The following is a 106883-nucleotide window of genomic DNA, read 5'->3' on the forward strand; positions in this document are numbered from 1 at the left end:
ACGCCTTTTAAATTCTTGAAGAACAGCTCTCTCTCATAAAATCCACTGAAATAATACGACTCTTATTAACGTACAGACCATTAACATTACTGACCATGAAAGAAAATAGCAGAAGGTGTTGACTGTTGTGTTATTAACTGTTTTTGTCTCAGCCTTACTCGGACTTCTTGTGTATATAAAAGATTTGAAAAATTCTGTAGCTGATTGGGTTGCACTGCACATCAAGTTAAGTCCTAATTTAACGATGAAAATATTGATGGATTACCTTGAACAGAAACCTCAATCCAACTGTGAAGAATCCAAATGCATCAACATTGAAATTACTTTCCACCATCTGTTCCAAAAGTAACATCAACTGCAACAAATACTTCAGAGTTAAGTTCCTTTTGATTGAGAAAGAAATGTGTGAAGAGGCATAAGCAGTATTAAAGTGACATTGAATAATTTAGTATCATTATGCTGTTCATTATGACAGTATGATTAATTTAAAATACAACCTTTGACTACAAATACTCTATTTGATTCAACCTGTGGATTTTTGGAGTAGTGATTTAGAAGTTTAATTAAATTTTTTGACAACATTATTACACCAGTAAAACCTAAATTTGTATAGTCAAGTGCTGCTAGCCTAGTAGTTAGCACCCTGAACCGGGCGAAGTTGATTTGTTCAATCCTCAATAATTCTACAAAGACCACTGATATAATAAATACCCCCGCCGCAGCAAACCTGCCGTCTAAGCGAATTTCCATTTGGCCGAATTGATTTTCAATTGATCTATTTAAATAGCATTAGGTTTAACGAGTACCTAGGTTTGCTGCTACAAGGAAACTAATAAAGTAGTGTGTTTTTAGTAAAATATTGATAGCTTACTATAAAATAAATTAATTTGCCAAGTTTGATCATAATATATCCATAAACAAGCAAACTACAACATTTTACAATATTCTCCATAAGAATAACATGGGAATTTTAAATTTACCATTTTTTTAGTTTTCTCCGTAACCAATAACCGTACAAAAACGCTTTGATATAATGAATTGTTTGTTTTTTTAAGCTCTTTAAGAAGGTTTAGAGAAAAATTGGGAAATTTTGTGTTTTGAGGGTAAAAAGTGAGAAAAACCAATTTTTACCCCATAAAACCCTGTTCCCATGGTCCGATCATGCTGGATCGCGAACTCATTCAAGTTTATCCCGCCTTACACCTTCAAACCAAATTTCATCAAAATCGGATAAAAAATACTCAAGTTATCGTGTTCACGGACACATATATATATATATATATATATATCTATATATATATACATATATAAAAATTTGAACGAATGGTGTTTTTGGCCTCTGGGGACATCAAAATGAAAAAGTAAATCGGTCCCGGGCCTAGGTCTTACCATGAGACCTACGGTAATAGCTACTTCCCTATAGGGAAATTCGCTAAAAACCAAATCATTGATTACATTTACATACCTCTTCTTTCACATTGCTTTCCATCTGCAAAGTATCCATTTGATACAGTGACTTTGTGGTTTTTTCTACCTAAAAAAAGAATTAAATAATGTTTAAGTACTTTGAAAGATCACTACTACCTTTGACTAGACAATGCTACCAGTACTACTAAGTCAGTGAAATCTGTCTCTATGACTTATTGTTCTATCTTATTAAGAAGTAAAAGATGGTCAGCTTTAGTGAAGGTGTTTTTTTTGTTTTTTTTTCTGTCCTAGGACACTAGGGACGAGGCTGGGATTGTTTTTCACATTACTTCAGGCTTTACCTAGGGGTTGCGGCATTATCACTTAGATAAAATCCATTGGTGACTTGGCGGGAATCGAACCCGGGACCTCAGGGACTGAAGTCCCGCGCTCTAACCACTGTGCCAGCTCGCTCCCTTAGTGAAGGTGTTAAACGAGGGTGAAACTAAACCTTACACACACACACACACACACTGATTTATTCACACTGTGATTTATTCTTTTTTCTGCCTCCCTCTTCTAAAAGGAAACCCCCTTTCTCTAAACACTGGGAAACGTTTTAGCCCAATTGTTACAAAATTCTAATCTCTACTCCATTTTCTATGTCCAGAGTATTTTATTTAGAAACCTATCATTATTTTACCATGAGGGTTGAAATAAAACAGTCGTAAACTACCGTTTTTGCACCCTAAATATTTTCATAAAAAAAATTAATTTGACATAAATTCTTTGTTGTAAAACAGAACTTGAAATTTAGTTAAAATTAACCTTTTCTCATAGAATATCAGTTAGCATACAACATTTTTTTTCTTACCAGCTTCAAAACTCTTGTCGCAATAATGACAAGCCAGAACACGAATGACAATTCCTCAACACTGCGCACAATGAAATAAATCGTTTTGAAAAAATAGATCCTCAATATTTGATCCCACAATGAACCAGCTGTTGAGAGTGTTTTAATAAAATAACCTGTCATTTGTATGTAGTCGTTAATTGATATGATAGTTTGTAAAACCACTGATCCAGTAGTTAAAAATAAATCAAATTCATAAACTTCGACTGCCGATTGAAATAAAGAGACGAGCACTAAAAACCTCTTCTTAACTTTGGCTAGTTTGGTTTCACTACAACCTCCTTTAACGAGTTTGTCCAAATAACGTATTTCACCAAGAATCGAGTAACAAAACATAATAAACTGTGATAGCAGAAAAACTGGGCCCCAGCGAACAACGTAAGTGATGAACAAGTTGAATTCAAGCAACAAATTACTCTTTCCCGCCATCCAAAACCAAACAAGTTTAAAAAGGACGACAGTTATTTCAAAGTATATAATCCATGTACCAACTACAAAAAAGTTCCTTGAGAATTTTATTTGGTGGAAAGTACGTTTTAACAAATAGTTTGTCTTTATAGTCATAACCATTCTTTGAAGAATTTCAATGACATTTAAAATGAAAAAGAGGTAACAACTTAACAACTGGATTTCACCGTTGTAATAGTTGTAAAGTTCACAGGTATTTCTAGAAGTCCAATAGATCAGGTAGATGCGAAAAAAGAAGAATGTGAACCCAAACCATTTTATCTTAATGATTAGAAAATCTCCTTTTTGTCTTAAGCTGAACGGAAAAGATCCAAAAACAAAGTTAAAAACTGTCCATAGACTAATGGCAAACATGTTGAACTGAACAAACTGTAAAACGAAAGGTGTAATCGTTGAATAATGGTTGATGGCTATTACTGTAGTTGTCAATCACATTGTTATCGTAATTATATCAATCGCTTCTTTATCCTTGTATGTATTTTTATCTTTCAGTTGAGGGATGGAAACGTATTATAGGGCCATTGATTAGTTAGGTTTCTAACAACATTCGATAGTAGATAGTAATTTCAGGGTTTAAATGTAAACTTAAAAGTCTTAAAAGCATGCAAAGAAATAGTCATGAAATAGCTATGATTACAGAGAGAATCAGCTTCCCATTCCCACGTTAAAGATTTTGCCAGTTAAAAAAAAATTAACTCAGTTGAACTAAGCTACCGTCAGAGTGTGCTGTTGTCAATAAAATACACCGACTTTTGAAACAAGTCAATCTGACAGAACCTTACAGTAATCTAAAGGCTTCATTCGCCCACATTAATTGCCAATGTTTCAAAAACTTGGATAGAAAAATATAATTTTTACAGTATTGCACTAAAACTTAAAATTCAGTGCTATTAGCATTTTTATTTTAGTATTTAGACTACAATTAAATTTTTCCTCCTTCCCAAAACTAAGGATATTTTTATGATATAGCTATTGAGGTTCATATACTATAGTCTGATTGGAGGAAAGTATTTCTAGTCAAGTTTTATAATCTAGTTCTACGTCCTTTCGTGTTTCATCTTTTTAACTCCTGTTTATCTAGGATGTAAGAGAACTTTTAGGCAATTCAAGGAAATGTGTACCACAGGGGTTAGTTCTCACTCCACTACTTTTTCAAGTGTATAATCCGATACCTCTAACCTCTAGTAATTTCACTATAGATAAAAAGAGACAAAAATAATTAAATATAGACCGTCAGCCGTGCTGCGGTTACCTCAGGTTCTGGCCCTCACTGCTGAGAGCGCCATGTAGTTATGGTGTACGTGCTACGTAACTACACGGCGCTCCCAGCAGTGTGCACCAGAACCTATGGTAACCGCAGCACGGCTGACAGTCTAGATTTAATTCTTTTTGTCTATGAATTCACATTTGCTAACGGCATTGCCCATTGCTAATGAAGGGACGATCTGAGAAGGCACTAACAAACACACTTGCAATCCTCAAAATATGTGCAAAAACTTGGAAGCGTGGTCGAATAACCACGAGGCAGTAACAGAAGAGATATTATAACCTTGTTGCAATTTATGTCAAGGTGATTTTGCATAAACAAAAGGAAATTAGGTCAAGATGGACCTCATCCAAACTCTAGATGTTTGTCAACCACTCAGTCAGTTCATCCAGAGAAAGGCCTTTCACCAAAAACAAGTTCATAAAGAACACAGGAGTTTTTATGACACTCGATGATGCGGCCGAGCAGCCAGATGAAGGTAAAGCAGCCAAATCTCACTACTTCACTAAGTAGAAAGGCCTTAAAGGCAAATCTTCATGCAAGAGGTTAAGAATTCAACCCTGCCAAGTGGCGCTGAGGGAAGAAAACAGAACCCAAAAAACTAGAGGCGAAGGGCATCCTGCCCAACTGTAGATCTAGATGCTGGGACTAGGGTGGCCAAGCACTCTAGAGGATATTCCACCCTCAGGACTTGCAAAGAAAGCCAGGGCTCCAATTAGCAGGTCTGAGGAGGGAAATGGCACCGAGATACCTGGGACCACCAGCAAACAATTAAGTTTCCAACAGGGACATCGCTGCTGGAAAAATCGCTATTGTTCTCAAAAACTATCCTTAGACTAAGCTTTAAAAAGAACAAGGAGAAACAATCAAGATTACAATCTTAGACAGGCTTGAACCATTGACTATTGGATACTGAAGTTGTATTGATAGTCAGATCTTAAACCCTTCATCAAGTCCATTTTTGGCGGGGGGGACATAGAAAAATGTGCCATTATAATATCTTGCTTTAGCGACACCACCAGAGATTGCTAAAGGGACTGTTCTCTGCTCTCAAGCCAATTGTCTTTCCATCTCAAGGCAGGATCAAGAAAAGAGATCATAAGATCAAAAGGGTATTCTTTAGAACTCAACTGTAGGATTTCAAGAAGACAGTGGGAAACGTCATAAAGATGCTCCACATGTAGAACCCAACTCAGACCGTCAAGGAGTAGAATGTTCTGCTAGCCAAGTAAGACCGAGAAGATACAGATTTGTCTCCTTCCAGGACAAGGTCTGCCTCAAAGCTGAGGAGTCCTTCAACTAGAGAGCCAACCTATGTTTTGACAGGTCTTGTTTGTCACAACTTTGTTTAAGGACAACGCCCAGTGTCCTCCATATTAACCTAAAACATGATAAGGCTGTCTCGGCCGCCTTCTGTCAGTCTCTCCTCAGAAAATGTTTAGATATGGCATTCATTCAAGTGCTTCTCCAAAAAATACTGCAGGCCTAGGAGAAACCAAAGGAGTGTTGACTTATTGCCAGTGGCGGGGATAAGAACCCCCCCCCCCCCAAAGTATGTACAAAGGGCCCCCTCTCTCCCAATAATCTTTAAAAGCATGATCACAGGTATTTCCTTTACGGTGTCAATAATCTTGAGAAAGGATCTAGAGAAAAATATATATGTCTTTTAGATCTAGAATAAAATACAGTTCTAAAATGTATACCACAAAACTGCAATCAAAAATATAATAAATTCTTACCTCTTTTTTTAAAGTATTAGCAGAGTTAGCTACCCAAAACATATGGATCAATTCTTCCAAATATTGAAGGACGAAGTAAAGAAACTTCAAAAAAAACCAATTAAAACTGAACCTAGATGGGTGGTTGAAGTAATTTGAGAATAAAATCAAAAAGTCATTGATTCTTGAAATCAAATCCAGGATAGCTAGTCCAGTGAATCCAAAAATTTCTAAAATGTACAATTTGTGGGCTAACTGAAATAAACTGATGCACGAAACTAATAACTTCCTGGTGTTCTTGATAGGTATGTCACTTGTGTATTTCTTATGTGGAATGTTCTTTATTGTTTCAAACTTTTGTTTTATAGTGCAACACGCCATTGTGAACTGTAAACATATTAACATTCTGCCCCATAACAAAGAGTACAAAATTATTAAATAAATCTTTAAAAACAAGGATAAAGTATCTGACCATGAGAACAAAGCCAGTTTAATAAAATCTGTTAGAATAAGAAAACATGTAAAAATTGTCCCCAGTCGAAAAGATTTAGTCACTGGAACACTTCCATGGAAAAGTGCCTTTAAAAATCTATTCGTTCCATTGCAAGCATAAATTCTATGTAGATGCAAAATAAAGTGGGAGAATAATGCAAAATAGCAATAATACTTTTGTGGTTCCATTCCAGGATGACGAAAAAGGCCACAAATCTTATCATTTACTAGATATATAAGACCGAAACGGGCAATGGAAAACACAAAGGATATCCAGCAAACTCTTATAAGTACTGAGCCGTGTTTATCTCTGAGAAAAAAGGGGAACGAACCAAAAACTGAATTTAATACACTCCACAAGAGTACATAATCCATGATTTATAAATTCTTTGCTCAATAAGTTCGCTCCGCTACAGTAGAACGATCTTTTTCATGTAAAAATTTTGCTTTTTATAAAAGCAATTACAATGATTATGCAGCTAATAGTTCTTTTGAATCATTTCAAGCTTTTATGATTATCTTTATTCAAGTATGGTTCATCACTAAAAAAGCTAAACCCAGTAATTTTCTAAACTAAAGTAATGGTGTGCTGTATTCTGAAAGGCAAGACCACTTATTAAATGACGAACCAATGAACGACACAAGACTGCGGTAGTCTTGTTACTTGTTATTGTTGATAGTACAAAGGTTTTAGGTATTGAATTGTATTGATGCTAATTTTATTGATTTACTGTCTGTGTGAAGCTGATTCGTTTGGTCTAACATTATACATCAGTTTACCTGTAAAACGCCAACCTAATAATTTACCAACTACGAGTATATTGATAAAATAATCACCAAGTGTGTCCAAAATACTTGATTACAGTCTTGAATCAATAAGGCTCAAGCTTCAAACACCTCCATCTTTCCAGAATGGATGTTTTTCTTTGGAGTTGTTTAAACTATTTTGTCGGTTCGTTCCCGCTGTTTTTGACCAGCCAAAACAAGAAGATAAATTTTACAAAATGTTCTCTATGGTTGATTTTTATATTTTTCAACATCGGTGCTAGTTGTCATATGTTTTACAGTGTTTGCCAATTGTACAATTTTTCAAGTGTAGAGTTACAAAAGTACCGATGTTATCTTTCTTGGTTTGTCAATATAATTGTTCTTCTTCGCAGACTCGTGTTCTATAATTCCATAGAACGTTTGTTTGGACAAATATTACCAGCGTTTTCGAGTGGCTCGTTTTTCTCAGCCAGCAAATACATGATTTTATTTCAAGCGATTGTTGCAATCATAAAATATATTGGTGTGGTTTGGTCTGGCCAAAAGACAATGTTTATGAAGATTTCACTGATTATAAACTATATTTACATATTAGGTCCAATGTTTATTGACTCACAATGTATATTAGTTTGTTATTGTGTCTGTGATGAATTGGATCAATTAAATAAGTTTTTAACTTACAAAATAAAGTCGATACGAGATTTTGAAAAGTTTGAAAAAATCTTAAATTTTGTCAAAAGCTTTTCAATAACTTTCTAGATATTTACATGTTTGATATTTTTTTCTCCGTAGTTTTTTCTTGTGTGGATTCATGTACGTGTTTTTACAGTATTATGAACATTTTGAGAATGTTGTTGCAGTCTTCTTTTTCGTGGCAGATTGTTTTGTTGAAGATTTTCTTTTACTTAGCTTTCTTTGTTGGTCTCTTCACTTCTGTGACTTGGTTTTGTATCAAAGCTGATAATCTTCAAAACAAGGTAAGAATCTGTTAAATAATTAATAGAACAACACGACAAGCATTCACTAAAAGAAGTAGAACATTTCATATCCTTTTCTGGATGGGTTTACAACTCCTAAAAGCAGGCAATCTGAGCAGAAATTAAGTAAAATGACTTTTGTTGGAAATCCTGTAGTATTGTTTGTGTAGTTATTACACAAACAACTAATTAATGGTTAAATTAATTTACTGTCCATATTCGTAAACATGCTACATAATTATGTTTCATCTAGTTTGTCAATTCAATGTTAAGAAACTGAACTGACAAGCTCAGTTGACAGTGTGTATGTAAAAGTTAGTTCAAACAATGTGAGTTTCGATTCAGAAATGTAATATAGTTTGTCAGTGTCATCCTGTCCTTGAATCAGATTCTGACAAATCTAACATTCAAGTCCAACTGAAAAGCAGAAGAGCGTGAAGCATTCTTTAGAATCTGGGGTGAACTATGAATCATTTTTATTGTATTTTTAATTATTATGATCTTAATGTATTTTTGGCAAAAACGAATTATGTTTATTCATAAAGTGCAATTTTTTTGCAGCAGAAATTTAGTTTTCAAGGTTGTTTTATTTAGTTTGCACTCCCCAAAATATATTTCGCCCCAGGCCACCACTTATGATGACGATATGTATATTAAGTCGATCCTGGTTCTACCGTTAAAATTTAACATGATTTATTTGCAACTATACAATGAGAAAAACCATTACAGAAGTTGTACAATAACATTTCAGATTTTTGTAAGAGTTTAATATAATAGTGTAATAACAATAAGAAAGATTGTGTTTTTATTCAGGTAAAAAAGTTATCCCACAGTCTTTATAGATTGGATTTCCAATCAATTGATGAAACGCTTAGGATAAAGGTTAGTACTTTTAATTGCTTATGACATAATTTTTCGAAACTTTTCATTTTTATTATTCTTTTTCTCCTACGGTAGACACCATTTTGGATATTTTCTTTTATAAATACAAAGATAGCTAATAACTAAAATAACAAATTATTGATAGTGATAACAGATAGCATACCTATACAAATCAAGTTGAAAGTAACAAAATAAACATAGAATAAATTACTGTAACAGCAATGTAAATATAATCACAAGCCCTTCTTCTTTGTCTTTAACAGAAGTGATAAATTAGGCCCTACCTGTTTAAATTTTAGTTTAAGCTTTTTTTACAAATCTGTTTGCCTCTGTTTTGCAGGTACTTTTATTGGCAGATCAACTAGAGAATCAATCATTTTCAGTTCGCGGATATGGATTCTTTACTGTAAACATACAATTCATTTTTAAGGTATTTTATACTTTTTACAATGAAAATGTTGCCATATTCAAATAATATCAATTTGAAAGGGGGACTTGTTATTATATCACTCTCTATGTTTTTATCCACTATGAAAATAGATTCACTAAAAATTAAAAGAGAAATAGAAGAGTTTCTGACTTGTAGTGGGACACAAAGACACACTATGAGAGGTTACAATCATCCAAGGTGTTTAAAAGTGTATCTTCAACACCTATAGTGTATGTTCATCTGTTCTTAATAAGAATTAAAAAAAAAAACTGGCTACATAAATAGATTGTATACTATCCAAAAACAATAATTTGTATATAGATTCACACCAAAAACAAAAGACATATTTTTTTTACTGTATGTATCAGAATTCCACCACAATTTGCTACAGTTATTTTTGCATACCTATTTCCCAGTTTGCAATTTGCAAATTTACAAACAGCATCAACTGACTATTATATATGAAAAATATGATGTATTTGTTTAAATAAAGCTCTTTCTATCTATTGGTATGTTTATATTCCACATTCTGATATATTGAATCCAGACTTTGGTATATTTAATTCAGATTTTGGTATGTTTACTTCAGACACTGGTATATTAACTCCAGATATTGGTATATTTACTTCAGATACTGGTAAATTTAATTCAGATTTTGGTATAATAACACCGGTTTTAGTATGTTTACTTCAGATACTGGTATATTAACTCCAGGTATTGGTATGTTTACGATACTGGTGTAGGCTATTTACTTCAGATACTAGTATAACTCCAGATTTTACTATATTAACTCCAGGGGTCTGTTTCATAACAAACTACAAGTTACAAGTTTTAACTTGTAATTTCCATTAGATTTGCATAGGGCGATCAGCTGATTTACTAATAATAGTAGTTTGTTGTTTATTATGAAACAGACCCTAAATGTTGGTACTATGTTTAATTCAGATAATAGTACTGTATGCTTACTCGTTGGTATATTTATTTGTGTTTGTTTATTGTTCCAGGCTTTTGCCACAGCATTGTCCATGATAGTTCTATTCATCCAACTGCTTCACATAAGATACAGCAGCGAGTCAACCAGTAGCCACTAAACTGAACAACTATAAGCGATATAACAATAATAAAAAAACTCAAAATTATTGTATGACCAGTTTTTATTAAACCCTTAACATTTGGGGAATTTTTATCGCCTTAAAAAAAATGAACATTATCCACATGCCTGTTGCAGAAATCTGCAAACTAAGCAAATTTGCAGTTACTTTATTAGTTTCCCTATTCAAAGTAGGTTAAAAATGCTAGGATATTTACACTTTCACTCAAACCCAATGTATTTTCGAAGAGTTCTTAGGTTTGCCTGCCATGGAATAAAGACATTTGCCAATGTTATGAATCTATAAGTAATCAGTTCAAATGAATTTGTTTATTCTCTTTGTGATAAAGTAGTCCTATGTATGTATATAACGTTTAATATCTGTAAACTGTACGAAAAGTGTCTGATATACCGGAATGAAAGTTGCGTGTACTTTCAGCAACTTACTGTGTCCAGAGAGAAATAAATAGCTATTCATTATCTAATAGCCAATAGCCAATACTTACATTGTAATAATAAAATAAAATTGTTGGCCCTATAAAATGATAAATATTTACTTTAATGTGTGGGTTTAGACAGCCAAACGGTTTCTAGAAAAAAATGTCCTGCATTACGACCAAATTAGAAAAAAATCCTCTTTCAGTTGGCATAAAAATTAAATCGATGGAAAAACTTTTTCGGGAATTTCGTAAGATTTACAGCAGCAATAGATTTATCCGCGAACGTCATCTTAGAACATTTCGTGCTCGGGTTACAAGATATTGGTGGAATAACTCAGTCAACCCTAGGTCAGGCTTCATGGTGATATATTTTACAATCGTTTAGGGGCTGTCGTCGGCTCGGGCCCGTGGTCGCGGCTCAGTGGCTGCTAATGTCCCAGGCTATACTTCACCCCAACTGTCTGTCTTACACATGAGGGTAGGAATCCGCGAAATACGACGAAGCTTATTTCTGTATCTGAATATTTTATTACCGGTACACAAAGTTTCGCCCCGGTGCTCGCTCCGTGTTTTTCACTACATAAAGAGTATACGGGATTGAATCATTTCGTACCACTTTAAAACACATAATTGCTTTTAATTGTTTCGTTTGGTATCATTTTTAATCACTTCGTACAGCTTTTAATAACTCCGTAAGTTTTTTAATAACTTATTGTTTTTAATCACTTCGTGTAGCTTTTAATCAATTTGTATTGTTTTTAATCACTACGTAGATATTTAAATCGCTACCTATTCAAATCTTTTTAGAATCTTTATTCTGTGATTTCACCCACGAGATAATTGAGATTAATTTATTGAGACGAAACCGAGAACGAGAAGAATTTGAAACAAGATTCCACGAATATTATAACAGAAACAAAACTGTGTGGATTATAAACATAAACAAATGATGTCACTGGCCCTAAAGTAAACATGATTTAACATTACTTAAATTGAACTGTCCAAACCATATGTTAATTGAGCGGAGCGAGCGAAGCGAGCGAAGCTCTTATACGTCGACTCTTATGCATTTCGTAATACGCAAACTCCTCCTAGACGGATGAATCAATCGTTTTCAAATTTTGCATGGTGATAGAGACTATATCGGTGAGTGCCAACATCTATATGGCGTTAAAAAAGTCTCTCAGGAATCCGCCCCACTGGGTCTCAAAGTTTCAATGTAATCCTTATGGAAGCAGTATTTGACACATAAACAAAAACATATGATCAGCTGTTGACTTTTGAATGCAGTAGATAAAGAAATAGCTGATAGCATTAATCCACAGATATTAGAACAGAAACGGTATGGATCATAAATATAATCAAATGACGACACTAGCTTGAGGTCCATGACGTAGGAAGTGGTGAAGGAAGTAGTAAGGAGAGCAGTCTGGAGTGTGGAAACTGTTTATGACGATTAGATTTAGGTATCTGCATTCCTAAAATTTTATATGAAGGGAGGAAAACTGGTCCGCGACGTAGGAAGTGGTAAAGGAAGTAGTCAAGGCGAGCTGTCCAGAGTGTGGGGACTGTTTATAACGATTAGATAAAGGTAATATTAAAGGCATTCCTATAATTCTATGGGAAGGGAGGAAAAGGGGTCCGCGACGTAGGAATTGGTTAAGGAAATAGTCAAGGCGAGCTGTAGTGAGCGTTGAACTGTTTATGACGATTATATTAAGGTATCCGCAATCCTAAAATGCTATTGGAAGGGAAGGAAACAGGTCCGCGACGTAAGAAGTGGTGATGGAAGTAGTAAAGGCGAGCTGTTCGGGATATGGAATCTGTTTATGACCCTTAGATAAAGGTATTTGTAGTCCTAAAATGCTATGGGAAGGGTGGAAAACAGGTCCGCGACATAGGAAGTGATGAATGAAGTAGTCAAGGCGAGCTGTCCGGAGTGTGGAAACTGTTTATGACGATTACATTAAGGTATCTACAAACTTAAAATGCTATGAGAAGAGAGAAAACAGGTCCGTGACATAGGAAGTGGTGAAGGAAGTAGTAAAGGCGAGTTGTCTGGAGTGTTGGATCTGTTTATGACCAATAGCTTAAGGTATCTAGAAACCTAAAATGCTATGGGAAGGGAGGAAAACAGGTCCGCGACTTATGAAGTGGTGAAGGAAGTAGTCAAGGCGAGCTGTCCGGAGTGTGGAAACTGTTTATGACGATTAGATAAAGGTAATATTAAAGGCATTCCTAAAATTCTATGGAAATGGAGGAAAAGGGGTCCGAGACTTAGGAATTGGTGAAGGAAGTAGTAAAGGCGAGCTGTTCGGGGTATGGAATCTGTTTATGACCATTAGATTAAGGTATTTGCAATCCTAAAATGCTATGGGAAGGGAGGAAAAGGGGTCCGCGACGTAGGAAGTGGTAAAGGAAGTAGTCAAGGCAAGCTGTCCGGAGTGTGGAAACTGTTTATGACGATTAGATTAAGGTATCTAGAAACCTAAAATGCTATGGGAAGGGAGGAAAAGGGGTCCACGACGTAGGAATTGGTGAAGGAAGTAGTAAAGGCGAGTTTTCCGGAGTGTTGGATCTGTTTATGACCAATAGATTAAGGTATCTAAAAACCTAAAATGCTATGGGAAGGGAGGAAAACAGGTCCGCGACGTATGAAGTGGTGAAGGAAGTAGTCAAGGCGAGCTGTCCGGAGTGTGGAAACTGTTTATGACAATTAGATTTAGGTATCTGCATTCCTAAAATTTTATATGAAGGGAGGAAAACTGGTCCGCGACGTATGAAGTGGTGAAGGAAGTAGTCAAGGCGAGCTGTCCGGAGTGTGGAAACTATTTATGACGATTAGATAAAGGTAATATTAAAGGCATTCCTAAAATTCTATGGGAATGGAGGAAAAGGGGTCCACGACGTAGGAATTGGTGAAGGAAGTAGTAAAGGCGAGTTTTCCGGAGTGTTGGATCTGTTTATGACCAATAGATTAAGGTATCTAAAAACCTAAAATGCTATGGGAAGGGAGGAAAACAGGTCCGCGACGTATGAAGTGGTGAAGGAAGTAGTCAAGGCGAGCTGTCCGGAGTGTGGAAACTGTTTATGACAATTAGATTAAGGTATCTACAAACCTAAAATGCTATGGGAAGGGAGGTAAACAGGTCTGTGACGTAGGAAGTGACGAAGGAAGTAGTAAAGGCGAGTTTTTCGGAGTGTGGCAACTGTTTATGACGATTAGTTTAAGGTATCTGTAATCCTAAAATGTTATGGAAAGGGAGGGAAACGGGTCCGTGACGTAGGAAGTGGTGAAGGAAGTAGTGAAGGCGAGTTGTTCGGAGTTTGGGAACTGTTTATGACGATTAGATTAAGGTATCTGCAATCCTAAAATGCTATGGAAAGGGAGGGAAATAGGTCCGTGACGTAGGAGGTGTTGAAGGAAGCAGTAAATGCGAGCTGTCCGGAGTGAGGGAACTGTTTATGACGATTAGATTAAGGTATATGCAATCCTAAAATGCTATGGAAAGGGAGGGAATCAGGTCGGTGACGTAAGAAGTTGCGAAGGAAGTAGTAAAGGAAATGTTGTTCAGAGTGTGGGATATGTTTATAACCAATAGATTAAGGTATTTGCAATCCAATAATGCTAAGGGTAGGGAGGGAAACAGGTCCGAGACGTAGGAAGTGGTGGAGGAAGTAGTCAAGGCGAGCTTTTCGGATTGTGGGAACTGTTTATGACGATTAGATTAAGGTATCTACAATCTTAAAATTCTATGGGAATAGAGAGAAACAGGCCCGCGACGTAAGAAGAGGTGAAGGAAGTAGTAAGGTGAGCAGTGTGGAGTGTGGGAACTGGGAACCCTTTGTAGCAGTTAGATTTATGTATCTGCAATGCTGAAATGCTATGAGAAGGGATGGAAGCATGCCCACGACATAGAAAATGGTGAAAGAAGTAGTAAAGGCTAGCGGTGTGAAGTGTGGGCAATGTTTTTGGCAATTTATTAACGTATCTAAAATACTAAAATGCTATGGAAAGTGATGAAAACAGGTCCACGATGTAGGAAGTAGCTTAGGAAGTAGTAAAGTATGAGCATAATGTGAGAACCGTCTGTGGCAGTTAGATTAATGTATCTTCAATCCTAAAATGCTAAGAGAAGAGAAGGAAACAGGCCCCACGACGTAGGAAGTGGTGAAGGAAGTTTTAAAAGCTGGCAGTGGAGAGTGGGGGAACCGTTTGGGCAGTTAGATAAATGTATCTAATACCATTATATAGTCAATATACCAATATATAGTCAATTCTAATACTTAGTCTAAATGCTACGAGAAGGGAAGGAAACAGGTCTATGGCGTAGGAAATGGTGAAGGAAGTAGTAAGGCTTGCAGTGCAGAGTGTGGGAACTGCCTTTGGCAATTACGTTAATGTATCTGCAATCCTAAAATGCTATGGGAAGAGAGGGAAACAGGTCCACGACGTAGGGGGCGATGAAGGAAGTAGTAAAGGTGAGCAGTGTTGAGTGTGGGAATGGATTAATGTATCTGCAATGCTAAAGTGCTATGGAAAGAGACTGTAGAATGTAGGTTAAAATGATTTCAAAGCACAAATCGATATATATTTCGATACCCAAGTATTATTATTATTATTATTATTATTATTATTATTTGTTGTCATGAGAGCCGAAGCCCCCTGACTGCTTACCCGGTACCTATCCTACAGGACATACCCGGGCCCCATGATGTAGGCCGAAGCTTACGCATCAACCTTTAGCACATCATGGGCGGATGACTTAAGGTCATCAGGCTCGCCGGCTGCCGAAGCAGACCCTTCGGAAAGAGGGTTGCCCCTCAATCCTAACCAGGGATTCCGGCTGCTTGTTTAAGCGTCACTCCACCTGGGTTCCACTAGGTCGGAACCTAGAGGTCCATAGTAGAGCGCCCCGACGCATTTAGTGCAAGCAACACTCGGGACCTATCTCATCCCTGACAGGCAGAACCCGCCATCAATAGCCAGGAGGAAGGGGACCATCAGCACGCTGACGGGGGGAACCCCAACCTCCCATTTACACCGCTGTCCGATCGAGGCCTGACCCATTGCTGGGAACCAGAGATATCCAGAGCGATAGATCCCCAGATACCCCTGGCGGGCTCGGACCCAGCACCCGATCTACTTCGTTTGCCCGTCAGACCCAACATCACTGCCAGGCCATCAGGGTTTCCCAAAAGGAGGCAGGTATAGAAGTGGGACCCACCCGGATGAACCTATCCACCAGAGGTGGCGACACCCTTGACTCAATTGAGGTTCCGGGAAGAACCCCCCACACTCAAGATAACCATACCGTCCGTGCTCAGAGACAGGGATAGGTTTGCATAAGTACCTACAAACCGTTGCCCTCACACTGCGGAAAGTTACGTTGCCCTTGAGTGTCCCCGTGAGCTGCGGGTACTTGCCCGTTTTCACCTCCAGGAAAGGTTACTTCCAAAGTCGAGGATTTGCCCACTGAATGCTGGTCGCACACCACAAGCAGGCCGAAGCCCAAAGTACCACAGACACAGGTAGGTTAGAGATTATGATGTACTTCCATCTCTCCTAGAGCTAAACACCCCTCCATCCTGGATAAAGGAATGTCACTGGGACCCGATGCCCAGTCGACCATGTCTGTGGCCAACTTGAAATGCCGATACCAACACGGAGCATTTACCTCCCCTCTGGGGGCTAGGTATTTCACCTCCCAGGACGAGGCTACTTCCAAAGTCGAGGATATGCCTCACAAAATGTCAGTCGAACACAACAGGTAGGACTCAGTCACAACCACAGTTACAGGTAGTTGAGGAGAGGCGGAATTAACGGCGTCACTGAGAGCTAAACACCCCCCCCACCCTGAATGGAGGGAATGTCACTGGAGGCTCCCCCTAAGGGGCTGGCGCTTACCAGTCGTCCATAACTGTGGTCTACCTGAAGTGCCGGGTCTGACACCGGGCAGTTACCTCCCCTCTGGGAGTAGTTGATACCCAAGTAGCAAAAATCGTTGGCAAATCGTTGGCCCAACGTTTCTGTCGATCGTTGGCCAACGGTATGTTTTGGCACTCAGTCTTACGGTTGGCCAACCAACCAATTTTTGCGGAAGGGCCAACCATCCCATTGGGCATAAACATAAAAAACACAAAATAATAAAGATTTTGTATGAAAAGCATAATTATGAGTTGAGTAAATTGATTAAATAGTTCATAAAAACTTATTTTTAAAATAAAACGAGATAAAAATTTTTTGAGCCGGGACGGGTCTCGAACCCGGTACCTTCGACTTGTGAGCCTCAAGCTTTACCTCTGAGCTAACTGTGCTTGTTGATTGAAAGTGTTTTCAAGTGGTGAAAGAGTAGCCGACAAGTGCAATGGTCACTATTAATACTTTATATCTTTGATGACAGTATAATATGATTCTGTTAATCTGTTTAGGCCTCAAGTAGTTGAATTGTTTTCTGGTAGTTGGAGAGGATACTAGTATTTGAATATAGATTATTTAATTATTACCATTAGATTAGTAGGCTACTGTTATAATTGATTGTTATATAATTAATTAATCTTTTCTCTATAACTATTAAAAACTTGCTTAAATAAGTTAAAGAATATTTTTAAAAAATGAATTCTAATAATTATTATATGTTAAGCAGGTGTTCCCAACTGTATCTAGTATCACAACATCATCTGACTACATTCATTATTGATCCAAATTTTTACAATATTTGTCTTATATTCTGCTGCCATAACATTTATATACTTTTAAATAAATCAATTTGTTAAAATTCGTTTTAGAATGTTTTATACTTAATCCCAACGAATGCCCAACGAAGGCCCAACGATTCTTTCCTTTGTAGGGCCAACGAATACCAGTTTCCGTTGGGCCAACGTTGGCAAATCGGTAAAATTTCTGCCAACCATTTCCCAACCGTGCCGACCATTCCCCAACGTTGGGCCAACGATGTGTGCTACTTGGGTACATGCAATCGTTTACAATAGAAATTTACAACTGAGTTGTCAACAACTGATTTTTACTCCATAGAGGCTAAAAACGATCTTTACTCCCTAAAGAGTAAATACCCCCGCCGCAGCAAACCTGCAGACTAAGCGAATTTCCATTAACCTGATTGGATTTACACTAAAATGCCTCCATAAAAATAGCACATTTATTTCCTATTTAAATATAATTAGTTTAGCGAGTACTTTTGGTTTGCTGCAACAGGGAGGGTAAAAAAGATTTTTTTTATAAAAAGATATTAGTTTAGTAAGAAATAAAAGTATTTTCCAAAATCGATTAAAATATGTTCATAAACAAGCAAACAACAACAGTTGACTTATTCTACATAAAGAATAACATGGGAATTTTAAAATTACAATTTTTTTGAATTTTCTCCGTAACAATTAGGTGCATAATAACGCTTTAATATACTAAATTATTTGTTTTTTTAAGCTCTACAAAATGGTTTAAAAAGAAATTGTGAAATTTTGTGTTTTTAGGGTCACAAATGGAAAAAACCTATTTTTACCCCATAGAACCCCCTATAAACCCCCGTTCCCATAGTCCGATCATGCTGGTTCGCGAACTCATTCAAGTTTATCCCGCCTTACACCTTCAAACCAAATTTTATCAAAATCGGAAAAAAATTACTCAAGTTATCGTGCGGATGTATATATCTATATATAGATATATAAAAATTTGAACGAATGGTGTTTTTGGCCTCTGGGGACATCAAAATGAAAAAGTAAATCGTTCCCGGGCTTAGGTCTTACCATGAGACCTACGGTAATAGCTACTTCCCTATAGGGAAATTCGCTAAAATGCTACTTTAGACCCACAACGCATGCATTAAAAACGACTGTTTTTACTGCAGTATGACAAAAACAATATAGTATGAACCCCTGATGACTCCGCTCAATTTTGTGGATGCCTCTGCAAACGCCACCTAGTTTTATTAGGGCCGGTTACGTCATTTGTTTATGTTTATGATTCATAGACGTATTGATCCGTCCTGTCTTTTCTTCCGTTCTAATAATTCGTGCACGTACAAGGCCCCATCGTAATAAAAGGCTCTTAGGCAAAGCAGCTGATAATACACTAAATTAATACAGTACTGTACAAGAAAGAAGAAGAAAAATGCGTTCTTAGTAGGCAAATAAAACCCTAATAATTGGGAGTAAGGAAAAGTAAGTGTGTGAAATATTTTTTGAAACACGGATAGACCAGAAAACGATGAATTAAATAATAAATTATTAAAATAAATTAATAATTAATAATAAATTAAATAATAGCGCATATAAATGCGCTCCTAGTTAAAGTGACGGCCAGTGCCGGCAGCCGAGAATCTCTGTCCGACTGCCTCTTAAAACCAGGGAAGTACGGGTGTATCAGCTGATCGGAATCCCTAGACGCATTAGATTATGTAAAGCGATCTTTTTTACAGAGCTGCATGGATTAATTAGTATCTAAAGGTCAACTATTTACCACGCCAACTTCGAAACACCATGTATAGCTTAGAATTTAATTTACAATGTTGTACAAGCTAACGGTCATAACAAAATAACTAAATGTAAAATACTAAATTACTTTAAGATTAAAGATTTATTTCGGCCATTAAGTTATGTAATCCCGTCACAGCTCAATAAAAATATGTCAATTCAGGACATGTTCGGTGTTAAAACACCATCGTCAGCTTCAGGATTGAGCTGTGACGGGATTACGTAAGTAATGTAGTCTTACATTGTGTCCAACAGCTCAGGGGCTACACAGATGGATTCAATAACTTACTTAGAGCAAAATCGTTATTCTATAAATTGAAGGGGGCATTAGTTTACTCGCTGGAGATTCGGACAGTAAAATTCCTAACATACCTGAATATCAAGAAGAGCAGCAAGACACTATTCTCGTCTCAGCCTGAGACCCGGAAGCAGTGAGAAGACCCACCTGGACCTTACTGTCAACCGGAAACAGTGTGACCCGTGCTGCATTAGAGAGGCAATAAATGTTCTACAAAAAATAACATATTTTATAACACTGTCTTGCCATGTGTTGAAAAAGCCATTCGATTTTTATCTAGAAATAATTGATTGTTGAATTACAAAGAAACTGTAAGAAATGTTCTACAAAACCTTAACTACCTTTCTTCATAGCCCTTTTCCTAAATACAAAAATTTCCTCAGTTATTATTATCAATTATCAATCATTGTGATGGGGACGCCACCCTAGGTGTGTATTTTAACCCAAATATGAGTGAAGAATGAGTGTAGAATGGTGTGAGATGATCTGTGTAGCTTCAGTAGTATCAGCTGATTCATTAGCCAGGATCATTTATTGAAAGCCCAATGATCAGGACAGCTGGGTCCAGTTTCGAACCATCAAAAAGCTGCTGACTTTTCTCAGGATCGAACCGTAGACCTTTTGACTGTCATGCGAGGCCTATGTTCTACGTCCTTCCTATGTCCTGTGTCCTCTGTATTTAACTACTCTGCTAATATAACAGGTCAGTCTTGTAAAGCAAAAACTTTTCAAGTAAATATACAAATTCCTGATAATTGCATCGATCAGCTGTTTCATTAGATTAATTAAATCATTTAAACTTTCGAAGCATTAGGCAGGTCTACACGCAAGGATTTACCGTACGTTTTACCTGCGCAAGTAAAACGTTGCAGTCAAATCGTTGCGTGTGTACCACAAAACTGTGCATTTTTGAGAACTGCGCGGAGACGGAAGACCGAGTGATAAAACTATTGCGGAGAGCATAGTTTTGACAACGTTTTCAGACAAGTCGTTGCGTGTGTACACTGTCATCCGTTTCAACTCCGTCTTCACGCTCAAAACCCCAGTATTCAGTGTTGTCTTCACGTGCTGTCAGTCTGTCAGAGGTACAAGTATGTTTTTTTTTTATTAGGATCGCAGATCTTCGCCAATGTTCCCGTGATTTTATTGTTGAATTCATCGAACTGTACAGAAGTTTTCCTTATTTATGGAGGGTTAGGAAGGAGTAAGGAACATAGTGATAAGAAAAAGACTTGGATACTTTTGAAAAATAAAAAGCAGTAGATTCGAACGTGAACAGAGAAACTATTATGTTTGGATTTTTAGTAACCAACGTCTTGACCATAGTGAGCGCCGTCGTCGCTCAGACTTGCTTTCTTGTGGCTGCAGAAATCGACCACAGTAACACATCTTCCATGATATTACATGCACATACACTGAAAGTTATCACAAAACTATACTAAAAGTTGGTGCTGAAACCTGAACCGAGTGGACGCATTTCTTTTTACCTTCTCAGGTAAAACGTAAGCGAGATCCTTGCGTGTAGACCCCCCTTTGGTGCCCCTAAGGAAATCTGTCTGTGGAGCAGATCCCTAACGAAATTCGTTAATACGAATACTTTTTGGTAAATCTACACACTCTAAGCTTCATTTTGATGTGTCATATGCATTTATATTTATTTTGTAAAAGGCCTTAAACGATGTCCACAAATATGACTGTAACACGTTAATAACTTAATAGAAGATATTATTTAATAAATGTGATACAATATTAAATGTTAACTAACCAACAGTGAAATAAGTTAAATAACCCGAAAGATATTAGTCTTTAGATTATTACCATCACCATTGACTATCCATCACGTTTTAGTATTTAAAAAATAAAAGCGGCAAAGGCAACGCATTTAAACAAACTACACAACACTGGAAGTTAGATTAATGATCGCCAAATAAATTGTTATAAAACTAAAAAAAAGAGTAACAACCTATAACCAATGCAAATAAAAAGTAAAATAATACCAAAAACTACATTGACAATAAATTGTGTTTGGTATATGGTAATAACGATTACTAAACAGAAAATTCAGCGGAAATTATTTCACCAAAAACAAAAACACTTCCCTGCTAAATAATGTGTCTACAACATCGAATAGTAACATTATAGATATGACTTCTTAAACACGGAGGAATTCCTTTATTTATTTAATGAAACAACAAAGAATGCACATTTATCTGAGTGTTTCAAATATTGTAAAGAATCTAAAACATTGTTTAACCTCTTCCACAATTCAAACTCCTAAATTTGAAAATTGAATTTGAATAGGTCGAAAAAACTGGGCAAATATGAGAAAGGAATCTTTATAAAAAATGTTTGAACAAAAAAAACATTTTGAAAATATTGCAGTGCTGCGAGGAATGAAGTCCGTTTTGGTTTTTTTTACGTCCGTTATGTCAATGTATAAATTTTTATACTTTTGCTCCTTTTATAGTCACTTTGTTTACTTATATTTCGAGAAAGTAGTTTTATTGCCACACAGCTGATTAAGACAATTAAAATTGAAAATCAAATAGTAAAATTAGTAAATTAGTAAAACTTTCATAGAGAGTGATGGGTGGATAACCGTTTAACCATTTCTCACTATAGATAAAAAGAACACGGCGAAGCACGGTTAGCATTCTTAATTCACTGAAACTAATTTTTTTTTGGTCCTTCGAACCGGATAGGTTTCAATAACTTTTTCAATAAGTTCAATAAGTTTTGCATAGACAGTGATGGGCGAATAACCGTTTTAACCATTTTTCACTGTAGATAAGAAAAACATGGCGAAGCACGGTTGTAATTTTTTTAATCCACCAAAACCAAATATTTTTGGTCCTTCGAACCGGATAGGTTTCAATAACATATATTGTCCAATTTGGTTGCAAATGACGTCTTAAAATCAAGATTTCCCTTTGAATTTTCCGAATCCATTGCTTTCTAGTAACACGAGTTGCCACGGAGGGCTTGTATTTCCATCCCACTCGAAATAAGTGAGACATGTTTATGCACGGATATAGTTTGTGTATTTTGGCCGTCCAATCGTTTTGAGGCCCCGCCTTTTTCTTCCACCCCCACTTAACACCTCATTTCTCTTCACCCCCGCCCCCGCCCACCCCTTGCTAATCACCCTGTCCGACCATAATCTGACTTCTAATCTGTCAGAGTTAATCTGTGGGTTAGGCTGCATTTTTGTGCATTTTTGTGTTCGCATATGAGTGGTCTGGAGTTTTGACAATTAAATTCAACGGTAAGTAAACACTCATTTTTGTTATTTTATTTTATATTTGAATATACAGCTGATTTATTTATATGCAATTTGCTCAGTTATGATGAGCATGGATCGTGAGTGAAAATATTTAAAGATTCTACTAGGCCTAATTTAGCTTACTTTTAGAAATAAATTTTATAAATTCTTTAATTGGTGAAGAAATGAATGCTAACTAAAACAAATAATAAAAATTTACCTTGTGAAGTTCTTCTAGTAAAAATGTATGTTCGTGTCCACATGTTAGGGTTTACTTTGAAATTATTCCTCAAAATTATGGCCACAAATATTATAAATGTCAAAAGATTTAAGAACGGATAAACGGATTTTAAAAGTTATTTCGTATACAACTGGCATTATCTCATATTAGTAGTGTGGGCAAGGAATCTATTTTTCCGCTATAGTTATTTGTGCAACTAGTGAGAAAAGTGAGCAATTGACTCACTCGAGAGAAATCCTTACTCACGAGCCGTAGGCGAGTGAGGAATGGTTTCTCGAGTGAGGCAATTGTACTTTGAACTCGAGTTGCACATTATACTTTTCCTACAGTTACCATAAAACAAATAAATTTGTGAAGAAACATAACCTATTTTTACACAGAAGTGAACTTTTCATATAACATTTAATGTGAAGTGACAAATACAACAGTACAACAGCTGACCAGCTGATTTACAGCCAGTGCTGCCAACGTATTTCGCGCGCATACGACGTTGCCTGCATGTTACGCGCTCACTATTTCTTGCCTTCACGTTGCAAATCTGGAGTGAGACAAAGTAATTAGAGTGAGACAATGTTAACATTGTCTCACTGATGAGCGAATTGGCCACTTTGCTTTCTCAAATCAGTGAGAGAACATGTACATTGTTAGGTAACTGTAGGAAAATGTATTTGTGTCAATATATTGAAAGTAAAAAGTTGTTTAACTTCGTTCAGTTCACGCTTTTGCTAACTATTCACTGACAACAGAAATATTTAGTTCTAATAATACATAATTTAGTAGACAATAATAAATCTATAAAGAAAAAGCTTGCAAGGACATAGATTGGCTGTACGTAATTTTTAAGACAATTAAAACTAAGATTTGGAATACTGGCTTTTTAAGTTACCTAACCAAAAAAGGTATTTATCAAGAAGGAAAAATCGAGGTACAAAATAAAAATACCAACATCTTATAAACACTTTAGATGTACCTGGTGTCTCCCATTTTAATTTTTAAGGTATAATTATTAGTAGTAGTAGTAATTACTAGACCAAAATACAAACTAAAATATCGTATTAAAATTCCAAAACTCAAAAGTAACCCGTACAGTGGCGATTTTTAACAAAAATTAATTAGCTATTAGACAATGGCTTATTTTTTTAAATTAACATTTTGTATATAGATTATTAGCGCAAAGACCTGTTGTAAGAAATCTATTATTATAGTTAAATGTTTTGTTTCAAAACGGTTAAAAAAATTTCAAATGTAAATACAGTAACATAAAAACTGCATAGAGAAACAACAATGTTGTATCGATAATTTATTTAGAAGATTTTATACAATTATAGATACAATATAGATTTTACCTACGACCGTTTTTTAAAGTAGCCATTTCAGTCCAGTTCTTAGAATTGAAAAGTTTCACTTTACAGCTGTTTACTTTCATATCCGCATAGTTTCATTTCATATCCGCATAGTTTTCTCATATCCACACAGGTAACGGACCAATGAGGTTCAAGTATTGAGAGAAAATAATTAAAATTGTAATGCTTCGAACGTCAACTAATCAGCTGATCAGCTGATCAGTTGACCAATTTAATTGTTGATCCGACTTGTTCATGTTGATACTCGCGTATTCTTAATTAAGTTGTTGGAAGTCCAAAAATAAATGAAATATTTGCCGAATTGTACCTGATACAGTATTATTTATGGTAAGAATGCTGCTAGCAATGTAATATTTAACGAAGTTTAACAAACACGTAATTACAGGAAATCAGCTGATTATACAACAAGTCGTCGCATCACTTTCAGTGGCAATGACAATACACGAAAACATAACCTCTCTAAAAAGTTATCATTAGTAGTCCAGTAAATAGAGGTATGTTAACTTACAAACGGTCCGGTAAGTCTAAATTTTTTATATGTTGTCTAGGATGGTAAGTAAGTGTTTAAAATGAAAAATGCACAATTCTCCACCCTCCGCGCCCGCCGCCATATTGAAAAATCGATAAAATCTGTACTTTCTAGACATTTTTGCCTATATCTCCGTTTTGGTGCGTTTTAGCGAAATATATGTAATGTAAATGTTATAGACAATTAAATTTCCTATAATATAAGTATAACAATTTGGTTCTAAGACTTATGGTTACGAAAATATTTAAATTTTTATACAATAAAACATCAATTTTTTTGTTATTTTGACAAATCTCTATTAGTCCAAGCAAGCTAAAAAAAACTGACACAGGGAACGTTAAAAAAAATTGCAAGAAAACGTTTTATGGTTTTATTTTGTAGTGTTGGGTCTGCAGAGTGACATACTAAAAGTCAAGCAAAAAATCGGTCCACAGAAAACCCCCTAAAATCACGATAAAAAATGGCGGCTTTTCTCAACATTGGACAAATTTGAAAAAAAATATACCACTTGCATGTTTTATTCAAAATTTTGTGAGATATTGACTTGGTACGACCACCGAAGTTTATTGGGTGGTTAGTACTTTATTTACATGGGGAACTCATTTTTGGCCGCCATCTTGGATCCACCATATTGGATATAAATAAAGAAAATTGAATGCAATGATGACGTTGTGACACATCATTATAAACCAGATTTTCACGCTGATTTCAATGCCGAAATCCGTTTTTAAATATCTGTTTACGTTTTGAAGATATAATCAAACGAAAACTCTCCCCCATACATTTTTATGGAAGTTTCGTACTTGGAATGTTTTTAAATGCAATTTCGGTTATATCTCCAGTTCTTATCAACTCTTGCAGTTCAGTCTAGCCTTTAAATATTCCGTGATGTAAGCGCTTTCACCTATTAATCATTGGAATCGAACGAGTTAGCGAAGAGCTACAATCCCCAAAACAATAACAAAGATTTAAAAAAAGTTACATTTCATATTGTTTTAGGTTTGTAGCTCGTTGCTAACTCGTTCGATTTGAACGATTAATAGGCAAAATGAAAGCGCTTCTGTTCAGTCTAGCCTTTAAATATTCTGTGATGTAAGCGCTTTCATTTGACCTATTAATCGTTCAAATCGAACGAGTTAGCAACGAGCTACAAACCTAAAACAATATGAAATGTAACTTTTTTTTAAATCTTTGTTATTGTTTTGGGGATTGTAGCTCTTCGCTAACTCGTTCGATTCCAATGATTAATAGGCGAAAGCGCTTACATCACAGAATATTTAAAGACTAGACTGAACTGCAAGAGTTGATAAGAACTGGAGATATAACAAAAATGGTATTTAAAAACATTCCAAGTACGAAACGTCCATAAGAAATGTATGGGGGAGAGTTTTCGTTTGATTATATCTTCAAAACGTAAACAGATATTTAAATACGGATTTCGGCATTGAAATCAGGGTGAAAATCTGGTTTATAATGATGTGTCACAACGTCATCATTGCATTCAATTTTCTTTATTTATATCCAATATGGTGGATCCAAGATGGCGGCCAAAAATGAGTTCCCCATGTAAATAAAGTACTAACCACCAAATAAACTTCGGTGGTCGTACCAAGTCAATATCTCACAAAATTTTGAATAAAATATGAAGTGGTATATTTTTCTCAACATATAGGATACGCGTCCGGTAACCGGACGTGAATAAGGCGTACGGCAATGACGTCATGGGGTTGCGGGAGCCTGGAACGCCTATACTACAACAATACCATGACCAGCCATCGGTGGTCGTGGTGCAGTGGATAAGGTGCTCGGCTGATATGCAAGAGGTCCAGGGTTCGAGTCCCATTGGTGACTTTAACCTTTTGTCGAAGATTTTGCATTGAATACCATTTCTTCTTAACTGTACATCTTTTATTAGAATTTTTGGCATTTATAATTTTTTTTTTTAGAGAAAGAATTTAACCTTAATTCGATTTTTTCATTATCAGCAAGTTTGGTTGGTTAGGTTAGGTTATGACAGTAATTGCCGGACGTCTAATCCACGTCTGGTTACCGGACGTGTATCCTCTGCCTTTTTTCAAATTTGTCTAATGTTGAGAAAAGCCGCCATTTTTTATCGTGATTTTAGGAGGTTTTCTGTAGACCGATTTTTGGCAACTTTTAGTATGTCACTCTGCAGACCCATCACTACAAAATAAAATCATAAAACGTTTTCTTGCAATTTTTTAACGTTCCCTGTGTGAGTTTTTTTGGTTTGCTTGGACTAATAGAGATTTGTGAAAATAACCAAAAAAATTGACGTTTTATTGTACAAAAATTTAAATATTTTCGTAACCATAAGTCTTAGAACCAAATTGTTATACTTATATTATAGGAAATTTAATTGTCTACAACATTTATATTACATATTTTTCGCTAAAACGCACCAAAACGAAGATATAGGCGAAGATCTCTAGATAGTACAGAATTTTTTTGATTTTTCAATATGGCGGCGGGCGCGGAGGGGGTAGAATTGTGCATTTTGCGGTTTTAACACCTACTTACCATCCTAGACAACATATAAAAAATTTAGACTTACCGGACCGTTTGTAAGTAAACCCCCCTATTTTTGTCTCTATTTACTGGACTATAGTGATTGTTAGTAATTAAATCCAGATTGATAGTAATTAAAAAACGGTCGTAGGTAAAGTAGTGTACGCAACTCGCGTTAATAGTCTTTACGACACTCGTAGAAGTTTTTAAGGCACTCGCCAAGGCTCGTGCCTTAAATTTTCTACTCGTGTCGTAAAGACTCACTTAACGCAATCGTTGCGTAAACTACTATTATACAATTCTAACAATATTAAGAAATTTGGTTTTTAAATAAGGGAGAAATAATTATTTCAGATAGTGTTTACAACAATATTTGAGCTTATTGGATAGCCAACAATTAAAACAGCTGATTGTTTTAGCTAACAAGGTTTAATGTTACCTGACGTAAGCAAAATCAATGTAAATAATGTTAACAATGGATTTTAAAAGTTATTTCGTATATAAAAAAGGGTGATATGATATGGTAGTTATGGGATATGAGACACCGTTAAACTCTTAAAGCTAAAGGTGTTTTAACTTGAAAGAACAGAATGTAAATTGCCCTTGTGTAATATCCGTGTTGTATTTTAAAATTTAATATTTTCAACCATTTAATTCAAATCGAATCAACGTTTTAAAAAGGCTTATAGAAATTGATGTTGAACATGTTACAGTTTCGAGCCTTATTAGCTTTATATGATGATTAGCATATATACACAGGGTGGTGCAAAAAAAGGAAACCCAAAAAATTATTAATAGTTTACTAAAACAAATCTTGCAATTACTTAACTAAACAAAAACACGTGTCATTCTTTGTTAGCAACAACATATTCCATTCGGTCCATGATCTTGCTGGCCATCTCAGAGCACTGCTGGGCGGACATTTCTCTGAACATAGCTCTTAGCGTTTGGGTTTCCTTTTTTTGCACCACCCTAAGTAGGCCTACTAAAGTTTCAATTTGATTTTTTACCAACAAAATCGGATATATTTAAATTCATACTCTACTGCAATTTTTCGACTAAATCGAAACTGGAAAAACTATTCATCTATAAGTCAATACTATGACCTCCACCAGGGATGCCTCGGCGGCGGCCTCGGCGCCTCTCCCTCAGCGAGGACGAGTGTGACGACGACGACGGCAGAGAGCGGCCTCAGCAGCGGAACGCCGCCAACGCCCGGGAGAGAGCGCGCATGAGAGTGCTGAGCAGAGCCTTCTGTCGGCTGAAGACCACACTGCCCTGGGTGCCTCCGGACACCAAGCTGAGCAAACTGGACACCCTGAGGCTGGCCACCTCCTACATCGCGCACCTCCGAGCCGTCCTGTGCCTGGAGGACGAGGATGACGAGGTCAAGAACACTGTACATCCACTCAACCTGGTGAGTATCAAGTGTTTCGATTTTTAGCTTCCATGGTTGTATATTTGTGGTCTTCGGGTGAAGGTGAAGACATAGTCAAAATTGGCGAAAGTATATATTCCAAAGTTTCAGTTTTGATCTATGGTGTCATCATCAGGGTGACTTGATTTCAGCCCAGATATCACTTTTGCTGCGTCAGGGCAGGGCTAGAGATATTCACATATCTAGTATATGTATATCTCTAGCCCTGGCGTCAGGGCCTAAATTCATGCCATTATGAATAATTGGTTAATAAATTGTCATACACGGTCGAATCCCATAGGCCTACAAATTTTCAACCGTCACATTACAGAAAAAATATACAGAACTACATAGAAGTAATACGATTCCGAAATACGAAAATAGTTTTCTGAGTGCGAAAATAATGCCAACCAAGCAAAGTAGCATAATATCGTTACAATATGAAATATGTTTTACGCTCAAGGCGTCAATGAAAACTTTAAAACATAATGTATGATCTCTGCATACAAAATACATGCAGTATTCACTCGAGGTGTAATTCAATTTCACTATATCTCATATTGAAATTTAAAAATATACATTTACAGGCTAATCTATATATATATGAAAATCCAATGTATGTTTGTATGTATGTATGTTTGTCCTTTATGGACTCCGAAACCACTCGACAGAATGTAATAAAACCTTCAGGCGTTATTAAGCATTTCAAGGATGGTTATTAGGATGGTTATTTCAAGGATGGTTTGTGTGAAGTTTGGTGCAGATCCGTCAAAAGGGCTCCGCCCCAGTGGCTCTGGAGTTTCCCATGTTAACCTTATGAGTACTCACATTTAAATGGAATAATAGAATCTTAACAGCTGGTTCAACTAAACAATATGATTCTGTGATGTTCAATATTATTAAAAAGTTAATAGGTTTACCAACAGGGTGCAGCACCTTTTTTAATTTATGACAACAGCTAATTTGCAACCAAAAGGTGAGTGAGCGTAGCGAACGAACTTCAACCTGGAGGCGAGTTAGCGTAGTGAACGAGCTAACTTGAAGGCAAGTGAGCGCAGCGAACGAGCTCCAACGTAAAGGTGAGTGAGCGTAGCGAACGAACTTCAACCATGACGTGATTGAGCCATGCGAACGCGCTTATCTTGAAAATGAACGAGCATTTGACATAAAACCACAATAGGACAGGACTGTCGGGCCAGCTAGTAAAATATAAAAATGAATACAGTAATGAATACGTTAGACGCCCACCTTCAACTGAGACCTATTAATTACAAGTTTTGCCTAATTATAGTGAGAAATTCTTAAAACACCTTTTAAGCAGTGCGGTAGCGGCTCGCCACATACAGAAAACGAGTTAAAATTCTCCGTAACCAGCCAGTACTAGATTGTGTATAAAACCCTAGGGTTAAATATTTTAAGGTGAAAATTAATTTTGATTAGAGTGAGATGATCTACTTAGTTTTGTTTCAAAGACGAACTTTTCTTTATCCAAGACTATTTATACCTTTTTTTAGCCAACGATAAAGGACTGCTGGGTTCAGATTCCAAACTATCAAGCTAGATTTTTCTCAAGATCATACTTTTCTGACATTATATGTCAAACTCATTCTTCAGCCATTCCTCCTACAGTAATGTTCCCACCTCAATGTTAGGAGTTGTCTAACCAGTATTTGTTTAGGTTTGCGCGGCCGGATCCGACACCCACAGTGTGAAGACTCATTTGGGGATGTTCTCATGTTTTTGCGCCAGGGTGGTTTTTGTTACTCTCGGGTCTATTTGACCTTTGTAGCACGTGTAAGCGCTATTAAATCTATTATTGGCGTATTTGTCACGGGTTTTTAATTTTTGTTATTTATTAGGGGGCTTAGGGGGTTTAGTTTTGGTGAGTTATTGAAACCTCTAACCAAATATTGGGATATAGTGAAAATCGTTAACCTAAGTTATAAGACCTTTTCCATTGTACCACTGGTTTTTCTGGATGTAATTTCATATCTACAAATATTGTTTGGGTTAGAACCGAGGCACAAATTAAAAATTTAAAGGTCAATTAGTCATTGTGTATGCAGTGTATAAAATGTACACGTAGTAGTATCTTAGTCACAAGACAGCAACGTACTTTTGTACTTTGTAAACTGAAAATGAACGCCAAAACAGGGTTAGTATCTCAAGTCTAACATAAAGAATGATCTAATCAAGATTTCCGTCAATAATTAACCCACCATAACGAAATAAAAAATCTTTTTAGCCCGCTATAAATTCCTTCCACAAGACAATAAGAACAATCAAAAGGTCACCGGTTCGATCCTGAAAAAAGTGTGCATCTTTTTGATGGTTCGTTACTGGACCCAGCTGTCCTGATCTTTGGGTTTTCAAAAAAAATTGTCCTGACTAATGAAACAGATGGTCTTCAGCTCCACTTATGGAGATCACACTTCATTCTGCACTCATCTTTCACTAATATTTAGGTTTAATACGCACATGTGGCGTTCCCATCTCAAATGAATTTGAATATTTACAAAGAGAGCGACTATTTTTGGATGAACTGAATATAAATACCAATGTAGGGTTGTATAACTTAAATAATTATCCGATCAATATCCGTCAAGATTTTAACGACCGTGACGGTAAAAATAAAATTCTTTTCAACCCACGATAAAATTCCTCTCCGACGACACAATACATGAAAGCCTGATATCATCCACCTGGTACAGCCGGCACGGCGCCAGCGATGTAAACAAATAACAAGTAAACTATCCAAGATGGCGGCGCTCTTAACTCTAAACCGCGCCAAACGTGAGCAGCTGGTTTTATTTTACAAACGTCTCTAAGTACTCGGAATCCGAAGCTTCAAGGGTGTCAGATACAAACAAAATGATGTAAACAAGACCCAGTTTATAGTTTGGAGGGTTACAGTGATTTATGTTGTAAGATTTGTGGGAGTGAACTCTTTTGGTCTTTAATTTCTCACAGTATGGTTGGCATATTTTTTTCTATCTGTTAAAGAGTTCGTATGTCAGAAAAAGTTCGTTTATGTCCCACCTCCACATCCTAGGACGCTAGGTTCTAGCCCAGAACCGTTTTACTAATTACTTCAGGTTAGTCCTAACGTGGCATTATCACATGGATAAAATCTGTTGGCAATTGGCGGGATTTCAACCCAGGACCTCGGGCTACGATGCCCCGCACTCTACCACTAAATCAGCTCGCTCCCAAAAATAGTAGGAACTAATTTCAAAAGATATTAAGGTGTAGCTAGGTCGGGGCGCCCGTATTGCGCCAGAGGGTCCAGGTAGCAGGCCCGCACTGCACCAGCACTTCCACCCAAAATCAGACCTGTACTGTGCCAGAGCGGCCTTTTCTTTGTAATAATAGTTCTGAGAGAAACTGTCCTATTAATGAGTCTGAGAGTTCATTCAGTGTTATATAAACACTCTGTGACTTATCCTACTAATATTATATAACCAACTAAACTATTATATATCCTAATATATCTATAAGTATAAAAGAGGATGTTTGTATATATATTTGTTTGTTTGTTTGGCAGTGATAAACTCAGACACCGCTGAACCGATTGCCACGAAACTTTGGTACATACTTGTAGAATGTCATGGAATAGGTTTATACCCATGTTAACCTTATGAGAAATGGAATTAATGAATCTTAACAGCTGTTTCAATTAAACAAGTTGGTTCTGTTCTATGATGTTCAATAGCATTAAAGTTACAAGGATTACCAACAGGGTGCAGCACTATTATATCTTTTACATTTATGACAACAGCTAATTTGCAACCAAAAGGTGAGTGAGCGTAGCGAACGAGCTCCAACCTAAAGGGGAGTGAGCGTAGCGAACGAACTTCAACCAGGGGCCCATTTCATAATAAAGTACAAACTAATGTTATTAGTAAATCAGCTGATCGCCCAATGCAAATCTAATGGAAATTACAAGTTACAAGTTGCAACTTGTAAATTGTAGTTTAAATGGGCCCCAGGACGTGATTGAGCCATGCGAACGAGATAATCTTGAAAATTAAGAAGTTAAACGGGGCAAAGCCCGCGGGATTATAAATAGTCTAAGGCAAGACAACGTATGCCGGGTTCAGCTAGTTATATATATATATATACAGGGTGAGTTTTAATTGTCCCCCCCCCAACTTTTTTCTACATTTTTTCAAATATCAATCCCAGACCACTTCCAAACATTGTTGGGTAGTAAGTACTTCATTTTGACAAGGTGGTCATTTCCGGTCGCCATCTTGGATCCGCCATATTGGATGTAACATTTTTTTTTCAAATGTAAAGGTGGGGTTGTGACCCATTATTTCGAACTACATTTTTACCCTGATTACAATGCCGCAAACCTTTTTTAAAAATCTTGATTCATTCTAAAGTTACAAGGGCTTTTTAAAACTTTATTTTTAGCCCATTTTAACATTGTGTATTTACAAACTAAGACCATAATCCCAAAATAGTGCTAGATAATGATAAGTATACACTACTAGTAATTGTCCACCTATTTTCACTTGGTTATGACTGATGTATTTTTTTCGGCCGCCATCTTGGATCCGCCATTTTGAAATGTGATAAATTATTTTAAATATGAATGGGGTGTTGTGACCCATCATTTCGAACTACTTTTTTAAGCTGAACTTAATTCCATAATCCGTTTTTCATTTTCATTTTTTGATTTTGAAATATTGACATTTTTAACAAAAAAATTTCAATATTTCAAAATCAAAAAATGAAAATGAAAAACGGATTATGGAATTAAGTTCAGCTTAAAAAAGTAGTTCGAAATGATGGGTCACAACACCCCATTCATATTTAAAATAATTTATCACATTTCAAAATGGCGGATCCAAGATGGCGGCCGAAAAAAATACATCAGTCATAACCAAGTGAAAATAGGTGGACAATTACTGGTAGTGTATACTTATCATTATCTAGCACTATTTTGGGATAATGGTCTTAGTTTGTAAATGCACAATGTTAAAATGGGCTAAAAATAAAGTTTTAAAAAGCCATCGTAACTTTAGAATGAATCAAGATTTTTAAAAAAGGTTTGCGGCATTGTAATCAGGGTAAAAATGTAGTTCGAAATAATGGGTCACAACCCCACCTTTACATTTGAAAAAAAAATTTTGCATCCAATATGGCGGATCCAAGATGGCGGCCGGAAATGACCACCTTGTCAAAATGAAGTACTTACTACCCAACAATGTTTGGAAGTGGTCTGGGATTGATATTTGAAAAAATGTAGAAAAAAGTTGGGGGGGGGGGACAATTAAAACTCACCCTGTATATATATATATATAAAACAAAGTCGTTTTAGTTCAACAGTTTGTGACTCGAGACAGGCTGGGTCGATTTTAATGATTTCTGATTTGTTGGATTCGAGCTTGATTTTTCAGAGCTAGATAAGAAATTCTAGGTTTGGGATTTGAGATTTGTTAACACATTAATTTAGTTTCCTCAATGCTGTTAGGCAACTTAGATTTCTTTTGAAACCCGAAAAGTTCCACCTATTAATTTATGCTAGGCCATGATGGTCGTCTCTCTATTACATAGCAAAATCTCATTGGTTATTGGAAGGATTTGAACCTGGGACCTTGCGGACTAAAGCCCCACGCTTTGCCACCATATCATCCCTCACCTAAAGATATTCAGAGCGAATTAAACAAATCAGTAGGGAAATAATTTTTTCCGTTAATTCCGCGACATATCTAAGCGTTTAAACTCTTCAATAAATAGCTTAATTTTATCCAGCTTTTTGGTCTGATGGATCAGATTTTACGAAAATTTACTAGCAACTGGCCTAATACTCAACTAGTCTTACTCAACTTCAAAATTTAAAAAAATGGTAAAATTTGACTAATGCCACAACAAACCTTAAGAGGATTTAAACCGCTTTCCCTTCTACGCATTCTTTTAATTTAAAAAATGCCACTGGCGTAAACCAGACACAATTGACCGAAAGTCTACTTATAATAATTACATGAGTAAATTACATGTTAAATGCAGGCAAGATAGGAGAACCCTCATATATACTCCGTAGACTCTTGAGCACTAGGTCCTCACCAGTAAAGAATATTTTACTTTTTCTATATTTGTTCACAAATGTGCAGTAATAATGGTACCGCGTATGTGTGTGTATGTTTTGCCTCTCAATTTATTCCAAATTCACCTCCTTATTTCACCATCTATTTACATAAAATAGGCTTAAACGTCGTGACGACAATGTCTTTAGTTTTAAACACATCTTCTGATTAAATCAAGAAGATGTTGTAATACACTTATTGTATTACAAAATAATAAATGGAAATACGTACGTTGCTGGTTTTCAATTGTCAATTAGAAAACAAATGTGAAGTTTTCATTGGAATAATTACTTTTAATTTACCGAAACGAATACAACATATTCATAAAGCACAGTACAAATTATTGTCTCTTGAGTTTTCTATACTATGGTGATGACATTTACAAGAAGATATAGTTCCAACATGTTTTCCTGAATTGGCTAGGTTAAAAAGTACTGTAGTTAAAAATTGCACAAATCAAATTATGGACAGCACTCTCAGGCTGATATTAGTTGTATTAGTTGTCGATTTGATTCAATTTATTTTGATAATGCGAACTTTATTCCAAGAGTATGCTATTTGTTTTGTGCTCGACTAAAACAATACCTCGATACTATATTGAAACGCATATATTTCATTTTTCGAATACAAATTAAGGTTCAACTTGAATTTTTCATAAGGTTCTAGGATTTTCAAAGCTCTTGAAAGAAGCTTTCTCTAGACGCTATACACACCATGCATAGTTTGGCAAACCTCTCATTTCATTCCCAACAATCCGTTGTATGTAGGCTACACTGTACAGGCCCAATTGTCGACCCACCTAGCGACTGTGATGGCTCAAGAAATCTTTCTTCTCTGGTTCATTTAGGGGTTTCCGTTGAAATTGAGGATCATTCAATGGAACTGCAATGTTTGATTACACGGTAAGAAGTTAGCAGTACCCAAGTAGCTATCTACTGTTTATTCTTCTAAATTATCATGGTTTTCACTGGGGACACACTTTATGTAGGATAATATAATTTCAATGCTACTGCGCTTTGAAATATTAAGAATTAAACTGATATGGATTTACAGAACCTGTCAGTAGTTCTAATTGTAAATTTGTGATTGTTTGCCTGTTCTGTTTGTTCATGAAATGCCAATCGTACCACCACTATTAAACATTTTGTTGCATTTGTCGTGTTAAATATTTGTTGTAAAGTTTAAATTAACCATAGAAAAGCAACTCAAGTGTTATTTACATGCTTACTGGAAGGCGTTTGAAAATAGCATTATTAAAATACGAAACACAATTGTTACAATTTTAACTGCTGAAATGCAGGTCTAATGTAAACTAAATATAAATGCTACAAATATATAAAACATCAAGACTATTATGGCATAGTCCAATGGTCTATTGGCTGTGATAACATTCAACATTGCATTTTTAGGCTACGAATGAATGGTTATGGAAGGAGGTAAAATGTGACTTTTGAAAGTTGTGTGAATGTTAATTCATTTAACACAATAATTATATCAGTATTATCTGTAATAAAATTGAGGATTGAAGTTAATGTAACTCACCTAAGGTTCAGTTCAGAAATGTGTTGCTCTCAAATTTACATCATTAGTCAAGTTTTCAACACTTCCATCGATGCTGCAGATTTTGGTGTGAATATTCTTAGCAACTCTCAACATACGTACACAAACATGAAATAATAAAAGTGTATTAGGGTTTACTCAAATTGAGAAAATGTTTCATTTCATATTTCTATAAATATATATATCTTCGTTTCTGTCAGTTTTAAGCTAATGCATATTAATTGTATCCTTATTGACCACATCTTCTTTAGATCTTTAGATGGTAATTTGTAAAGGTAGCTAATTCCTTAACTGGCCGCCAGAGATATACCACCCCAATGCCATCTGGTGGTAAACCCCTGAACTATTGCAGGCCCAATGTAAACAAAGCAATATTTTGCATTGCGAGGGTTCTGTTTTATACAGGTTATTCAATTTAATCAAACTTCTGCTATCGTTTATATAAATTTTAAAAGCTACTTAACTTTTTACTATTATATTTATTAATCTCATAGGAAGTTTTTTTTACTAAAATACATAAAATGTAAATAATTGCATTTGCCTCTCGCAGGGATGTAAGTGAATTAATACATCCATATGAGAGTAATTGTTTATGTTTTTTTGTCCTAGTCCATCTATTTGGTGTGTATCCCAATCTTTGCCAAGCTGTGACTCGACTCGCCCGGGTCGAGGAGCGGCTTAAAAATAATAATGAGAAAATAACATAATATACCGTACGTGTATACTGTCTCCTCCAGTCTCTAGTCCAATCCCACTCCTGCGTTAAATCTGAGACATATCATCTTTTATTTTAATTTCTGACGTTTATTTTTTAGCATTTAAATTTAAATTTAGCAATCTTTTTCAAAAATATTTCCTTTAGAAGTCACAGTTTACATTTATAAAGCATAATTTCCCCAACTCGTAACATATTACAACTGAAGGTAATATGAAAGATTCGGAAGTAAACATATCACACACATTAGTCGACCTCTTATGTCTCAATGAGATATCCTTTGACAATAACATGAACTACAACAATTATTTGTATAATGCAAACGTTTAACCGGAAATTTTCTCTCAATAAAACAAATAGATATTTAACATGAAATCTGATGACAATACGACGTGGTAAAGTAATCCAAATTTCAAAATCCAGAGAGATTTGAATTTACAAATTGGATAACAAAATATTTGATTTAATTTAATCAACATATTCATAATGGAGGGACTTAAGTATCCAATATCTAGGAATAACTCATCGTCTAATATATCTATCCTTGTTTTGTTTTCTTGATACTGTAGATGTTTGGATCTAGTGTAGGATGATGCCCAACACATATACGACCTTATTGATATTACTAATCAAATAGATTACGTTATTATTACGCATCAAATTTACCAAATTTATTTCTTTGTCGTCCAACTTCAAAGTCTCAAAGTATTGCTTCCTAACGTTTTACTTCCTTCTGTAAATTGTTGTGTGCTAAGTTTGTATTGAAAACTACAAAACTGAATACATTTCGAGCGATTTGTATTGCTTTAGATTTAGTCCTAATAACACTAATTGAACAATTACATTCTATTTATATGTAGGCTATTGCTCTTATATTAACACACCATAGACGTGTACTTACTGAACCAAATAGTACAACGTAGCCGTTTATATCCACACATTTGACGTGACGTGACAATCTCTTACTCTTGAACATTGCTAGGTCACAACTCATGTCTTCCGGGTTGAACAATCTTCTTAGGAGATGACAGATCCACATGTTTATACAAAGAAGTTACTTATATAGGTATATTTTTATTAAACTATGTTTCCTTGAAATTACTGCGTGCATTGATTGAATTCATATAAATGCAGTTTTCAATATCCATGGTAACGAAAATAAATCGGTTGTATGAAAAACTATGGCAAAAGCGATAAACAAAGATACAACAATGATTCGAGGACACATTTAAGTTGATGAGTTAGTAATTCAGTATTTTTTGCAACCGTATTAAGAGAAAGCCTGTCAAAATTTCAATTGTGATATAATGACACGTTTTCCATGGTAAAATAATTAATTTAGCGTTCAACTAAAGCAAATTAGTTAAGTAAACATTCTGTGCACCATCCCACTAGCTATAGTGATGTCATGTCATATTTAAATACAAACTAGTTTTGTTTCCATTATGGTAGTGTTTTATCCACGGTGGATTTAATGAATAATGATATTTCAACTGCGTCCTAGTCGCGTTTAGAAGCACTGGTGAATATCGAACAGGCATTAATTGCGCCAACTACTCCAGGGAGCCACCCGATACTTTATTAACTGCTCTAAGTGGCAGCTCTCATAGACTGTATAATTATAAGTAGGTTCGGTTTGGTTAGGTTGGATTAGGATAGGTTACGTTAGGTTAGTTTAGGTTAGGATAGGATAAGATATGTTAGGATGAGTTTTGTTTTCTTGGCGTAACTCATTAAAAAGTTAATTGGTGATGTCCATACTTTTGCCCAGCCCTGTATATGTGAATAAACATAAATATACAGGGTGTTGAAAATGTCTGGAACCAACATTATATCTGGTGAGTGGTTAAAGAAAAACAACTGATATTTTGTGTACGGATATACTATGGTTTTACCTATCTTTTGGTGCCTTATGACATTTTTTACCACTTATAGGGAACGTCCTGTGGAGGATGCAGTAAAAAGTTTTAATGGAAGCCTATGGTAAATTATACATCATTTTAAAGGCCATTTATTTCTGAGTAAGGAGCCGCAAGTTTCATCTCAAAAGGACCACCCTAGCGAAAATGGCGACTGTTTGAAATTTAAAAAACCCACTTATAGGGAACGTCCTGTGGAGGATGCGGTAAAAGGTTTTAATGGAAGCCTATGGTAAATGATACATCATTTTAAAGGCCATTTTGTTCTGAGTAAGGAGCCACAAGTTTCATCTCAAAAGGTCCACCCCAGCGAAAATGGCGACTGTTTAAAATTTAAAAACATTGCTATTTAAATGGTCCGTATTTGTTTCCTTTAAATGCTATTACAAGCCAGTTACGAAGTACAGTAGTTTATCACGTGGTAAACTGAAAAATGACTGAAAAAAAACATTTAACTAAATTGTTTGTGTTGTTTTACTAAACTTATTTTTAACAGAAATATCAATTAAGCTTTCAATTATTTTCAAAAACTTCAAACAGTCACCATTTTCGCTAGGGAGGACCTTTTGAGATGAAACTTGCGGCTCCTTACTCAGAAAAAAATGGCCTTTAAAATGATGTATCATTTACCATAGGCTTTCATTAAAACTTTTTACTGCATCCTCCACAGGACGTTCCCTATAAGTGGGTTTTTAAATTTCAAACAGTCGCCATTTTTGCTAGGGTGGTCCTTTTGAGATGAAACTTGCGGCTCCTTACTCAGAAAAAAATAGCCTTTAAAATGATGTATCATTTACCATAGGCTTCCATTAAAAATTTTTACTGCATCCTCCACAGGACTTTCCCTATAAGTGGTAAAAAATTTCATAAGGCACCAAAAGATAGGTAAAACCATAGTATATCCGTACACAAAATATCAGTTGTTTTTCTTTAACCACTCACCATATATAATGTTGGTTCCAGACATTTTCAACACCCTGTATAATTGAGGTATATTACTAAATAAATATTCAAAAACATACAACGGGTCTCATTTCATTCTGATTAAACATGATAAAATGGGAAGCACATGCGTGCGTAACATCCGTGACAATTTTCTGTGATCACAGAAACGACCGAGATTACTTGCTATCACGGAAACGCCTAAAAATGGAGAATAGTCGTAAGAAAAGTACTGATGGGAAAGTACTTGCTTCTATGTAGTATGGTGTAAAAGCCATTTCACAGTAGTGTAGCAAAAAAGTAATGTTTTTGTTTAGGCCTAAATGGGTGCAAAATTGATAGCAACACACTTCAAGAAACAAAGTAGGTCCAAGGTACCGTCTCTTAATTGATTATTTTTTGTTTCTACAAACTGTTGTCGAAGAAGCGTGGCTTTCTTTCTTGTACTTTTTTTCATTTTCCAAAGCACCGTTGATTGCTAATCATGTGTCTAATTGTGATTCCTCAATGGCACTGAGAAACGCAAAAATATTCGGATAAGGTAAAGAGCAAGATTTGTTAAATTAGCGACAAGGGGTGTTGAACTAGGTCAAATAACGAAAGCTGTGATGATTGTTTACATTCGCAATACCAATGATGCGTTAAGGGTGTGTGGTTTGTTTACATTCCAAATTCCAATGGGTAGGTTCACCAGAAGGCGCCCCCTCGCCTACCTGGACTAGTGCTGGCGCAGTAAGGGCGTTTGCTAAAGAGGGATTATTTAGACCTGGCGCAGTACTGGTCTAGGTATATTCCTAATCTATGATGTCAAGATATCGAAAGGTGGTCGGGTTTGGTGGGCCTACGTCAACATCCTTGCAATAGCTCATCTTCAAAATCAACTCTACAATAATTGTAGTATTGCAGACATCAATCACTTATGTCTAATATCCTGAATAATTGTTTTCCAGACTTGGCCGTTCAGTTTTCAGCAGCCTGGAACTCCAAGTAATCCTCCCCTTCGGCCACCCTGGGAGCTGTCGCCTCCGCCCTCACGGCCCAGAGGGGAGGAGCCCCTGGACTACCCCGTCACATACCCTCAAGGATATTCCGACCCTCTTGCGCAGATGGGGTAGACATGTTGTTTGTGTATATACGGAAAGTGCAATACTTAGTTTCATTGTTACCGGTACTGTGTAGCGTAAAAGAAGCTAATTAGAATTATTTTTTCCTACAGTTACCTAACAATGTACATGTTCTCTCACTGATTTGAGAAAGCAAAGTGGCCAATTCGCTCATCAGTGAGACAATGTAACATTGTCTCACTCTAATTACTTTGTCTCACTCCAGATTTGCAACGTGAAGGCACGAAATAGTGAGCGCGTAATATGCAGGCATCGTCGTATGCGCGCGAAATACGTTGGCAGCACTGGCTGTAAATCAGCTGGTCAGCTGTTGTACTGTTGTATTTGTCACTTCACATTAAATGTTATATAACAAGTTCACTTCTGTGTAAAAATAGGTTATGTTTCTTCACCAATTTATTTGTTTTATGGTAACTGTAGGAAAAGTATAATGTGCAACTCGAGTTCAAAGTACAATTGCCTCACTCGAGAAACCATTCCTCACTCGCCTACGGCTCGTGAGTAAGGATATCTCTCGAGTGAGTCAATTGCTCACTTTTCTCACTAGTTGCACAAATAACTATTCTTTCAGTTAATTTGATTTAAATTGTGTACCTATATAAGACAAAACCCGGTAATTTTCATTTTAATTCCTGAACCGGCTAAACATACACCCTACAACTTAATCGTAGGAATGGGATGTATAATAGTCTACCAATTTAAAGGTTTCATTGGTAACAGTGTTCAATGCGTAGAAAACGTGAACAATGTAAATTAAAATACAGTGTTTTTTAACAACCTCTAAATAGTTTCCGATGGAAACTTTTTTAACGACAAAAAATGTTCATATGGTATAATTGTTTTCTTTACTTCATTGCCTATCAGCTGAAATGCATCGTTAAAGTTATCTGTAAGTTTGGTGTTATTGATCATTCATCATGTAAATAAGTGATAATAATGTTGTTTCACATGCTCATACAGACTCCCAATAACACTAAAACCCATGGATAACAATGCAACAATGCATATCAGCTGATTGGCAATGACATCAAGACAGTGATACCAAAATGTGAGCATGTTTTGTCGTTACAAGCTCACATTTTGGTATCACTGTCTTTATGTCATTGCCAATCAGCTGATATGTATTGTTGCATTGTTCAAGTATCGTATGGTATTTGTAATTTGGGTTGTGTTAAAAACACTCTGTAGTAAATGTATTAGAAACGCCGATGCTGTAAATAATTTCGTTCAATTGTAAATCTTTTGGGTGCTTCCGGTTTTAAAAACTAAGGCCTGATTTAATGAGTGCTTCATGACTGGCTACGTTTAAGTAAGTCGGTGTTGCCTAAATTCATTTAGTTTAATTTTAGGGTCAATTTGACCATGTCCTTTCTTTCTATTTGTAATATCAGAGGACAAACAGTTAATTTTACTTTTTCAATAGTCTCAATATTTGTCAAATACGAAATTAATGGTACAAATCATCACAAACTTAATGTATACCGAACGAAACCCACAGCTTTAAATTGTCATTAGCTAATCCACAATGTTAATAAACCTACAAGGAAGTATTTGTAATCTGTGGATGTGTTGAGGCTGCTCTTTATAGGCTGACGAATGAAGCTAGCATTTCAAGATTATTTGATTAGTAATGTCTCACACGTTCCTTGATCAATCTTTGTTATTATAACCATCAATGGGACAATTGAGTCGTATGAAAAATGAGTTAAAGACTGCCTTTCGTATGTAGCCACTAACACTAACTTGTACAAATAATTTATATTTTATCCTAGTTGGATGAGGACTGTATTTATAATTATAACGGCAATTCTGTGAACGATATTAACAATGTAAAATAGTATAGGCTTATACCTACTGTATGTTGTTAATTTAGTTATGTTTACCTACGACAGTTTTTTTTTAAGTAACCGTTTCAGTTCAGTTCTTACAATTGAGAAGTATCTCATAACAACATTGTATACTTTCGTAACAGCATAGTTTTACTCATAACAACACGGGTAACGCAACAACGAGGTTCAAGGATTGAGAGAGAAGTATAATTGTAATGATTTGAACTTCAACTAATCAGCTGTTCAGGCAAATTTAATTGTTGAGAGGTGCAATTAGTGTTTGATACAATGTTTCGTTGGATCACTGTCAGTGGCAATGAGATGTTATAAAGGAAAACATAACCTCTCTTAAGAAGTTATGAGTAGTGATCTTTAGTAATTAAAAGACTGTCGTAGGTGATCGTGTACTAATTCCATACTAGTTTTCTGGTAAAATCTTGTTCAGCTTGTTATAGTCCATCACCAATTTTGTTGTACAGAAAGTATAAAAAGATGTACTTGATTTAATATATTTATCTATAAAATATTACCATACGTATCCTGAGATTTCTTTATTTTTCCCTTTGCTTTTAGATCTTAGTAACATTAATTTTTTTCAATGTTCTAAAATAATCGAAGAATGTGAAATTTTAAAGACACGTTATAATTAAATGAGTTAGCATATTTTTGATCATTTAAGGTGTCTTTAGGAACTTAAACATATGGCCGCCATTTTAAATTTGATATTAAATTGATATTAAATTTGATATTCAACTTGCAAAAACTATAGTCCATTGGTTGATCAATATAAAATCAAAATCCCAATGTATTTGGATTTAAAATTTCTTTAAATTTGATACGGTGTATAATAAGTTTTATTTATTTTATTTTGTGTTTTTTTACACCGTTGTCATTTTTGATGGGAAATGTTGTTTGAGATACTCGTTTTATGGAATTTGACTTTGCAAGTTTGCAAATGTCGCCATTTTGTAGTTTATATTGGACAATGTTGATTTGTTTAAAAGATAGAACTTCTATACATACAGAGTTTCACGAAGATCTGTAAAAAAATTTAATTAGGTACACAAATATTTATCAAAAATATATATTAGATAAGTATATAACAATGAGTTTTTGGGAAAATATCATACTCGGTTTTATCATTATTTGGCCCAAAACTACTTCCAGGGGTTTGGAATTTTACTTATACCCTGTAAAAAAACTCTATAAACCAAAACGACCTAGGTACTGATTGTTGGGGTAACTTACTATTCGCACCGCATTTTAATGGGGAGGGGGTCCTACCCACACATGTTGACCGGAAATGAAAATGCACTTGTCAAAATAGGAAGATCTGCCAAAACAGGGTTTCAAAAACAAACATGACCTGGCCCTGATGGGTGGGATCTTGTATCCGTCTTCCACTTAGGGCAGACACTTCTCCATCAAATTCCATTCAGAAATGTGCAAAAAAAAGATAAAAAAAAGTAGAGACGGGGTCGTAAAATGACCTATATTCGTCACAATATCATTTTACAATACATTCAAGCTTATTGCCCGAGGTTTTTAATTGAACGAGGGCGAATACAATACTTTTCGCCTGTGAGACAAAATTTGTCGTTTCACTACTCCACTAAAACAATTATGTCAAACATTGTTTTTATTGTTTACCTTTATGAATTAGCTTCAAAAATTATTATGTTCACCTTGTTTCACTTTCGTGTGAACAAATGTTACTGTGGATGTCAGTGATGTTACCGTTATCAAGAAGAAACACCCCGCCAACACAAAAATAAATTCAAATTTGTCTAAATGTCGGCAAAGGGTCAATGCCAATGTTTGTGTAGCAAAACATAAAACATACAAAATAAAAAAAAATACCCCCGCCGCAGCAAACCTGCCGACTAAGCGAATTTCCATTTGTCTGAATTGATTTTCAGTTAAATATATTTTAATAACATTAGGTTTAACGAGTAGGCCTACCTAGGTTTGCTGCTACAAGGAAACTAATAAAGTGTGTTTTTGAGTAAAATATTGATAGCTTAGTACAAAATAAATAAATTTGCCAAGTTTGATCAAAATATATTCATAAACAAGCAAACTACAACATTTGACAATTTTCTCCATAAGAATAACATGGGAATTTTAAATTTACAATTTTTTTAATTTTCTCCGTTACTAATATTCGAACAAAAATACTTTTATATACTAAATTATTTGTTTTTTTAAGCTCTTTAAAAAGGTCTAAAGAGAAATTGGGAAATTTTGTGTTTTGAGGGTCAAAAGTGAGAAAAACCAATTTTTACCCCATAAAACCCCCCGTAAAGCCCCGTTCCCATGGTCCGATCGTGCTGGTTCGCGAACTCATTCAAGTTTATCCCGCTTTACACCTTTAAACCGAATTTCATCAAAATCGGACAAAAATTACTCAAGTTATCGCGTTCACGGACGTATATATATATAAGTCTATATATATATATATATACATATATAAAAATTTGAACGAATAGTGTTTTTGGCCTCTGGGGACATCAAAATGAAAAAGTAAATCGGTCCCGGGTCTAGGTCTTACCGTGCCACCTACGGTAATAGCTACTTCCCTATAGGGAAATTCGCTAAAACACGATGATTGACACAAAACGTTGATAATGAACGTTGCAACCACATTTTATCATTTAGGTTAGGACTTTTCTTCCGTGCTATTAGGCAGCAGCCCTGAGCTATAACTATATTTGGAGTCACCACTGTGTTTTAAAAGCGTACCTACCACTGTTTTTTACAGTTTTTCATATCGTTATGTTGACCATGGAAAAGGCGATTTGAGGGGAAGATCTCATACTACAGTACCTTTTATTGCTTAATTATAAGTAGCAGCTGACTGTTCCGACAAACCTCAGGGGTTGTTTTAGAGGCAGGGTCATGTGAAGGGATTTTTCCCTCTAAAACCAAATAAATTTAGTGAACATAGTGTTAGTGGGAATTGAATTGATTGTGAATCAAAATGGTCTTTAAAACCAAGCAGCCCAAGATCAAATTGACGATGGAAATTATCCATTTCATTCTAGCACCGAAAAAAGCATTTTCCGTTTAAGTTCCATCAACATCACATTTCAGTCGAGGAGTCGAGGTGAATCCAAGCATTTGAGAGTTATTTTCATAAACAAGAAACCGAGAACGGTTATTACTGCTGGCAAAAGTGCTGGGAAGTCAATTTTGGTACAAGTTGCGAGTACTTTTCATCAAGACGCAACGATTCTTACACAGATCTCAGTAAAACTAAAAATATGTTTCCCCCAATTAACATGTTTAAAGGCAATGTTCATTGCGCAGAAAACACACAATGACAAAACTAACAACCCAGCCATGGGCGCGGGCTAACAACCATGCCATGGGCGTGATCGTCCATCAATATAGGCTAGGGATGGCAAGAGCCTACCACCATAAGACCCCACTTTAACTTCAATTTTTCAGATTGTACGGTAAAAACAAAAATGTTTTATACCAGGAGAAAACCAAGAGGCAGACGACCCTTGGAAAACCAAAGCTGAGATGGTTGGACAAAGTGGAAAAGAAGACATGGTAGTAAAACACTCCCCTCAATAAATTTCAGTTGTCTATAACTTTGGCTACTACTACTGTATTCTTAATGAATGTGTAAATAAAGTTTAATTGTCTATAACTCAATAGGATAAAGTAAGAGTATAAGTATAGGCTACATGATGTTATGCACTCAAAATGATTTACATAAACAATTGCTCTACCATGAGAAATGGCTTAACATGGTGGAAACAGAGTATTCACTTCAGTTTTTTTGGATTGGTTGCATGTCATTTTCTTGCCCGGGGGGGGGGGGGGGGGGGGTCAGTAAAAGGGCACAAAGCTAAATTTTCATCTTCTATCCAGCAAGGTAATTTCTAGTAACCCCTGCAGCACTGTCTCTTCAAGCTCCTGTTGCTTGGAGCCTTTACTTGAGGTCAGTCCTGGTAGCTCAGCTATTCAATAGTTTACTACTTCAGAGCACTCATTGTACTTTTTTGTGGAATGATTATTATTAATTTCTGTGATCCCAGTAAAATGAATTACTTAATACAACAAATACAGTATTATCCTTGTTTGTTGGGTAATCAATTTAAACCATAGGCCCTATTGTATGTACTGTAACTATACTAATAGATACCAGAGAAAATAGTTTTGAAAAGAAACTTTTAATATAATGGACATTTCATCTCAGATAGCTTTCCTCCCATGAATTCCATTGCATTTTTCTCTTATTTTTACTTTAGATTTTGAACCTGATGTCTAGCAGATGAGTTGGCTAGTGATTAATTTAATCAAAATCTTAAGAAGTAAAAATTCCACTAAGATTGCACAAAAACTGCACAGAAAAGAACACTAATTAAAATACATTCATACTGAGCAAGTTCATTAGAAAAATGCCAAATCAAAATACTTAGTTTTTCAAAATCAACCGATTTAGGTACTGAATTAATGATTTCTATAAAACATTAAATCATACATCTTTGTGGCACTAAAGGAGTTGAGGATTGAAATAACAAAACAAACTGTGGTTATTAATATATGTTATTCTATATAATACTGTATTACATACAAGAAATGCACTTTTCGGAAACTGACAGAAGAGTCATACTACGCCTAAGGACTGAAAGTTTCAAATCTATACGCTCTACACCAGACGTAGGCACTCTTGGTGCAAATCGTACAGAACTTCCAACATATACATCCATCATTATCACAAGGGTCGTAAATATTATCAAACTACAAATAGGATTTCTCTTTTTGTCATGGTAAAAAAAATCTGTTTGCGCAGTCCCTCACTTACTGTTACTGGCGATTTTTGAAATCCAATAGGACGTACAAACTCCTACTGTTAAACAGATGACTAATATTTAAATTATTTCAATGAAATAACAATTGTTCACATTACAAATCTAGTATTTGAAAAGAAATTACTATTTTCATACTAGGAACAGGCCGATACCTGAGAACAGTGAATTTAGTTTCTTTTGGAATATCACAATAGATCTGAGTTTCTAATGATCCCTGATACAGAATATTGCTAGAGTTATCCACCATTATTGCATATCTGTGCTGCAATAGATGAACGTATTGAAAATCACAAATGACTGTAATCACTAAGAAACAAAAGACTTAAACTGAGATTTAAACAAAATTCTAGAATACCGTAAGACAACGTAAATTGAAAACAAAAACACAACCTCTGGTTTAAACACAAAGATAACAACATTCAACAGAATGTAAAGACATGATATCGGCCTATTCATATGTGTAAACAGACAACCTCACTATATAGCGCTTATTAACTATTGATACTTTCCATGAGAAAGGTAGGCGGAGAGATATTACCTCCTGGATCATTGTTGAACCGTATAGACTTATCCTATATCACTAACTAATGCGAATCCATCTAGTACAGAATACAATAAACTCTCTCAATCCAACAAACAAAAAGTTAATGAGCAAAACAAAAACAACGATTAGCGGTGCTCATCATAATTTTGTACAAAAAATAACTTTATATAAACTCGCTGAACGACAAGATTCTCGTTCTTATTCTGTACTAAACTTCCGTTTTTTTCGTTTAACGAAAGTTTTACGATAATAAAAATAGTCTATTCGCTCTTAATCAGCAAGATCAGTCTTTAAGGAAAATATCACATACAGTATCGACACTTATATTAAAAGATCAGAGTTGTGTATCAAAATACCGTGGCATCATTAGTGTTCGGTTCAAAACCAACCTTTCTCTTGGATCCGCAACTTAAGTTAAAATTATTCGCTACATATCACAGTTAAAAGTGTAATTGAGGTCTCCTCGTGAAAAAACGCTCGATAAAATTAGCGTTCTCGTTAATAAAATATAATTTACACGTTATATAGAACTAACTATGTACACGACCCTTGAGGGTTGACAGATCATATAGAGGGTTAAGGAACATTTTTGGATCCAAAGAACCTTATGACTAAACATTATAACACAAAGATTAAAACAATACTGTATCGCAAAAGCGAAATCTCGATATAACAGACAACTAATATTTATTTAGCACTGGAAAGAACGTGACATCTCGTAACAGCACAAAAACGTCCGCTCAAAATACATATCGCGAAAGAAACTTTCCGACAACATCGAGATCAGCTCGTCGTTCTCCCAGCACTGACTAAATTTACACAAAATTAAATTCTGCCGATAATAGAAATTATAAACACTCGAGCTCCCAACCCTCCCCCCTTCTGAATGTTTCGTGCATTTCAAAGAGCATACAGAAGATTTATCTACCGACAATAATTATTACAAGTGATGGGAAACTAAATGTGGAATGTGGCTTCTGGATATATTACAGAGCCGTATCGATAAAACAACAATTTGGCTTAGAGTTCCCGAAGTATAAGTGCATCGTCAGCCCAAACACCGATTATAAAACTTTAAACATGAAACACTACTAACAACATAAAAACCGGCTACACAAAAACAAAACTAAAACCAAAATGTGTAGTAGATTATTGTTGGACAGCCTGAGGCTGACTGAACTGGTAGGTGTAAGGCATGGCGGGTTGGTACTGGGCTGCGTATCCGCTCTGATAGGCGCAAGGGTTGGCCGGGGGTGGGCGGTTGGGTTGGAAAAACTTGTGGTTGATGAGACTCTGCACCCCGGCGTCGGAGTTGTGTTGCAGCATGTACGGGGGAGGGACTGTGAACATCCCCTGATGTTGTCCGTTCTCTACGTAGTTCTGCTGCCTGTTAAACCTCTGTCCTTGGTATCCGCCTCCGTTTCGAACCTGGTTTTGTCCATAACTGTTTCTGTTCTGCCCGAATCCGCTGTTACCCTGGTGCTGACCTCCGTAAGCTCCCTGATGGTATCCGTTCTGAGGGAACCCATTCTGCTGCCCGAATCCGTTCTGGTGGCCGTAGGTGTTGGGATAAGCGTTAGGTGTGAAGCCATTGTGAGGTGACTGGTAGTTCTGATAGTTCTGTCCGCTCTTCTGATGGAAGCTACGAGGTGTCTGATTGGTAGAGTTCTGCGTCGGCTGCTGGTAGCGGTTGTGTGGAGAGCTGCTCTGTCCGCTGGGTTTGAACTCTTGAGCCTGAGCTGCAGACACAGCATTCCAAGTGTTGCTGTTGACATTGCTTCGGATGTTTCCGCTGTTGTCCTTGTTGCGGTTGTTCCATCTGTTGCGGGCTGCAAGAAAAAGCCATTATTAAGTCACTGTTGTGTGTGCTCACAAGCATAACAATTACTCAGCTTTTTAAGTGCAGTCAAGTGTAATATTTAGCTGTTGTTATTGATGAAACATTATAATCAAACTGGCTTTACTTATTATTATGAATAAAGAAATTATAGAAACAAATCATTTATAATGATTGAATATTTATTATTTGTGATCAAAATTCACTGGCAAAATTAAATTTTACTTCCTTGAAAACACACTGTACAATTTAAAAAAATATTCTATAATACAATGTTTATAATTACTTTATCCATGCACTTACATTTCAAATATATAATAGATTAACTCAAAACATAGAGGCGGTTTGGGAGATCTATATTAGCGCTAGTGTGTGACTAAGAACCTGATATTTCCGGTATTTAAGCTGTAGCCTAGAAAACTGCTTTGTGAGCTTGGGATCAGTTAGGCGCGCACCTAACATGTGCAGGGATAATCTTGCGCCTAAATATTGTTTGGGAGTCAAGTTAGTAGACTTAGGCGCCAGCCTAAGAGATAATTCCAGTGGGTTTGGGAGACCAATTTCGGGACTAAGAGATATAATTTAGTCATTAAAATTAGTGAGTTTAGTCCGCAGCATTAGTCTTGCCAGGGGGCAGGTTTAAGTCAACATCATGCCAGTATTATACCTCATTAGCATGTTAGTTATTTACATATTAACTAAAAGAATGTTATGTTGGAATTCTTTATTATATTCCGAACAATTTCATTACTCTCAAAGTATATTTGAAAAAAGTTTTTTTTTAGGTTTACAATGAAAAAAGTTTTTTTTTAGGTTTACAATGTTCAAAATAAAACAAAGATTGCCTAGTAAGCTTTTAACAAAAAATTATTTTGTTTTTGTATTTATTGTTTGCTGCAATATAAATATGGTTGATAACTGGAGTTGTTTCAAGTGAGAGGATAATTAAAAACACCCAAACCTTAATTATAAATAATTTATTAGTTAAAATAAATTATTTACTATAAAAAAGTGAGCAAATACGCATTCCCCTGCGCACCCTCCCCCTCCCACTATGAGAGAGGCATTGATAGCATTACATTTTTTTTGCTGTAGGTACCTTCCACAGAGAAAAGGGTGATTTATTAGATTGTGCCGAATCTACCGCTTGTCAAATAGTTCATAAGGTGGGACTGGTTGGCTATTTGCTTGGAATTAAAGAGAGAATATACTAAATGCCCCTCAGGGAATTACGCAACTGAAACTAAAAATAGTTTTTTTAACAAGTAAAGATTCCCAGAAGTTTTGAGTTTCATTGATGGAACTCACATTCCTATTGTCTGCCCTCCCACTCCAGACAAAGAGGAGTATAGGAACAGAAAAGGCTTCTTTTCCATCAATGTATTAGCCGCTGCTGGTGCCGAACTAGAATTTACGTTTATAGTTGCAGGATGGAAGGGAAGTACACACGACTCAGGTTTTAAGTGTACATCATTTTGAGTGTAACTTTTGGTCTTCCAAACGAAGTAGCCTACAAATGAACCTGTTAACATAGTACTTTTTCCAACCGATCAGGATAAAATAGTCTGATTTAATATATAAATAATATAGTCACTGCTGAATGTATCGAATCGATTTCAGGTTCTTCGTTGCATCCTGTTACGCCTGCCCAGGGACGTTATCAAAGAGCATTAGTTCGGACAAGATCGACTGTCGAAAGAATGTTTGGTCTATTGAAAAACTGATTCAGGTGTCCAAGGTCAAAATTCAGGCTTATAGGGTCAAAATAAGAGAATATTATATCAAAAAGGGCGTCATGATTAAAATTTTACAGTAAATTAGTAATAGAAATTAGTGTAATTAGTTTTTATTTTCTGATTTCCCTTATCATACCTTACGGGAAATGCACGTTCTACATTTTAACCTGATTTTGTAACATTGTTAAATACCTACTCATTTATAACAGACTTTGGTTAAATAAAAAAATAATAATAATAGGCAATAATATTTCAAATCTTTTATTAATAAACATTAATAAAAAACATAAGTATAAAAAACAAATATTAATCAGGCCTACCTTATTAAAAATAACTATTACGCATAGGAAACCCAGTTATGATATAGTTCAACTTTGAAAATTACTAAATGTATCAGTCTAAAACATCAGTCTTACTAGTTAAGTATCAAGTAACAATTTTTCAGCCTTGTATTACCTATTTTTAGAATGATTTTGGAGTGACTTGTTTAGGCTATGTTTACAGTAGTAAAACATGTCTCACACTCCTTACACTTAAGGGTGCGCTCTACCCCTGCCGTTTTGTGTAAACACAAGGGTCTGGGGCAACAGTGTTTCCAAAGGCTAAACTTAACGTAGAATCAAAGTTAGAGTGGCATTTTGAAGAGGATTAAATTATCTAAATTGTTGTGGTTTCAATATGTTTAATATCGCACCATAAAGCCTGAAAATCTTCTTTGGATGTATACGAAAAACAGCAATTTTAAACTGCTCTAACTAATTATAGAATTGTTTCTTAAAAATTCTAAAACCAGGGTCGCATATACAGGGTTAGTAAAAAGTCTGGAGACCCCCTGTCATTTTTTTATGGCCCATACTAGAAAAACTAAACTTGGCACAACTTTATGGCATGTTATGAAGTACTTTTTTTGCATTAGCGGCATTTGGAGGATTTTGGGGAAAACTACAAAATTTCAAATGGTACGACCCATTGAGTTACCCCTCATCTTGAACGTCCTGGTAAAAGAAAACCAACAACGCCAACTAGAGGTCTTTATCTCAATCCAGTATAAAATGGAATGGAAGTCAATTGAAATTCTCAGAAGTGAAATTTAACTTACAGCTTTCCAAGTCTTGAGATTCCCTGTAGATTTTGTAACAGCTCACACTAGAAAAACTTAACTCGGCACACCTTTATGGCATGTTATGATTTACTTTTTGGGCATAACCACCACTTGGTGTACATCCCAAAAATGGGAGATTTGGGGGAAACTCAAAAAATTTCAAACGGTAAGACCCATTGAGTGACCCCTCATTTTGAACGTCCTGGTAAACAAAAACTAACAACGCAAACTAGAGGTCTCTATATCAATCCAGTAAAAAATGGCAGCTGATTAAAATCTTAAGAAATCAGAACTAAATTGCAATTTTATATTCAATCAGCTGCCATTTTTACTGGATTGATATAGAGACCTATAGTTTGCGTTGTTAGTTTTTGTTTACCAGGACGTTCAAAATGAGGGGTCACTCAATGGGTCTTACCGTTTGAAATTTTTTAGTTTCCCCCAAAATCTCCAATTTTGGCAATGTACACCAAGTACCGGTTATGCCCAAAAAGTACTTCATAACATGCCATTAAGGTGTGAAGAGTTTAGTTTTTCTAGTATGGGCCGTTAAATAATTAACAGGGGGTCTCCAGACTTTTTACTAACCCTGTATTGTTCTTTGTTCTGTAAAACCCCACTCTTTGTTTTTTGCTAGCATGTTTGGGTAGTTTACAAAGGCAGTTGCTGTGAACGTCTGCAAGCGCTTCTCGCGGCGCAACATATCTACTGAAGCCTGAGCTGAGGTAAAGCGCACCCTTAACAAAACTTTTTCATCATTTGTGAGACGAAACAAAAAATTATAAAACAATTAAAGCAATATTTACATATAAAGAATATTATATAAGAACGCCTTCGCAAAGAACACGCAACAACAACGCACTCCTGTATTGCGGGTATTGCATTGACTTACTGCAGGCGTTTTAAAGATTTTTTCATATTGTCTCAAAAATATCTTGATCAAAATAAAATCTCGTCTCGTAGAACAAGATTTAAAATTTCCTAAAATTTCTAAACCCGTCAACCCGTACACTTTTTTTTTAAAGTTTTACTATTCCTATTATTTACAGCTACAAAGTTATAAAAATATATTCGAAAATACAAATATGTTCAAATGTTAACTGCATACTTTTGATACCAGTATTACGGTATTTTCTTTACTATTGCATGTAATAACTAATTAACCTATCACGAAAAGATTGCTTTTAATACTTTGGCAAAATTAATAGTTCCTTACACCTTAACTAAAATACTAAATTAATATAAGTTCGACATTAATTTCAAACGAAATAACACTTATATCAATAAAAGAATAACACCTAGGCACTTAACACCAACAAAACGAAAAAAACAAATTGTATACAGTACGGTACTATAACCAATTTCACCTTGAGGTATACAGTCTTTATATGTCAAAAAAAGATTGTTTATCACTAAAACCAAAAAAGTGAAATCATTCCTTGGACCTTAACGCAGTAAAGACATTATAACGGAATAAATACATGATAAAAATTAATTAATTATGTACTAAAGAAATTACTAGAAAAATGTTCCCAATACCATAACACTAATTAATAATAAAATTACTATTGAACGTCTTATTAGAACATAAATCGGGCAATATTTGAAATATTTAGATTCATGCCTTATTGACCATTATCAAAATCGAATTTTACAGATGACATTCAGATTAATCATCAATTTTAGTAACTCTGTAAAAAAATATTATCATATTAAACTATTTTAGTTACAGTATAACCAGGTTTTAGTTCGTAAGGTGTTGACTGAAGAGCTGAAATGTTCGTTGCTCTATGCTTTCTTCTACATCTCCTGCATGATGTTATTGGCTAGCTTCTTGCCGAAGAGCAATTCGTTTCTTCAATTCCCAATAACTCATTTCTTCTTTAATAACTTTCATTTTTTCCTCGTGCTCTTGTTTTAAATATTCCATTCTTTTTTTGTGGAATTCTTCGGCATACTTCACAACTTTCTTGTGTGCTTTCTTTGTGCTGCCTGGAGGAGGGGTTGTAGATGGGGTACTCCCATCTGTAGTAGAGGTACTCGCTCTCGACGACGAAGCAGCAGATGGGGATTCTATTGAAGTGGGCTCGTCAAATGTTAGTTCATCGTCCTCTAAAAAGAAAACCCTTTCATAGTTTTTAAACAATGAAAAATATTTTGATTTCAAAAAATTTATTGTTGGCAAGTGCCTTAGTACTTGCATGATTGGAATCGTATAATTGGTCAGTTTAGGTGCCTAAGCACTGCGTATAAATTAATTAAAATCCTAAAGGGGAAATGTAAAGCTGTTAAAATAATTTCTTCTCATCCAAAATTAATTAATCCTTCAGCTTCACGGTGACGATCTATTTGAGCGAGCCACCTCAAGTTAATTGCACCATCCCCCTCTCACCCCTTACCCCATGGTCGGGGAGAACGTCTATGTTTGGCTCAAATCGCCGCTGCCCAGGGGGTGGTGACCGCATGACGTAACACGGCTGGAACTGGTGCATGTATAGAATCCATGGATTTTTAATTGTTACCTTTGCAAAAAATTTCTGAAGAATAAAAATTACGACAGCTTTTACAACTCGACTTTTACGTGCTTAACCTATAAATTGAACTCAAACTATTTATTCGTACTGAAGAGTAACTGTGGAAGCAAAATAGAACCATTTTAATGCACATTAAGTACTGTATTTATTATTTAACAATGATTGTAATTTGTTGTAAAACTAAGTTCACTAGAACTTATTTATCATAAGGTTTGGTGTTATTCAGGTTAAACGCATGTCCTGTTAATGTTTTGTAACATTGTGTATGGAACAAGTTAATCAATGAGTTTGATAGAGTACATTAAAAACCTACTAAATAACAAAGAAAAATTAGTTTGACTACATTACAGTAATAGCCAAACGGACACAGGAAGCAAACACATGAAGTTGGATTATCATGTCTCGACAGGAATCAAAACACAACTGAGTTGCACTGTATGCAAAACTTTGAATTACTGAGGCACATTTGTGCCACCTTCGACTTAAGGTAAACTTCGAGTTACTGAGGCTCGATAAAGGGAAAATTTGAGTTACAGAGGATGAATATTACTGATAAAATGTTGTTAAAATTCAACTAGGCCCTAATTGAGGAAAAATATTTAGAAACTTCAAACTTAAAAAGGTAGTTTTAACATTATGATTAATGTGGGTTTCAAGGGGATTTAAAATAAGTCGAGATATTAAGGTTAGAGTACTTGAGGTTCGACTGTAGTATACATTTTTTACAAATTATTAATTAATTTTGATTTTTCAATAATTTTGTATTTTGCTTAGTGTGGGAATGGTAGGCCTAAATCTATACATATATATTGGATATTATTATCACCTATTGTGTTTTATATGCTTATTTACATCACAATTTATTAGAAAACTAGTTATTTTTCCCTATGGACTAAGTTCTTACAATAAAAAAATTGGATTGGTGTTTTTGCAACAGATAGGCCTACTTTTAAAAAATAAACCTGCCAAGGATAAAATGTTTTCGTAGATGGTTTGTTTGTTGTTAACATAAAAAATTACTCACCATAATCATTATCATCATTCGGTATTTCTTCCAAAGGAGTTTGATCCGCCAACATTTCCTCCATCCCTATATCCTCCCCTGTAGTTGGCGATGGCGGTCCTCCCCCCTTTTTAAATTTGTTACGACATTGTCAGCGTTCTTTGTTTATAAGTGCTTTTAATTCTTTTCCAAGCAGTTTTTAACTGGGGGATGGTTCGCTAGTTAACAAAATTGTGCGCATTGTACTCCGTTGCGATTTTCTGCCATTCAGTTTTACGAATGGATTCAGTCTTATAGTCGTGCAATTTCTTTGCAATTATTGGATGTTTTAGCACCAACTAAAACTTTGACAAAAAATTTTGACTTTGACAAAATCGAGTTCTTGTTTTGAAAAGTTTGGGGTGCTGCACTTCGGGGTCTTCTTGGTATCAGCCATGGTCAATGTGACACAATAAAACAATTAAACGCACAGTTTTTATATCACTACCACTTAAATAAAGTAATCAACACACTGTTTTTTTTTATCACTACCACTTAAACAAAGTAACCATACACACTTTTTACTAAACCATGTTTTTGATAAATTTATTTAATTAAGTTGTGTTACATGTTTGAAACTACTCACTTCACTTCTGTTCTTCATTTCCATTATTGTAATTCTTGTTGTATTGTTGTTCTTGTTGTAATTGTAGTTGTTGTTTTGTTCTTGTTAACATGTTTCTATTTCTTCTTTGTGTTTGTATACAGTATATAAAAGTGTATTGGGGTTGATTATATATCATTGAATATTGATTGGGCCTTACCACCAAATTAACTTAAACAACAAAAAGAATAATTTGAAAATAAAAAAGCTACACAAACGCCAAAACTCACAACCTTGTCTCAGATCACATAGGTACACCAAAATTTGACAGAAAACTAAAAACAAACAAATAGAAGAAGATGTCAGGACTTCTATATCCCTCCCCAAGGGTGCTTTAGTTGTTGACGGTCACGTGTTCTGCAGTGGCCGTTGCCAACCCCAAAACATATATTCCCTGCGATTCCCTGTCCATCTAGTCAAACTCCGACTTAGGCCCGGTTATACTTACACTACGATAATTACAATTTAGGCGCGAGCTCTTAAGCCTGGTTTTTGATCCGCATACTAAAGTTAGGCGCATCTAACCCTAGGTGCGTGTGTGTGCTAGCTGGGCTCTAGCTCCCAAACCACCTCTAAGAAACAAACACATCACAGTTACAATTAAAATGAAGTAGAACTACTCCCTGACCAAACTTCTTTTACATTAAACGGTATTGGAGAGCAGACCTAGGAACTGCAGCTATTTTACGAGTTGCACATAAATAATCTGAATAGTTGGTAAACAAGTCCATTATAATAAAGCCACGATTGGCAAAAAACAAGATTTCAACAATTTACTTACCGCTGTAGTTGTTCTTGGCAAGAGCAGCCAGTTCAATCAGCTTAGGGTTGACGTCCTGCTTGGCCTCGGACAACACTGCAATGAGCTCCTTGGCCTGACGCTGGTTGTTAGCGGTGAAGAAAGTGTACGCTGTGCCGGCCTGTTGGCAACGACCTGTGCGTCCAATGCGGTGGATGTAGTCCTCTGATGAGTTGGGGTAATCAAAGTTGATGACGTACTTAACATCTTCCACGTCCAAACCACGGGCGGCTACGTCAGTCGCCACCAGGATCGGAGACTTCCCGTTCCTAAACTCGGTCAACACGTAGTCTCGTTCTTGTTGCGACTTGTCACCATGGATTGAAATAGCTTGCCATCTGCAAAAAAACAATAAATCTGAGTAAGCCTATCAACTACTATGTAATATATCAGTTACTTTCATGTCACAGTAGGCTTAGTGGTTTACGTACGGGCCGGACGTTATACTTCAGGACGGGTAAAAAATTTGGGCCTCCGTGTCTCAAACCAGGTAAGTATTACATTTTTGAAGTATTGATGTAATGCTTCAGTCTGTTTATACAATATTTTACATTATCTCCCCCATCACAGTGAAATCAAGAATGTCTTCCGAGGTCACGGTGAATAAGTCAGCATCTACAGCAACGGAAAATGAAAATATACACAATCTTTTGCAATCATCTACAGCCACAGCAAAATATACACCATCTTTTGCGGTCCCCCCCCCCCCAAATCATGAACACAGCCTGCCGTCGCGGCAAAACTATGAGCATCACCTCCAAACACAGCAGAGGCGTCATTTTGCATCTTCACAGACGCTTTCTGTGATTGCAAAAGAAAGAGGTCCAACAATTGTTTCCAACCCAAACCAATCCTTCGGGTTAACTCTAGCCTGACTCAGGCAGATAACATCGGGGCCCTTGTTTGTCAAACTACACTGTGTAGTCCTACATCTGTGAGTTGCAACTCTGGTGCTTTAAAATTTAACAGTTTTATATATTAAAGCCTGGACCAGAAGATAATCTTTCTTACTGAGCTTTCTTTTTAGGAAATCATGTCAGTGACAGTGAAATGATGTACTATCTTCTATCAACACCAATCCTTAAAATTATGTTTTTAGGAAAAAGCATTTAGCAAAGCATTCAATCCTTAAAATTACATTTTCATCACTCCTTAACGAAAGTAACTATTTTCGATAACAGCTTATATCAATGAAAGTAGTCGTTTCCCAAGCTCTAATTTAGGGCGAGGGAAAATCGATCAGCTGATTTTCCCTCGCTCTAAATTTACTTTCCCTCGCTCTCAATTAGTTACCCATTTATTCACTACGCGCGCCAGTGTTTTGTTATGGTTTAATTAAATGATTTTAATCAGCTGTATGTATTTTTAAAAGTTGTGTTATTCTTTTATTTTGATGTTTAAACAAAATTTATTGAGAAATATACGTAGGTTTCTTTTTAGAAGATTTTATTTTATTTTGATGTTCAATCAAATTAATTGAGAAATCAAATTGTTTGAATATACTGAGGTCTGCTATTCTGTGTTTGTGTATTTTTGCGTCGTGATGAAAAGTATCGTTCATAACTCGTACCGAAAGTTATTATCCGGCACTTGCTCCATTATTCCCGTCCTCGGCTTCGCCTTGTACGTGAAAATAGCTCTCACATACTCGGCTTCGCCTCGCACGTGAAATTGGGGTTCCCTGTGTTCGGCTTCGCCTCACACAAAAACTTGGGCGCGCGACGGAAAATGCCACTTTCGGTCCTAGTAATGAAATATACTATTACTGGAAAACACATTCAGATTCACATTCACAGATAGACTAGGCCAACTAGAAGAGGGAAATACAAAGATGATTAAGTTTATACAGTAGACTCCCTCTTATCCGGACACCTTTTAACTGGACATCTCTTTAACCGGACAATTTTTATCAGCACATTGGTTTAACCGGACTAGATCGGCAGGAAGTGGGCGGTACTGAAACGACTATTCCCGTGGGAAAGAATTGAGACCTGGGATCACGTGTTTAAATACAATGCCCTCCTAAATTTAAGTTGAATATCACATTAAACGGTCTGTTTTAACGAGTTTTTGGGGACGTCAGTTTAACCGGAAAAACTGTTGTCCAGACTGGCCTTGGTCCCGAGGAGTCCGGATAAGAAGGAGTCTACTGTACAGCAAAAAAATTTGGTAACATAGCATGCGTTTTATAAGTTTATTCATACAATCTAAATGTTCATTGCATGCAAGTAGGTTGGTCAGAGTAAGACAAAAACATAAGATTAACAAAACATCAACAAAGCTTGAACAAGTTAGTGTTAATTGTTGTACACACTTGGGAATATTTTATCACTTTACCAACAGCTAAAACCCCATGAGAATGAAAAGTTTAAGTTAGTTTTTGCCATTAATGACGAGTCTTCAACAAACAAATAACTCAATTTAAACTCAACGATTTAACTTACGTCATTTGACTCCCAGGAATGCTGAAATGAAAACATATTACTCAAGACCACAAAATACAATGACATATTATTTGGCACTGTACAATGTTTAAAACAGTTATGACTATGACGTTTTTGAAAGGAAAAGAAAGACTTGAAAATTGAAATCAAATTAACAGCTATGTTTCTATAGAAAATCTTTGGCATAATGAATTTAGAATGAGCAATAGGGAAAATGAATCAGGTGAGGGGGTTTTAACTGAAGGAGAAAGTGTTGCATGAAAGACCATAATATCAGTAACCTTGCTTATTGGTATGATACAATAACTAACTATTTAGTAGGCGTATCAGTTATTGTTGGAAGTTGTCGGAAAACCACTTGTCGACTTTCAAACACACACATAGTTAACAGTTATTAAAAAATGTTATTGAAGACTTGTATAGGCTACAATAAAGCTAATAAAATTTGATTCAGGCTTAAAATGTAGATTAAAAAGCAATTTGTTAGATGCTTGAAAGCTGTAAACAAGTTTTTTAAATATTGCATTGTTTAATTAGAAATCAAGCAAGCGTTGTTAGAGATTTGATTTCAAGTGATGAATACTAACTTACCCTTCACGCTTGATGGATTTTGTGATGTCATCAACTTTCTTCTTAGTCTCGACAAATATGATCGCCTTAAACCCGACCTCTCGACCAAGTTCGTGCAGCAACTGAGACAACCTTGTTTCCTTCTCAGTGTCCTAAGAGCAAAAAAGATATTTCATTTGCATAGATACTTACAGATTTGCATAGAAATTTGTAGAATTTGTAGAAATTTTTGTAGATCACTTTGCAGCTACAATTTAACACTTATACCGAAATCCTACCCAGGCTGACGCTAACCGAACCCCCGGTCTGTATGGGGGGTCATTACACACCATTTGAAAATAATGGATCCCGCTTAGATAAACACAAACCGAAACCCTTGGCCTGTGAGACCCCACTTTAAAATACACCAACTCTGGGCTTCTGAGACTGGTATGTTATGAAAAGACAACCTGTCAAGGTCACGGCACCCACGCAAAATGAACAAACAATATATCAACAGGTAGGGGAGGAAAAGGGAGGAAGGTATTGGGGGAATGGAATCCCCAAAGTTGCCAACATGCGTTTGTGAAAATTTTCGTCGGCCTGTCAGGCCAGGGTTTTGGTAAAAGTGTCAAAGTGCTTAGTTCCCCGAGGTGAGACTTTTGAGGTTCCCAATCCACTGATTAGGCTTTTCAAGAAGAAATAAAAGAACCTATTTCGTTAAAATGACTAGTTAAGTTAGCCATAAAATGAAAACAAATACAATCGATTAAGAACACTTCTAAGGATCTATGACAAGACCTGTCACATACCTGGCAGACCTCGACGATCTGGCGGATGTTGTGGTTAGCTGCTAGTTCCAGAGATCCGATGTTGATCTGGATGTAGTCATGGAGGAAGTCTTCTGCCAGAGCCTGCACTTCCTTGGGCCAGGTCGCTGACCACATCAGAACTTGCCTGTCAGGCTGTGGAAAACCACCATACATCCATCAAGACGTTTAAATATAATCATGTGGTAATTATTGTGACAACTAAATGTTTTTTACAGAATAAGTTATAACATTAATTATTTGGCAAACAATTTGTTGGCATTTTGTATACTATAACTGACAACTGATAGGACTATTTAGAATATTTCCTATGATAAAAATCTCACAGAACAGTAAACTGATGTATTACCCTGATCTGTTCAATAATCTTGCGTATCTGAGGTTCAAAGCCCATGTCCAGCATCCTGTCAGCCTCGTCCAAAACCAGATAAGTGCATCGCTTCAGGTTGGTGGTGCCTCGCTCCAAAAAGTCAATCAATCTTCCGGGAGTAGCGATCACAATTTCAATTCCTCTCTCTAAATCACGGGCTTGGGGTCCTTTAGGGGCGCCGCCAAAAATGCAGGTGTTTCTGATCATCGATGTCTGACCAAAGTCTTGAGCCACGCTCTGGATTTGTTGAGCCAATTCTCGGGTCGGGGCGAGGATCAGTACGATCGGGCCGTCCCATCTGTTGAGCTTGTTCTGGTTCTTGATGTGAACTGCGGCAGGCAGCATGTACGCTAGTGTCTTGCCGGAGCCAGTTTGAGCGATGCCGACCATGTCTCGGCCGCTGAGTGCGATCGGCCACCCCTGAGCCTGGATGGCTGTAGGCTCGTTGAAACCCTGCTTGATTATCTGCTGCATCATATAATCAGGGAAGTTACCCTCCTGGAAGCCCTGAGTTGGGTGAGGTATGTTGGTCCCCTTTACTGTAATCTCCTTTGCCGCTCTGTACATGTCAACTTCTTCTTCACTCCTGCAACACAATTTATTAAAGGATAACCTCAATTGTAGAGTTGTGTAAGATTAGTCTGAAAGCATGATGATGAAAAGAGTCCAACTATAGCCTACATAATTTACAGCATAACAATAAAGGGATTACAACTTAATATATTCAATAGCAAATTACAGAAAAAAAGGGGTTACTGTCCACAAAACTGTTGTCCCTAACAGTTTCAACAAAATTCTTTATTATTGTATAACATACACAAAATTAAATGAATAATAAGCCTATACAACACTTAAAAATGTTCCACCCTACTACTCCTACTGACAAAAAAATCTCCCATAAGGCGTAGACTACCTGTCCCCTCAAAAAAAAAATTCTTCTGAATTTCTAAACATATTTTTTCTACAAATTTAATACTAGAAAACACCTTTAAGATTATAAAATGCTCTAAGACTACTACTGTTATGATAAAACTGTACCTGTTAGCAACATTTTCATGAGGAACGTAGAAATTCTTTTGGAAAGGCATAAGAGCGTTCATGTCCCAATGAGGTTTCTTTAAGCTTTCACCGGGCTGTTTTCCGTTCTTGTTTTGCTTGTTAAATGTGTTTCCCCCGTTCCCAAAGTCTGCCATTGCTGTGGGAGAGTTGTGGTTAACCCAATACCGATTCTTTGGAGTAAACTGTTCGCCGTTCCCTCTGTACCTGGAAAAATGTTTAACTTGTTGGATATGTTTTGAGAAAAGGAAAATAATGATTAGGGATATTGATTAGGCTCAATGGACTTAGCTTACGATTTAAAGAGCTTCTAAGTACATACATCGATATGGGGAAGTTTTGTCTTTTAATAAATAGCTGGGTTAACTTGTTATTAAATTATTTTGAAGGTTTCACAAGATAAGTAAAATATCCCTGCCGCAGCAAACCTGCAGGCTAAGCGAATTTACATTTGCCTGAATTGATTTTAAATTAAATCTATTTAAATAACAGTAGATTTTAAAGTCCAAGTCCTTTATTAAGCCAGATTAACAAATATTATGCATTAGCCAAGTCTTAACTAATATAATAACATCTATTATGAAATTTATTAAGTACTAAATACGCATATATATATATATATATATATAGGTCTATACAAATTGTTTGGTTGTGACACACAACCCCTTGTGTTGTTTAATAAAGACTACCAGCAAATTTTCGGACGATGTAGCAGACCTTGTTTATCAAGATGGTCTTCACACATTTCCTGAATTTTCTGATGTCCTGTTCGACTTTCAAAGGGAGAGGGAGGTCATTAAAAAGTTTTACTGCATTGAAAAGGGAGTTTTTCTGAAAGAAAGTGGTAGAGTGTCGAGGTACTGAAAGATTGAAATTGTTGCGGAGAGGATAACTATGGATACTTGGAGAGCTAAATGATGATTGGTTTTTCTTAATAAATGATAATGTTTCTAAAATGTAAATAGATGGGAAAGTTAGAACTTTATGTTATCTGAAGACTTCTTTGCAGGATTGGCGACAGTGAAGGGAAAAAAACAGTTCGGTGAGCCTTTTTTTGAAGCTTGAATATGAACAGAGTCCTTTGGCTTTCACGCCCCCAGACAGGTACGGTAGATGTCAGATAAGGATAAACAAGTCCATAGTAGGCTGTCAAGAGAACCTCAGACGAAATGGTATGTTTAAGAGTCCGGAGCATGAAAATCCCTACAGATATCTTGTTTGAAACAAGATTGATATGTTTGTGAAATTTGAGGTTCTCGTCAAGAATTAGACCAAGGAACTTTACATCTGGGGAGGGGCAAATAGTGGTATCATCAAGAAGAACGTGCATGTCAGTGTCAGTGGGTGTGCGATGCTGAGAAATGCTAAATTGAAGGAGTGTGGTTTTGTTGGCATTCAATATTAGTTGATTATCCTCACACCACTGAAGCTGGCTGTTGGATTCGAGAAATAAGGTCTGTTATAAGGCCAGCATACTGGGATTTGAAATGGTGATAGAAGTGTCGTCGGCAAATAGGCATGGGTTTGTTAGATTCAAGCTGGATGGAACATCATTTATGAAGATGAGGAAGAGAATCGGACCCATAACGGAGCCCTGGGGCACACCTCTGCTGACTGGAGCTTCTGAAGAGGAATGGTTCTGCAAGTAGCATTTTTTATTTACAGCTGGTATCGTAACAAACTGTCGCCTGTCTTTCAGGTACAAAGAAAACCAGGCATGAGCTACTCCTCCAATACCCAGATCATTCATTTTGCTCAATAGTATGTCATGGTTCCAGAGGTCAAATGCTTTGCTAAAATCAAAGAACATCCCTGCCACTTGATGACGTGAATCCATATCCCTCACCACTCTGTTTATGAGACCAAGCATGGCACTGGTTGTCGATCTGTTTTTTACAAATCTGTGCTGGTTTTCATACAGAATGTTTTGGGACTCTAGGAAACTCCAAAATCTATTAACGATTACTTTCTCAAATACTTTAGCAAAGGTTGATATTAAACTGATAGGCCTGTAGTTATTGCAGCTTGTTTTGTCTCCTTTCTTGAAAACGGGTCTCAACATTGACAGTTTTAGACTGGAAGGGAATTTTACCTCTACAAAGGAGCAGTTAATCATGTGACAGAATGGTGATGGGATCAGACTCAAAATGGTTTTCAGTAGTTTCGGAGATATTTCATCAACTCCTGAGGATCCTTTACTTTTTAGCTCACTGATAATGCTTTTGATTTCTTCTTCAGTCACTGGTTTCAAGAAAAATGACGACATTACATTTTCTTCCATTAAATTCCAGGAATTTGGATTTCTCGCACCTTGGATGTTATAGCTATTAACTTCAGTAAAAAATCTGTTAAAGCTGCTACACACCTCATTGGGATTAGTAATGGCTATACCACTGTTATCTTTAATATAAATTCTGTCAATTGACTTCTTCTTGGCCTGTTTTCATTTGTTACTTTCCAAATACCTTTGGTTTTACCGTCTCATTCTTCGATCTCGACAGTTACCATTTTCATCTTTAAATCTCTAATTTGTTTCCTATATCCATTTTTTTATCTCAGATAGTAATTGTCTTAGAAAATTATCAGAGTTGAGGTGCTTTGTCTTCTCATAATATAAAAGCAATTTTTATAAATAACTTATTAAAAAAAATAGTGATGTTCCAACACCAAAATTAACGATTCTCCGTACCGATACCGGTACCTGAAAAATAGTCTCAATAGCCTACTAATTATTTTAATTTAAACAATTTTCTGTAAGGATTACTTCAACACCCTTGTCTTTATGTATGTTACTTTCATAAATAATTTTGGAGTTACTTATGGGTTGTTTTTTAACACGTTCGCTGCGGGTGAGTCAGTACTGACCCACGGCGATCGCATCGTTCATGTGGCCGGGTCAGTACTGACCCACACTGCAGAGCATCAATCTGTTGCTCAGTGCAAGCCCAGCGTCGGTCGAAGGTGGACCTATACCACGTTAGCGTGTAGTGTTTGACTTGCTTTGTTCACCGTTGAGTTGGTTCCTGTGTCTCGCTCCCGACGAGGCGGCTGGGTCGGTACTGACCCACGTTACTGTGAACGCCCCTCGATGTGCTACTTTTGTGTGCTTTATGACGTCATATTCAATTTCAATTAACTTTTAAACTACCTATTTTATTTCAATTGTATTAAAATTTCAAATCTTTTAGTATATCTTTCATCTTTGTTAAATATTTTAATTTTTTTTACTCTGGTTCTTGATGGGTCAGCACTGACCCATGTATATGACGTCCCATTATGAAGTCATAATAAATTCCAATCAATTGATATACTATTTTATGTTTGTTATTTTATGATAATGACTACATATATCTTTAAAACATATATTTTTAGTGACATAATAATGTATTCAGTGAATTTTAAATTTTTTTCTGACTCTGGCTCCTGATGGGTCAGTACTGACCCAATAGTATACGTCACTTTTTGACGTCATATTCACTTCCGATCGTATTAAATAATATTGTATTTCAATAAGGACACAAAAAGGAATGTTATACAACAATAAGTTAAAGTTTTTTAGCAATACGATTAGATTTTATATTTTCCTTTAGCAGTGAACGTGTTAAGTGGCAAAAAATAATCCCAGGCTTGTGCCTAGCGTATTAGAACAAAAAAAATACCCCCAACGCAGCAAACCTGCAGACTAAGCAATTTCAATTTGCCTGGTTTGATTTTCAATTAAATCTATTTAAATAACATTAGGTTTAACGAGTAGGTTTGCTGCCTACAGGGAGGGTAATAAAGTGTGTTTTTAGTAAAATATTAATAGCTTAGTTTAAAATAAATGGATTTGCCAAGTTTTATCCAACTATATCCATAAACAAGCAAACTAACTCAGGGTTGCCACCAAAGTGAGATAAAAAAATTCATGCATAATTCAAGGTTTTCATTGGTAGTTTTGAAAAATTCATGGGGTATATGCTCGCACAATTTCACCATAAAAGAGTGTTGCCTAGTTCAGAATTGTACATTAATTTATCGACAATATGTAGTTTTGTGTACTACTATCAAATAAAACACATTTCATGCGTTTATTTTAGAGTTAAAAATAAGAATTTAATATAATTTATCCAGTCTAAAAAAGTAAAATCACAGATGAAAAAGGATATTAATAAAAATCTTGTGCGTGATAATAGGCTACGATGTAATTATTTAAAAAAATTGAAACATCTGATTTAACAACATCATAGGCCTAATGATAAATTCAAACGTTAGAAGAAATAATAAATTAAAAAATAAGTCGGATTGGTAGTTAGGTCTAGGCCTAACCTAAAAAACATTGCATCCAAACATAAAAGGTTAACTAGGCTAGTTAATCCAGCAATGGCCTAGAACTTTACTGTCTAAACATCAAATTAAGATAATAGGCTACTATAAAAACAAATGTTAAGAACATGATCAAGAAACGGTTAACTTAGTAATGGGCCATATCTAGGCCTACTAAAACGCACATGCACTTTATTACTTTATACTGTAACACAGTAGGCTAGCCTACATTGTAATCCAAAGCTGAATCTAGGCTAAGTTAAGCCTGAACCAACTTTTATTTATTGAGAAGATTAAAGGTTGCCGACTGACTGATAAAAACACTCTAAAAAGGTAAGATTATGTAAATAAATATTTAGTTAAAGCTAAGAACGAAACAAAAGTTATGGAATGTATGTAAGTTTAGACATAGGCTAACTTACATTAAGTAATAAAAAAATAATTAATTGCATTACAGAAAAGGTTAAAATAAACTTAGTTAGGAGGATGTTTCTTCAGATTGGATCAGTTTATATATTATTATTTGCCTACACAGGTTTAAATCACAGTTAAAACAATTATTTAATTAAATTTACATCTCATTAGTTAGATTCGTATTGACTGAAAACACCTAGTTATATGCTTCAAAAAAACATTTACCACATTTAGGCTACCTTCCTCAGAACGAAATCACCATTTTTCAGCACAACATTGACTTCTTGCAACTTAGGCCTAAATAAATAAACTTAATCTCACGTTGTAACACATTTACTCAACACTGACAGTAGTTTGAAATGACGACATATTTGACCAAACAAACACAGAAGACGATTAAGTTCCAGCCGGCGCAAGCCATTTTGACCTTTATGGCAAGGCAAGGTACTTCTTATTTTAACGTTGTAAAGTATCGGAAGTATAATATATCTGTAATAAAAAATATTTAATCTGAACACTTGTTCCACTGAGTGTTGGGTAATCAATTATAAGAAGCACAAAACTGAATCACGAGTGCAACAAGTGATCTTACTGTCCAGTCTGTCAACCACTACTTCAAACGTTTGACTCGTTTCTAAGTTTCAGATCAGTTTAAAACTTTTAGGTTATGGTTACTCTGTATTTCCTTCCACACGAACACTAGAGTAGAAAGTAGAGAATGAGAGCGAGCACCGAGCATCAATTCCGATTGTCGATGTTTTCGAAACATCGATGTCTTTTCTATCGATGTTCGAAGTTATTTGTTTACATCGATTGTAGATTACCGAACCGATGATTTGGTTTGTTACATCGGTCTTTTAGACCAACAAAAGTAATGAAATATTGATGTTTTCCGTAACTGAATTGTATTGGTTTTAGGTTAATTGCTTGTGTTGGTTTATTTAGACCAGACATCGATGTGATCGATGTTAACATCGATGTGATCGATGTTTTAGCTCCGAAAGCATCGATTTTATCGGTGGATCGGTACTCGGTAGAGATGGGCGTTATAATATAACAGGATGAATAACAGTGTTGCGGCCACGGCAACGTTATCGCGGCAACACGTTGCGGAGAACTCCCTGTTATTATAATAACGTATCTATCTAAATGTTGCAGGAAAGCCGCGCGACAACGAAAACGAAAACATGCATTGCCATTAGTGCCGTTGCCGCAACGCTACCAGAGCAACGATAACTTCTGAAACGAACTAGAATAACGCATCCTGTCTGGACAACGCGGCAACGCCCGACTCCCGACTACAACTGAAAACTGAACTGCAACTGATCAACCGACAATGATAACTGAACGTCGCAACACCGACCGACCGGCGGACAACGGTTTAAGCGGCAACGAGTTGGCAATCTTTTGAAATAACAGGTTGCCGCAACCAACACGTTATTGGGCAGCTGCGTTATCGTTATAACCGTTGCCGGAAAACAACGATAATTCCCATCTCTAGACTACTCGGCTGACGTCGGTTACGATCGGATTTGACCTTGAATAAACTACGCAATCGTTTCTGTTCGTGGCATGGCAACAAAACTATCTCAAACTCCCACTTTGACGTTTTATCTCGGTGTTCATTTCGAGAATGGTCTTAATACGGAGTATTTGATTCAGCACATTTAGGGGTTTTGGCTGAATTGTTAATAATGATTTTGAGAATTCATGGTCCAATGACGAAATTCACGCATAATTCACGCACTTTTTCATGGTCACCTAAATTCACGCATAATTCACGCTTTTCAAGGTTTTCATGGCTGGTGGCAACCCTGTAACTACACCAGTTAACTTATTCTCCTTAAAAAATAACATGGGAATTTTGAATATCTACAATTTCCACTGTAGCCAATAGGCCTAACCATACAATACCCCCGCCGCAGCAAACCTGCCGACTAAGCGAATTTCCATTTGTCTGAATTGATTTTCAGTTAAATATATTTTAATAACATTAGGTTTAATGAGTACCTAGGTTTGCTGCTACAAGGAAACTAACAAAGTGTGTTTTTGAGTAAAATATAGATAGCTTAGTACAAAATAAATAAATTTGCCAAGTTTGATCAAAATATATCCATAAACAAGCAAACTACAACATTTGACAATATTCCCCATAAGAATAACATGGGAATATTAATAATCGAACAAAAATACTTTTATAGCCTATACTAAATTATTTGTTTTTTAAGCTCTTTAAAAAGGTCTAAAGAGAAATCGGGAAATTTTGTGTTTTGAGGGTCAAAAGTGAGAAAAACCAATTTTTACCCCATAAAACCCCCCGTAAAGCCCCGTTCCCATGGTCCGATCGTGCTGGTTCGCGAACTCATTCAAGTTTATCCCGCTTTACACCTTTAAACCAAATTTTATCAAAATCGGACAAAAATTACTCAAGTTATCGCGTTCACGGACGTATATATATCTAATATATATAAGTCTATATATATATACATATATAAAAATTTGAACGAATGGTGTTTTTGGCCTTTGGGGATATCAAAATGAAAAAGTAAATCGGTCCCGGGTCTAGGTCTTACCGTGCCACCTACGGTAATAGCTATTTCCCTATAGGGAAATTCGCTAAAAACACTTAAATATACTAATTTATTTGTTTTTTAAAGCTCTTCAAAATGGTCTAGAGAAATTTTAGGAAATTTTAAGTTTTGAGGGTCAAAAACGAGAAAAGCCAATTTTTACCCCATAAATAACATCCTGTTCCCATGGTCCGATCATGCTAGAGTTAGCGAACTCATTCGAATAAACATAGGTTTACAGGTTTGTACCACATTTCACATTTGTTTTAGTTATCTTTTCTAACGGTTGATTGTTATTACAGTAGGATTTCAATAGGCCTAATTAAAAAAAAAAAAATTGTGCTCTTTCGTTGATTAAAGTTAGGTTATTTTGTCATTTCCTTTAAATTTGTACTTTACTGTATCAAATAACTACTCTATTTTTTTCTCTTGTATAAAAATACTATTTTATCCATTAAATACATTAATTTTAATTATTCTGACCATTTTTTATTATTTTTACATCTAAGTTACCTAATTTTCTAACAATTTCAAAGTACCGCGGAAAAATCTCATTTGCACGCTTATTTTTTGTCACATGCCATTGAAAGTGGGGAATTTGTGAACAGTTTGAATTAGGCTTTAATCACAATTCCCCTCCTATGCTGTCGTATGTAATTTAATGTTTCTCAGCTAAATTCACATTTACCCCAAAATTTTAGGCAATTGTAAATGCTGAATAACTCCTTAACTAAATAGGGGATGAAATCGGCATAACTTATATGAAATATTAAGCCCAAAATATGTATAATACTAGGTTATAACACTGATTACATTTTAAAAATTGCTTACAATTTTCTTGTAAATTGCGTTTATCTATAAAATTTGTCAATGGCGTTACCCACGTTGACCCTACAGTATAATTAATGAATTTTAACAGATGGTGTTTTTGGCTTCTAGGCATACTTGGAAATAACGAATAGAAATTCTATTGAATAGCACTATTCATTAGTTTTTTTGGCTAACTTCTATTTTATTCGTTTGTTTTTAAATTAACTAACTAATAACTTCTATCAGTTACTTTTTACGGGACTAACTAATAACTTCTAACTAGTTAGAATTTTCAACTAACTTTCCCAATTATGCGGAAGCATCTCAAATACTGGTTATTTATTTCACGTGATCAGTGAGAGTTGCGTGCGGCCGTGAGAGGTCAGTGCCCTTGTAGACAAACAACGCGGGGGGTGGGGAAAGAGAAAGTCAAAGTCCAGTTGCTTTGGAATGCAGTGGGCCTGTGGAAGGGTAGTGACGGCCATTATCAACACCCCAAGCACTGGGTGGGAAGCGGAAATGTTTGTTTGGTGATTGATATATCATCTCAAGTGTCAAAACATTGTCTTTAGTTAATGTTCATTATCTGACAAGTTTTATGTCATTTGTTTATGTTGTAGTAATGTAAAATATGACAATGTTTGATTAAAACACAAGTACCAGGGGACCGATCTTGCTCGAGGTGTTTGATTTGTTCAAGAGGTAAAAAATAGAGCTTATAAGCCTACAAATATTTTCAGTCTTACTACGATTAATTAAGTAGTAAAGTCAATTCGTTTTTGTTAGACATCCACTTATCCTCAATTTAGTCTACAAAACTTTTTAATTTGGACGATCAATCTATAAAATGTCCACAATAAGCTTCAATCAATATAATACTCATGATACATAACATCTGTTATCTGACGACCGTTATTGCATTAAGTCACTGGGATCGTGGAACGTTGCAACTATAATTACGGGATGGTGTAATAACGCATCAATTCGTGCGGTGCATCATCGAAAAATACAAATCTCCTTGGCCTTTCCTTTAGATTTTTAGTTCAATGTCAGTGTAAATTGTTTTGCAGTAAAACACTTAATGTTTTTAAACAGTCGTAATTATCCCTTTGGTTAGTAAGACATCATACAATGAAAATGTATTATACAAGCAATTTTCAATAGCATTGAAATTGGAGGAAATCGTAGGAGCCATTTTTTAAATCATATCTTGCGCAATCTTTACTCATATTATAGTATATATTAGTAACCAAGATGTGACATTAAAAAATACTTTAAAACAACTGCCCAACGAACAACTAATTTCTACTAAAACTAACGTTATTTTCTATCAGTTAGTTTTTCAACTAACTAATAACTTCTATCAGTTACTTTTTAAACTAACTAACTTATAACTTCTATCAGTTACTTTTTACGGGACTAACTTATAACTTCTAACTAGTTAGAATTTTTTACTAACTTTCCCAACTATGCTTCTAGGGATATCAAAATGAAAAAGTAATCGGTCCCAGGTCTAAGTCTTACCATGAGACCTACAGTAATAGCTTGTTCCCTATCAGGGTGTCTACTACATTCTGGATAAAAAATTCATGGACAATTCCCGTACATTTAAGGACACTTTACCGTAACCTTTGTCGGTGTCATTAGGCCTACCGAATAATTTTCCTGATTTGTCAAACTGTATTAATCTTGTTGTTCACTATATAGTTGTACCAGAGAGAAAAGTAAATAATAATAGATAAGAGTTAAACATTACAAAATAGAAATTTATTGAAAGTAAACAAACATAGGCCTACCTATACTTTAGGTAAAGCTTTTATAGTGTAACAGAGAAACGCAATCATTGTCTCCTGCGATAGCGACAAATATCTCCATCCGTCACGTAAACTTCATAACATAGCTTATCCGATCCAGGCCGATTAATTTGGCATGATTCCCCCTGGCACGTTAGGTTCTTGATTACTTTAGAAAAAAAATCTTTAATGCATATTGTTACTCAATTCTTAGTACAAAATCAAGGTATGGTAAGCGGCTATTAATAAGCAATAAGCACAGAGTAAGATTATTGTATTTTCATTTGCAAAGTTAATATCGACACATAGCAATCATTAGTTGTTTATCTTAGGCTCAATTACATTTTCTTAATATATTTTACAGCTCTTTCAAGAATCAAAATACCCAGGCCTAAACCTAATTATTTAGGAGGGCCTATATAAACTGAGTAACAAACAATGAGGTTATAATAGCAGCAAAGTCCCTACCATCATTCTAGTTCATAAGATTTTGATTGCTTAAAGCATACAACTCAATAAATAAATATATGGGAAACAAAAAACATTGAAACCTGAATAGCCAACAATATAAGACAAAGATATAGAAAATGCAATGACATAATTTGAAACCAAGCAGGCCTACACAGTGATAAACAATTAATGCAAACAACAATGCAATCAACAATGCTTGCGGTTTTGTCAATTGAAAGATAAAATGAAAATGTCCACAAACAAGGGGTTAACTTACAAAATAAGACTGTAGATTATTTACATGTTTAATATGAAACCATTAACAGTTTTATGGCACTACGCACTGGCCGCAGCAAATTGAATCTTCAAGCCGAAAGTACAAGTAAGAAGTGAAATTTAACAGCCATTATAAAGCTATTATTTTCACGATAAAATAGGTTTGGGATCTAATAATAATTGCTCTAGTAATAAAAAAAGAAGTTGTAAAGAAATAAAAGCGATACAACTTTTATGAGCTAGCTGCTGAGTCAACAGTTCTTGGAAGTACTTGACTTGACACTTGATTGTCGTGATAAAATATTAATGGGTTTGAGATTGTTAATGGGATTTTTATTGCATAATTACTCTAGTAATAAATTATGAAAATGTAAACAAACATCTGATAAACCTTTTATGTGCTCCTAACCAACTAGTGATCAATAAAATTATGGCCCATTAAAAATTTAAGGACATAGTCTGGCATTTAAGGACAATTCCCGTACATTTCATGGCCAGTAAAAATTTAAGTACAATTCCCGGTTTTCCCGGATTTCCCGGTTGGTAGACACCCTGCCTATGGAAAATTCGCTAAAAAAGGAAAAAAGTGCAACAGCCGGGAGGCCAGGACTGCAGGGTTAAGTATCACCTTTGTCTCGCCGACACCAAGAATGATGTTCCTCTACTTATTAAGGATAAACTGGGAAACTTACTTAACTTCAGTTCAATCTCTTTACCACCTGGTGCTTAAGTAGCCTACGGTACGTACAATTATTCAGCAACCAAACACGAACATTCGTATGCATAACATGGATTGAGTAAGTAACTTACACTTTCATAAACTGTAAGTTAGGCCTATCGGCCTATCCCAAAAAACCAAATGAAAAAGGCTATATCTTTTAAATAAGCCTAGGCTAACTTATATCATATATCCATTGCATAAACTTATGGGAGCCTAAATAACTTAGAAGTAAGTAGGCCTATAAGTTAGATCCATTAACCGGCGCTAAGCTTAACACCCAAACGATAAAGAGATCATGGCGGGAGGGATGAGCATCGATAGTCAGTTGTTTCGAAACATCAAAGTTTTTCTATCGATGTTCAATGCTTTTTACATCGATGGCAGGTTACCAATGTTTACGTCAAACATTGATGTTTTTGGCCAAGTATTGAGATATCAATGTTTTCCATTATTGGAGAGTACAGAGAGCATAGAACAAACTAGAAAAACATCGATGTTCTCACAACTTAACATCTGTACATCGATGGTTGAACTATCGATGCTCATCCCTAAAAGGCGGTCTGTCATGCGGTTGCATAAGATGAGCATACAGTCTGACTACTTGGCAGAGCAACTGTGTGAATATCTTTAAGATAAAAAATCAATTGCAAGTTAGGCCTAGCCCAAATAAAATCAAGATTATTTTTTAACCCTCCGAGGGTCACGCGTCAAAAAATAGACGCACAACACACTTTGTGTAGGGTCACGCGTCTAGTTTAAGACGCACAAACATCGTTTACGGCGAAGGCTCTATGACTGACTGAATCGGATTGGACTGGATCGAGTTAGGTATCGTTCTTTTCATTAGATTCTAAGCTTTCTAAAGGTCTGTCTCTAAGCGCTGTTTGTTCTCTGAGCCGATCGTAATTGTTAGCAGACAGCTGACGTGCATATTAGTAAACAGGTTACTTAACCTCGGACCGATGACTGATGTGTTTTATTATGTTTATCATTGTTTTAGTGTTAAAAATCAAAAGTAGTGATATACGTGGTGCATTATAAGAAGATTTAAGTGGTTTTGAAGTGCTGGTTGATGATCCTGAAGAAGTAGGTAGTGATATTGATGTAAATTATCAGCCAGATTCCTAGCTATGGTTAGGCTATGCATTCTTAGCTAAACGCTATGTACTGAAATCCGTTTTTCGCTCATAACTTATTTATTTGATAACTTACCTCGCTATATGATTATATATTTGTAATCCTCAGTAAATTTAGAACAAAGTGGCTATTTTCAAATATTTATAGGCCTATAATTTATACAATTTCATTGAGCGCGAACTTATTTTTTTTGAAAATTTTCAAAATTATATTTTTTTATAGGCTACGGTACCTAAAAATTTTTTTTGAAAAAATGTTCCTGTTTTATATATAATATTGAAGCCCATGATTTTCCAAACAAAATGGTATATAGAACATTAGAATTAACATTGTTTTAAGCTTCTCAGATCCGTTTTAATAAAACCTTGGAAAGGGGCCAAAAATAAGTGGACATTAAGGCCTAAACTATGGACCTTTGGAGGGTTAAAAAATCTATAAGGATAGACCCAGCATTTGTGAAGCAAACAGAGGCAACAGAATAAAACTTAGGGTTCGACTTAATAGGTAGGCCTAGGTGAATTGAATTCGGCAAAAAAAAAATTACTTTGTCGGACCATGGACAAGATGAACACAAAGAAAACACAAGTGGCTTCTTGGGAGAACAATAGGCCTATCTTTAGGCCTAGCAAAATTGTAAAAAGTACAAGTTAGGCTTAAAGGAACTTGGCTTGGTGTGGATAGCAGGAAAAATATGCCTAGATCAACAGAGCAATATAACTTATCCAAGCTGCAGTTAACAAGATAATGCATTCTGTCAACACAACTTGTATCCCCGTATCCAATACAGTAACAGCTAACAGCAACAGCAGTTACAGATGACGTACTAACAAGTGGACGGACGACGGACAAGAAATTTCAATATGGCGTAAAGTAGGTCACAGTCACAAGAAATTTTATTAAAATCCTCATAAAAAAATGCAACGCCAAATTTAGGGATTTAGACACTTATAATGCATTAATACTTACATATTTTGATTGTTATAGCTGTTGCCGTACATTGTACAGCAAAATATAACTTCTAAATAAAGTTGAAAGTCAACAAATGGTGTTGAAATGTGCAACGACTTTCACTTGCCTCTCCTGTCTGCCCTGCAACATAAAATTCAGTATTATGGAATATCCTGGATAAATTTATGCATACAAACACCTAGACAACAGTATAGACTGAATAGTGTAGTGTTTGAAATAGTTTAAGAAGCATATTTAGTCTACAACTCTCAAAATATATAAAATTTTCTGTTACCTAACTGAACCCGGCGAACAGAGAAAATGGCAGAGAGGGAAGGGCAGACTTCTCGAAATCTCCACAGCATGAAACGTAGCAGCAGCTGATGCGCAAGTCGAAAATATTCCACCAATAGGAATGTTTTACGCAATTTTAACAATCCCACAATGCACCAATGGTCCCTTGTCCTTTATTGATTATGTTAATTATAAATCTTATTAATATTATAGGTTTGATTACTATATAAAATACCAATAATTTTTCATATTAATCCTAATATTGAATAAAAGTATTTCATTTCAAGTTTTAGTGTGTCCATATACAGAAATGCGTAGATTAAGAGACGATTTATCGGCCTTTTATCTTAGAAATTTTGTAAAATGAGTCCTAAGTCATTATTTTTCCAGTTATACCATAGATTAAACATACTTCCGTTTTACATTAATGCATTGGCTAAGTCAGAATACAATATTTCTGTAAATGTCACTGGTTATAACCTTTTACCTTCCGTCGTAAACTTTTACCAGAGAAAACTGGATTGTTCATGTCGATAAAAATTAAAACAACACTTCATACATAAAATTGAATATGAAAACATTTAACATTTACATAGCACAAATGGTGAGCAGGGAGGTTAGTGAATCGGCAAAACACTCATCAATTGAGTAGAAAGCCATGTCCTTTAGCCACCGGTTAGGGTTCACTTACTCTACGAATCATTGACACAATGAGCCTCCAAATATGTAATTCTTAAAACACATGGCTCACTTACTCTACAAATCATAGTCTATACGAGCTTCGTAAATAACATTGAAGGTTCACTTGCACTACAGGCTCGTATACTATACGAGCCGATCAAAAATATCAAATAAATGAAGAGGGTTCACTTACTCTACAGATCATAGTGCCTATGAGCCAAGCGTATGAATTCTTGAATAATTCAGGAATAAGCTCGTATAGTATACGAGCCAAAATACTGAATTTAAATAAATTACAGGAGTAGGCTCGTATACTATACGAGCCTATTTCATGATAACTATTACACAAATAGAAGACGGCTCACTTACTCTACAGTTCATTGGCACAATGATCTGTAGAGTAAGTGAACCCTCTACAAATATTAGAAGGCTCACTTACTCTACGGTTCATTTAGCTACTCGTCGCACGGTTTGCAGCGCATCGTTGCAGGCGTGTATGGTAAACCAATACCGCAGTTCTGCCGTTCTGCCTTACTTCTGCCGTTTACTAGTCTTGCAGCGTGAAAGAGAGCTTGTTATGTTAATGCATTGTTGAATTTTTAACTTGTGTACTCGTTGCTAGAAATCAAGCAATTATCAAGTACCGGTATTACAGGAGCTATTTTAGGAGTTATTACAGACTTAATTTTCAATTAATTAAAAAGACTCACGTAAAAGCTTATGCAACTAATGGAATTACTTACTGTGTTATGAACATTTCTATATAATTAAAGTTGTAAATATTTTAAAATTGTTTAGAAGATTGCCTTTTTAGTGTTTTCTACAAACGTGTCTCAACTTTGTAACGTTATTTCCAAGATCAATTATCTTCTATTTAGTGGAATTGGCCTTAAGAGGAGACCCAAAATAAAAATTCATCATTGTTACAAAAGTCATGGTTTATTTAAAATAAAACAGTTTCTTCTAAACACTTTCAAAACCAAACCCAAAATCAAACTGAAATTTTTTTACTTCCATTAGTTTTCTTTAAATATAAAAAATCAACAAATTTAAAACATTCGGCTAATATTTTTTATGGGACATTTTAAAACCATTAATCACTGGTACACACTTGAGCCCTGTGAACAAACAAACCCGTTCCTAGCTTATCTGTCTACAATACAAATACATATTTCTTTAATGTTTCAAACTTCTTTAAATTGAAAAGCTAAACAATTGAATTAAAATCCTTCGAAATTAAATTAGGTTACATTAATTTCTTCCTGAATGAAATAAAATTTACAATTGCTAAACTTTTCTAGAAACTTTAAAAACTTTACTTTAATTAGCATTTATTATTTTTAGATCCAAATTTAACTCTATTAAATAAATTCTAAAAGAATAAAAAAGGTGCATTTTATATTTACATCTTTTACTAATTGAAAGAAAAGTTAAATATCTAATAAGAAAACATCTATGGTCTTTCTTGTTATTACAATAATTAGCAGAGAGGGAGGGATAAAAGTGAATAAATTAAAATAACATAAAAAAATAAAATAAACTTACTACTCATTGAGTAGGCTGCAGAAAATTCACCCCAGGTCTGGACACTGTACATCTACACTCTTGAACTAACAACCCCACATGGAAGCAGCTCCCTTATATAAGATATCTCAGTTCTGGAACCTTCTACCCCTACTCTGGCCAGCACATGCACTGGACCAGGTGATAAGGAAGCTTCCAGAGCTTTCTTATCAAGAAGTCTTGCTACTGCAGGCTACTCTTGACTATTGTAAATGTAAAACTTTAATTTCAAATCATTACAACAAAAAATAAAATAAAAATTATTTTCTCAAATTTCTATATGAAACTAAACCATGTTACAACTTAAACACATAGCCGCAATAATGTTAATGTGCATGAGCATTTTCGCCAATGATAATGTACCAATGTCGACCGTACCAATGTCTAAACTTTACTTTCAAATGGATTTGTTGTTAAATTTTTTTATATTTATACATCATACATAATTTAAATGTTTTTACGTGACAAAATAACGAAATATAACAAGCTAGATTACATACAATATAATTTAGGCTTGAGCTAATGGAAAACTGTAGTTTTCGCATACTTGTCTTAACTTACAGATTCAATTACATCCTTTGTTTACCAAACAAGATATTTACATTTATTGAAAAAATAACACTTAGACAGATCAATAATTGTAAATTACGATGACAACTGCATTTACATAACAATCATTATACAAAGAAGTATGTTTTTGTGACAAAGAGGTCAAATAGCAATTTCTTTTAGAACTATATAATTTATAAAGACCGGCCTTTTACAGTAATATGGTTTACAGTACTTATTAATTGCGCAGTTGTTAAATGCCCTTATAAACATATGAAAATTAAAAATTTAAATTGTTAAATCATTTTCTTTACAAACTCATGAACAATACAAAACGTTCGCTGACCCCTCATAGAAATGAAAAGTAAAGATGATCGCAAGATCTCAAGTTCAAGTCACGTTCTCATGGGCAAAGACCTGGCTGAGAACAAGCCAGGCATAGATTGAATTTCGATTTTAATGAATAAAGTGTAAAAAAAATGGCCTGATCTGTAGTTTTGCAAAGTGTTTTTAAATTTTTGAAATCTTTATTAGTTTGGGCAGGATTATTCATAAAAGTTAGGTTTTCTCCCATAAGATTAACATGGAGGAATCTAAATATTTAATTGGAAACTTTGTGTCCACTAATTCGAGAGAACGGCTGGGCGTAGAAACTTGGTAGAGGTGTCCAAATAAAGGTTTTGGTCTGTAGATGAGTTATCAAAAGAAAAACTAAGTAAATTCCCTTAGGGCTCTGCCCCAGAAGCCTGATCCCTCCACAGATTTGTTTACATTTTGGTCATGTGGATAATACTTTTTAATGAAACAGCTGTTAATTTTTAAACTGTATTTTAAACAACACACATTTATTAGGAGTTACTGAACTGTCCAAAAGAAGTATTTGCAATGTTATTTTCTGTTTGTAATCTATTATATTATTAAAGTGATACAATCAAATTTTATGTAAACGGTTAAGGTCATTTACCAAATGAAAATATAGGCATATGGCACATCAAAATGAAGCTTAGAGTGTGTAGATTTGCCGAAAAGTATTGAAATGGACGAATTCCCTGAGGGCGCTGCCCCACAGGCTGATTTCCAAAGGGCTACGCCTGGCATGCTTTCAATGTTTAAATGATTTAATTTAATTTAGTTAATGAAACAGCTGGTCTGTACAATGAACTGGTGTTTGTTTATTTACTCGAAAAAGACGTTGGTGTTGTGAATGTAGATTGAGGATGGTTAGTGAGGTTGTATACGTTTTGTAAAGTATTGCTCAAAGTTTCATTTTTTAATTTAAGAGTAAGCTACATGTCAAGAGGCTTGACTAAAATTGAAGGATTATGGTTAAACATGTTATTCATGAAGGGTATTGCTAAAGTATGCTAAGGTATGTTGCCATATTCTTAGGGATCTATTAACATCAAAAGTAGGGGTTTGAAAGTAAGTAGGTTTACGCTGTTTGCGCTTTTAAATCAGTTTATATTTTCAAACTAAATCATAGAGTTGCTGTATTTTAAAACACACATCAGCACCACTTTAATAGCTCTCTAGGTCACATTTTCTTCCCGTTGCAAAGCACGGGTATAGCAGCTTGTAGCTATTTACTTTACAAGTGTAGTAAGAGCGTTTTTACATCACGCAGGTGAAGGTTGTGCAACGAGCGGAAGCGAGTTGCATAATTTACCTAAGTGATGTATAAACACGCTAACGTACAAGATTTTACCTGACCCGACAATATACAGGAGGTTACGAACAATATTAATCATTATCCATTTCACTCATCTTCTAACAGTAACGTTCATTTACAAACAAAAGCTAGGTTAGGAAAATTCTTCAAAACATAACAATAAAATTCAAGAGCACAGCTGATTTCTAGCGTTGAACGTCGTTGGCTCCATAGATGTATATTTTTTAAGTTAATCACTCAATGTTATTTAAATGGGTTTCATTACATCACTGAGTGAGTTTTTGATACTTTACATCACTCGAGAAGTAAGGAAGTTGTATACATCACGCTTGGGATAGGGAAGTTTAACATGGCGGGTTAGGTAAAATTAATTTTCTTCTGTATCATGTCATGTTTTTCAATATAACGTTTCGTTACGAAATCAGTTAAAAATCCTTTTATCACAGTAACTCTTTCAATTATTTCTTATTGAACTATCTTGAAAAATCTTGATCCATTCTAAAGTTATGAGAACTTATTATAACTTTTTTTTAGCCCATTTTAACATTGTGCATTTAGAAAATAAGAACATCATCGCAAAAGAGCGCTAGATAAAGATTTATGTATATTATGTGGTGTATACTTATCTTTATCTAGCACTATTTTTCGATTATGTTCTTAGTCTACCTACCTTTACATTTGAAAAAAAATCTTTGTATCCTTATGGCGGATCCAAGATGGCGGATCCAAGATGGCGGCCAAAAATTTATACCCATTCAAAATGAAGTACTTACTACTCTACAATGATATGACGTGGTCCGGAGTTGATATCTTAAGAAATGTAGAAAAAAGTAGGGGGGGAACTCATTAAAAACTCACCCTGTATAATTCTGTAAGACCAAATTTTTACCAGAAAATTGAGGACGTCTGGTAAGTCGCAGAAAAGTGGGAGGGGTCTTAAATTAAAGGTCTTGACCCCAGGGACTCGGGAAAAATAGCAGAATTCCCATAAAGTTACCAGAAAACGAGATATAACGTAAAATATCCACCATAAGAAATGCATGGGGACTGAAAAACGTCTGCATTCTATCAGCTGTTACTTATTCATTTGCAATGTTTACATTTATTCCAAAAGTCAATGTTGGTAAATAATGTTTAAAATGAATTGTGTTTATTTTTTCCGTTTTATAATGAACTAGCTGTTGTACCCGTGCTTTGCAACGGGAAGAGGACACAAAATAGAAACATTTTAATCTTTACATCTGTTGCATAGCCTACCAGTTACACATCCGCCAACGCTTTTAGAAGCAAAATTCAACTTTTATGGCCTTAATAGAAACGTTTAAGCTATGACTTTTAAATCTGGTAAGAAGTGGATATCACCATTTCGGTTTTGATTAATTTTAAATCTTGTGTAGGCTGATATGAGAAAAACTGACCAAATCTTTGAGTAAAACTTTGACATACATGATTTACCTTCATCTCCCTTAATTAAATATCTTTTAATTTATTATTGACATTTTAAATTTTAATTTTGAAGTTGCAAAAATACTAATTATTAAATTTAAATGAACATTTTTTTTAATTTCACTCTTCTTTATATTAAATTACAAATCCATTCATCTTCAGTTTCGTCACTCACAATAAATCATTAGCTGTTATAAACTTTAGAAATATTGCTGTGCCTTAAAAATACAGTCTTTTGAAATATTAAAAAAGCTATATCTATAGGTACTATAAAAATTTAAACAAATAATTTAGTATTAAAGACAGCAGACAAAACTAATATGGTTATCAAAGCATCAAGGACTAAAAAATGTAATAGCAAATACAGTACCTATACGTTTCATTGCATCTCTGATTCTACTCTACAAAAATATCAACAAACAACTTAATATACAAACCAGTTCTTTTAATCAGTTCCATTGTCCATTGCCTTTACATTTTCACACTTACCATTAAGTAAACATAGTAACAGATATTTCATTGATTTTAGAAACAAAAGAACACTGTGTACTGCTTAGTTTTATTATATTTTAATTGGTTTAATTTAATAAGTGGTGTGGCAAAACAAAAATAATAAATGTATCAAATAAAGTAAATGTGAACTGAAAGCTATGTTAAGATAAAATAAGAGTATTTTGTATGACCATTTGATAATTAAATATAGTTACACACATACAACAGATTTTAGAGAACAAAAATCAACGATATACAATTTAGTTATTGATGATATTCTTTAGTTTAATTTAAACATTTAGCAAAACACAATAACTTAATTTACCTTGTCTACATTGAACCAGAAATAAATGCTGTAAAAAAAAAACAAAAAAAACTTAATTTACCTAAATCTAATATATAAAATTCTCGTGTCACAGTGTTTGTCTGCAAACTCCTCCGGAACGACTTCACCGATCGTTATGAAATTTGGCGTGTAAATTCTGTAGGTATGCGAATCGGACGTAAACTATTTCCCGTTTCGAAATTCTTAAAAGGGCTCCGCCCCAGTGGCTCTGGAGTTTCCCATGTTAACCTTATGAGAAATGGAATTAATGAATCTTAACAGCTGTATCAATTAAACAAGTTGGTTCTGTTCTATGATGTTCAATAGCATTAAAGTTACAAGGATTACCAACAGGGTGCAGAACTATTATTTCTTTTACATTTATGACAACAGCTAATTTGCAACCAAAAGGTGAGTGAGCGTAGCGAACGAACTTTAACCTGGAGGCGAGTGAGCGTAGCGAACGAGCTAACCTGAAGGCAAGTGAGCGCAGCGAACGAGCTCCAACCTAAAGGTGAGTGAGCGTAGCGAACGAGCTCCAACCCAAAGGTGAGTGAGCGTAGCGAACGAACTTCAACCAGGACGTGATTGAGCGATGCGAACGAGATCATCTTGAAAATTAAACGTAACGGTACTTTCTTTCCATCGGTCTGTCTTAGGGGAAACCTATAACTTAGGCGATACGAAGTTCGCCGGGTCAGCTAGTATACATATAAAAAACAATGTGATGTGCAAGTTATGTTAAGTTAATCTAACACATGTTAAGCAGTTAGAATTTATTTAAAGTAGCCTCCAAATTCATACAAAACATCTATTCATTGTAATTTGCATACTGTTTCCATGAAAACATATCAATAACATTATTTTCATAACTTAAGACGCTTTAAAAAATCCAAAGCAGAGCCGGAGTTGATACAGCATCGGTTATAGAATCTTTTTTTCTACAATCATTTACATAGTTTTAGAATAAATAATCCATGATAAAAGGTTAGATGGAAATAAACCTACCTCACGGTTATAAAAAATATTATATTTAATTTCTTTGTATCAGCTGTCTGAAATTGTGAAATATGCAGTTTAGCAGTTATTCTTGTTTACATTTAAATGTCAAATCAAATGTAAACAAACATTGTTAGTGTTCTCATCGCAGCCATGGAGACCAATCAATATTTACTATTAAAATGTTCACCTCAGAACTTTTAAAGCCAAAGGGGCAAAGCCTACAGTCAGTATCGAAACGTGAATAGTCCTGTAATGGTCCTTGATATGGTTGCTATATTTTTGTAAAATTTAAGCCCAGTTGGTTCAGTAATTTTTGCACCTATTAGTAACACACATACAGACAGACACCATTGGATTTTTATATAATAGTATAGATGAACAGGGTAACAGTGCAATGGCTTTTGCGTCGCTTTCCGCCACACAAAAAGATATTCCGGGAAATGGGCCTTACTGTTTAAAATTCAGGGACAATTTCATAGATATATTTCTGACTTACTACCGTGAAATGGGGAGTTGCCTTCATAATAATTAATAATAATTGTAACCTTTACATTTGCATTTGGTTCTTAAAATGGAAACTATAACAGAATTCGTAAGATTACAAAACAAATCTACAATTTTAAACTAGAAAAGATGTGCAATGTTTGGCTGTATGATTTCAGCTCTGATTCGTCGTTCTCCGGGCGCAGGCCAAACCGTGTGCACGTTTCCATTTGTTAACATGTTGTGTTATTGATTTTATCATTATTTTACAATTGTATTTCATTGACACATCAGAAGCAACTAATATACGACTCCAACTGAAGGAAACCAAGATTTAAAACAAGAAACACTGTAAATTTTAAGTACCGTAACATAAAATTGATAATTTTAAAAACATATTTCGAATACCTATTTGTCTTTTTATATACGGTTTTTTATTGTAGTCTATATTAGGGGCTATGGCCCCTACAGGCCATTATTCACTTTATTCCAAAAACATAAATCGCAATAGCGGACACCAACTTACACGGTCAAACTCAAGTGGTAGACTGACTAGTTTACCAAAGCGTCAAATTCGACTAAACAAATTTTATATTTTGGATAGGAAATAAGAATAATACTGTGACAGAAGTTAGTGCTCAAAAGTCTATAAATTTCCTGGGAAACGGAAGCTATATGCGTTCCCACGCATGATGCCTTTTAATGCTAGTGGGACGATTTTTGCAGATGACTCTTATATAATAATTATATTGAAACTGAATTTACACTACACATAGGTTGTAAACTTAAAGGAATTGTTCAAAATATGCTATTTTACTAACTTCAATGCATTTTTCAAAGCGGTTTTTTACAATTGTAACTATATATTTGCATAGATTTTAATTGTTGTTTCAAACTTCAAATTCTCTTGCAAATTGATTGGCCCTCAAGGTCCTGCGATCTTACACCGTTATATTTTTCTGTTTGGGGGATCATTAAAAATAAAGTTTTTGCCGAACAACCCCTAGATAATGTCGACATTAATTTTGCAAGAAGACTCAATATTTTAAATAGTGTCCCTGTTGCTCGAATTCGAGAAAATGCTAAGTATTAATGGCGTTATTTTAAAACGAATAACAGTCATAATTTCTGACGAATGTAAAAAAGATTCGACTCAAAGATTTTGGAAATACTCATGATGTAGCTACATAACATATCGATATAATCTCTGTAAATATCTTATCATTTGTCAAAAGCTAATCTTTTTTTAGTGTTTTCTACAAATAGCCTTACTCATAGCCTCATTAGATTGCCATAATAACAATTATAAATTCTAAAAAAAATTCTATTTTTTCTCCTTGGTGGTGTTATAAATGACTTTCCTATATTTCCATAGTTTAAATCAGCTCTTTCAATGCTTACTAAGAAATGCAGCACAGTGTTAATTCAGTTTTCTTTTGAAGACATCAATTTATCCAGGCTCTCTCGCTTTTTTCTATTGTAATATTGACGCCAACCCAAATTCAAATAGTAAACATTTCATTTCAACCAAGTCAGTAAATGTTTGTAGCAAACTGTTAAATTAGCAAACTTATTGACTGTTTACAATTAACATTATGTTCTTCTTCTCACTTTTAATTTCTGACAACAGCACAGCTGGAGGCTCATAACAATTTTTGTTTCCCATGTTAATCTATGGAGAAATACGAAACTTTAAAGGGCCCCAGGGCCTCACTCTCTAATTATTTCCCTAAAATGAAAGTCTCCTGCACAACTTCACGCTCTTTCCAATGAGACCAAAAACATGTCAATCGGTTCAGTAGTTTCGGAGGAGTAATCGTCACAAAAATCCTGCTTGCGTATTAAATAAGTACTAGTGTACATGTTGCTCGAATTCGAGCAATTGTAAAGTATTACAGGATTGGCAGACCAATAACAATCATACTTAGCTATCAACATTTCAACAAAAACACACCTATCTTCCCTGTAGCAGCAAACCTAAGTACTCATATTAAAATTAACTTAATGTTATTTTAATAGGAAAAATGACCATTTTAAGGGAATATTTAATCTTTGTATTAATTAAGCCAGGTAAATGGAAATTCGCTTAGTCTGAAGGTTTGCTGCAGATAGATATGGATTTGCTTATGTTAAATTTATTATTTTAAAAGCAACCATCACTTAATTTGAAGACGATAATTAAATAATAAATAATAATTAGTTGATTTGGAATTAGGAATCACATCCCTATTTCACAGTAGATATTCTATAATGACCGAGTGGTTTTATTAAAGTATAGTAGTTTACGCAACGATTGCGTTAAGTGAGTCTTTACGACACGAGTAGAAAATTTAAGGCACGAGCCTTGGCGAGTGCCTTAAAAACTTCTACGAGTGTCGTAGAGACTATTAACGCGAGTTGCGTACACTACTTTACCTACGACCGTTTTTTAATTACTATCAATCTGGATTTAATTACTAACAATCACTACTGATAACTTTTTAGAGAGGTTATGTTTTCGTGTATTGTCATTGCCACTGAAAGTGATGCAACGACTTGTTGTATAATCAGCTGATTTCCTGTAATTACGTGTTTGTTAAACTTCGTTAAATATTACATTGCTAGCAGCATTCTTACCATAAATAATATTGTATCAGGTACAATTCGGCAAATATTTCATTTATTTTTGGACTTCCACCAACTTAATTAAGAATACGCGAGTATCAACATGAACAAGTCGGATCAACAATTAAATTGGTCAACTGATCAGCTGATCAGCTGATTAGTTGACGTTCGAAGCATTACAATTTTAATTCTTTTCTCTCAATACTTGAACCTCATTGGTCCGTTACCTGTGTGGATATGAGAAAACTATGCGGATATGAAATGAAACTATGCGGATATGAAAGTAAACAGCTGTAAAGTGAAACTTTTCAATTCTAAGAACTGGACTGAAATGGCTACTTTAAAAAACGGTCGTAGGTAAAGTATATTTAACTACTAGCTGGTGCCCGTTCTACGTACGGGAATCTTGTGAGTAAGTAGAAATTTCTTAAATTCAGAACAGGAGTTGGTTTCCATATTTAGTGTGCACTTTTCCAGATATACTGGAAAAACTATTACTGTATAGGAATACATAATAACCTTCGCAAATACAATATCTGACAGTTTCAAGCCAAAACGAATGCTTCGCAATTAAATGTTGCCCAATCTTGTTAGTCCATATTTTATATCTAACGAAGGAAGCAAAGGAATTGCTTTATAGATCTACTAGCAACAGTCTGTTCTCAATCCAATGTTGTGTGTTGTGTTTGTGATGTAGAAGTGATTATTAAGTTGTTTAAATATAGACCCTGTAGTTTTGTACAAGTTAATGACAGAACCCCAGTTATTTAAACAACACATACAATTTACAGTTGGAATTGGGTCAACCCTCTTAAAAATGTCATTACATAATATAATGATGTAATTTATATTACAAATAAAGAGTAAAGAACTCATTTATATACTAACTAGCAACAGTACCCGTTGTGGTTAAACACAACGGTCTCTAGTAAAATAATGGTTATGAAATCCATACACAACTTTACTCACTAATATTAATGGTACAGTTTAAGCACATAACATTAGAATCACATACTAAACCTAATGAACACACTTTAATTACAAATGCAAATTGTTAACAACAACATTTATAAAGAAAAATTAATTAGATAACAATAGCTGTTGAATTATTAACACACTAGCAGAGTACCCGTCCTTCGTACGGGGTTGGAATATAAGTATAAAATGCTTATTGCAGTTATACTCAAGCTTTGCGTTTGCAATAAGGGAGGACACAGTTTGATAAAATTTGCTTTTTTAAATTTACAGTATTCTATCGTATTACACATCTACCATAGCCATAATGTTCTACCACTTCACCTAAACAATAGAGAAAAATAAATTATCAACAATTCGCAAAATATCACAAATTATTCATGAAATGAAAAACATAAACATAACTGTAAACGATCCTACTTTGACAGTTATCATTGCGAATCACAGTTTTTTTGCTGCTTCGTTAAAATTAGCTGTTTTCATAAATGCAAAGAAAAATATAGTGCTGCACCCTGTTGGTAAATCTTATAACTTTTTAATGCTTTTCCGTATCATAGAACCAACTTTTTTAATTGAAACAGCTGACTAAATTCTTTAATTCCCTTTAAATATGAATACTCATAAGGTAAACATGGCGAATCACAGAGCCACTGGGGCGGAGCCCGAAAGAATTTTGAGATAAGAATATGCCTATATGTTAATCGGGAATGTAAGCTATCATCATGCCAAATTTCAGCCCAATCCGTCCAGTGGTTTAAGCGTGATCGAACTTCAAACAAACAAACAAACACACAAACTTTCACATCTATACTTATTATACAGGGTGTTGAAAATGTCTGGAACCAACATTATATCTCGTGAGTGGTTAAAGAAAAACAACTGATATTTTGTGTACGGATATACTATGGTTTTACCTATCTTTTAGTGCCTTATGAAAATTTTTACCACTTATAGGGAACGTCCAGTAGAGGATGCAGTAACAAGTTTAAATAGAAGCCTATGGTAAATGATACATCATTTTAAAGGCCATTTTTTTCTGAGTAAGGAGCCACAAGTTTCATCTCAAAAGGACCACCCTAGCAAAAATGGCGACTGTTTGAAATTTAAAAAACCACTTATAGGGAACGGAATTTTTAAATTTCAAACAGTCGCCATTTTCGCTAGGGTGGTCCTTTTGAGATGAAACTTGTGGCTCCTTACTCAGAAAAAAATGGCCTTTAAAATTATGTATCATTTACCATAGGCTTCTATTTAAACTTATTACTGCATCCTCCACAGGACGTTCCCTATAAGTGGTAAAAATTTTCATAAGGCACCAAAAGATAGGTAAAACCATAGTATATCCGTACACAAAATATCATTTGTTTTTCTTTAACCACTCACCAGATATAATGTTGGTTCCAGACATTTTCAACACCCTGTATAAAAATCTAATGGTGTCTGTCTGTATGTGTATTACTAATAGGTGCAAAAACTACTAAACCAACTGGGCTTAACTTTTATAAAAATATAGCTACCATACCAAGGACCATTATAGGACTATTCACACTTTGATACTGACCGTGGGCTTTGCCCCTTTAGCTTTAAAAGTTCTGAGGCGAGGATTTTAAAAGTAAATATTGATTTGTCTCCATGGCTGTGATGAGAACACTAATAATGTTTGTTTACATTTGCTTTGACATTTCAATGTAAACAAGAAGAACTGCTAAATTGCATATTTCACAATTTCAGACAGCTGATAGAAAGAGATTAAATATAATATTTTCCATAACTATGAGGTAGTTTTTTTAATCTAAAGTTTTATCATGGATTATTTATTCTAAAACTATGTCAATGAGTATAGAAAAGATTCTATAACCGTTGCTGTATCAATTCCGGCTCTGCTTTGGATTTCTTAAAGCTTAGTTATGAAAATAATGTTATTGGTATGTTTTCATGGAAACAGTATGACAATTACAATGTTTAGATGGTTTGTATGAATTTGGAGGCATTTTTTTATAATTTCGAACTGCTCAACATGTGTTGGATAAACTTAACATAACTTACACTTCACATAGATTTTTTTTATTTAGGTAAATTTAGTAATTGTGTTTACCTAACCCGCCATGTTAAACTTCCCTATCCCAAGCATGATGTATATAACTTCGTTACTTCTCGAGTGATGTAAAGCTGAAAAAAAACTCACTCGGTGATGTAATGAAACCCATTTAAATAACATTGAGTGCTTAACTTAAAAAAATATACCTCTATGGAGCCAACGACGTTCAACGCTAGAAATCAGCTGTGCGCTTGAATTTTATTGTTATGTTTTAAAGAATTTTCCTAACCTAGCTTTTATTTGTAAATAAACGTTACTGTTAGAAGATGAGTGAAATGGATAATGAAAAATATTGTTCGTAACCTCCTGTATATTGTCGGGTCAGGTAAAATCTTGTACGTTACACGTTACGCAAGAGCGTGTTTACATTACTTAGGTAAATTATGCAACTCGCTTCCGCTCGTTGCACAACATTCACCTGCGTGATGTAAAAACGCTCTTACTACACTTGTAAGGTAAATAGCTATTTGCTACACGAATGATTAAATCAAACTAAGGAAAAATATCATAAAACTTAGCTGTACACAGTGTTCTTTTGTTTCTAAAATCAATTATGTCTGTTACTATGTTTACTCAATGATAAGTGTGAAAATGTAATGAAAATGGACTATGGGACTAAATAAAAGAAATGGTTTGTATATTATGTTGTTCGTTGATATTTTGTAGGGTAAAATCATAGATGCAATGAAACATATACCGTATTACTATTAAATTTTATTCGTCCTTGATCTTGGATGTTTTGATAATCATTAGTTTTGTCTGCCATCTTAAATGCTCAATTCCATGTGTAAATTAAATAATAAGTACTAAATATATACAAACAAATGTGTTAAGGGCGTGGATAGGTTTGTTTACCTTGGGGCAGAGCTGAATAGCAAAAACACTGTTGCGCAAGAAATCACAAACTGAATCATGGCTGGTAACAGAGCATATTATACTAACCTTAAGATCCTCAAATCCAAGCTGATGACCCGCAAGACAAAGATGAAGCTGTACAAAACTCTCATTAGGCCTGTTGTTATGTACAGTGCAGAAACCTGGTTCCTTTCCGCATTGACACAAAGGCCATTAGGGTTGAATTTTGTTTGTAAAAGCGTTGGCGGATGTGTATATTTTATACAACAGATTTAAAGATCAAAATGTTTCGATTTCAGGTCCTCTTCCCGTTGCAAAGCACGGGTACAACAGCTAGTTTATAATATTAGTAAGATGTTTCGTATGATTAGATTATACATACTGGTAAACCAATTATTACCATCTATAAAAATAGTTGGTTTTTCTTTTCCGAGTCGGGTTAGCTCTTCTACCCGACCGATTTTCATAATTTTGGCCAACTAAGGACGTACCGCAGATTTATTTGAGCTATTGTTTATTGAGATCGGACTACCTAAAGCACACTGCTGAATCACGAATCAACGATAATTACCTATCTGCAATCAATGATACGTAACTCTATATTTATTTAAGTTATTTTATATGTCTTGGTCTTAAAATACTTCAAAAGCTTTAACTTGAGATATTGATAGTTTTCATCAGTTAAGTTCAAGATACTGTATCGCTCAATCATAAAGTATAAACTTGTATTATATCTTGGATATGGAATTTAGTTTTAAATATATTTACTTAATTCTAACTACGTTATTCTATTTGTTTTGACCTAAGAACCTTCATTGAAATACCACTCCCATTTCATTAAAGCACACAGCTAAATCACGACCAACACAAATTGTTCAAAAAATTGAGTTCTTTATCATCGATTTATATCCAAACGATCTTGCTTGCAACCTCAACAGTACTTTCATAATTATTTGCAAATACAGTATTCACAAATTATGCTATCCAATGACCTATTAATTAATAAAATCGGTTCAGTAGAACTGTAGATTTAATTGTACAAAGCTTATAAACAACATCTTTAATTCAGTATTTTCTCACTACTATACATTTGGAGGTTGCTTAACGTTTTTACAAATAACTTTGAAATGGCGAGGAAATCGACCAAAGTGGTCCTAAAATTACCATTATGTATTGCTTGAAATTACAAGAAATACATACTGTTTCATTAAAAATTAGTGTAAAATTATACATATTGTAATATTTGATAGATATATTGGCATTAATTTGGCTAGTTACTGTTATAACGTAAGTTATATTTACCTGAAAATATGCAGAATTGTAAGGCCCTAATGTTGTTCAGATGGGTTTTTGTTTCCCTTGAATGTGAATAATGCGAATCCTTCAATGCAAGTTTTGTTAAGGTTTCTTGGATGTAGTCATGTTATTTTAATATCACTTGACTTTTATGAAAACATATATAATGTCCTTGCCGTACCGGTTTAATTCGGCATTAGAGGGGTTTCCTTTGCAAATCATCCTAAAGTTAAGTCCGTTTTTCCTACAAAATAGTAGCACTTTCGATAACATCCTTGTTCATTGTTTGTGGGAATCTTCATATTGTAGGTGTTCTTCTTTTATATAGGATGATAACGATAATATTTTTAAAAAATCTCGATTTCTGCTACTTGGTGGCGTTCTATGACTTTCCTATGTTTCCTTGGAAAGCAATTACGACCTTTAAGGGCAGTTTATGAAATAATGGATAGTTTTGCGCTAGTTTTCCCGTCATGACGAACATTTTAAGTATATGGTTTATGGGGGTATGACTTGTAGTTTTCACAAAAGTTCATGTGTACTTTGGGCTTTATATTGATCAACTAGTGGCTTGTAGGGACATAAGTCCCTAAAAAGCTCAAATGTAAAACAAACTATTGTAATATTTAAACAAACTAAGAATAAAATTATCTATGTGTCAGAATCGATACAGTGCTACAATAATACATGTACTCATATTAGTACCCTGGCCCAGTTATTATTTCTAATATTATAGCTCTACTCCTTTTGTAAAGACACAACTGAATTAGTGTAAAGGCTGCCCTAGTTTCGTTTCTGATCAACATAAAATATAAACTACTCTCTGTGTCAGCTTATGTGGTGGGATTCCTCCTAAAGCTGTGGTTGACTTTATACTCTCTTTAAAATTGGCCAATTTAAACGTTCAGTGGGTTCATAGTTTGTTAAGACCATAGTAAAGTATTTATTTGCTAAGCCGTTATAATTTTTAAGTTAATAACATAGCGCTGTCTCCTGTTATGACGCAATGTACAGATAGCCGACAGCTAAGCCATATCAGCTATAGTCATGTTAATAGTATATTATTTTTCATTCAATGGATGTAAATTTTGTTTGAAAACATTTTACCGTTTATATTATTTATTTAGCCTACAGTTAAAAAAGCTAATCATCGACTGATTACTAACTCTTTTGCCATTGGTTAGGGTTCCATTATCATGTTAATGAAACCAATCAAGAAAACAAATTCATCAGCAATTAATATAGGTACATATTTTTGGTTAGTGAAACATGAAGAATCGAAAACTACCTCCAGGGTTTACTGTTATAGATTCTCTCTTCACTATCTATATAGATTGTATATATATATACAATGCATGTTGGGCTATATTATTTTAACCTTTTTTCCTTGGAGCAACAGACAGTAGATACCTGGTTAAAATCTACTCCAAACAATTTTATTTTTCCGCCCATTGGAATTTGTTATAGTAATTAATGAAAGGAATATATGTATTGCCTGTACAAACCTATTTCAAATTTTATTCCCAGGTTATTCTCTAGAGTATCTGTTAAGGTTATTTCACTCGATACAAAGTATAGATTAAACACTACAATTACGTGTCAAATTAAATGTTATGAAATTTAAAACAAAAGTTTTGAATAAATTTTCAATATATGTTTTGAAATAAAAACAAAACAGAAGTTTTCTAACTAATCTTGCATCGTTGATTATTTAGTCAATGGGGCTATTTCATGTTAAACATTCCTTCAGCACAACAATAACCTACTAATGTGAAGAAATGTAATCAAAGTAAAATAATTTTGTAAACTTCGTGAACATATGTTTAAAAAAAACCAAAGCTTAAATATTTCAGCCATTCTACTTCCATTTACTTTGATTTTAACCATCTCCCACGATTCTACTAAATTTCATGCGCTTGGCTAATTTACATACATATACACAAATTTGCAAATTGCACAGTAAAATTAATTTCAACATTCTAAGACATAACGACAAAAGTCTCAATTGTATGTAACGTCATCCCTGGTTTTATATAGTATACAGTACATTGCAGAATTTACTGGCAAACTAGTTAAATCCAAATGTAATATTGCTTACTGGTTTAATGATAAATCACGATCAGCTGTATTGAGGTAAACAAAAATCAACAGACAAATGGCTTCTAATGCTATTCTTATGGAGAACATTTTACGTTATATCATTGACTAAGTCAAAGGTTATGTCTAATTTTGTGTTAAAATTTGGGGAATTTCACTATTTTTCCGGGATCGAGACCTTTAATTTGAACCCTCTCCCGTCGTTCTACGACTACCCAGTCGCCCAAAATTTTGACGCAAAGAATCGGCTTTCGTAATTAGTATATAGATAGATATTTAATTTCCACAAAATCAGTTAATGTAACCAATGCGTTTCGTTGAATTAAAAAACAAAGAACACAATTAAATTAAACAGCTGATGTAAACAATATTATGTTCTTCGTAAGGATAACATGTGAACTTAATAAAAAGCCACTGTGGCAGAGGCCAAGTGACTTTTTCAAAAATTTTAGGCCAGTTTGCAAATCTACGCAACACGCTCTTTCCAATGAGACGTCAGTGGATAAAATCGGTTTAGAAATGGTGGAGGATTCAACCGACAAACTTCGTGTTCGCGTATTAATTATACAGGGTGACAAAAAAGTCAGGAAACGGCTTAATATCTTTTTAACTAAATCCGTTAGAAAAGTCAAACCTTTCACACCAAATTACATGTATAAAAACTACTTTTTCCAAGCATTTTCATGTTTTTACCTCTACCAGGGGACGACCCATGAGGAGTAGGTACATAATCTTTAATGTAAGCATAGGTTGATATGCACATCATTTTAAAGGTCTGGTCAAGTGGAGTTCATTGCCGGAAACCGCGTCTCTTAAGGTTCATCCGTTACAAAATGGCGGCTGTTCAAAGTTCTTGTGGAATATACCTTTACAGGCCTAAAGGCCTCGTATTAAACATTATCTTGAGAGCTAAAGTTGTATTTTAAAGTCAACTAGCTCATAGACTAAGTTTATTCAATCTTCAAAACAAATTTAACTGGGTTTCAGATTTCCCGGCTAATTTTGACTATGAGTATTTACCATTACTAAGGCCTGTGCAGGTATATTCCGTAAGAATTTTGAAATTCCGCCATTTTGTAACGGATGAACCTTTTGAGACGCGGTTTCCGGTAATGAACTCCACTTGACCAGACCTTTAAAATGATGTGCATATCAACCTATGCTTACATTAAAGATGATGTACCTACTCCTCATGGGTCGTCCCCTGGTGAAGGTACAAAAATGGTAATGCTCGCAAAAAGTAGTTTTCATACATATAAGTTGATTTGTAAAGTTTGAATTTTCTAACGAATTTAGTTTAAAAGATATCAAGCCGTTTCCAGACTTTTTTGTCACCCTGTATAGATTTCATATGTGCATGAAATGTTGGTGTGAAACCAACTTGTATAACTTTAAGCTAAATGGTTTAAGTTACCTGGCTTAGTCAAGTGATCCTTCTTCAGTATTACACTACTATAGTTTTGGACTTGAAAATAAGTCCATCTTCAGAAAACGTCAATAGGTCATCTAACCAAATTGGTTAGATGACCTATTGACGTTTTTGTTAACCTGAAGATGGACTTCCAGAGGCTACCTCACCATGTATACCTTTGAAGTAGAGGCTATATTTATTCCCAAAAGGTATCAAACGCCAGCTCCTGATCAAATCTTTTCTATCCCTTTAAAGTTTGTTTCGTGTTTTTAGTCTTCACGTACAGAGACTTAAATCTTTGTATTAAATTGTTAGCAATCATAAATCGTGGACAGAATCTTCCACAAAAGATAAATACAATATAGTTTAACACCCTAGAACTCCTTAAAAAAATATATTTTTTTAATGGGGTGAAGATGATCCCGTGAGGATCGAAACCGGTCGCCTTTCAAGGTCAAAAGGATCACTTGACAGCAGGTAATTTCACCAGTACACGTATTGATCAGTGATTCGGAGGCTTAACTCAAACAAAATGAAAATATATTTTGTTAAGGCTTCGTCATAATGTTAAAAATACTCAATACCACAACAAATTCATTAATTTTACATATATAAACGTTGATAGTTGTATGCGTATTGTATTTTAATATATCTTCTGTATACATCTAGTCCTCTATATTTTCTGTGAACACAAATGCTTCTGTATACACTTTTTTGCAACTCACAGTAACTGAGAAATATTCTAAACTGGTGAACTGTTTTTATAAATTTTTGCCATTATTTCTCAACCCGTGCTTAAAAAATTAGTGACTCGTGGATGAATCCAGATACAAAATTTAATCTAAATCGGACCACAGGTTTTGTCTGTAGCTCTGTATCTGGATCATACAAGTGTGTATTATATAACATGATCAAATCACATAGTCAAAATATGTTTTAATCTATAACTTTTAATTTAATTAAACATAAAAGTAATGCTCCCTCCATTTTTAAAGTATTCAGTCCAAAAATGTAATAAATTTACTTGTGCATACATATTTATTTCGTTTTAATAAATAATTGAGGTGATGCAATACACTTATGTAGGCAGTCGCAGCAGTCGAAGCCGGGCATAGCGCCTAGAGTTTCACGAACGCAAACCGCGCAACGAGTAGCTAAATGAGCCGTAGAGTAAGTGAGCCATCTAATATTTTGAAGAGGGTTCACTTACTCTACGGATCATTGTGCCAATGATCTGTAGTGTAAGTGAGCCATCTAATATTTTTCTGCAGGCTCGTATAGTATACGAGCCTATTCCTATAATTTATATTATTCATTATTTTGGCTCGTATACTATACGAGCCGATTCCTGAATTATCAAATAATTCGTAAGCTTGGCTCATAGTCACTATGATCTGTAGAGTAAGCGAACCTTCCTACTGTATTTTTAAATATAATACACGAGGCTCATAGGCACAATGATTTGTAGAGTAAGTGAACCCTCTTCATTTACTTTTTATTTTCAATAGGCTCGTATAGTATACGAGCCTGTAGTGCAAGTGAACCTTCAATATTATTTAAAAAGCTCGTATAGTCTATGATCTGTAGAGTAAGTGAGCTGTCCCCTAGCCACCGCACCAAGACACGCTCAAAGTGGGTTTTCTCAAGCAGCCTAACTTTAGCTGGAAGCCTGTTGAACATCTTCAACGCCAAGTCCGGGAAGTGCTTTGAAGTTTTAAGTCCGCGTCTTGGGATGTCCAGATTAGATATGCTTCTTAAGTAGTGGTTATGAATTTCGCTTCTGGTGGTGAAGGAGGCCTCAAGTCGCTTAACATATACCAGGGAAACCAAGATGTAGTTTGTTGGTACGGTGAGTACTGAGTATCCCCAAATTTCGAAACAGTTGCCGACAGTGATCTAGGTAATCACTTTGAGGTGATAATCCTCACCGCTGCCTTCTGCAGCAAAACAAAAGCAGTCTGTGGCACTCTGAAGCGTGTCCCAAAAAAAAACAGTCCATAGCTGATGTGAGAGTGGAACAGGGCATGATAAACCACTATTAGGTATTTGCGGTCGAGCAGGCTCTGAAGCTTCCGCAGCAGGAACAAGACTCTGGACAATCTCTGGTGATCACATCTATGTGTTTATCCCTGGATAGCTTACAGTCCAGAGTGAAACCCAACAGTGAAACCCGGACAGAACTGATCCGGGGAATTATCGCCCAATCTCTCTCCTACCAGTCGTTTCAAAATTGATTGAGAAAGTTGTTTCGGAGCAACTTAGCAACTTCTTGGAAAAAAATAACATATTGTGTGACATACAATATGGTTTTAGACGCAACAAATCAACAAAATTGGCACTCATTGATTTCATCAACAGCAGTATAGACGCAATGGAGGCTGGAGAGACGGTAGTTGGTTGTTTTGCTGATCTCTCCAAAGCCTTCGATTGCGTCGAACCTGCGATTCTATTGGAAAAATTGGCATCAATTGGAATCTCAGGACTTGCGCTGAAGTGGCTCACATCCTATATGAGCAACCGATTCCAAGTCACTGAGATTAAAAAAAAAACTCAAATTCAAAAACTGAAAGAATTTCATCAACAAAAAAATTGATCTCCAATGGCGTCCCCCAGGGATCTGTCCTTGGACCTCTCCTTTTCTCTTGGTCTACATCAACAACATCACAGATCCTGTTCCGCAGGACAGCGTCTACCTCTTTGCGGATGATACAACGTTGTTCGTAAGGGGAACTGACGACGCGGCCCTGGAGGCAGAATCTAATCAAAGAGAAAATGATTTGGCTGACTTTTTTTCCTCAAACAAACTCAAATTAAATTCACAAAAAACAGGATACATGTGTATCCAATCTGCAAAAAGACAAAATTTAAAAAATAATAGGACTCCGAACCTATTAATTGGAGAGGATCAAATTCAAATTTCACTGCCGACTTTTTGGGGGTGAGATTGGACGATAAATTGAGCTGGGATGCACAAATAAAAAAACTGGAGGGGTCTATGGCTCGAGGGGTCTTTGCACTTCGAAGAATAAGAACCTTCGGAAACCTGGCTCTCTCTAAACTTGTGTATTTTGGCCTAATAGAACAGCACATTTTGTATTCAATCATTCTATGGGGAGCTGTTAAGAAGAATATTGACCAGATCTTTGTTTGGCAGAATATGGCAGTAAGAGCAATCTTGGGCATGCCGCCTCGGACCAGCTGCAAAAATGTTTATAAAGAACTTGGCTTTCTCACAGTCCCTTCACTTTATATCTATGAATCAGTTTGCTATATAAAATCACAGAACATTAAACCAACTTTTACAAATCACACTTACAACACACGAACAAAGGGCACACATGCAGTCCAACATAAACTCACAAAATTTGAACACAAACCAGATTACATGGGAATGAAATTGTACCAGGCCCTACCGAAAAAATTACTTGAAATTCAGAGCTTAACAAAATTCAAATCAGAATTAAAAAAATATCTAGTAGAGTTAAGTTTAGAGGACATAGACAGTTACCTAGACGGTGACAAAAATTAGTATTAAGCTGGTTATTCTTTGTATTAACCCTGACCTGTCCAATTCCTTAAGGCAAAGGACTACGGACGGAGAGATCATGTATCATGTATGTATGTATGTATGTTTTACGGGATCAGCGGCTTTGTGTTAAATTAAAGTTACGTACTCGTCTAATTAACTGTGTTTTTGCATTGACTATATAAAGTACCTAGGTTGTAGTTATTAGTGGGGACAGCTCACTTACTCTACAGATCATAGACTATACGAGCTTTTTAAATAATATTGAAGGTTCACTTGCACTACAGGCTCGTATACTATACGAGCCTATCGAAAATAAAAAGTAAATGAAGAGGGTTCACTTACTCTACAAATCATTGTGCCTATGAGCCTCGTGTATTATATTTAAAAATACAGTAGGAAGGTTCGCTTACTCTACAGATCATAGTGACTATGAGCCAAGCTTACGAATTATTTGATAATTCAGGAATCGGCTCGTATAGTATACGAGCCAAAATAATGAATAATATAAATTATAGGAATAGGCTCGTATACTAGGTTAGGGTTCACTTACTCTACGAATCATTGACACAATGAGCCTCCAAATATGTAATTCTTAAAACACATGGCTCACTTACTCTACAAATCATAGTCTATACGAGCTTCGTAAATAATATTGAAGGTTCACTTGCACTACAGGCTCGTATACTATACGAGCCGATCAAAAATATCAAATAAATGAAGAGGGTTCACTTACTCTACAGATCATTGTGCCTATGAGCCAAGCGTATGAATTCTTGAATAATTCAGGAATAAGCTCGTATAGTATACGAGCCAAAATACTGAATTTAAATAAATTACAGGAGTAGGCTCGTATACTATACGAGCCTATCTCATGATAACTATTACACAAATAGAAGACGGCTCACTTACTCTACAGTTCATTGGCACAATGATCTGTAGAGTAAGTGAACCCTCTACAAATATTAGAAGGCTCACTTACTCTACGGTTCATTTAGCTACTCGTCGCGCGGTTTGCAGCGCATCTTTGCAGGCGTGTATGGTAAACCAATACCGCAGTTCTGCCGTTCTGCCTTACTTCTGCCGTTTACTAGTCTTGCAGCGTGAAAGAGAGCTTGTTATGTTAATGCATTGTTGAATTTTTAACTTGTGTACTCGTTGCTAGAAATCAAGCAATTATCAAGTACCGGTATTACAGGAGCTATTTTAAGAGTTATTACAGACTTAATTTTCAATTAATTAAAAAGACTCACGTAAAAGCTTATGCAACTAATGGAATTACTTACTGTGTTATGAACATTTCTATATAATTAAAGTTGTAAATATTTTAAAATTGTTTAGAAGATTGCCTTTTTAGTGTTTTCTACAAACGTGTCTCAACTTATACACATAGCCGCATTAATGTTAATGTGCATGTGCATTTTCGCCAATGATAATGTACCAATGTCGACCGTACCAATGTCTAAACTTTACTTTCAAATGGATTTGTTGTTAAATTTTTTTATATTTATACATCATACAGAATTTAAATGTTTTTACGTGACAAAATAACGAAATATAACAAGCTACATTACATACAATATAATTTAGGCTTGAGCTAATGGAAAACTGTAGTTTTCGCATACTTGTCTTAACTTACAGATTCAATTACATCCTTTGTTTACCAAACAAGATATTTACATTTATTGAAAAAATAACACATAGACGAAGCGACATACGATATTGGACCTACCATTCAGATTCGGCTAAGTGTTATCAAAATTCTCTTTGTTAGCTAGTGTTGACGGTGGTCAATCACTAGCTCATGTTCTTCAAGTTATTTTTGTATTACTATTTATATCATTTGCTTATTGTTCAACTTGAACAGATTGTAAATTAAATAAAGTAAAAAAAAAAAAATTGTAAATTACGATGACAACTGCATTTACATAACAATCATTATACAAAGAAGTATGTTTTTGTGACAAAGAGGTCAAATAGAAATTTCTTTTAGAACTATATAATTTATAAAGACCGGCCTTTTACAGTAATATGGTTTACAGTACTTATTAATTGCGCAGTTGTTAAATGCCCTTATAAACATATGGAAATTAAAAATGTAAATTATTAAATCATTTTCTTTACAAACTCATGAACAATACAAAACGTTCGCTGACCCCTCATAGAAATAAAAAGTAAAGATGCGATATAAAACCTGCACATAGGAGAAATGCATTTATTTATTTTATTAGTCTTACGTTCATTAGTTACCTTTAGTTCACTTGCTACGTGAGTTATTCCTGGAACCGAGGGAGGCAGACCCACCCTGCAAAAGATAAAGGGTGTGCCCAGCCACGGTGTTTCAGTTGCCGCATGTGCCCAGTAAAGGCAAGCCCCTACAGAGGAGTAGAGGCTAGAGAGTTTTACACCCTCAAGAACTAACTGTGTAAATTTCTTTAGTGTGTTACGTTATATGAAAGATCCATGGTTTAAAAAGATCAAAATCACTCATAGAGAGGCTTACTGATGTGATGAGATGAGGGAATTTACTTAGCTAAATATATAGTAATCCTGGTAATTATATCTCAGTACAATTATATCTATTGTACCAACACGTACAATAGATATAAGATAATTCGATAAGAAATCATTTTAAGAGTTATTGTAGTATTCAAATTTTCCAAAGATTTCGTAATTGATCGTTATATTGCAAAACATCAGATGATGCAGAACAAAACATCATCATCATCATCATCTATATATATAATACGCTAAGCCGATTTTTGTAAACAGAACTCCTCTCTCATTTTTGGACCGATTTTAATGATTAAAGTGTAAAAAAAATTGGCCTGATCTGTAGTTTTGCAAAGTGTTTTTAAATTTTTGAAATCCTTATTAGTTTGGGCAGGATTATTCATCAAAGTTTGGTTTTCTCCCATAAGATTAACATGGAGGAATCTAAATATTTAATTGAAAACTTTGTGTCCACTAATTCGAGAGAACGGCTGGGCGTAGAAACTTGGTAGAGGTGTCCAAATAAAGGGCTTGGTCTGTAGATGAGTTATCAAAAGAAAAACTAAGTAAATTCCCTTAGGGCTCTGCCCCAGAAGCCTTTAAAGATCCCTCCACAGATTTGTTTACATTTTGGTAATGTGGATAATACTTTTTAATGAAACAGCTGTTAATTTTTAAACTGTATTTTAAACAACACACACTTATTAGGAGTTACTGAACTGTCCAAAAGAAGTATTTGCAATGTTATTTTCTGTTTGTAATAGTATATTACGTTACTAGTCCTGAAAGTAAGTGTTTACCGGACGAGTGTGGTCGTTCCCGTGCGAGACGAAGTCGAGTACGGGATTACCATACGAGTCCGGTACACACATTTTGGACGAGTTACGTACGATAGTTTACGCCATACTACTTAATCCGTGCAAATCCTTATATATTTCCACCAACTAATGGACTAATAATCACTAGTCATTATGTTTTTGTTTATAACCACTAATTGCCACGAAAATACAGGATAATCAGCTGATTGGTGTCCGGTAAAACTCATTGCAGAACAGTATTACGCAATGAAACCCCATTTGAATAAGCTGGCGGCAAACAGCTGTTTTCTGGACTAAATCCTTGCGTGGAAAGTTCATCAAAATAATGTAGTGTGGCGTAAACTTGTTTACATAAAAGTTTAAAGTAGGAATAAGATATTAATATTAATACAATATTAATCATTATCCATTTCACTCATCTTCTAACAGTAACGTTCATTTACAAACGAAAGCTAGGTTAGGAAAATTCTTCAAAACATAACAATAAAATTCAAGAGCACAGCTGATTTCTAGCGTTGAACGTCGTTGGCTCCATAGAGGTATATTTTTTAAGTTAATCACTCAATGTTATTTAAATGGGTTTCATTACATCACCGAGTGAGTTTTTGATACTTTACATCACTCGAGAAGTAAGGAAGTTGTATACATCACGCTTGGGATAGGGAAGTTTTACATGGCGGGTTAGGTAAAATTAATTTTCTTCTGTATCATGTCATGTTTTTCAATATAACGTTTCATTACGAAATCAGTTAAAAATCCTTTTATCACAGTAACTCTTTCAATCTATATATATATAATTCCGTAAGTCAAATTTTTGTAAAGAAATTGTGAGTGACTGGATGGCCGTAGACGGATGGGAGGGGTCTTATTTTAAAGGTCTTGACGTGAATTTTGAGGGAAAACTATTCATTTTTCTTATTTTTTTTACCATAAATTCGTAACAGAATAAAACTTTTCCCATTAAAACAACATAGGGTTTAATTTGTTTACATCTTTTGAAATTAAAACATCTGTGCCACAGATTTGAAAACAGTGATCAATACACGCATTTGGTTTACTTTTAGCCAGTCAACTATGAAATGTATACTATAATAAAACTGAAATATTGAAGATTAGTCGGAAAAACGTCTGCATTCTTTGTTTATATTTAAATCATATACTCAAGTTTCATTTTTTCATGCTTTTACGTTATTGTCGTGTTAAAGGAATAAACGGCATAGAATAAATATTCTGTATAAATAATCAAAGAGTCGAAATTAAATCTAACTTCTGTTTTGTTTTTATTTTTAAATCATATGTTCAAGTTTATTTTAAATGATGTTGTTTTCTTTATATTTCTACACATTTTAAGGTTAAGGTTGTGTAAATATATACAACTAAAATAACCTATAAATGTTATTGGTTCTAAAATGGTGTATTTGCATTCCTTCGTAAGTAAATTTTTTTAGTGCAGTGAATATACAACGTAGAGTAATCATATTCGATCATACTTTTATAAAATCACCAGGGATTCAAGATGTTTTGGTATGTAGGCTGCTGGATATATATTCTTTTCATTATAAGTACTGTAATTAATATGAACGCCAGGGGAATACCACAAAGGCGAGGAACTGTTCATAGGAATGACAGTGCGCGTAGGAGAGCAAGAGTAGATAATGACGAACTTAATCAAGATATGTTACAACCCCTTTTTAGGAGACCCATGGTAGACGAGAGAAATGTAAAGATCCATGATGCAGGATTACTGGACCAAGAGTGCATTCAATGTAGTGCTCTTCATTTTAGAGAAGAACTAACGAATAATCATTTTATGACATGTTGCCATAACGGACTTATTAACCTTCCTCAGTCAAAAACTAATGTAGAACTTAAAAGTTTGTTTGAAGAGAGCCCACAACTGTATAAATTCATTCGACAATGCAACAGTGCGATGGCTTTTGCTTATTTTTCAGCCAGTAAGAAAGATATTCCAGGAAAAGGACCATACTGTTTCAAAATTCAAGGACAGATTTATCGTTCAATCTCAGATTTGCTGCCTCAACATGATGAAGACCCCGTGTATGGCCAATTGTACATTATTGACACATCAACAGCAACAGAAATTCGTCAAAGGCGTCGAGAAAATAGTGACTTAAAACCTGAAATATTGTCAAACCTAGCTGAAATTCTATTAGAAAATCCATTTGCACAAATTTACAAAAGAGATTCGGAAGAAATGGTTGTACAAGGTGACAGTGAATTAGAACTTAGGTTTGTAGACAGGATAAATATGGATCGTCGTAGATATAATAAGCCTACTGCAGATGAAATTGCAGGCGTCTTCAATTCATCTGAAGGCGAACCTCAAATGAATTTTTAAAATTCCAAACAGGGAAGGTTTTATTTATCCTCATTAACCACAAGACCAAAGCTACCTTAGTAAACCAGTATTTATTCACAAACAATGATATGTTTGCTGCCTTTTCATGTTAAACCACTGGAGTGATTCAAATTATTTATTGAAAATGACATCAACAAAAGCAAACAAAGAAGAACAACAAACTGGTTTTTACACAAAAGATATGGTGTAGGGATGCCTATTCTGACACATAGATAATGTTATTCTGAGTTTGTTTAAATACAGTACCGGTATTGCAAAAAGTTGTTTTACATTTGAGCTTTTTAGGGACTTATGTCCCTACAAGCCACTAGTTATTTCTTATTGAACTATCTTATATCTATTGTACGGGTTGCTGTCTGCCTTTTTCACCACTTTTGTCTATATTTTATCATATTATCTTTGACTATGAATGATATTATTCTAGACAGATCATCATAGGTTTATGAAATTATTGTCATACATGTTTTCAAACGTTGGAAAAATCTTCGATTGTGTTATACAATACACAATAATACAAGTGCAAAAGGACACGTTGCCCATATGAGCCGTGTCCATATTTTGTTAAATTAATAATAGTTTAGAGCAACTGGATAAAACATTTTACAATATTTATGTAGAAATATGTGTATGATTTAGAAAGTCGTTAAGCTGGAAAACTTCAATTTACTGCAGACTTTTCAGAGAGGTTACTTTGATGTATTCATTCAACACAGAAACCTTGCCTAAAATGGTATACCTATCTTGAATTATTTGCAGCGGCCTATATTACGGACCGTGGCCATTTTTGCTGTAAACAATAGCATAAAGAGTAAGTACTATTTAAGCAGCTACTGTCGTGACGTAAAAGTCATATTCCTTTTAATTTAGATCACATCATCCTTAATAAGATACGTTGATTAACAATGCATGTAAACGTCAATATTTACGTAACAGCCAATTTACAGTATTTATTTTTATTTTTGG

At 35.0% G+C, this 106883-nt stretch overlaps 2 protein-coding genes across 3 annotated transcripts; one reads left to right on the forward strand and one right to left on the reverse strand.

Annotated features, from left to right (window-relative positions):
- The first annotated feature begins 22820 nt into the window (after positions 1-22820).
- On the forward strand, positions 22821-42311 carry LOC129003892 (transcription factor 21-like). Its single transcript, XM_054432229.1, has 3 exons — positions 22821-22905; positions 28681-28982; positions 41164-42311. The coding sequence occupies exons 2-3, from the start codon at positions 28683-28685 to the stop codon at positions 41326-41328; spliced, it is 465 nt and encodes a 154-aa protein (XP_054288204.1). The 5' UTR covers positions 22821-22905; positions 28681-28682; the 3' UTR covers positions 41329-42311.
- Positions 42312-47708: 5397 nt separating this feature from the next.
- LOC129004487 (uncharacterized) lies at positions 47709-77233 on the reverse strand. Of its 2 annotated transcripts, XM_054433090.1 has the most exons (9): positions 77159-77233; positions 76882-77004; positions 63422-63646; positions 62363-62969; positions 61996-62148; positions 61226-61356; positions 60635-60655; positions 58173-58528; positions 47709-50365 (listed from the first exon to the last, which is right to left on the reverse strand). In XM_054433090.1, exons 2-9 carry the CDS (start codon positions 76911-76913, stop codon positions 49686-49688), a joined length of 2205 nt encoding a protein of 734 aa, XP_054289065.1. In that variant the 5' UTR covers positions 76914-77004; positions 77159-77233; the 3' UTR covers positions 47709-49685. The 2 variants fall into 2 exon arrangements, with proteins under 2 accessions (XP_054289065.1, XP_054289066.1); XM_054433091.1 differs by lacking the exon at positions 60635-60655.
- Between the last annotated feature and the right edge of the window lie 29650 nt (positions 77234-106883).

This window comes from Macrosteles quadrilineatus, unplaced genomic scaffold (assembly GCF_028750875.1).
Source record: "Macrosteles quadrilineatus isolate MER2022 unplaced genomic scaffold, UCM_ALF_1.0 Scaffold_9__3_contigs__length_116548681, whole genome shotgun sequence".
In the NCBI taxonomy this organism is placed as follows: Eukaryota; Metazoa; Arthropoda; class Insecta; order Hemiptera; family Cicadellidae; genus Macrosteles; species Macrosteles quadrilineatus.

What these genes read in the sequence shown, in the direction of transcription:
- LOC129004487 (XM_054433090.1), bottom strand. Translation starts at nt 76,913, where the DNA reads ATGTACGGCAACAGCTATAACAATCAAAATAT. An exon ending in AGATTATTGAACAGATCAGG is followed by an intron (nt 62,149 to 62,362) that starts GTAATACATCAG and finishes GGTTTTCCACAG; the next exon opens with CCTGACAGGCAAGTTCTGAT. An exon ending in AGATCGTCGAGGTCTGCCAG is followed by an intron (nt 61,357 to 61,995) that starts GTATGTGACAGG and finishes TTTTGCTCTTAG; the next exon opens with GACACTGAGAAGGAAACAAG.
- LOC129003892 (XM_054432229.1), top strand. Translation starts at nt 28,683, where the DNA reads ATGCCTCGGCGGCGGCCTCGGCGCCTCTCCCTCAGCGAGGACGAGTGT. An exon ending in CTGTACATCCACTCAACCTG is followed by an intron (nt 28,983 to 41,163) that starts GTGAGTATCAAG and finishes ATTGTTTTCCAG; the next exon opens with ACTTGGCCGTTCAGTTTTCA.